The 117,935-nt window shown below is 44.1% G+C and overlaps 2 protein-coding genes and 2 pseudogenes across 3 annotated transcripts; 2 read left to right on the top strand and 2 right to left on the bottom strand.

Annotated features, from left to right (window-relative positions):
- Positions 1-46,545: 46,545 nt before the first annotated feature.
- LOC112590223 (odorant receptor Or2-like) lies at positions 46,546-47,743 on the bottom strand. 2 transcript variants are annotated; one of them, XM_025306107.1, is made up of 4 exons: positions 47,414-47,743; positions 47,153-47,309; positions 46,917-47,075; positions 46,546-46,825 (listed from the first exon to the last, which is right to left on the bottom strand). In XM_025306107.1, the coding sequence occupies exons 1-4, from the start codon at positions 47,719-47,721 to the stop codon at positions 46,766-46,768; spliced, it is 684 nt and encodes a 227-aa protein (XP_025161892.1). In that variant the 5' UTR covers positions 47,722-47,743; the 3' UTR covers positions 46,546-46,765. The 2 variants fall into 2 exon arrangements, with proteins under 2 accessions (XP_025161892.1, XP_025161891.1); XM_025306106.1 differs by having other exon boundaries at positions 47,153-47,354.
- A 16,768-nt stretch (positions 47,744-64,511) lies between these two features.
- LOC105189627 (uncharacterized) lies at positions 64,512-67,385 on the top strand (annotated as a pseudogene).
- A 21,414-nt stretch (positions 67,386-88,799) lies between these two features.
- On the bottom strand, positions 88,800-92,888 carry LOC112590221 (putative nuclease HARBI1; annotated as a pseudogene).
- A 294-nt stretch (positions 92,889-93,182) lies between these two features.
- Positions 93,183-93,931, top strand: LOC112590222 (uncharacterized). Its single transcript, XM_025306104.1, has 2 exons — positions 93,183-93,272; positions 93,557-93,931. Exons 1-2 carry the CDS (start codon positions 93,183-93,185, stop codon positions 93,929-93,931), a joined length of 465 nt encoding a protein of 154 aa, XP_025161889.1.
- The last annotated feature ends 24,004 nt before the right edge of the window (positions 93,932-117,935 follow it).

Genomic DNA, 117,935 nt, shown 5'->3' on the forward strand with positions numbered 1-117,935 from the left:
GGGGTCCATTCTTTTCGAACGTACTGTGAATGCAAATACGTACCTCGATTTGCTCACAGACCAATTGCCTCATTTGTTGGAGAACGTAGACTTGGAAACCAGGCGAAGGATGTTCTTCCAACAGGATGGTGCATCACCGCACTTTGCACGTGATAGTCAGGAGGTTTTTAGATGAAAGGTACCGAACCGATGGATTGGTCGAGAGGATCCGATTGCATGGCCTCCTCGTTCTCCTGATTTGACGTCACTCGATTTTTATCTCTGTGGCTATTTGAAAGAAGTTGTTTCGAAGAAGAACCACAACAAGAGAAGATATGGAAAATCGCATAAGACGAGCTTGTGAAGCGATTCCACAAAATGTCTTTGCTCAGCACCAGTGGCCCATTTCCAAAGAAGGCTCAATTATTGCATAAATGCTAACGGTGGCAACTTTCGAAAACCTTTGAATAGCTAGATTAACAATAGCAAAGTATGCATAGTGAGAGGCAAGGGACTCACTCTAAACAAGCACCCGAAAGAGGCAGAATTCTACCACGTCCACGTCGTTGTTCTGGGTAATGCTAAGTGTAGAAGATAATTTAGAAATCCCCGTATACAGATACGATTTTCGCATGATACACGTACAAGTTCCTTTTGACTTTGAAATGACCTCAAAACATGACATTTGATCTTATCGATCATACCATATCCTATTCTAACATTTCCCGCTCTTTCCAAATGCGGGGTCGAAAATAGGCAATTCCATTTAAAAAATGTTATTTGACCTTCAAATAACCCCTAAGGTCAAAGTCAAGTCAAATTCAAGGATATGGTCATACGTCCCCCTCCTTGTCCAACAACTTTGTATGAAACTTTTTTCATTATTTCGCTCACCGGTCGAGTTATTCTCCATTAAAGGTTAAAATGGTCACCCTGTATATTAACTCACCGGAGGAAAATCTCGTAACCTCCGTCGAATTAAGAAATTTTGAAGACAGACATTTTGGAAAAGGGGATGACTCTCAACTTACCCGTCTAATAACGGAAATTCAAAATGAAAAACAAGGAACGACCTTCCATACTCCTACCAAACAAAAAGAAAAAATTAATCAACATAAAAAGTTCGAATCGACTCTTCTTGTAGGATTAGGTAAAGGCGTAGACAAGATTTCAAGGGAAACTCCTCAATTCTCTTATCCAAACCACGATCTTCCCAGTCAAGGGGACAATTTCCAAATTCCTCATCCAAGGGAGAAAGTGGGTAACCAGGAGGAAAAATCTCTTGAAAAATATAATAAATCTAAAGAAAATACTCTAAAAACTAATGAAAGTATATATAACATTGAAGAAGAGTCACACGATAAAATACAATCGCATTACCCAGAATATAATTTCTCAAATGTAACTGAAAAGATATGTACAAAATTTAATGAAACTCAAGAGGAAGTATTCAAGGCTTCCTATGAAAACATTAAGACGCAAAAAATTAAAAGATATGACGAGAATTCTATTAGATTAGAGATTGAAAATTTTACAGAAAGTACCGAGTGCGTGTCAGAGATTGATCTCCTAAATTTCAATTGTCCCTTGCGATCAAATAATATAAATAACATACACAGTCAGAGCTATAATCATTCTTCTAATGAAAATGATATTTCAATTCCAGGTCCTCTTAACTCAGAAACTAATAATCAGTTAATTACAGCTATGGTACCTCTTACCGACAGACACGACACGAACGTGGCCCGATGGCCAGACGAAAAGAACCTACCTGACACTGTCACTGACGCGATTACTATCTGCTTAAACGACTCAACTCCTCAATTGAGTGTCTTGTAAGTAAATTCAACAACTGTCTATGACGAAACTATTTTCGAAATTATTTTGAAAATTATGACGAAATTATTTTAATCTATATCAAACAAACTATTGGATCTAATTGCTTTAAATCATTTAGACGCACTTGAAGCCAAAAGTATAATTGCATTAATAAAATAATATCAAGAATGCTTCCATTTACCGGGTGAACAATTGACGCAACACGCGTACTGCGACATCGCATACCGACAACTGACGATTATCCAATAAACACAAAACAATATAGATTTCCTCAAATTCATAAATAGGAAATAAATTTACAAGTACAAGAATTACTGAATGGTGGTATTGTACGACATTCACATTCGCCATATAATACTCCTATCTGGACAGTGCCCAAAAAAGAGAATTCAGAAGGTAATAAGCGATGGTGCATGGTGTTGGATTTTCGCATGCTTAACGACAAAACTATCGGAGACACGTACCCATTACCGAATATAATTGACATCCTTGATCAACTTGGCGGTGCACGATATTTTTCAGTATTTGACTTAGCGTCGGGATTTCACCAAATAGAAATGGATCACGTAATAGCCATAAGACGGCTTTCACTACACCGTTCGGACATTACAAATTTACGCGCATGCCCTTCGGATTGAAAAACGCTCCCGTTACATTTCAACGTTAATGGACATAGTTTTAGCTGGAATTCAAGGACGAGAAGTATTTGTTTATCTGGATGATATCGTGCTATACGCATCTTCTTTAATAGAACATGAATTCAAATTTAAAAAACTTATGCAAAAGCTTAAAGAAGCCAACTTAAAATTACAGATAGATAAATGTCGCTTTTATGCAAGGAAGTCAATTATTTGGGACATACAATTAGTAGCGAAGGTGTTAAACCGGATCAAAGAAAATTAGAAGCTGTACGCGAATTTCCAACGTCTAAAACACCTAAGAATATAAAACAGTTTTTGGGATTAGCTGGATATTACAGGAGATTTATACCAGAATTTTCTAAATTAGCTCGTCCTCTAACGCAATTATTAAAATTAGAAGTGCCTTTCAAGTGGAATGGTTCGCAACAGCAGTCATTTGAAATATTAAAAAATTAACTATGTACTACTGTGATCAAAAAATAAGGTGAATATTTCATTTAAACTTTGCGAGTACTATAAAATCATGAAATTATTTTTTGGTGGGTTGGTAGCATTGTCTTTGACATATACGCAGAGTTTCATGTCAATATATTCAATTACTGCAGAGCTGTACGTGTTTTTGTAAACATACAAAAGAGAGTTTTTCGATTTTTACTACGTCTGATTTTGTTGAGCAAAGAATTTGCATTAAATTTTGTTTGCGGAATGAATATTCTGCCGCGGAAACGTTGAGGATGTTGCAGAAGGCCTTTGGTGATAAGGCTATGTCGCAAAAAAATGTTTATAAATGGTACAAAGACTTAAAAGAAGGCCAAGAACGAGTTCAAGACGAACAGCGCCCCAGACGATCATCAACATCTGCCGATGAAAGCCACGTCAAGGAAATTAAAGATTTGCTGTTCGAAAATCGTCGATTGACAATTAGAGACCTTGCTGATGCTACGGGCATTTTATTTGGATCAACCCAAACCATTTTAAAAGATGTTTTGTGCCTCAAATGCGTCAATTCTCGATTGGTTCCAAAAACACCGTCCCACATTGCATTAGTCCTTCGAGAACATTTCGCCAAAAATTCGAACCTTATCGTTTCATAACAAACCGTATTCGCCTGATTTAGTACCGTGCGACTTCTGGCTGTTCAACAAACTCAAAAGACCGCTGCGGGGATACCGTTTCGACTCGACTGAGGAGATAAAAGCCGTATCGAAGAAAGTATTGAAGGCCTCCCCGGAAAAAGACTTCTCTGACTGTTTCAGGATTGGAAAAAACGTTGGCATAAGTACATTGTGTCGGACGGGGAATACTTTGAAGGCGATGAAATTGATTTGGAAGAATAAATAAAGATTTTTCATTTTATAAACAAATTCACCTTATTTTTTGATCACAGTAGTAAAGAACAGGTGCTGCAACATCCAGATTTCTCACAACCATTTATTTTAACCACCGACGCTTCAGGCTTCGCAATAGGGGGAATATTATCACAAGGAAAAGTTAACGCAGATCGACCAATAGCTTACGCATCTCGTACCCTGAGCAATTACGAAATAAAATATGACACTTATGAAAAAGAAGCCTTAGCGGTTATATACTGTGTCAAACATTTTAGACCATATTTATACGGGAGGAATTTCACACTTGTAATAGACCAGAGCTCGGCAAAATGTGCACGCGACGGCCGATTTTCGACTATCTCCGCCCACCGCTATTCCCTTTACCTCGTCGCTCCGCGCTCTGCCTACAAGCCGCTCGAACCTCAGGAGCATGTTTCCAATAGTTTTCCACCCATGAGGTACTATTGTTGACGCGTTTTTTTAAGTGGCATCCCTAGTAGGCTTCTTCATTTTTCAAAAATGAAGTTTATAAAAAATGAGAAGTGTTCTTCTTTAAGCGACGATTCCTTACCGCGTCTTATGCGGCTCGCTACATGCAATATCCGAATTGACGTTTCCACCCTTACCAATGAAAGACGCCTAAAATTGAATTGAATTTTCTTCATTTAACATATTTTATTTCGCTTCTGTTCAATTAGTTACGGGTTGTTACAATCATCGATGGATTAAGCTTACTGGGGATACCACTTAAAAAAAACGCGTCAACAATAGTACTTCATGGGTGACGTGGAAAACTATTGGAAACACGCTCTTGAGGCTCGAGCGGCTTGTAGGCAGCGCGCGGAGCGGCGAAGTAAAGGGAATAGCGGTGGGCGGAGATAGTCGAAAATCGGCCGTCGCATGCACATTTTGCCGAGCTCTATAATAGACCATAAACCATTGATGTGGTTTAAAAATGCTCAGGATAAGAAAATGCGAATACTTCGATGGAGACTAGAATTAGCCGAATACGATTACGAAATAGTTTATAAAACCGGAAAAACAAATGTAAACGCAGACATCTTATCGAGAAACCCAGTAGACCTACCTCTAACGGACTGCAAAGTGATTAACATTAAAAGCAGATTTAACCCAAATAATCCACAAGATGCGAAGCCATCAGACACCTTTTATAAGAGGACGATAATCCTGAAGAATCAGACGAAGACGATGTTAATATGATGTACTTATCAGAGGATCACGTTCCAATCGAAGACTTTGACGAAGAGGGAATACAGGAAGCCAATTCAATTGATAACCAATCACAACCAAAGAAGACAAGCACAAACATACGGCACGAACAAACTGATAGCCCACATACGAGAAATTCGTACGAAACCTATCCGCTCGAAGTTCCGAACCAAACTGAAAACTTTCCCACCGACTCTATACCCTTCTTGCCTGAAGAGTTAGCTGAATCTCCGAGTATATATGTAACTGACGCACTAGTTCACACACATAGATTCGTCTACGGAACAAATTGAAGAACAAGAGTTAGAAAAGAAGCCCGCTGAAACCTTTCGGCCTATGCTAACCCGAAGTCGAGCTAAGCAAAAAACTGGGTCATAGATGAAGAAATTGTTGGCGCAAAAAAGCGACGATGACCGCTGAAGCCTTTACCTGAGGATACCGATGACAGTGACGCTGAACCGCCAATGATTATTACAACAAATTCGCAGGACACCGACCTCCAAGCCAAAAGGAAAAATTTAATTGAGTCTAGAGATGCCCATTTTTTACGCAGGGATAATTTGCTATATTTCACAAATACCTCAAGAAATCCTATCGATGCCGGTGCTAAAATGTTATTCGAGAGACAAGAAATATCGGAATTGGCAGATTTATCGGTTAGCGTACCTAAATTAATAAAAAAGACTAAACGATATCACATCATTCTCCCCATCAGCGAAGATCTGACCGAAGGACCGACAATGATATTAACCAACATAAGCACAGCAGCTATCAACTTACGGAAAATAATTGAAGAATTGAATCTTGCGAGCATCAGTATCGCTATAAATGAACACATATTAAATGTACCTTGGAATGACATTAAAACAAAATTTCAAATTGCATTTTCAGGCTCCAACACAAGATAATTATTTGTAAAGGGCTAATCAAATATCCGCCAAAAGGTATACGAGAAGCTATACTCCAAAAGATGCATTGCATTCCAGTGGGAGGACATAGAGGAGTAACCAAGATTTACAACTGAATCCGCCAAAATTACTATTGGGAGAACATAAAAGAAGAAATCCGACGATACATTCAACAATGCTTGCAGTGTCAATTAAAGAAATTGGTTCGAGTAAAGATAAAACAACCCATGATAATAACCGATACCCCAGGATGGACATTCGACAAAATAGCAATAGACATCGTAGGACCGCTGCCTCGTACTAAAACAGGTAACGAATATATATTCACAATGCAAGATAAATTAAGCAAATTCTGCCTAGCTGTGCCGTTACCTGACCAAACCGCTGCTACAATAGCCGACAAATTTATGAAGAGATTTATCACCATTTTTGGACCAGCCAAGACTGTACTTACAGATCAAGGTAGAAACTTCATTAGTGATTTAATGAGAAAATTGGCCAGGTACTACAGAATACGAAAATTTCGCACCACCGCCTTTCATCCTTAATCAAACGGCTCACTCAAAAGATCTCATCACGCATTGGGAGAATACCTGAAACAATATGCCAGCGACGAAAAAGAATGGGACGAATGGGTAGACTTAGCTATCCAAAATTATAACACTAGCATACACGAAGGAACTAAACATACGCCATACAAATTAGTTTTCGGGAGACCTGCACGAATACCTTCAAACGAACCACTACTTGAAGACGACAAAATTAGAACATACGATAATTATCTGATACAATTATTTACTAGATTACATCAAATTCAAACAAGGGCAAATAATAATTTAGTAGAAGCTAAAGAAAAATCAAAAATTCGTTACGTTAAAAAAATTAATCCCCAGATATTTAAACCCGAGATCAGGAGATCAGGTATTTTTGTTAAAAGGACCCAAACCTGGGAAATTTGGAGATCAATATATGGGATCGCAGGAAGTATTAGAAATAGTAAATAGAAACAATATCAAAATCAAACTGAAGAAAAACAGTCGTATCGTACATCCGAACAGACTTCGAATATCTTATATTACCCCAACTCCAAAAACAGGCTGAAATCGCCTAGAAAATGGACAGACACTCGAATAGATACATCATGTGGCCAAGGGCTGTATTAGTCGGGGCACTGGTCGCTGTGCAAGACGGCGATGTATGGTACAGATGAGAGATCACCGCGTTGTCAGGACACTTAGCAATAATCACGCTAGGTGATTGGGGACGGACAGTGAAAAAATCAGTGACGCACCTGCGTCATCTGCCGGACTAATTTCACCTGATGCCGTGGCAAGCCATTGCAGTGGGGCTTCGCGGCTTAAGACCAATAGAATCCGCAATTTATTGGTTTAAAACCATGAGAGAAATCACCAGATTACTCGCGGAAGGGCAAAGTGGAATAATGATAATAAGGAAATCAGTAGGAAGAAAAGCAGCCGACGTGGACTTATACCTGGCGCGAGCCAGTTTCATCGGCTGCAAGGAGTTCAAACAAGAATTGGTGGCGATCGGTCAGGCGATCGACTGAAGAACTACGCCGCCCCTTCCCCTCCATTTAGAATACCATTTAATTAAATCTAGAGATGAGTTTATAATGATAAACCTAAAGATAATTATACATATAATCATAGGATATGTACACACACATACAGGATCATCGAAAAGTATCGGACCCCCCTAATATCTTCAGTTAGAATGCATTTTGGAGAAAATGTCCAATAGCAAAGTTGTATGGTTTCAAGCGGGGAGTAAGATGTTGACTTTGACTTTGACTATGTCCTTCAAGGTCATTTCCAGGTCAACCTTATTTTTTTAAATGGAACTCCCAACATTTTATTACACATTCCTATAGCTTATTCCGAGAGCTTTCCGAAACACTATAATGAAACATTTTTTCATTAAGTACTTTTTGAGTTATAAAAGTTTGAGTTTAACAATTTTTTGATACAAAATGTAAAATATCTTGTAAAATATTATTTAATTTTCAGTAATCATAACCTTAATACTTTTGTGCGCGAAATAATGAGACCAATTAATTGGTTTAAAGAAAATACATTAATCGAAAAGTATCGGCTCCCTCTAATATTTACAGTAAGAATGCATTTTGGAAAAATGTCCAATAGCAAAGTTGTACGGCTTCAAGCGGTTATGCTAGTAGACTATGGCGGAAAACTGCCCGAAGGTGATCGCGAGAAGCTGCTCGAATGCGTGATGTCCGAAGGCGTTAGTGGGAATCTGTCCGAAAGCGTTGACGGGGCCGATCTTTATTGTTTCACTCTCGCAGGCACCAATAGTAATACAAGCTCTTGAACAAACAATGCGGATCACTGATTTGAATCTTTGATGCAGTGCTGTCTTCTTCTTAGCAAGCAGCAGTCACCTCGTGGACGAAAACGAACAGCCCCAAAAATTATTTCTGAAAACAAAAGAAGCCATTGCGCTTCAATTGATTGTCCCAAATATCTTCATTTTGTTTCCAATAGCCCAGAATTTTTTCGTAAATATTATTAATTGATCTATTAGATTTTCAGTTGCTCAACGAGCTTTTTGCTAGTGCTGGTTGAAATAAACAAATCGATAGTTGGACCAACACTTAATAATTAGTATTTTTCTTTACTTAATTATTTAATCTTATTAATTTAATTGTAATTTAATTTATTAAAATAATTAATTTAATTTAAAATAATTTAATTTAATTATTAAAATAATTAATTTATTAAAATAATTTAATAATATTAATTAATATAAATATATATTAATTTCCTATCACTAACCTGATTAATTCTTCTTTGCTCTAATTAAGAATGGCGGAGCTTTCTGAAAGAGAATAACACTGTTAATAATGCGAGGATGGGGAGATCAACAAAGAGGGTATAAAACAGTAACGCGATTATTTAATGAAAATTTTCGATTATTTAATGAAAATAATAGGATCTCCAAAAGTACTGTAATCCGTATTCAATGTTTCGAGGACATTGGTAGCGTTAGAAGCCGCCCAAGATCTGGTAGACGTAAAACAGCAACAAATAATGATAAGGCATTAGATGTTTTACAGTCTTTCGTTGAAAGTCCCACATTTCCATCAATCGCGTTGCATAAGAACACGAAATCGGTCATGTATTTGTCAGTAAAATTCTGAAATTGAATAAATGGCATCCATACAAACTCCATTTGGTCCAAGAGTTGTCCGAAGACGATTTTGATAGACGCATCGAATTTTGTGATCTTATGATGGAGATGATTGTCGACGATCCTCTATTACTTAATAATATTGTTTTCTCTGATGAGGCAACATCTGAACTGACTGGAAATGTAAATAGACACAATTGTAGATACTGGAGTGACGTCAATCCTCACTGGAAAAGAGACAATCATACCCAATATCCACAAAAAGTTAACGTATGGGCTGGTATTCTTAATGGTAGACCAATTGGCTCTTTCTTCATTGAAGGCAATTTGACAGGACAAGTATACATAGTCATGCTTCGCGAACAAATTGTTCCAGCTATTCGAGACATAGCTGGTGGAAATATAGATGAAATTTATTTCCAACAGGATGGAGCTCCACCTCATTATGGTATCATTATCCGTCAATATTTGAATGAGGTCTTTCAGGACAGGTGGATAGGGCGAAGGGGTCATATTGAGTGGCCACCTCGGTCTCCGGACTTGACTCCATTTGACTTTTTTTTGTGGGGTTACTTGAAAAGAAAAGTTTATGCCACCAAGCCTCAAGATTTAGATGATTTAAGAGGGAGAATAACTCGAGGGATAGAACTAATACCGCCGGAAACGTTCCGGAATGCGGTTTCAGCTGTTTATAACAGATTGGCACAATGCCAAGCTGTTGAAGGGCAACAATTTGAACATTTGTTGTGAATTGTTTGGTACAATTGAATATTTTCCCCCAGCTGACCCATTGCAATGAAATTTGCCTTAACTGGTCGGAATCACACACCACTCTTGCCTTAACTAGCCGGAATCACACACCACTCTTGTCTTAATTGGTCGGAATCACAAACCACTCTTGCCTTAACTGGCCGGAATCACACACCACATAACAAATTGTTAACTTCAAACCTTTATAACTCAAAAAGTACTTAATGAAAAAATGTTTTATTATAGTGTTTTGGAAAGCTCTCGAGATAAGCTATAAGAACATGCAATAAAATGTTAAGAGTTCTATTAAATAAAATAAGGTTGACCTTGAAATGACCTTGAAGGACATGATCGAGGTCAACGTTAATGTCAGAATATTACTTCGCGCTTGAAACCATACAACTTTGCTATTGGACATTTTCTCTAAAATGCATTCCAACTGAAGATATTAAGGGGTCCAGTACTTTTCGATGATCCTGTATAGACGGGCGGCCGAATCTTGCCTGCGGGCAGTGGAATCGCGGGCCGGGCCGCGTAGCGGCCGCGGTCGGCCTACCGGGAGTCCCGCGCGCTCGCTCGCGAGAGCCCGCGTCCCTCGCCACTAGCGAGAACTCCCCGGGAACCAAGCCGCCCGCCCCGCAGCGTCGATGCGCACCGACTTTCCGCACGGCAGGACATGCTGTACGGAACATACTGCCCGCCTCCGTCGTGGCGACAGAACTTAGCTCGGTGGAACAAATTCCACTGAAAGGCTGCCCTCGCGACTCAGCGGACGCGAAGGCCCGCTCACGCTGATGGGACATCGGAGGGAGGCTCCCTCTGGTCCACTGGGAGCCTCACCAGCTTGACCAGCGGCCTGGTCACGGTCGAATCCGCTGTGCGGACCTGCGCCACGTGGACGTGCCAGTCTGGGCCAGACAATAAGCCGGTAATGCGGCCGAGAGGCTACCGAGTAGGAGGAAATCGGGTATCCACCAATACCACGAGGTCGCCGACGTTCAGCGGACGAGAAGCGACGAACCACTTGCCCCGGACCTGCAGCTGGACTAGGTGCTCTTTTGACCACTGCTCCCACCGATGCTCCATCATATGTTGGAGCAGCATATTAGGAAATGCCCCGGTGTCAGGGCTTCCAAGTCCTGCGGGTCGTCCGTCAACGGACACAAGGGCCTGGAGTTGAGACAGGCCTCAATGCGAGCCAAGAGGGTGGTGAACTTCTAAAAGGCTAGTGCCTGGTCTCCTATCACCCTTCGCAGGTGGTGTTTAACGGACTGCACCCCTGCCTCCCACAGTCCGCCAAAATGCGAAGCTGAAGGAGGTATAAATTTCCAGGTGGTGCCCTGGTTATTCAAGGAAGCCGCCACTGGCCCTCCCAACGCCATGACCGCCTCAAACTGTGTTCGTAATTCGCGGTCCGCACCCACAAGTGTGGTCCCTCTATCGCTGTGGACTGTAGCCGGCAGGCCCCGCCGGGCCGTGAAACGCTGAAAGGCCGCTAAGAAGGCCGAGGCCGAATAGTCGCTTATCACCTCCAAGTGGATGGCGCGCGTACTGAAGCAGACGAAGACAGCAAGGTAACCCCTAGAGGTAGTACGCCCGCGTCCACGAGACGGACGGACCGCCACCGGTCCAGCGTAATCCACTCTGGTGGTAGAGAACGGTGGATGGGACAAAACCCGATCGCGAGGCAGCGGTGCCATGAATGGAGTAATCGGGGTGCCATTATGGCGTGTGCAGCGCACACAGCCCCGTATTACTTGGCGCACGAAAGAGCGCCCAGCTGAAATCCAGAATTCACGCCTCAATGTGACTAGAGTGAGCTGCACTCCTCCGTGCAGCGTGCGTTCATGCGCATCTCACACAATAAGAGTAGCGAGCCGAGAGCGTCTAGGCAGCAGGACCGGTTGCCGCGCGTTAGCCGGTAATGCCGAAAATTGCAGGCAGCCTCCCACTCGCAAGAGGCCCTGCTCATCAATCATGGAATTGAGTGGCCACAACGCCGATCCCACCATCAACGCCCGCCCCCCTTCAGACGGGCCAAATCTTCCGCCAAGAAGCGGTGCTCGGCTAATCCGCAGCAGGCTTAGACGAGCCTCACGCAGCTCGTCCGCTGAGAGAGGCCCACTGACCCGCGGAATTCGCAGAAAACGTCGCACATAAGCCATCACACGTATGGCTTTGCGGAATGAGCAGGATTGGAGAACACCGCACCAGTCTTCCGGGTTCACGGCCACCACATGAACCATGCGCCTCTCCTCGCAAATGCTCCGGTCGACCGCGACACGGAGCAGGCTAGGCCAGCCCGCTGAGTTACTGGCAAGCCAGGAGGGCCCCTGCCATCAAAGGGTGTGTTCCCGTAGCCCGCCGGCCAATAAACCCCGGGAGGCGCAATCCGCAGAATTGTCGCCAGACAGGACATGCCGCCACGAGGCCTCCGGGAGGCTCTCGTGAATATACGAAACGCGATTGGCGACAAAGGTAGTCCATTGGGATGGATGTCCTGCAATCCAGTGGAGAGCGACAGAGGAATCCATCCAACAGAAAAGTGGTGCCTTGCCACAACCGATAGCTTTCACCGTGGCCCTCATGAGGCGCGAGAGCAGCTGCGCACCACACAGCCCCAGACGGGGCAACGATACCCGCCTTAGTGGGGCGACCCTAGTGTTGGCTGCCAACATAGCGATACAGGTGGTCCCATCGGACCGTCGAGCCCGTAAATAAATTACGGCGGCATATGCCCATTCTGAAGCGTCCGAGAATCCGTGAAATTGAGTCTCCACTTCAGCAGAAGACTATCCGGTCCAATCCGTATCCTGAAGGAGGATCTTCGCCAGTACCACCATAGGCCCCAGCCAGCCGAGGGGTTCTTATAATCCGGACGACAGACAACGACGGACAAGATGCCACGTTTTAAGAGGGTAGACGGAGCGTCGGCATTGACCAAAAAGCAGAAGGCATCTTCGACCGGAATCCAATCAACCCCCAAGACTGAGGTCCCTACGGCCCCAAGGTTCGGCAGCGCTACCAGTGGCTCACGGTCCCCCTCCGGGACATTGGACAAGAGCTCCGGATGAGAGGCCGCTCACTTTCTAAGTCGGAACCCACCCGCTATGAGCAGGTTGCTCAGCTCATGCTGACGAAGACCTCCCCAAGGACATCTGTCCCCGCAAGAATATCACCGACCTAGGTTTGTCGACGTAATAGGTATGCTGTTCGGGGATAGCGTTCCTGCTCGTCCAGCGCAAGCTGGTGCAGCGTGCGGATGGCCAGATAAGGAGCGCACGCCATACCATAGGTGACCGTAGTCAAACGATATACCGCTATTGACTGCGTTTAACTGTCTCGCCCAAGAATCTGTTGGAGGTGTTGATCCTCCGGAGCCACACGTACTTGTCGGAACATATGCTCGATGTCCGCAGTAAAAGTCACTCAATGCATGCGCCACGCAAGCAGGACCTCTCCCAGTTCTCGTTGCAAGCGCGGCCCCACGTGCACCAAGTCGTTCAACGACCCATTGGTGCACATTTGCGAAGCATTGAACACCACTCTAACTTTGAGCTTGAGGGTTCGCTTAATTACCGGGAGATGTAGGATAAAGTAAGAAGGCCGTGGTTGTTCGACATTGAGTGGCAGGCGGATCATATGCCCCCGTTGCTCGTAGTCGCCAAGAAAGTCCCGATAGGCCTTGCCTAAAGAAGGCTGCCGAAGCAATCGCCGCTCCAAGCGGAGCAACGAAGCAGTGGCAATCCGCCATGTGTCGCCAAGGGATAGCTCAGTCGAGGGGCTCCTTAAAGGCAACCGCACCTGATAGCGGCCATCAGCGAGACGTCTAAAGGACGCAACGAAAAACTCCTCACAAGCTTGCTCCTCCTCAGAGAGCGGGGAGGCAAAAGGAATATCCTACACCTCCCAGAAGCGCCGCAAGAGATCCGCCATATCGTCCGACGCATACCGCACCACATGGCAATGAGAGCTGCCCGTTCCGGCTGCAGACGGGAGAGCCCCGAACAACACCCACCCCAAGCGGGTACACTGCGCGCCGGGAGCTCCCCGTGGCGAAGTTCAGTCAAATATATCTCGGCGAATATTTCCGCTCCAAGTATTGTCTCGATACGCTCGTTATCATCAGAGCCATCCGCCAATTGAAGGCTCTTTAAATGCGACTACTTCCCCGTCAGCCGACCCCTCTACAGGGGGTGGTACGCCGTCAGTCACGGTAAAATAAGAGCCTCCACCGTCGTGGAGAACGGGGCACTAGCAGTCCCTTTAAGCTGCAACGTTGTGCTGGCACTCACACGCAGCGGGGGCCCCTCAGATATGCCCGACAGCCCCACATCCACTGAACGACGAGACGCTCGCGACGCTACGCAACCGCCTCGGGCACCAGACTCACTTCAGAGCCTTGGTCTATCAGCGCCCGCACGACGGTGGAATGCCCGTTGGATGCCATCAGGCAAACCCTGGCCGTGGCCAGGAAAACTCGCTACGAAGGCAGCCGTGTCGCAGCATGTTACCGGCACCTCCTCCGACGCTGGGACCGGAGGCTGCCGAGCGGAGTGCAGAAGCGAATGGTGCGGCTCTCCGCACTCCCGACATCGACCTTTAGACGGGCAAGCGGTCGCCTGGTATGACAGACCGAGGCAGTTGAAACACAACCCGAGGGCCCGCACTCTTGCCCGTCGCGAAGAGATCGGACGATCTTTAAAGATCGAACACTCTCTGAGTCCGTGCTCAGCACCGCACTCAGCACAACGAGTAGGCTTGGGCCAATGGAGATGCACCGATCGCCGGCTAGCCCGCCCGGAAGCCGATGAGGCACGGGGGCCGCCTCCAAGGGACGGAGCCGTCGCAACCGCCTCGAGCGCCACCCGACGTTCGTCCAGAAATACCACTAGTCTGTCCCAGCTCACCGGCTTGCGCCGATCTGCGGTGGCCATCTCCCAGGCCCGCCGCGTAGCAAAGTCCAGATTGGAACGGAGGATATTCACCAATATCACGTTCCAAGCGTTCACTGGCTGCTCAAGAAGGCGCAAGGCACTTCGCAGATCGCTGGCTCGATCCAACAGTCTCCGCACCTCAGAGACACTCTCCTGGCGCATCGGGCCAATATCCCGGAAAGCGTCGAGATGTTGGTCCACCAGCAAACGACGATTATCGTACCATGCACATAGCGCCTCCCACGCCTGCTCAAACGAACCAGTAGCGAGGCCATAGTGTCGGAGCAGACGTCCGGGCTCCCCCGACACGCTCTGTTTTAAATAATGCATCCGGTGAACCGATGCTAAGGACGGGTTATCGACTATTAAGGACTCGAAAATATTCCTAAAGTTGCGCCATTCGTCAAACTTCCCTTCGAACTTCGGAATGGGAATGCGAGGCAGCGAAGCCTCGGGCACGACCGCCTGCGCGGGAACTGCGTGAGCAGCCGATTCAGCCTCCTGAGCCCTCAACCCATCCAGCAGGTTTTGGATTTCTGCGCGCTGCGTAAAGTAGACCTCCTGCGTCGTACCACAGGTATCCTGTCGCACGTAGTACGATTCTCGCAGTCTTGGGGCGAGACGCTCGGATAATGCGATGTTCATCCTGAAACTGAGCCCAGTACGTATCGAGAACCTGCAAACGAGACGTCAACCCGCCAACTGATTTCAGTTGACCGGATTTGCGCGCATTGTCCAGTAGCCGCCCCCTGCGGTGCTGCCGGTCGTATTGCAGCTCAATGAACTCAAGAATATCCTCCTCTGACGACATAACGAAGCTCCAGCTAAACAGCACGACACAGGCCCGAGACTACCGCTCCCGATCCGGCTCGAAGGACCAAAATTGTGTTCGGAACAAGACTGAACACAAAAGAGCTCCGGAGAGCTGGCTGGTGATTTTGGATCGCAGAGCGACGTCCGCCTGCGTCTAGGTCGCTCGAGTAAACTCGACGACCGACCGATCGTCCTGGGTGACGTCTGGGGTCTCGTAAGGCGGCCACAGGCCTTGCAGAAATGCGCAACACCGTGCGCCGACTGGGCCATGCCCAGGGACGGCGGCGAGAGCAAGAGAGAGGAAGCACGCGCACGTGCCAACGTAAAGTGACACGTAATGTAAAACGCAATGGACGCAATAAACGCAGTAGTAACGCAGAAGAGAATAACGCAGAAGAACGACGCAGAAGAACATAAACGCAGCTATGTACAAGGCGAAACCGTTCGCCAGCGCAAAGTCCCGCAGGACACACACGTCGGTAACGTCAATGGGGAGAGGCACCCGAAAGCACGTCAAAGTACGTGTAACGAAACGACTTCCGTCGTTTCGGAAGGCATGCCCTTCCGGACGTAACGGCCTACAGCTAGCCACGGTCTCGAGGACGCGTGAAAAATGAGCTCTGAACTCTATCTCGCAGGGCGATCGAATCGCTCCAAGTTCCCCTACGGACACTTGGAAGAAAGAGCTGGAAGCTCTAGAGCCGCTCCTAAATCGCCAAGGCCCCCGACGGGCGCTTGGGACATAAAGGAGCTCGAAGCTCCGCGGAGACGGTCGAGTCGCTCCTAAATCACGGCAACGCCGTAAGCACGAGATCACAAGACGAGATTCGAACCATTAGCCTCAACCCAGCAGAGTGTATCGGCGCCGCCTTCAACTCAGCAGAGTGTGTAGAGCGGTGGTTCGAGTTCGTAACGTGAAAACAGACCGCCCTAGGAAAGCCTAGAAAGCGCGTCGGTAACCAGCAGTATGACAATCGCACTAATAAGCAGCACAGGTTTGCTACTGAGAATGGCCAAGCAAATGATGTGGCAAAAGACAAGGCGAAATAAGACACCGCACGCCTGGTTATATAGACGGGCGGCCGAATCTTGCCTGCGGGCAGTGGAATCGCGGGCCGCGCCGCGTAGCGGCCGTGGTCGGACCTACCGGGTGTCCCGCGCGCTCGCTCGCGAGAACCCGCCTCCCTCGCCGCTAGCGAAAACCCCCCGGGAACCAGGCCGCCCGCCCCGCAGCGTCGATCCGCACCGACTTTCCGCACGGCAGCACGTGCCGTACGAAACACACATGATGTGCAAAATCCGACCGAGCAACCTCCCCGTGGTTCAAATCGGATAACGCGAATGCCGGCGGTGTTGTTAAAAATCTTGCAAAATGCAGGGGTGACTTTGGAATGTGACAATTCGGTTCCAAGGTATGATGGAACAATGTTCCTTGCGGCGTTTTAAAGGGGAAGTTTCCCACTTCAAAATGAGTCTGGTGCTATTTTTATTTCCATCCCTGCTTTATTCGTCTATTGCTACAAAATCATGCCACTATTTTTTCACGACCTAATTTTGAACCTCACAAACTGTAGTAAACTCGAAGACAGTTGGAAGGATTCTGCCAGGAGGGACTCCCACTTCTCGTTAACCGTAATATCGTAATTATGTGATGGCCGTAAAGATTATACATAGTGTTCGATTTAATCTGTCCAGGCCGATATTTCGTGAACTAGCAAGCCAAAAGAAAAATCAAAAAAGGTTCTTCAATGGCCTTACTTCGAGATGATTTTCCGCGCGATGGAACCACACCTTTCTGTACCGGACTTTGAGGGAGGAAGGAGGAACGCTCAAATTTTTTAAACAGAAACCCTCTGCAAAATTAACAGTTGTTGATAGGGCTCGAAAAGACGAATCCGACGACCTATATTTTTACATGCTTATTATGAAAATGACGGCCGCTATGATTTTTTAAAGTAACTTACGAAGAGTGCTGTTCGAGCAATCTCTCAGGCCGATATTTCGTGAACTAGCAAAGCTAGGAGAAAAATCAAAAAAGTTCTTCAATGGCTTTACTTCGAGATGATTTTCCGCTCGGTGGAACCACACCTTTCCATATTGGACTTCGAGGGGCGAGGGGCGCTTAAATTTTTTAATGGAAACCCTCTACGGAAATAACATTAATCAATAGGACTCGAGATGACGAATCCTAATACCTCTTCGTGACTCTTCCGAGCATCATTACACTTTCAATAACAACAATTTTAATAATCTTCTACCATTACTGCGCTATGTGGTCGTTTTATTTTGTGAGCCACTGGTATCAACGCATGGCTCACAAAATTCTTTTTGAGCTCTATCAACTGGTGTTATTTTCGTAGAGGGATTTTGTTTAAAAAATTTGAGCGTCCCTCCCCCCTCGAAGTCCGGTACGGAAAGGTTCGGTTCCACCTCGCGGGAAATCACCTCGAAGTAAGGCCATTGAAGAACCTTTTTGATTTTTCTTCCAGCTTTGCTAATTCACAAAATATCGGCCTGGACAGATTAAATCGAACACCTTGTATATGCGTGTACTTACAATCACCACTTCTTCTTTCTTTACACAAAGTTCGCTCCCGTAATTCCCAAACACACCTTCTTCCTTTCGTTTCCTACTCTCCACTCTCCGGTATTCCTCTTTTCTTTTTTTTCTTGTTTTGTTTCTCACTCATCTGTGTAGTCGTACATACACACGTATGCATACTCATACAAATATGCGCTAGGAGAATATTTAATGCAAATATTAGGTTGTCTAAAAGGTATTGAGCCTTTGGAGGTCAAAATTGAGAATACATTTATTGTTATTTGAAAATAATATTATGAAACCACATATGCACCATTTTGTTCGATAATCTTCTGCTATTTTTCCGGCAACACCATAATCCTGACGCTATAGAACTTCTGTGGTTTCTGGTCAAAAAATTGTGACACATGGTTTTCACAGGCCTCTTTTGAAACTAACTTAACACCATTCAAGGAATTCTGTAGAGACCGAAACAAATGATAGTCTGACGGTGCCGTAGAGACCGAAATAAATTATAGTCTGACGGTGCCAGGTCCGGCCTATACGGTGGATGCATTAAAACCTCCCAGCCAAATTCTCTCAATTTCTGACGGGTCGTTAAAGATGTATGCGGTCTGACGTTGTCAGCGTGGTATACGACACCCTTTCTGTTGACCAGTTCTGGCCATTTCTTTTGAATTGCTAGGTGGAATCGCGCTAATTGTCAACAGTACAAGTCCAAGTCTATTTTGCCTGGTGGCAGCAGTTCGTGATGCACGTTGCCTTCCAATTCCACCAAACACACAGAATAACCTTCTTGGGCCTTGCCACAGACTGTGGAACTTCTCCTCGCTTCGACCACGATCTTTTTCGCACATTGTTGTCGTAGGTTATCCACTTTTCATCACTCGTAATCAACCGCTTCAGAAATGGCTCGATTTCGTTACATTTCAGTAGAGATTCGCAAATAGAAATTCGATCGAGTAAATTTTTTTGAGTCAAATTATGCTGCACCCAAATATCGAGTTTCTTTTTATAGCCAGCTTTCTCCAAATTGTTTAACACTGTTTGGTGATGGATGTTTAGGTCATCGGCGATGTCATGACTGCTTACATGCCGGTCTTACTCGACTTTTGCCAGAATATCATCCACCTTTTCTGTGATTGGTCGTCCACTGCGAGGAGCATTTTGGATATCGAAATTTTCAGAACGAAAGCGACTGAACCATCTTTTGGCTGTTGCTTTTGATAACGTATTTTACCCATAAACAACACAAATTTATTCATGGGCCTGCGCGACATTTGCGCCTTTATCGAAATAAAATTATAAAATGTCGCGCAGTTTTGCGGAAAGTTCATTCATCTTCACGGCGCAATACCTTACGTCTGATTATAAGAATTCCAACACTTATTGTACGTCTACTAGCTTCAACTGTCAGCTGTCGAATGACGTTAGGCCTGACCTGCTGTAACTCATATACCTTGAGATTTGAGACACTAATGCTATCTCGTGCAGAAAAGGCTCAATACTTTTTAGACAACCTGATATCTCTATTCGGCTGAACCGTATACTATAGTTTCGGCCAGCCTGACATGAGGCTGCCCTCGGCCTTGTATAATCCGTAGTTAATGTATCCGTAATTAAATCTTAATTTTAATAACTGAACGTTAATATTAGTGAACGTTAGTATTAGTTAATAACAAAATTAAAACAAATCTTATACAACGGTTTTTAACCGCGTAACGCCATGAATCATATTAATTATTCACATTTTTAATCGCATCTAAACAATAACTGTAGGAACTAACGGATTTTTCTTCTTTATCGCTTTCGATATCGGTTTTATCTGAATCGCTTTAAACCGGATTACAATTTCCGTCACCTTTATCGCGTTAGGGTTTCAAGTTGGCAGCTTCCTGTACATCTGTATATGGTTTCTGTGATAATTGAAATCCTTCAACATCATTTATAACATACGAGGATAGACCCAGAAGTACCCGACCTGACGTATAGATGGCGGTTGTTGTTTGAAAATAATGATTATGGTAGGAAGTACCAACCTTATAAAGCTTAAGTTTGAAGTTTGACGACGCTACGTTGTTTAGTATTTGTTCGGCAGCCATCAATAGTGAACGCTCTCAGTGAATTTGTAAACATGAAAAAAATTGGTCATCGTTATGTAATACAATACTTTCATTTGAAAGGCCTCAGTCCAAACAATATCAAAGCGGAGCTAGATTCTACTCTGGGGGAGTCTGCTCCTTCATTTACAACAATAAAATATTGGGTGGCAGAGTTTAAACGAGGCCGTACGAGTTGCCAAAACGAACATCGCAGTGGTCGACCAAATGAGGTGACCACGCCAGAAATGGTGAAGAAAATCCACAAAATGGTATTGGATGACTGTCGACTGAAAGTGCGCGAGTTAGCAGACATGGTAGGCATTTCAGAAAATGCTGTACACCGCATATTGACTGAAAATTTGGACATGAGAAAACTGTGCGCAAAATGAGTGCCGCGATTACTCACAATGGAACAAAAACAGCGTCGTGAGGATGTTTCAATCGAGTGTTTGGTGAAGTTTCACAGCAGTAAAGCCGAGTTTTTGCGTTGATTCATAACCATGGATGAAACATGAGTCCATCACTTCACACCTGAGACGAAGGAATAGTCAAAACAATGGACTGAAAGGGGAGAATCGGTTCCAAAGAGGGTGAAGACATTTCCATCTGCAGGCAAGGTCATGGCGTCAGTTTATTGAAATGCGCGTGGGATAATTTTCATTGATTATTTTCAAAAAGGAAAAACAATCAACGGCGAGTATTATGCGAACTTATTGCAGCGTTTGAGTGATGAAATCAAGAAAAAACGGCTGCATTTGGCGAAAAAGAAAGTTTTGTTTCATCAAGACGATGCACCAGTTCACACATCCGTTATCGCGATGGCCAAAATCAATGAATTAAAGTTCGAATTGCTTCCTCACGCACCCTATTCGCCACATTTAGCCCCCTCGTATTATTTTCTGTTTCCAAACTTGAGAAAATGGCTCGGTGGTAAAAGATTTGCCAACAATGAAGAGGTAGAGTCTGCGGTTGATGACTATTTTGAGGAGCTCGATGATTCCCACTATAAACAGGGTATCGAAGCTATTGAACATCGCTGGGAAAAGTGTATTGAGCTAAAAGGAGACTATGTAGAGAAATAAAGATATTTTTTCCCAAATTTTTTGTGTTTTCTTTGTTAGGTCGGGTACTTCTGGAACTACTCTCGTACCTATCATTCCGTAACCGTTTTATAACTCTATAGGGACCTCTATATGTCGGAGCTAATTTTCCTGGGCTGTTTTCAAAATTTCTTAACATAACTAAATCGTGAATTTCATACTGCTGGGCTCGCTTTCGCTTTTTATTAACGTAATTTTCATTATATTCTTGAACTTTCCTAATCCGATCACTTGCGATCGTATTTTCTCTAAATCTCTTGGTTCCGTTTCGTGGTCGTTTTCCATATATTCTTTAAATGTGTCCACCATATACCCGCGTTGTCGAACGCCAAATAATAATCGCTTAGGTATCTCACCTGTAGATCGATTTGACGTATTATTTATGGCAAATTCATCCTCACTTAAGGATTTGTGCCAATCCTTCCCATTGTATAATTTTCCTAATCTGGGTCCTAATATTTAATTTACGTGTTCTACTTGCCCGTTCGCTTGAGGGGACCCGGTGGCTACTTTTATATGAATAATATTCATCTCATTCATAAAATCCGCAAATTCGTTCGAAATAAAACACGTAGCCTGGTCTGAGACTAGTGTCTTTGGTCGACTATAAACTTGGAAGTAATCGCGTAGGCACCTAATTGATTCACGTAACGTCGAAGATTTTACCGCATAAAATCGGACATACTTAATAAACGCATCTACGCTTAATAATATATATCTTTTCGAAGCATGAGAACGATCAACTGAACCATAGTGGTCAACGTGTATAGTCATAAACGGTAATTCTTCCTTTGGTACGTTATGTAGAAGCTCTTCCCTACTTCCGGTATTTTTCGTAAACGCTGTATATTTTATACAATTCTTAATGTGATTTCTAATCTTGGATTCCATTTTAGGAAACCAAAAGCTCTCTTGAAGTATTGCGTAAGTTTTCTCAATACCAAAATGTCCAAAGTCATTATGATATCTATGTATGATTTCTTGTTCCATAGCTGATGGTACATAAAATAGAAGATTTTCAATTCCTTTCCGATATACAATTCCTTTATGCATTTTATAAAAAGAATCTTGTTCTTCCTTTAATTGTGTCCTAATATCTATTATAATTGGGTCATTCGTTAGATACACCGATAAATTACAGGTTGCGTGAAAAGTTCGCGGAGCGGCATCTATAAGTAAATGGTAGAATTATAAATTGTAGTCGGTTACATAGAATCTTCTTCTTCTTCAATAGATGGCTCTGTGCATACAATAGATGCTCCAACGCCATTCACACGTTATATTAAGTAATATTAGGGAGAAGTTTACAACGATTGGTTAGTGTTCAGTAGAAATCTGGATATTTCAACGAAGCTTGAAGTAAAGTTGGTATTGAAAGCCGACTTTTCCAGTTCCTGATTGCATGCAATATCTCCTTTGTAATATAATTTTAACAAAAGACTGTCAGCTTCTTTAGCAAATAGAGGACATATGTACAGAATATGATCAATATCACGGTTATGCCATCCACATTGACATGTATTATCTATTATATTAAGCTTCCTTCTTAGATGCTCCGTTGTGCATATGTGATATGAACGAAGCCGAGCCATAAGGGTGATTACACATCTATTGGTGCGACCCAGATTGGAGAACCATGGTTTCGATGCAAGTTCAAATATGTTAGCCCTGTATCTTGTGCCCTTACGAGTAAATTCATCCTCAAGAAACTTTTTTACATCTTTCTTTATTTTGTGCTTGAAGCCATCAATATAGTCCCCTAAGGACCACCAAGGAGGTGAGAGGAGTTCAAGGGGAGGCTCGGAGCTGCGCGCACCAAGGCCCGCTAGCGTGTTTGCCATCTCATTACCGGGGATGTTCTTATGTGCTGGTATCCACGCTAGTATGATATAAATTCTTTCCCTTAAGATTTTCCACAAGGCGAACTTGATTCTTTGGATGATGCGGTGAGATTTTCCTTCCAAATCAGATGAGTTAAGCGCATTAATCGTGCTAAAGGAGTTAGTAAAAATACTGACTCTATCCGGTCTTTCAGATGCAACAATATTCGTTGCCCGGAGGATGGCCATAGATTCAACGTAAAAGATATTGTTAGAATCAAAGGTATGGATGGATTCCCTATATTCAGGATTCGGCAAACACCCCGTAACCAGCACTGCGGTCACTTAGAACCGATCCATCTGTATAAATTTCCATAGAGAGATTCATGTCACCAATAATGCCACTAGCCCGCCTAACCAGCTCAGCAGCCGTGATCTTTTTATTATTACAGTCAAGCTAAAGATTACCTCGCCTTCTATTGAACCCTTTTATACTATCAAATAAATTGGTGCAAATGTTAGGTACAAAAAATCTAAGCTTAAATAGATAATCAAAGGAGGAAGGCAGTTAATTGCTCTTTAATATTCGAAAAAAGTTCCAAGAGGATTGGATTATGGTGAAAAAAGATGACTGAGATGAAGCTTCATTAGGTTGATCAACATCATTTTCGCAAGAATTATGCCAATCATCAACATATTGAGTCAATAGGTTTTTTGCAACTGCAAAACTCCTAATAAATGTTTTAAGTTCAAGAAATTTCCACCAATAAACAAGCGGCCATTCCGCAAATGATCCAATAATATGTTGGTAGGCGTGGATCTCATTAGTCCTAAAATAACTTAATATAGCTGTACTGTACTCTGTTGACTGGCAGCGTCACCTTCATGGAAACCTCAGTCATAATGATACCACTCCAGTCCAGGAGGGATCTAATTAAACTCTTGTATATCATTAGGAGCGTGTTTGGGTGAGAGCCCCACATTATTCCCGCAAAGGATTTAAGTATATTGATACGCATTTGACAGGCAATTTTAACTTTTTTTAGCATGTGGTTTCCAAGATAGGTTAGTGTCAGATGTATATCCCAGAAATGATGTACAAGGGATGAGTGGGATAATTGAGCCCCCAAGCTGAAGCCATAATCTATTACGACTGATAAAAGATTGTGTTATGTCTTGGAGGAGGATCGCAACTTGATGCTTGCTCTCGCAAGCTCCGACGTATTCGCAAGTCTGCGGTGCAGATCAAGGATCGGAATGACCCCTTTATCTGGCGCGGACATACGTCGGTAGTCCTTTATTTAGGTCAAGGAACTGAATCCTTTTACCTGGGATAGGACCGTGAGCGACGGTTGAGGGAAGGGAGAACTTTTTGGTTGAGAATAATTATTTGGAAAACGTGATTGGTTTACAATTACAAACAACTTGTTTTATTAGTGATTAGACGGAAGTTCACAATGAAATAAAATTTGTAAGATTTTATAATGTGTCCGTATACATATGTGGTTAACAATCGCGCTCAGAACAATGATTCTCGATTACTCAGAACAATATTCCGTGTTCGTTACGTCCGACTGTGATCGAAAAGATTGGGCCACTGACACCGGATTTTGCTATTAAGGAGGAATGCTAAGGGGGATAGAAAACGGAAGTAAAATGAAAGGAAAAGAAAAGAGAGAGAAGAAAGATAAAAAATGAAACGAAAGGTCACCCAGGTAAAAGAAAATATAAATAACTTACTGCTGGACTTCTCTGATCTTAGTAGACAATGAAAGGTGTGGTTGCTGCGTCTCTGTGAGGATAGATGCCTCAAGTTCTGCGCCAAGGACAGGCAGCTGGTTTCGGCAGAATCGCTCTCAATGGCCCAAGAAGGCACAAGATCGTTGCACCGAATAATTAACAAGTGAAGAATACTGGTCGGTCTAAGCCACAAGTTGGCTTGATTGTTAAGAAACCCTGAAGGGGTGCTAGAGAGGTGTCTGTCCTGGGTGCCGGATCGGCGAGAAGTGAGTGAGGCTTTTGACTTTTCTCAAAAAGTCTGCTCAGTTGAGAGAGTGGGGTTTTGGGAGCAATGTTCCAGAAGATTATTTTATAGGAGATAAGATGCATGTGGCAATAAGAGGATTTCGAAAATCTTTTGTAAATAAAAAAACGTGGCAGCTATCTTAAGAAGTAAATATCGATATTTCTAAGAACGATGTCGTGATACTGTTATCAATGATTAAGCGCGTGGGAAACAGGATAAGAGTTGGTTCAAGATTGTTAGTATTTTCGGGGTATTGAAAATTCCAGAGATATCGTCGTGTGGTATCATGCCTGAGCGCATTCGGCCATATGATAAGTAATAAATTCGATTTCCCTTATTTATAAAAGAAGCCTAGGGTCCGCTGAGTTAGCAGAATGTAACAATTGCAACGTATGAAACCGTTTGCGCTTATCAAATAGACACCAGTTAGTTTTATCGGTAGAGATTTTCAGGTCCAGTCTAGAAAGGTTTCTTATAAGAGTTTTGAGATTTACGGCGGCGATCGAGCGGCGCGCCAATCAGCGCGAGGCACGGCGACGGCGCGTGATCGCGGCCGCGCTCGCTAACGGCGGCGCGTGATCGCAGCGGCGCGCGATAGTGGCGGCGCGAGATAACGGCGGCGCGCGATAATTTCGATTGGTTAGGGGTGGCGCAATGCGCCGTTCTTCGGCGACAGATGGTCGGGCCGGTAGTAACGAGGTGCATTTGCGCCTCGTTACAAACTTAAAGGGATCAACATTGTCAAAAGCACCTTTAAGATCAACAAAGACAACACCAACTATCTGCTTGTCGTAGAAGGCTCTACAAATATAAGTCTTTAAAGCAAGGGCGCTATTAGCACATGATCTACCACGTCTTAATCCATTCTGATAGAACGGTGGGTTGAAGCTCATAGTACCTTATGAGCTTCAACCCACCATTCAAGACGATTTTGAATTAGATATTTAAAAATTTTTAGTAAAATATTAGCCAGAGATATAGGACGTAATTTTGTAGAACCTGGTTTCGGGATGAAAATCATATAATATTGCTTCCAGGAGGAAGGGTAAATACCCTCATGGAAGAAATCGTTAAACAGACCGAAAATAAAATTAAAACACCAAGACGGAAAGTGCGAAAGGATGCGGAAAGAAAGAAGATCGGGCTCTAGGGCTTTATTTCTCTTTTTCTTAAGATTATTTTGAATAACAAGGTTAAATTCTTCAGCGCTAAAGTCTTCGTGAAGAATTTGACAGTCCCACTGATGATCAATAAAAGGTGACGGACACATTAAATCACTGGCTTTAATGTTATCTCTCAAGAAAAAAAGTGTGACAATATTAGGAACTCTATCTGGAACTGCCTTGTTAAAGGTAGACGTTGCTACATCAAGGTTATCGTTTGATAACTCAACATTAATGTTAGAAAGATGCTTCTTTTTCTTATATGCCGATACCGAATTCCACACACTGTTAACGTCCGAATTCTTATTCAACGAAGAACAGAACTCCTTATGTTTATCATTTCGTATTTTTCTAAGATGTTTTTTAACTACCTTACAAACATTATTATATTTATCTAAATTCTCTCCAGTAGGGTGTCTCTTAATCTCGTGAAAGGTAGTAATCTTGGGTTTGACAATCTCAGCGCAGTTTTTGTCCCATCATGGGGAAGGTGGTCTAGGTGAAAAGCTAACTGATTGCTTGACACGGGCTCCAGCGAATCATAAAGAGTCATCAATAAGCTGGATGAAATCGTCGCAGATGATGGTTCCGGGGCTCCCTCCGATTGGAGAAGGTCTTCGCGTTTGGATGAAGAGTTCATGGTTGTTGAATTTGTTCCAGTCAACTTTAAAGAGAGAGTAGTGAGGCCTGCAGAAAGATTTAGTAGGTAAGACGCTGGAAGAGGTAATGATAATGGGATAATGATCACTGCCATAGGAGTTAGGAAGGATTTCCCATTCTAAAGTATTCATAAGGGAGGGAGGTCACAAGTGTGAGGTCTAAAGCACTAAAGCTGGCAAGATTAATAGAATGCCAAGTGGGAGAGTCATTATTACAAATGTCAAGGATAGAATTAGAAATGGCCTCTGAAAAGTTGATGCCATTGAGATTAGGATGTGGGGTAGCTTTACACCATAATGGATGTTTGCAGTTAAAATTTCTTGTGATAATAACATTATCAAAATAATCAAAGCAGTGAAAAATATCTTCCCAAGCGCTTATATTCGAGCCTGCAGTAGATAAGTTATTATTAGGTGGGTTATAGAGTGAAGCAAACATAATAGGGGTATTATTAGAAATGAAGTGAATTACACAACAATCAATATGGTATTTGGTGCAAATGCGATTGAGAGCTTCTATGTTAATTAAAGTGAAATTGATATCAGAACGACATGCAATAGCAGAGCCACCACCTGTTGTACTCCTGTTGTGGGTGACTAGTATGTAGTTAGCTATGTTAAGCGAGTCCGAATCTTTCAACCATGTTTCTGTCAAGCATAAAAAGTCTGGGAGAGAATCAATATTGTTTATGAGTGAGAATAGATCCATTAACCTAGCTTTTATAGAGCGACAATTCTACTGAAGAATATGAAGAGGTTTAAGTCTAGAGTTAGAAGAATTTGCCATTGTAAAGTACAGTGTAAATCTAATAATTGCAATTATAATTATAGCTAGGTGGTTAACCAGAAGAGTAAAAATTATAAAGAATATGGTTATTAAGTTTCTTGAGAAACGCTCTGGAAAATTAAGGTGATGTTTAATAATAAGAGAGGATACCATATCAATGACATGAGACAATTTGGTAGGAGGACCAGTAATAGTGATACTGGAGTGCTCACCAGAGTTGGAAGAGGAATCAAAATCTTTTTGGAATTCTTTGAGGATATTATTAAATTCTAATAGGTAATCAACATCAGAAACAGGGTTGAACTCTCCAACCATTTCGTCCATGGTGATTTCAGGATGGGAAACAGACATGTTAGTATTAGTGCCATTTATAACAATGTCGTCACTAGAATTAGGACTGTCATGTATATCAGGAGAAGGTCGGGTCTCATTAGAAGATATATTATCAGGTTTGTGTGTAGTAAGTTATTAGTTTTGTCTATATGAGGTTCAGATTCAGCCTTTAACCTTTTACGTTTCCGTGCAGTTGATTGTTTACTCCTTGATTTACTATGAGATATAGATTCATTGGTAGGACCTGTTTCCCCAACAGATACAATTGTTGTCAAGCCAGGATCCAGAGAGCTTCGTATCAAAAAAGGTTGACCAGAGAACCAAGGTAAGAAATTTCCAAAGGTGGGAAGGTCATCCTCTCTCCGAGCATCACCCCCTAACCAGTCATCAGGGAGACGAGAGCCCACTTGCTTATATAAATTTAATTCGTCACTGGGACCTAGCCCCAGTTTGGCCATTATCACATTTAGTTGTCTACATTCTATAAAAATAGGACATTTGGGGTCGTTAGCCTTATGGTTATGAGATGGCATCTTACGACGGATGCAATTAATGCAAGCACGTTTGTCCTCTTTGCAATCTCCTGTGGCGTGGTCTTTAGATGCGCAGTTGCCACAAATCCTAGCTTATTCACCACCCCTGCACTGTACAACGAGATGGCCAAACCGCTGACAATTGTAGCACCTTTTGACTTTTTGAATATAGGACGTAAATCTAATCTTCTTTCCCATGTAAGAGGGCGGTCCGATAAGTACTTAACCTCACCGCCCGATGGCGCCACTATCGCAAGAGAAATTTACTATCGTGTAGTACATTCTCGTAGACGGCTACTGTCGAAATTTCAGCCGAATCGGACTCGTAGTTTTGTTTTGACCGTGTGTGGAAGCGGGCGTGTCCGCGGATTTTAGAAAAATGGAAAAAGAGCAATATCGGTCGGTGATTCGATTCTTGTTTTTGGAAGGGAAATCGCGCAGCGAAATCAAAGAGCGCTTGGATGCTGTGTACGGTGACTCTTCTCCTTCGATGGTGACCGTCAAAAATTGGTTTAACGAGTTTCAACGTGGTCGCACGTTGGTTTTTGATGAGCCACGCCCAGGTGCCCCGAAAACGGCTACCACGGAGGATAACATGACAAAAATCCACGATCTCGTATTGGCAGACCGCCGATTGAAGGTGCGCGAGATAGCTGAGACAGTAGGCATCTCAAAAGACCGCGTGGGTCATATCCTGCATGAAATTTGGGGCATGAGAAAGCTGTCGGCGCGATGGGTGCCGCGTTTGCTTACTCCGGACAACAAGCGCAACCGTGAGACCACTTCAGAGCAGTGTTTGACGCTGTTTAAGCGCAATCCGAAGGAGTTTCTGCGTCGTTTCGTGACCGTCGACGAAACATGGATCCACTGGTACACATCAGAGACCAAGGAACAGTCGAAACAGTGGACTTCACCCGGCGAACGTGCTCCGAAGAAGGCGAAGACTGTCCTATCGGCCGGAAAAGTGATGGCCACCGTTTTCTGGGATTCACAAGGTGTGATCTACATCGACTACCTGGAGAAGGGCAAAACTGTCACAGGGCTGTACTATGCCGAATTATTGGGTTCGACGTCGAATTACAGAAAAAACGGCCCCATTTGGCGAAGAAAAAAGTGCTCTTCCACCATGACAACGCACCGGCTCATACCTCCGCCCTCGCCACGGTCAAATTGGTCGAATTGGGCTACGAACTGCTGCCCCATCCACCATATTCTCCAGATTTGGCCCCGTGCGACTTTTTTTTGTTTCCAAACTTGAAAAAGTCACTCGCCGGGCAGAAATTTGAGTCGAATGAGGAGGTCATCGCCGCCACGGAGGCCTACTTTGCAGACCTCGAGAAAACGTATTTTTCAGACGGGTTAAAGAAGTTGGAGCATCTCTGGGTCAAGTGTATTGAGCTAAAAGGAGACTATGTTGAGAAATAAATCGCCACTTTCCCAAATTTTCATTTTTCTTTTGTAGGCTAAGTACTTATCGGACCACCCTCGTATAGTGCAGCATTTGATTGATTGACTGTGAAGAATCAAAATATTAGAATTCACTATGACAGTAGAATTCGGGTCCTTGGGGTCTTGTAATTTTCTAGGAATAAATTTTGCTTCCAGCAATTGAGGCCAATCACCATTCCAAAAAGGAGGGGGAAGTAAATTATCCATAATTTCTTCAGGTGTTTTAGACGAGTCAATATCCTTAGTGATAACTTTCACTGAGACACAATATTCCGGGATATAAGCTACCCAGATAGTCTTATTAACAATCAATTTACCCATCTTTTCCATGCGGGTAACAAATCTGTTAGCGATCAAAGGATTTGGGATCCTTACCATCGGGATACCATGGGATCGTAACCGAGAACTTATGCGATCCCATATTCTTTAAGTTGAAAGCGAATTTCCATAAGTCTGGTATAGCATGATTAATGAGCTTACCAATTTTGATCTCACTGAAGCTTATAGTTGAGATAGATTTATTATCGTACACTTTTTCAAAATGTACTTCGAATGGGCCACTGGCAATTTTCTCGTATATATTATTCATGAATTTGCAGATATTTTCGGGGATGTAATTTCCCGGATTCTTAGGAAATTCAGATGAGTTAGCCTTATCTGGGGTTGATTGTATCGGAGGTAATTGGTTTACAACAGAAGTCATTTCCGCATTAGTCAAAGTAGATTCGATGGTTAATTGAGTCGTGGCCTGTTCTTTGTCCATTTTGCGTTGCAGTGTTCAAAATGGTGGTGGATAGTCGAATGAGATTGTCAAAGCCAAATATATCAATGGGTATCACAGAACAAATCAAATTCAAAGTCACAGAGCAAAGCCGGATCTAAATTTAGTAAGAAACACTAAGAAATAACGAAGATTTCGTCGTAAAAACGATGGATTGAACACAACAAAGAGAGAACTCCAAAACACGCGATGCGATACTTACTATAGCCGAGCCATTCCTTACATAGAATCACTCTTCACATGAACCTAGGTTAGGTTTCATTTCCATCTGTCAATTTTTTCTGTGTTTACAAGCCAATTGAAGTTGACGTGTCAGTACATTTGTTTCCAATGGAAAATTTGAAACAGCGTGCAGTGATTGAGTTCTTTGTTAAAAAAGGTTTAAAGGTAATGGAAATTCATTCCGAAATGGTAAATATATTAGGGGAATTTGCTCCTTCAAAAACAATGGTTTGTAAATGGGAACTTGAGTTTCAACGTCGTACAAGCATTGAAGATGATCCACGCAGTGGACGTCCAAAAAGCGCATTAACACCAGAAATCATTAAGCAAATACATGTTATTGTTTCTGAAGATCCAAATGTGACTATGCGTGAAATTGCTCATGCCATAGGCATTTCAGATGAACGGGTACGGCATATTTTGCATAAAGAATTACAAATGAAAAAGGTGTTTGGAAAAGTGGTGCCGCATACGTTAACAATTCAACAAAAACTTGCTCGAAAGTAAATTTCTCAGCGTCATTTGGATCATTTTAAGAAGAATAAAACCGATTTTGTGCGTCGTTTTATAACTATGAATGAAACTTGGATCTATCACCATGATCTTAAATTTAAACAGGAACGTTTACAGTGGACTGAAGCTAGATGTTCAGCTCCAAAGCAAACAAAGCATGAAAGATCGGCAAAAAAGGTTTTGGCATCAGTTTTTTGGGATGCTAAAGGGATTTTGTTAATTGACTATCTGGAAAAAGATAAAACAATTAACTCTGAATATTATTGTAACCTTTTGGATCAATTGGACGCAAAAATTCGTGAGAAAAGACATGGTTTGCAGCACAAACTGATCATTTTTCACCAAGACAACGCACCTGCTCACACAAGTGTTTTGTCAATGTCTAAATTCAATGAATTGAAGTACAAATTGCTTGATCATCCACCGTATTCGCCAGATTTGACACTCAGCGACTTCTATCTGTTCCGAAACCTGAAACAATTCCTCCGTGGAAAGCATTTTTTGTCGAATGAAGAAGTTATAGCAGCCGTAGAGGCATATTTCCTTCCAGAAACACACTTCCGCGATGGAATAAAATTATTGAAGAGCCATTGGGTCAAGTGTATTGAAGTTAATGGAGACTATATTGAAGAATAAAATCATTTTTAGAATTTGGTATTCTTTATTTTAGTTTCGCTCCGCGAACTTTTCACGCAACTTGTAAATTCGAAAGTATTGTCATCTAATATCATAACATTGTTTACTCGACTTAAGGTACATCCACATGAGGCATTCGCTTACCAGATCTGTGCTCCGTTACATAATCAAAATTCTTAAGCTCTAATGCTCACCTTGCAATACGAGGATTTATATCCTTTTTATTAAGAAACATAACTAAGGCCTGACAGTCAGTAACTATTTTAAATGAAATACCCTGTAAATATATATGAAATCGTTTTAATGCGTAAATAATGGCTAATGTCTCAAGTTCATAGCTGTAATATCGCGCTTCTATCTCTGAAGTTTTTTTCGAGAAATAAAATAATGAATGATATTTGTTATCTTGTTTTCCTGGAGTAATACTGCACCAAATCTTTGTGAGCTTGCATCACAGTTCCGTGTACAGGGCAGTTCCATATCATCATGAGGACTGTACAACGCTAAAGTAGATGTTTCCGTTAACTTTTCTTTAATGACTCAAACGATTTTATTTGCCTGAATCCAAATTTAAATATTGCTCCTTTCTTCACCAATGCATACAGTGAAGCGGCAATTAGTGAAAGGCTCTGGGTAAACTTCCGGAAATAACAGCAAAGCCCTATGAAGCACTGTACGTCCTTCACACATCTTGGTGTCGGAAAGTCTCTTATCGCTTGAACTCCCAATCCTGTCGGTCTTATCCCTATGGCCGACACTATGTATTCTAAAAACTCAATGTCTTCGTATATAAAATGACACTTATTTAATCTTAATTCTAATAAATTATCTGTAAGTAATTGGAAAACTCTGTTTAATGTCTCGTAGTGGCCCTCAATCTCGGTTGCTACAAGGAAATCATCTACATATATATATGCTACTGCGTTATTAGTTTTTATAACACTCAAAACATCATTAACGAAGCGTTGGAAACAGGCTGGAGCATTCTTTAAACCGAAAAGCATTCTTTAATATTCATATTGCCCAAACGGAGTGACAAATGCCGTATACTTGATATTGTCGTCTGCCATATACATATGGTGAAAACCATCCTTAAGATCGAGTAAAAAAAAGTACCGTTTGCCTTGTAATGCATCTATTTGCTTCACAATGATAAGCAAGGGATAATTATCGCGATTAGTGACTTTATTTAAATTTCGGTAATCGATACACATTCATATTAGTAGATAAACAAGGGGGATTCTAACCCAAATTGCTAATTTATTATGCAAAAGACATTATTTATTAATTAATATTTTATAATTAATACTCCCCTTTATTGATCCCCCCCTTTATTGATACCCCCTCTTTATTGATTCCCTCTCTTTATTGATTCCCCTCTTTATTAATACCCCCTCTTTATTGATTTCCCCTCTTTATTGATTCCCCCTCTTTATTGATTCACCCCTTTATTGATTCTCCCTATTTATTGATACCCCCTTTTTATTGGTACCCTCCTCCTGCCCAGAATTTTTGATTCTATGAGCAAGATGGCGGCCGTGACGTCACAAGAGAAAAAGCGTGCCAGGTGTTGCCAGACTCGAACCTGGGTCCTGTGGGTTGCAATCGGACGCTCGAGCCTCGTAGACCACAGCCTCCTATTGCTAGTAGATGTCACGTTTACGGGTAAGAGATGGCGGTCATAACGTCACGCACATGTCCGGAGAAAAACGTGCCGGGTGCTAGACGCGAACCTGGGCCCCGCGGTTGCTATCGAACGCTCCAACCTCCTAGGCCAGAGCTAAGCAAAATGTGCACGCGACGGCCAATTTTCGACTTTCTCCGCCCACCGCTATTCCCTTTACCTCGCCGCTCCACGCGCTGCCCACAAGCCGCTCGAGCTTCAGGAGCGTGCTTCCAATAGTTTTCATATCACCCATGAGGTACTATTGTTGATGCGTTTTTTTTTAAGTGGTATTCCCAGTAGGCCTCTTCATTTTTCAAAAATGAAGTTTATAAAAAATAAGAAGTGTTCTTCTTTAAGCGACGATTCCTTACCACGTCTTATGCGGCTCGCTACATGCAATATCCAGATTGACATTTCCACTCTTACCAATAAAAGACGCCGAAAATCGAGTTGAATATTCTTCATTTAACATATTTTAATTCGCTTCTGTTCAATTAGTTACGGGTTGTTACAGTCATCAGTGGATTAGGCTTACTGGGGATACCACTTAAAAAAAAAACATGTCAACAATAGCACCTCATGGGTGACGTGAAAACTATTAGAAATACGCTCCTGAGGCTCGAACGGCTTGTAAGCAGCGTGCGGAGCGGCGAGGTAAAGGGAATAGCGGTGGGCGGAGATAGTCGAAAATCGGCCGTCGCGTGCACATTTTGCCGAGCTCTGTCCTAGACCATTGTTGCCTATTGCTAGTAGACGTCACGTTTACGGGTAAGATGGCGACCGTGACGTCATGCGCATATCCAGAGAGAGAAACATGCCGGGATGCAGGTAGGGTCGAACCTGGGCCCCGTGATTACTATCGAACGTCTTTCGAACGTCTATTGAACGTCTATCGAACGTCTCTCGAACGTCTATCGAACGTCTCTCGAACGTCTAATAAGCATCACACCGCAAATAAAAAAATATTTTTATCAAACACAATCACCATATAAAAACCTAAGAAAGGGGATAAGCGTGTTGGAGGAAACATTTGTACATTTGAAATAATGTTTTATTATATAGCGTCGTACAATTTTCTTCGAGACCATCAATTGAAAATTCTTATCACATTCTCTGAGGCACAATTTTTTACATGATTATTACATCGAAAAGTATTATTTAACTTTTGCAGAGAAGGCATGTCATCGTAGTCGGTGTCCATGGTTTTAATGATCACGCTGCTTCTCACATTGTCTTCCAGAAGATGTAACAACCATTCCCGCTTCTCATGTCCCTTCACGTACACAAATTGAAATGCATCGTCTCCAAGCTCGGCATACATATCACCCGCCACAACTGCAGTAACCAGATGTTTAGCTCTACAGTATTTGACGGTTCCATCTTCCCATCATAATCTATGATGATTAGCCGTTAACCAGTAGGCCCTCGATTTGTCTGATTTTGTGAGCAGATGCCATGGCATTGGACTCGTGAAGACGTAGTGCGAAAGAATAATTCTGTTCTTCAGTATTGCTGCTTCTTTTACAATAAATCTCTTTCCAACCTTCCTTGTAAGTCGACAAACGTCGGCAAAATCATGGTGAAAGATTCTTTGTCAGGGAGAGAAGTGCCGTTTATAGCACTTTGTTTCGTGTATTATTCTTTTCTCATACATACTTTTTGATGTTAGTTGAGTTTGCGCACTATGTCGGTTAGCGGGTTGTATTCAACTACACGACCATGCAGGATGAGACAATATGCGGTAGTATTCGCCAGTATATTCTCCTTACACTCAAGTTCTATCCGCACATTCACAGTGGTGCTCTTGACAGACTCATATTGACGCGAGCAACTGATCACCACGAAAGGACCTAGCCGTAGAAAGTCGATAATTTCTAACCATACCTCAACACTGCCGCATCCATAATACAATTTACGAAAACGTCTATACATATCGTAAAGTACGGCGTATTTATTTTTCGCAAAGTCCAAATTTATGTCATCGTACGGATAACACTCTGAATTTAGATGGAGCTTTGCGTTGATCAATTTGCAGTCGTCGAATCGAGTTATATTTTCCGACATGACATTCTTCCGACCAGTCTGCAACGCAAAAATAATTTATTGAGGTTTTTCCAAATTAGTAGCAGTTTTGTCGGTCCACTGGTGTTTGGTCGTACTTTGCAGTAGAGGAAATTCATACAGATCCCACGAGCGGAAACTCATACTCAGGTATCGTCCGTTCTCCAAAGTTTTCAGCAGGGAAAGTTTATTGATATCGTTCAAGATTTACATGAGGCATTCGCCATTGGATTTTGAATAACTCGATCTTAAGATCCAGTGCTGAAGATCCTAGTAGACTGTTGTTGTCGCTGCGCGATCGTAATAGAATCAATTCGTGATGCGCGTTAATCACTATACACTTGTAGTCTTCACAGAATCCTAGCAACACGCTGAATGGTACGCGAAAGTTGAAGTACCTGTCCGGCGAAATAGTGTCAGTCGTATCCCACACGGCATTTTTCATGACAGCATTTTCGTCTGAAGATATCGATACATAGTTTTTGAGCATTGAAGTTATTCCCACGTTTCTATTACGATCAATCTCCACACCATCCAGTTCATAACGGATCCCATCAAACATGAATGCAATGCAATTATATCCCAACGTTATAGTCGCACCATCGACTGCAACTTGTTTCGTCACCTTCCCCTCGACATAGAGATAACTCTCGCATGGCAATATGTATAAATCCTGCTGCTGTATGGGTATTCGTATCTCATCGCTATGTCCAAACGTTGTGTTAGCGAATGGATTGTACGTATGTGTCTCAATCTTGACGATGCGCTCGTCCAAGACCGGTTCACTTCCAATGTTCAAAATGTCAATCATCTTTCTCGATCATTTCGTACGATGAATCCCAGAGATTTCAAAAATTCAACGTTCAACGCGCTGAATCTCTTTCGAACGAGAAATTTTGTACTCTTAATCGCGTGTCTCGTAAAATATTAGGTTGTTCGGAAAGTTCGTTTCAAATTTCGCGCGCTCCACATTTCTATGTAATCTGTAAGAACGATGCGCTCTAAACGATTTTGTTTGTCAACAAACATTCCCGGATCTATGAGCCCGCTAAGGAAACTTCGCAGATCTTCCTAAGTGCAACTATTTCGTCAGAAATCAGTTTGAAAAATGGAGAACCAAAAAGTCCATTTTCGTCATGTGATGCTATATTGCTTTAAACGTGGCTTCACGGCTTCGCAGACCCTGAATGAGATGTTCTCAGTATATGGAGATGCCTGCGTCACTCACCAGACAGTTCGAAAATGGTATTGAAGATTCGAAGCTGGCGATTTCAATATGGAATATTAAACTTGCTCAGGCCGGCCTCAGGAGGTTGATGAAATGCTTCTTATGGATCTCGTGCACAAAAATCCTCGAGTGACAGTTAGAGAACTCGCCGACACTCTGCACAAGTCTGTTTCCACCGTGCATGACCATCTGAAGAAGCTAGGATTCTCAAGTCGACTGGATGTGTGGGTGCCACACGAAATGAATGAATGGCAGTTGCTGGAACGTGTGAACGTCTGCGATATGCTGCTTCAACGGCACCAAAAAGAACCGTTCTTGAAGAGGATCATAACAGGCGATGAAAGTTGGATCCTATACAATTATGTTAGCCGCAAGAGGTCGTGGGGAACCAGCGACGCGTCTACGCAAACAGTGGCCAAGCCGGGGCTTCACGCGAAAAAGGTTCTTCTGAGTATCTGGTGGGATTTTAAGGGCGTAGTATATTATGAGCTTCTTCAACCAAACAAAACCATCAACGCGGCGAAGTACAGCCTTCAACTGGACGAACTGAAGACTGCCATCGCACGGAAGCGCCCTGAATTGGCCAACAGGCGTGGAATTGTTTTCTATTATGATAATGCCAGACCTCACGTCGCAATATCTATCCGTAGGAAGCTGTTAGACTTCGAATGGGACGTTTTTCCTCATCCTCCATATTATCCCGACCTTGCCCCATCTGACTACTATCTATTTCTTTCTTTAAAAAATTTTCTTCGAGACAAGAAATTCAAGTCTTTGAAAGTCCTCGAAAGTCATCTTGATAAATTCTTCGCCAATAAGAAAAATTTATTTTGGAGCATTATGCAGCTTCCTGAAAGATGGGCCAAGGTCATTGAACAAAACGGTACATATTTGCTTCAATAAAGTTCCTCTTTGTGTAAAATATTGCGCTCTTAATTTATTTCAAAAATGTGAAACGAACTTTCCGAACAACCTAATAGATGTACTGAGACAAAAATGGTTCAATTTTTTAAAAATCAACGGATACTAGCAGTTAAAAAATACTGGCCACTGAACAAATTATATGTTGGCTCAACAACACGTTGCGTTGAAATATGTGTTGTGCGAACATAATTTGCCCAATGGACATATTTATTTCATGACCAGTGACAGCCGATTTTGTAAATTTAACCACTTTTTTCTCTGTGTATACATAGAAGTATATGAAAAGTATTTTCGTATATAGATTGAACCTTTATTCGACATTAAATTTATGTATAGTGTTTATACAATATATAGGTATATATATATATGTATATATTATATATAACACATCGATCTATAAGTCCCGGGACTAACTACTAAAACAACATTTGTCAAAATTCTTCTTTATTCATCAATATAGTCTCATTCAAGAGCGATACATTCATTCCAATGCTTTCCTAACTTTTCTACGCCAGCCGTGTAGAACGATTTATCTTTGGTTTCAAAATAGGCGTTAGTTTCAGCAATATATTTACAGGGTGTTATAAAAGTCCCGGAAGAGCTGAATAACTCGAAAAATATGAGCCCTAGAAAAAATGCGATGTACAGGGTATTTATGATTTTTTCCTGGTTATGTGACGGTGATCTTGGATTTGACTTTGACAATGACATTGAAGGTCATTTCAAGGTCAGGTTAATTTTTTTTAAATGGGACCCCATACTTTTGACCCCAGAAATGAAAAGAGCGGAAAATCTTACGTTCAGATATGGCCTTCAACACTGCCAAATTTGACCTCTGAAGGTCACATAAAGGTCTAAGCTTGTTTTAGGCTGAAAACGCGAATATCTTCGAAAATGCACCTGCTAGGGAGGAATGTTACGCATAAGAATAAGAATGTAGAGGTCAACGAGGGACATTCAGCAGTGACCTTGCCCTTATTCTCAAGGTCATGAGTTAAGATTATTATTAAGGTCAGACCAGACTCTTTTAGAACTGAAAATCCATACTTTTGACCTAAAAGTGTCAAGATTGAAAAATATTACGTTCGGATATGACGTTTTCAACCTTGATCTTGTTTTCAAAATTATGCATTTTACGTTACGTCACTGATCGTGAAGTCTACTGAATGTAAAGCGTCTCGGAACCCGACCACTGAAAGCAAGGTGTCTCAAACCCGACCACTGAAGGCAATGTGTCTCAAACCCGGCCACTTAATGCAAGATGTCTCAAACCCGACCACTGAAGGCAAGGTGTCTTAAACCCGACCACTGAAAGCAAGGTGTCTCAAACCCGACCACTGAAGATAAGGTGTCTCAAACCCGACCACTGAAGACAAGGTGTCTCAAACTCGGCCACTTAAGGCAAGGTGTCTCAAACCCGACCACTGAAGGCAAGGTGTCTCAAACCCGACTACTGAATGCAAGGTATCTCAAACTCGACCACTGAAGGCAAGGTTCAGTTAGTCCAGGCCACCGAAGGCAAAGCATCTTGTAACTCGGCCTGAGATTACAAGAGATGTTCAAAATGTCCCCCATTGACCGTTTGACAGTGTGCTAAGCGGACGTACAAATTGTCAGTCGCACTCCTCATCATTTATGGAAGTATTGCAGCACATTCGTCTATAATCCGTTGTTGAAGCTCATCCAGGTTACGAGGTTTAGTGAAATGAACTTTATTTTTTATGTAGCCCCAAAGAAAGAAATCAAGTGGTGCAATGTCGGGCGATCTCGGTGGCTATTCGATTGTTCCTCTTCTACCTGTCCATCGGTTCTACCTAGCCATCGATTAGGGAACGTATCGTTTAAATAGTTCCGAACAATGCGTCTATAATGTGGCGATGCCCCATCTAGCTGGAACCAAACATCATCAAAATTATTACCAACAATATCCTGTATTGATGGAACAATTTGGTCTGTTAGAAGCTGCAGGTAGGTTTCTGAGTTCAAATTCCCATTTATAAAAAAAGGTCCAACAACTTGATTATCATAAAAACCTGCCCAAACATTCCATTTTTGAGGTCGTTGCGTATGTGCTTCAAGCATCCAATGAGGATTTTCGTTGTCCCAATATCTAAAACTATGACGGTTTACCTTACCAGTAATTTCAAAAGACGCTTCTGAAAAACGATATTATGCAAAAGGTTGCTGATCAATTCTTTGCATCATAACTTCTGAAAATTGCACTCTGCGGTCAAAATCATCCTCATTCAACTCATGGTGGAGATGAATTTTGTAGAGGTGGAACTTAATGGTCTTTAGAATTTTGGAAATTGACAATACACTCATTTGAAGCTGTTCAAATGCTTTTCTAATTGACAATCTGGGATTTTCAACAAATGATTGGGCTATTTCAAATTGTCGCTCTTCTGTCGTTTGGGACCTTGGCCTCCCAGATTTTTGGCGGTTTTTATTACTCCCAGTTTCTACAAATCGTCTAATAGTGAGAGATACAGTCGATATTGAAATACCTTCGCCTTCATTACGAAAGTTTTCATTGAACAGCAATCTCACTTCACTGTATGATATTTGTATATCCCCCCATCCAATCTTATCGTCAATAGCGAAACTCTCTCATACTCTGTAAGAGAAGCCATTTGAAATTGAAAACAAAAAGTTTGCAAAAATTTGGTATAAAAATTCGGTTTCTTTACCTTTAAATAAAAATAATAAGTAATGTACCATTGAAGGAGGGAAGAAAATGGGGCAGGACAGACCCCAGCCTGGAGAAGGAACAACGACAGAGGGGTCGAGGAAAGAAGGGCAACAGGGAACCGAGGAAGGAAAAGAAATGTTGTCCCAGATTGTCGGAAGAAGGGAGAGGAGGAAGCAGAACGAGGAGAGAAGCAAAGGGAGCACAGTAGCCCCCCAGAAACAGAAGGGATCTGGTAGGAGGAGACAGGAGGCCGGACGGGGCAAGCTGAGGCCGCCACGATCGGCGGGCGTCACCATTACATGCCCCCAAGGCAGATACCATGAATATATGGTGGAGGCCAGGCGCCGCATCGGGCCGGCGGACCTGGGGATAAATGGGTCCCTGAGGGTCCGCCAGGCCCTGAACGGAGCGATGCTCGTGGAGGTGCCTGGCCTCAATCCGGGGGCATCCGCCGACCGGCTTGCGGAAGAGCTCCGCACGCTGGCAGCGGAAAAGGACCTCAGTTTTCGCGTACAGAGGACGGCGAAGATCGCAGCATTGCGAATCGCCGGCCTGGACGCGACAACTGGGGCCGAAGAGGTGGCAACCGCGGTGGCCCTCGCTGGCGGATGCACACCCAAGGAGGTTACCTCGGGTGAAATGAGCGTCTCCCAGCGGGGAATAGGCGCGGTGATGGTACGGTGTCCGCTGGCGGTGGCTGCTAAGGTCGCCGCCGCGGAGCGGGTTCCGGTAGGGTAGACCCGCGCCGCGGTGACCGGCTGCCCGCACGCACAGCTCTGTGTTTCCGATGTTTAAAGCGGGGACACGTGCGCGACCGGTGCACAAGCGCCGTCGACCGCAGCGGTATTTGTTACCGCTGCGGTAGCCCCGGCCACCGTGCCAAGGGGTGCTAAAGGGCGGCTCGCTGCCCCGCTTGTGCCGAGGCGGGCAAGCCCTCTGACTATAAGGTCGGGGGACCTGTCTGCAGACCCCCCTCCCAGAAGGAAAAAGAAAGAAGGGGGGAATAAGGAGGAAAAGCGGAAGAAGGGGGAGACCATGAGCGCCTCCCCTCTGCTAGAAAAGGTGAGTCCAGAGGAGGTGTCGGATCGAAGCATCTCCGGGGACTCGCGGAATTCGGCACCGCCTAGGGGGGAGACCGGTCTCTCCCCCAACGAGGGACTCTATGGTCCCAGGACAGCCCCTGGAGAAGGAGCAGGAGAAGGAGCAGGATTCCCGCCCCCTCATGGAGTGGGATGAGATGGTGGGAACCGGATGGACCCAGGGAGAGGAACGGCCAATGTCACAAAGGAAGAGGGGCAAGGACCGGGACTCGGAAGGAGAGGACAGGGAGGAAGAAGAACCGGAGGACACCCAACTGAAAAAGGTGAGGAGGATGGAACCTCCAGGGTCACTCCCAACGGACGTAGAGGAAGGGGAGTCGGTGGGACCGCTACCCCCGATTCCGCTGCAGAACGACTCCCCTTCATACCCCCGAGAGGAGGAGGACGCGCAGGTATGGACCCCCGTGTCTCCGCGGAGGCACCCACGATGAAAGCCACCATGGCCAAAACGCCCTCCGAGGAGACTGAGGCGGCTCAGCTGCCAGAGGTCTCCAAGGAGGAGGTGAGTGTAGGTAGCCCGGAGGAGGCGTGAAAGGCTTAGCCTTCACGACACTCCGGGCCCTACAGGCCACCCTCGGCCGCGACGCCCAAGCTCAGGACCTCTGTATGCAGAGGATGACTGAGCTGGGCGCCGGGCTGGGGGTGGTCACCGAGCCGCACTGGGTGCCGATACGCAGTGCAAACTGGTTCGGCAGCCCGGACGGCTCGGTGGCCATGGTGGCAAACCCTGCGCCGGGGACCCCCGCTGTGTACTCAGGAAAAAAGGGTCCTCGTATGTAACGGTCGACACGGGGCCCGTCACAGTGGTGGGGCTTTATCTCCCCTATCGCAGGAACAAGGCTGGTCTCGGCGATCTCGCCCGCGTCATGAGGGTCCTCGACAGGGTAGGGGAACTGGCGCGAAAGTGCCATCCCCGGCCTGTTGTAATCGCCGGGGACTTCAACGCCCACTCGGAAGCGTGGGGTTGCAGTCCCCGGCAGGGGGACCCTCGGGGCGAGGCCGTGATCAGCTGAGCGGCGGGGTTGGGCCTATTGTTGGTGAACAAGGGCTCAGCCAGCACCTGTGTGCGGCCGAGGGGGGAGTCGGTCATTGATTTGACATGGGCTACCCCCTCGGCCGGGATGCTCCAGGACTGGAAGGTGGAGGCGGAGGGCGAATCACTGTCTGATCATAGACATATAGTGTGGTTCCTCCGCCTCCCCAAGTCCCCACAGGTGCTGGCCCGCTGCCCAGAGGAGAGGGACTTTCCCCTCCCCAAAAGATGGGCCCTCAGTCGATTAGACGCAGATAGGTTTCGGGCGGCTGTCCGCGTGGCCACCTGGGTAAGGAGCCAGGTGAGTGGGATCCTGGCCCCCTCGCGGGGGCCGGGGAGATAGTGGGCATCGTGGCTTCGGCGTGCGATGCTGCGATGCCCTGATCCCACTCCCGTCGGCGCCGGGCCACGTACTGGTGGACGGAGGAGTTGGCGGACCTCCGCGACTCCTCCGTCAGAGCCAGAAGGTCGTAAGATCGGGCCCGGCGACGAGGTGGGGATGTCGCGGGGACAAAAGAGGGCTACCTCTGCGCGAGGAAAGCCCTCAAAGCCGCCATCGTCGAGGCGAAACGAGTGACCTTGGAACAACTGGTGAATTCCTTGGACGACGATCAGTGGACACCCATACAAGAGGACGATGGGTAAAATCCGTCCCTGGGCGCCCCCGCCGAGGGAGACGTTAAGCCTCCAGACCCTCGAGGGGTTCCTGGAAGTCTTCTTCCCGAGAGCTGAAGAGGGCCCTCCTGAGATCCCCACCACCGAATTGGGGGAGGGGGATTGGGACGAAGGTCTGGAGGTGAGTCCAGAGGAGCTTGCCAGGGCCAAGGGGAGGTTCGGGGCCAAGGGAAAAGCCCCTGGCCCCGACAGGATCCCTGGCCGGGCCTGGGCTCTTGCTCTCAACGAGGGAGACCTATACGCGGCCACGCGCAGGGTGATCAGGGTGCCTCAGGGAGTGGGTCTTCCCCCAGAGTGGAGAAGGGCCAGATTAGTCCTCCTTCCCAAGGAAGGCAAGGCACCCGGGAGTGCGTCGGCCTACAGGCCAATATGCCTGCTGGACGAGGCGGGCAAGGTGCTTGAACGCAACATTGCCGATCGCCTCGTCCAGCATCTGTCCTCGGAGGGGCCGAACCTCCACGACCACCAGTTCGGGTTCAGGCCCGGAAGATCGACGCTGGATGCCATCCAGTTTCTACGGGACTTGACCCGAAGAGTCGTGGAGGGGGAGGGCGAAGTGTTGTTGGCGGTGTCGCTCGACATAACCAACGCCTTCAACACCCTGCGCTGGCTGGAGATCGGACGGGCCCTTGTGCATCACGGGGTGCCCGTCTATCTCCGACGGATCCTGTCGGCCTACTTCGGGGGCAAGGACCTCGCCTTCCCAGTGGAGGGCGGGGTCCAGGGCCGGCGTGTAATGGAGCGCGGTGTCCCGCAGGGGTCGGTTCTCGGCCCGCTGCAATAGGACATCGCGTTCGACTGGGTGCTGCGAACTCCGCTCCCCTCGGGCTGCCACGTCATCTGCTGACGCGGATGACATTTTAGTGGCGGCCGGGGGGAGAGCTGGGGGGAGGCCCGCCTCCGGGCGGAGGCGGCGCTGGCATCGGTGGTGGGAACCATCAGGGACCTGGGTGTCAAGGTGACGCCCCAGAAGACTGCGGCCGTGTATTTTCACGACGGCAGTCGGGGGGCGCCGCCGGAGACACGGGTCCTGGTTGATGGCGTCCACATCCGCGTCGGGCCGATGATGAAATATCTCGGCCTGACGTTGGACAGCCGGTGGAGGTTTGGGCCGCATTTCAGGCAGTTAGCCCCCAGGGTGCGCAAGGCCGGACTGGCCGTAGCTAGTCTGATGCGCGCCCAAGGGGGCCCAGGCTGGAGGGCACGCCGCCTGTATGTCACGGCGATGCTCTCGATCATCCTGTACGGGGCGCCCATTTGGGCGTCACAGCTCCTGGCCTGCCGCAGCGGAAAACGTGTGTTGCGGCAGGCCTTGAGGCCCGTGTTAATCAGAGCGATTCGGGGGTACCGAACCGTGTCGTACATGGTGGCGACCACCCTGGCCGGTGTCCCTCCCATGGAGCTCCTCGCCGAGGAGAGGCACATCCTCTTCTGGAGGGTGAAGGAGCTCCGCGAGGAGGGGAAACTCACGGCCAGGAACCTGGCGGTCCTGAATCTCCAGGCCAGAGCCCGGACCCAGGAGAGGTGGAGGGACATTTTGTCCGACCACCTAGGACCCGGGCCCGCGACGATCGAGGCTGTCCGCCCGTCTGTCTGAACTGACAGACAGGAGGGGATGTGGAATGTCCTTCCACCTGGTGTAGGTACAGACGGGGCACGGATGCTTCAGTAGGTACCTGCACCGGATAAGGAAGAAGCCCACCACCCGGTGCCACCACTGCCCTGTGCTCGAGGACACGGCGCACCACACCCTGGCCGCGTGCCCAGCATGGGCCGTGAAGCGCCGTGTCCTCGCCAGGGCGGTGGAATGCCACGGGGAAGAGCTCTCGCTTCCGCACCTGGTGAAAGCTATGTGCGGAAGCGAAGAGGCGCGGTCTCCTTCTGTAGGACAGTAATATCCCAGAAGGAGACCGCCGAGTGGGGACGTCGGCCGGGTAGGCGTCGCAGGAGGCGACGCCTGGGTCGACGTTCGCGGGGGGGGGGGGTTCGCCAGCGGAAGTAGCGTCAGACGAGGAGGGCACCTGCCCACATGGGCGGAGAACTCCCTCGGCCGCCTCGGGCCCGTCTTCAACCGCGGGGGGGGGGAGTAGGGAGGGAATCCCTGCCCTCCCGAGCGGTCGGACAGGTAGGGAAAGGGGCAGTCAAATTTGGCAGTGTCCATGATCATATCCGAATGTAAGATTTTCCGTTCTTTTCATTTCTATGGTCAAAAGTATGATGTCCCATTTAAAAAAATTGATCTGACCTTGAAATGACCTTCAAGGTCATTGTCAAGGTCAAGTCCAAGGATACCGTCAGATAACCAAGAGAAAATCATAGAATCGCAGTACTTCGTATTTTTTCTAGGACTCATATTTTTCGAGTTACTCTGCTCCTCCTGGACTTTTATAACACCCTGTATAATAACACAGATATTATTGTGTATGTGTGCATTATACTTTTGTCTTATAAAAAATAATAAGAATATTAAAAATATTATAGAAACATTATAAAATATAGTAATACATAATATTATAAATAAAAAAAAGTTGGCACTACAAAGACTCGAACAGTCCTCGTAGATGACAAATTATTAGCGCGCGCTTTAGCTTCCGCAGCCATTTGCGCTTTACGCTTATTGATTCCAAGTTACTATACTTAACATGTAGCTGTTTTTTTAATTGCAAATTTATCGCGAGCGGAGGCCCATGCAAGCGAACCCTTTTAGGATTTTTATGTATTCAACCCTTCCATTCGAATGAAATAGGAATCATTCAATTATCGATTTTACATGTCTTGCCATCTCCTTGTCAGATGCAAACAAAATAAGGTGACAAAGTACGTATAAGAATGACAAAGCGCTTGAAATGTTTACCGTGATTCTTTTGTTTACAGCTCTACTAGTGTACGATTAAAATAGGAATATTCACCATTCGAGTCATATTTATGCATAACCCACAGCTTTTACAAGCTACATTTACGATACAATTAGTATTTCAATCTGTATGGTTAATTCTATTTGTCTCACTTTAGTGAATATTTCATATTTTCGTTCTACATAGAAGTAACTCAATAAAAGTAATTTTAATAAATTGTTACTTCTCTATTCAAATATAAAGTTTTCAGTTGTGCAGATTATTCCTTTCTAATGTTCTTCTTGCGTTTGTCGCATTAGATTGAAAACTGAATATGACATCTTAAGCACCTGAAACAATCGTTATATCGAGTTAATTTATTTGTTGCAAATAAGTTTGTCGAATTGATCAATAAATGTCCAATCAATACGTTTTACTGACCACCACGAAAGACTCGAGATTCAAAGGGACAATACGTGCACTAGTAAATTTAATGGGTAACGAGGTGGCACGGTTCATAATAATCAAGAAACATTTCTTCACGTCATTATTGAGATCTGGCCACTTCATTTTGTAGATACTTTCCGACAACTCCAGACTCTATAGACAAAAATGTAGCGAAACGTTAAATCACGTTAGATTTTCTTTTTTCACGCCAGCCACAGCCGCAAAATTACCTTCAATCTGACTTCGTTTCCGAACCAACAATAATAGAATATAGCCATTAACACACAAGCCATACACATTATCGTTTCCATATACATAGAGGTAGACTTTGATACTGTTATACGAAAAAGAAGGCAGCACATCACCAAACAAGACCCTATGAATTGACTACCGATGACAATTACCAATTTATCGTTCAACATATCAGCAAATCTACGGTTATAAAATACCGTTGCGTATTTAAAATTAATTTATGTATCTAGGAAACTTACTCAAATATGCGGTAATGGTAAGACACGCATTCGCTTAGTTTAGCTTGATTATTTGCGAACTGTGACAAACGATACTCTAAGATCTCGATCTGACAGGAAATGTGGAGTAGTAGTCCAGAGATAAAGCAATCGCTGGCAACACTCAAAAAACTGCACAGTGCCATACTAATAATTTGATGAATATATAGAAAATAATATATCACAGAAACCGAGTAATCAAATGGAAACCATGCTTTGAATGTTAAGTCTCTTTTCCTAAAGTCCACAAGTAAGGATACCAAAGTCATATATAAAAGAGTTGATGTCATAATTATTAAATAGAAAATAGTATTTTTCCTATAAAAGAATATAATTATTTTATTTCCTGTTATTCTTTTTTCATGTTTTTTGTCAAACTTACTGTTTAATATACAAGGTAGACTCTTCTATTCAATTTATGGAAATATCTCTAAAAAGAAAAGTTCCTTAAAAAAACATTTTAGACAAACATTTTAGACAAAAGTTTTATGGTTTTAATGAGGGAAGATGATGATATTATCACTTTAATTGTAGGTGACGCCACTTTAAAAATTTCATTATGGCGACCATTTTTTGGTAAAGATTTACCCTTACTTACCCTTACTTACCCTTACTTACCCTTACTTACCGCCGATGATCTTGACCTTGATATATTTTATCAAGGACACCTCCCTGAGTATCAATCAAAAGGTTTTAGCCGTCACTCATTGTTTATTAAAAAATAATTAACAAAAGAAATTTCATAAATAGAAATTTCATCAATAGAATGTAATTTTCCGACACTGTGTACATAAACACAATTATACATTAAACAATGTTAAACAGTACATATAAGCGGGAAAGGGGCAAAGCCCCTCTGCCGTTTATATGTACTGTTTCCTACATTTCTATATATACACTGTATTTGGATTAACTGTATGGAAAAATTTATGAAACTTGTATTATATTTATGAAACTTATATATGTATATTGAAATATAGTGAACAGTACACGTATATGCGCGGGGAGGTTTTGCCCCTCCCCCCGTACCCCCACACCGAAAAACCTAACTCCAACCTAACCTAAACTATAATGTACGGTTTAAAATATTTCATTAGATAAGTTAGGTTAGGGTTTTTTTCTTTTCTGTTAATTTATTTGTTAGATTATTTTTATCTTCTTCAATATGTACATAATAGCTGAAAATTATGTTCTACTCACGGAATTTCTTTTGTTAATAACTTTTTAATAAACAATGAGCGTCGGCTAAAACCTTTTGATTGTTACTCACGAAGGTGTCCTTAATAAAATATGTCAAGGTCAAGGTCATCGGCGAGGGGTAAGTAAGGCTAAATCTTTACCATGTATTCCTACACGTGCGCATGTGCATATGTGTATGTATTATTAAACAGAATAAGTTCAGATAATGGATAGGAACAATGTTCACGCACATACATACGTGCGTGAGAGAGAGGGAGGAGAGAGAGAGAGAGAGAGAGAGAGAGAGAAAGAGAGAGAGAGAGAGAGAGAGAGAGAGAGAGAGAGAGAGAGAGAGAGAGAGAGAGAGAAACAGAGAGAGAGTGGAGGGACAGTTTGTACGAAACGCTCACTGTATGGAAGTTTTTTACTTAAATTATAAATTTTGGAATGCTGTAATTCATTAAAAAATAATCCTATTCTAAAAATAAGCAATTGTTGTATTTGTCTCATTGTTAGCTGCAAGTTTGATTTCGAAGAGAAAACCGATTTCCATTTTAAAAAATAGCTACCATGATGAAATCTAAAAAGTGGTATCATCTACAAATTGATAATATCATCATCTTCCCTTTTCGAAACCATAAGATTTTTATCTGGAACATTTTCTTGAAAAACTTTCTTTTTTTTCAAGATATTAGCGTGTATTGAATAAAATAATAAAATGCTCTACCCTGTATAACATCTAAGTCTTATTATTTTCAAAATAATAAAAATATTTTTTTAAGTTCTTTTATGCCATATTATACTAACTTAATCATTTTTTCAAACTTCGTTCGTATTATTGTCTCGTTCTGTTCCATCGGTTTAAAAGGTTTCTCTGATAGATTACCGAGCATAGTCGCGAAACTCTGATGATTGAGATTTATTGTGATTATTTTAAAATTTCCGACCAATCCAGCTAGCGTCATATACAACGTTTCGGTTACTTCATCCACATTGTTGGCGTTAAGTATAACATACATGAATCGAGACGTGGTAAACATAAATACCGCTGTAGTCAATAAAATTGTGTAGGCATTGTATATGTTTTTCATTAGCGACGTCCGACATGACAACGGTTGCCAAGCTCCAGCAACTGTGAGAACTGACAGTGTAAATTCCAATACATGCATCACCGAACGTTTGCTTATTCCTCCTCTATATGTTGTGCTCGATATTCCTCTAATTCATCAATTGCACAATACCCTTCAATAACTATATATATCTTCGCAAAATTTAGACATTACACTACACTTTAATTATTATTGATTATTGGTGCCTTTCAATTAATAATCAGGTTTCACGTTAATCTTTGAATCATAAAGAATAAATTTTGAGTTTAAAACAATTAAAGTTGTTATCTCGCAATATTTACTCGATAAGCTTGCAGAATTTCTGTTATATTTCTGCTTTGTTTATTCGTTATTTCTGCATACCGGTTCAAGCGGTACGCCTGTTCCTTTTGTGAGAACATACGTCAACAACGGAAACCACATTGGCATAAATATATTTTTTCATCGATTTGTTCAAATTGTTTAATACAGAAAATATGATATAAGCTTAATCGCATATACGAAAGAAATCAGGAAGAAAAATTCAAGTTGTCAAATAATTAGAACACAGCAGAATTTGAAAAGATGCGAGAAGCATCAGATAATACTTTAAATACTTGTTTACTCAGATATAGATCAGCTATGACTGCCTTCTTTTTAAAATATCCGCATGTTCTCTTGTAATGATATTCAACGAGTGTCGCTATTAATAATAAAAAATTATGGGAAGCCTTAATATGCGAAATTTCAGACATTTACTTCCATATATTAAACAAAACATATCAGAATATATTATGAGGAAATGGAATCTTCGGAATGAACCTATAGATTTCTCTGACTTTTTAACGATGATTGATTTTTTCTATCTAAACTTCTTCTTCTTGTATAGCATTATCTTATTACTATTGTAATACGAAACTTACGACGTAATATTCCTCGTCGCGAAACATTTTTATAAATTTATGTATCTATCGTGGTACTTCCGGAAGTCTTCATTAAAAATTATATAATATTAAATAATTCTTATGAAGAAGAGCGGAATACAGAAGTTAAAAGTAAATGTGAAGAGAAGACCACTCTATTCTCATTAATAAAACACTTCGTCGTCTTTTTCAATTGCACGTCAATTACAAGATATTTTATTCAAATCTGTTTTTGGTATGAAACCGAATAATGCAACTGTGAAAAATTGTCCAGTTTCTGCTAATGACAAAAAATCATCTCCATAAAACTGTTATTACAATGACACAGTTAGTTTTGAGTCTTATCATTATGCGTACTATTATACTATATTGATTTTTACAGTAATATGTTTATGTCAATGTATTTACTATTAATATTTAAATATGTTACATAAACGGAGAAAGAAATCATATTGATCATTACATATTATTCATTAGATATCAGTAAAGCTATAAACATATACAAGTGCAGATATTATAGAAACATTATATATGTGTAATATAAAATGGAGTATATGTATTCGATATCAAGTATCGAAACCAACTTGAAATTAAAAACATGATGAATAATGCAACATGATTCATTTATTGCATTTGATTTACAAATAAACGCCAATTGCATCTGAGACAAATTGTATTTCCTACAATTTAATTTTTCGGCTGTATGGTATTTTCGTATTCATACCATCAAGTTGTAAGTGGAATATAGTGTTTTAATATCTGATGTATTATCGTCACTAATTATGAAAATATTAATAAGATTAACGATTATCAATTACATTTTCTGTACAATCATTTTTTGTACCCATAACGCAACGATGTAAACACGTTTCATTTCACATCATTTGCACTTACATTATTGTTCTTCGCAGTAATAAGTTTTAAGTGGAATACAATGTTTCGAACAATTGAAATAATGAAGATAAATAATGAATCGATTAATTTAAACTTGATTTAATAAATCAGTTTTTGTTATTTAAATGTAATCGAGTAATACATAAACGCAGTCTTTTCAGTCATTTATTATACGGTTAATTTAAATCATATGTGTATTCACCACTACAATAGAAGCCCAATTCATGAGCAGGATATGTGTAGTTGAGATTTCAACTGGCACTTCTACACAGTTTACGAGGGTAGTTTGATAAGTCAGTGACTTTTTTAATAAAAAATATTTTTTTCGGCAAATAAGCGTTTTATTTCTCAACGTAGTCTCCTTTTAGCTCAATACATTTAGTCCACCGTTTTTCCAATTTTTTTATTCCTTCCAAATAATAGGTTTTGTCAAGGCCCTCAAAATAGGCGTTTGTTTCAGTGATGACCTCTTCATTCGACCCAAATCTCTTACCGCCCAGCCATTTCTTCAGGTTTGGAAACAGGAAATAGTCGCAGGGGGCTAAATCTGGTGAATATGCTGCATGGGGTAGCAGTTCGTAGCCCAATTTATGGATTTTTGCCATGGTGACTACATACGTGTGCACCCGTGCATTGTCCTGATGGAACAGCACTTTTTTCTTCGCCAAATGCGGTCGTTTTTGCTTCAAATCAATATCGAATCTGTCCAAAAGCTCTGAATAATATTCGCCGGTGATCGTTTTACCCTTTTCAAGGTAATCGATGTGAATGATACCGCGTGCATCCCAAAAAACTGTGGCCATGACCTTGTTGGCCGACAGACCCACCTTGGCCTTCTTTGGTGCACATTCACCCGAAGAAACCCACTGTCTTGATTGTTCCTTGGTCTCTGGTGTGGTGTGATGGATCCATGTTTCGTCTACGGTAACGAAACGGCGCAAAAACTCGTTCGGATTGCGGCTGAACATCGCCAAACACTCCTTTGAAATGGTCACACGGTTGCGCTTATGCTCGAGTGTGAGCAATCGCGGCACCCATCGCGCGGATAGCTTTTTCATGTCCAAATATTCATGTAAAATGTGATGTATCCGCTCAGTTGATATGCCTACAGCCTCAGCCACTTCACGCACTTTCATTCTCCGATCGTCCAATATCATTCCACGGATTTTATCGACGATTTCTGGCGTGACGACCTCTTTTGGGCGACCTGAACGTTCGGCGTCACTTGTGCTGGTACGACCACAACGGAACTCAGTAAACCACTTCTTAACCATTGAAATTGATGGTGCAGAGTCCCCATAGTATTTATCAAGCTTTGCCTTGGTTTCGGTAATGGTTTTTTTACGCAAAAAATAATGCTTAATCAGCACACGAAATTCACTTTTTTCCATTTTCGTTAAAATTCACGAGGTTGTCTGCTTTCAATGGCTGTCAAACACTAACTAAATGGCGCAGCTTGCCCAAACTTGTACAGTAGTCTATTAATAGATGGCAGTTGACGGGAGCAGTGCTGCATTTAAAGTTACTGCGCGGAAAATTCAAAAAGTCACTGACTTATCAAACTGCCCTCGTATAATAATCAATAGTTTTTAATGTTATTATTCAACACCGGCCAATTCATTTAGAATTATGTCGCTTAATTGTTTATCAAACAAATTTATTAAACAATTAATAAATTTGTTTAATAAAAAATTAAGCGATAATTAAGCGGTTTTATTAAATAAATTATTTTAAAATACTTTAAATATATTCTTTTGGTGTTGATAATTTAAGATTTCTAATTTCTAATTGTTGCACTGCAATGAGATATATCGCGGCCATATCGACTTATGTTGCTAACAACTTATATCCCGCCTCTCCTATATTAAACCGGAAGGCCAACCTGGCCGGGTAACCGGCCGGGGCACCGCGCCCGTAACTCCTAAAAGGGAGGAGCGCGGTACTTGGGCGTAGGGCTCCATGAGAGCCCTGAGGCCGGAGAGTCGGGAAGGAAATGCAGGCGTAGTTCCCCTGACTCCCTCCACTTCGGTTCGAGCGGTAGGTACCTCGGGGGGGTTTTGGCTGGTAGGATTCCGGCATAACCCCCGCTCTCCCCAAAGGGGCGGGGGTATCCATGATGGATTTCCCCACCGTTACAAAAAAAAACAGCTCATGATCGCGCATGTGACTAATTTTATATTTTACTTAAGTTTTTGACCTAATTAAACCTGAGAATAATAGTTACTATCAAGTCTTAGCTTTTACTATTCGATGAATCCTTACATGTGCTCTGAGCTAGAATAACAACAATAAATTATTGTTTAGAGGAATTAAGCTTTTTTGCTTGGATTTTGTTCCTAGATTGGAATTTATTCAATTTCATCAAATACCAACTTATATCACTTGTTGCTAATTTCCTGATACGTAATGTTGGATGGTTGCAAAATTATTCGAAACTATAATTGGTAACTACAATTTTGTAGGCTCATCACAGGCATAATTTGTTGCTGTTTTATTTGTCCTAACTTTTGATTTGTGCTCAACAATCCTAAAAACCTATAAGATGACCCCTAGGGGTCACGTTGACCCTTAACATGATAATATATTTGAACATAAAATTTCCCGCTCTTTCCAAATCCGCGGTCAAAAATAAAGTTTCTACTAAAAAAAACAAAGTTGACTTTCAAATGACTTTGGAAATGCCCTTTAAGGTCAAAGTTAAGGTCACCATCAGTTGACCCCGTACAAACTCTATAACTTTTCTTTTGGACATTTTTCGATATTTCCATAATCTTCGAAGTTATCAGTGTGGATAAATTAAAATGGCCACCCTGTATAGGGTGACAAAAAAGTCAAACAAGATATTTTTACAAAAGTTGTAGAATTTTAAATGACGCATTATATGTATAGCAGTATTAATACGATATTGAGTTGTTAAGGCCACGTGAGGGTCATCTTGAACTTTTTAAGTGAAACAATCATTTTTATTACATGTTGTAGTTTCATGTCCCAGTAAAAACCACAACTTTGATTTGATGAGGGTTTAATTAACGTTGATTCGACGGTTGATCGACCATTTCAACATCAAATCAACGTCGAATCAACGTTACGATCCTGACTGGGGTTGCTAATTCCTCAATCGGACGCCTCCCCGAGTAGCGGATTGGGGAATGTTCATCAACTGATTGGAGGGTACCGGGAAAATAAAATACCCAGGGTGGACTATAACTAGCACTTCGAACAATGGATAAATGATCAGGGTATGTGTCTTCCGGATGGATACCGCGTCGTAATTCAGCTTTGTGCAGACATTTTGCAAATATTGCAGCTTGCATCATCAAGGCTAGGAGCTCCGAAACTAAATCTTCCTGGTTTATGGTCTTTATATAGGGTGTTAGAAAAATCTGGAAACGGTCAAATATCCCAAAAACAAAACGTTTCTGAGAAAAATGTTTGCAACCAAAGTTATAGGGTTTTAAAAGTTCTATTGAATTATCATATCCGTTTGACCTTGAGTGGAGGGGTCAAGGCAAGATCAAGGCCAACGTGGTCTTTTTAAATGGAATACCCCACTTTTTATCACAAAGCGTTAAAGATGACAGCGAGACGTTTCCGAAACATTACCTGATGACCTATTTTTTTGAGAATTGTCTGAGTTATGACCTTTAGAATTTACGGTGCCGCCAGCATTAGTATTATCCAAGATATACCGCGTAGAGGTTGCATGGTCGGACTTTAAACCCCTGTGTGTGTATATGTGTGTGTGTGCGTGCGCGCGTGTGTGTGTGTGTGTGTGTCAGCAGAGATAAAAACTATGCAGTAGTAGTGCGTCAATTTTTAACTGATATTTTCCCAAACCGATGGATAGGAAGACATGGAAAAATACAGTGACCCTCTAGATCACCAGATCTTCCTCCATTAGACTACTTTTTATGGGGATATGTTAAAAACAATGTGTACGCAATAAAATCTGTTAACTTGATAGACCTTAGGAAACGCATATTGCACCAAGTAAATCTCATCTCACCAGAAATGAAACGACACGTTTTAAATGAATTTCATCTACGATTAGGTTATTGCTAAGCAGCAGACGGAAGACGATTTGAACACTTAATTCAATAAAAAGCCGTCTACATACACACGCACGCGCGCGCTCACACACACACACACACACAGCAGAAAGGGTTTGGAGTTATTAAATACTGCGGGAGTGACGAACCGCGGGGTCCTTATCTCTACTGACACAAGCACACACATACACGCAGATGTAAAGTCCGACCATGCAACCTACACGCGGTACATCTGGATAATATTAATGCTGGCGGCACCGTAAATTCTAAAGCTCATAACTCAGACAATTTTCAATAAAAATAGATTGTCAAGTAGCGTTTTGGAAACGTCTCGCTGTCATTTTTAACATTGTGTGATAAAAAATAGGGTATTCTATTTAAAAAAATCATGTTGGCCTTCACCTCGCCTTGACCCCTCCTCTCAATGTCAAACGGACATGCAATAGAACTTTTAAAACCCTACAACTTTGGTTGAAAATATTTATCTCAGAAACGTTTTGTTTTCGAGATATTTGACCGTCTCCAGATTTTTCTAACACCCTGTATACTCTTCCATTCTTCTAAGTGGTGGTTGGGAGAAATAGGGAACGGGGTGAGGGAAATATTTTGATGAATCATATTAATTGGCCAATTGGTCAATTAAAAACCGGAAGGGTAGCATGCCAAATAGGATTCACCTCAAGATCCTTATCACGATTAACATTGTTGGGATGCTCAGAATTTCCAATTATTCTCGATGCTTTCTGGCGTAGTAGTTTTGTGAGGAGGCCAGAATGGTTGTTTTGTCATACTGCACGGTGTGTTCGGTCTCCATCCAGTGTTCAGCCAAGGCAGATTGAGAAAAGTGACCGTACTTAGTACATCGCTAGTGTTCTTTAATCCGTGTACTAGTCCTCCTCCCGGTTTCTCCTATATTTCGTATGGCTGGAATTATTTGATCTACAAGTAATATGTTATACCTTTAAGCGTTCAGATTTTCTTAAAAAAAAAAAGGTCCAATTAAGTAGCCATCTATTATTCCACACCATACATTTATTTTTTGTAGGTATTGTGTGTGAGTTTCCCGCACCCAATTCGGATTCTCATCTGACCAGAAACGAAAATTTTGATTATTATTGATTCTCCCGTCAACGTGAAAGTTGCCTCATCCGTAAAAACAATTTGATAGGGGAACATGGGCCGGACATCTATTAGTGCCATCATTCTTTTACAGAAACCTGTAGGACGCTCCACATCCGTGGAGCTCCGTCTTGTAATCCTTGAACATATTGTAATTTGCATGGATGGAACTTGTTTTTCTTAAAAATTGTCCAAACGGCCTTGGGAGCAATATCATGAATTTGAGCGGCTCTGTTAATAGTAGAATTGGGACCTTCAATAAATGTCTACAGAACATCAAGTTGTTTTTCTTCGTTAATGGCAGGTCTCCCTGATTTAGGACGATTGTTTACGCTACCAGTTTCTCTGAAACGTTCCATTCTTTTTAAGACAGTGGACTTATTACTACATTAATTTGACGATTCGGATACGTCTCATTAAATAATTGAGCGACAGCAGCGTACGACCGCTCGTTATCACCCCATCCACGCATCATGAGGATAGTGATTCTTTCACGTTTCGACAATTCGCCATTTTTAAAACGTTTAATTTTTAATCTGCCTAAGATCTGTGAGAACTGATTTTAAGTAGCAGTGAGAACAACTGATTTTAAGTAGCCGTGAGAACAACTGATTTTAAGTAGCCGTGAAAACAACTGATTTTAAGTAGCCGTGAGAACAATTGATTTTAAGTAGCCGTGAGAACAACTGATTTTAAGTAGCCGGTTGATCCTGTATAACACTAAGTGCATGAAATTTCGAAATTTGAACGGCCGCCATTTTTAATGGAGGGGTCGTAGCGACTTAAAATTTTAAGCGTATGTTTGTTATGAAAAGACCTTTCAAATGAGTCCCCATTCGATCCTCAGCCAAATTAAAAATTTTCAACCCCCTTTAACCCCCGCGTACCAGGGGATGGGGAATGATCGGTATCCATGTCATAGGGTAGCTTTTTTCAAAAGTCAAAATACGTGTTTTACCGTTTTTTGGTATTTTCATTTTACAAAAATTCTTTAAGGGTTTCCACACTTTTGACAAACCCTATATACTGTGTCAAACATTTTAGACCATATTTATACGGGAGGAAATTCACACTTGTAACAGACCATAAACCATTGATGTAGTTTAAAAATGCTCAGGATACGAGAATGCGAATATTTCGATGGAGACTAGAATTAGCCGAATACGTTTACGAAATAGTTTAGAAAACCGGAAAAACAAATGTAAACGCAGACGCCTTATCGAGAAACCCAATAGACTCATCTCTAACGGACTGCAAAGTGATTAACACTAGAAGTAGGTTTAAGTCGAATAATTCACAAGATGCCGAAGCCATCAGACGCCTTTTAGGAGAGGATGATAATCTTGAAGAATCAGACGAGGACGATGTTAATATGACATAGTTATCAGAGGATCACGTTCCAATCGAAGACTTTGACGAAGAGGGAATACACGAAACTGATTCAATTAATAACCAATCACAACCAAAGAAGACAAGCACAAACACACGGCACGAACAAACTGATAGCCCACATACGAGAAATTCGTATGAAACCTATCCGCTCGAAGATCCGAACCAAACTGAGAACTTTCCCATCGACTCTATATCCTTCTCGCCTGAAGAGTCAGCTGAGCTGAATCTCCGAGTACACATGTAACTTGACGCACTAGTTCACGCATCCGATTCGCCTACGGAACAAATAGAAGAACAAAAGTTAGAAAAGAAGTCTGCTGAAACATTTCGGCCTATGCTAACCCGAAGTCGAGCTAAGCAAAAAACCGGGGTCATAGATGAAGAACTTGTAGGCGTAAGAAAGCGACGACGACCGCCGAAGTCTTTACCTGAGGATACCGATGACAGTGACGCTGAACCGACAATGATTATTACAAAAAATTCGCAGGACACCAACCTCCAAGCCAAAAGGAAAATTTTAATTGAGTCTAGAGATGCCCATTTTTTACGCAGGGATAATTTGCTATATTTTACAAATACCTCAGGAAATCCTATCGATGCCGGTGCTAAAAAGTTATTCGAGAGACAAGAAAAACCGAAATTGGCAGATTTATCGGTTAGCGTACCTAAATTAATAAAGAAGACTAAACGACATCACATCATTCTCCCCATCAGTGAAGATCTGACCGAAGGACCGACGATGATGTTAACCAACATAAGCAAAGCAGCAACCAACTAACGGAAAATAACTGAAGAATTAAATCTTGCGAGCATCAGTATCGCTATAAATGAACACATATTAAATGTACCTTGGAATGACATTAAAACAAAATTTCAAATTGCATTTTTAGGCTTCAACACAAGAATAATTATTTGTAAAGTGCTAATCAAATATCCGCCAAAAGGTATACGAGAAACTATACTCCAAGAGATGCATTGCACTCCAGTGGGAGGACATAGAGGAGTAACCAAGACTTACAACCGAATCCGCCAAAATTACTACTGGGAGAACATGAAAGAAGAAATCCAACGATACATTCAACAATGCTTGCAGTGTCAATTAAAGAAATTGGTTCGAGTAAAGACAAAACAACCCATGATAATAACCGACACCCCAGGATGGACATTCGACAAAGTAGTAATGGACATCGTAGGACCGCTGCCTCGTATTAAAACAGGTAACGAATATATACTCACAATGCAAGATCAATTAAGCAAATTCTGCCTAGCTGTGCCGCTACCTGACCAAACCGCCGCTACAATAGCCGACAAATTTGTGAAGAGATTTATCACCATTTTTGGACTACCCAAGGCTGTACTTACAGATCAAGGTAGAAACTTCATTAGCGATTTAATGAGAAAATTGGCCAGATACTACGGAATACGAAAATTTCGTACCACCGCCTTTCATCCTCAATCAAACGGCTCACTCAAAAGATCTCATCACGCATTGGGAGAATATCTGAAACAATACGCCAGCGACGAAAAAGAATGGGACGAATGGGTAGACTTAGCTATCCAAAATTATAACACTAGCATACACGAAGGAACTAAACATACGCCATACGAATTAGTTTTCGGGAGACCTGCACGAATACCTTCAAACGAACCACTACTTGAAAACGACAAAATTAGAACATACGACAATTATCTGATACAATTATTTACTAGATTACATCAAATTCAAACAAGAGCAAATAATAATTTAGTAGAAGCCAAAGAAAAATCAAAAATTCGTTACGATAAAGAAATTAATCCCCAGATATTTAAACCCAGAGATCAGGTATTTTTGTTAAAAGGACCCAAACTTGGGAAATTTGGAGATCAATATACGGGACCGCACGAAGTATTAGAAATAATAAATAGAAACAATATCAAAATCAAACTGAAGGAAAACAGTCGTATCGTACATCCGAACAGACTTCGAATATCTTATATTACCCCATTTCCAAAAACAAGCTGAAATCGCCTGGAAAATGGACAGACATCCGAATAGATACACCATGTAGCCAAGGGCTGTATTAGTCGGGGCACTGGTCGCTGTGCAAGACGGCGATGAGCGGTACAGAGGAGAGATCACCGCGTTGTCAGGACATTCAGCAATAATCACGCTAGGTGATTGTAGACGGACAGTGAAAAAATCAGTGACGCACCTGCGTCATCTGCCGGACCAATTTCACCTGATGCCGTGGTAAGCCATTGCCCAGTAAACATTGGATATAATATGTATATACATGGAGTGTCCATAATATGAAAAAAATATCATGTATTTATCATGTACATACATAAAATATACAAAAGTGTATATACATTTATGAATATTCATCGAATGTCGTATGGACATACATGACATGTATATACATTTCAAAAAATAGCCTCAATATACGTAGAATATACGCCATGTATATACATGTATATGCCATGTATATACATCAAAATCATATACATACAACGTACATGGATTAATATACATTTATGAATATTCTTAGAATGTCGTATGGACATACATGACATGTATATTCATTTCAAATAATAGCCTCAATATCGTAGAATATACACCATGTATAGGCAATGTATATACATCAAATAAAAGAATATAGGAGAGATTGCTGTTTTGGAATGATTGTATGTTGGAACATTTCACTAAAAAAAAATAGTTGTTACATCAAGCAGCAGTTAATAATATTGTTGTCCCCGTGCCCTTGTGGGGCAAAGCCGTGGTGTTCATGCCGTTAGATCGAGATGGGCGGAAATAAGTGAGCGGAGAGAGTCCCTTGACGACGTTGATAAACAACAGCTGACGAAATCTCTGACAAGCTGTCATCGTGGACAGACGCGAGAATTGTCAAATAGAGAATTATTCCTGTAAAAAGCTTGAGCGAGCTGTGCTGTAAATAGTAAAGCTTTATATTTTTACGCGAGTGTTTTCATTTACCTGAGTACAAGCACGAGTGCGAAAGCGAGTGCAACAATATAATAAATAATATAGTAATAATATGGTAATTCAATAACTGATACGATTAACTGCCGCTTGATATGACATTTTACTTTTAGTTAAACATTTCAACGTATAGTTGCAAGGTACAGAAATCTCCCCTAATGTATATTCCCCCAATATATGTAATGTATGGTATATTCCATTTATATTCATGAAATATACGTAAGTACACTGAAAAAATTTCATTCTTATTTTCAGAGGAAATAAATAATAAGAACCAAGAATAAAATACTCTAAACATAAGAATGATTTCTCTTATTTTTAAAAGAAATTCAATCTTAGTAAAGAATAGACTTTAAACATAGAAGGAATTATTCTTAAGTTTAGAATATTTTACTCTTGGTTTTCCTATTTCCTCTAAAAATAAAAATAAAAATTTTTCAGTGTACGTACGAAAACATAGTTATCACTAATGTTTTTAATTCTGTAAAGAATAAGACGAATCATATAAATATCAAACATTCCATTCAATCCATTCCACTATAAAAAAAGTCTAATTATTTCATATGTGATATAATTATAGTTGTAGATTTATTATCTCTACATATGTGATTTTCCGATTATTGAATTATTCAATGAGGAGTGTAAAAATAAATAATTATAAAAAATATATTTTTAATATTATACATAGTTTTTATTAATTTTTAATTGTGAATTAAAGTAATAAGTCATTTGTTATATGGAAATTTAGTTGATTGTAGTGAATAAATCTAAGATTTACAAGCAGAATTCGAAACAGGTAATATTTATCAAAAAATTAATATAAAATTTATTTTTAATTTTATTTTCTACAATTTATTTTTATTATAATTTTTTCCAGTGAAATAGTTGAAATTTTTGGAAAATTTTTATTACCCAAACAGTACAAGATCTCCTAAGGACATCCCAGGACCGTCCTGAGGACGAAGAAACATCCCGAGATCGTCCTCAGGGCGTACTCTGGACGTTTCCTGGACACCTGTGCTTAGGGTAGCTTGTCGCTGCGAGAGTCAAAAGGAGTCGGTCATTGTCGCTAGTCCGATATGAGAAAAGTCAAAATTATACAGTTCGCCAATCTTTACGTGCAGAACTATAGCCGTACTATGAGCCCGTGAAAACATCGTTGTCTCCTGAAAAGCGGGAAACGGTCAACGGTCAAAATTATGGTGATGCGACCGATCACCGCAGCATACTTGCAATAAAAAGAAACTAAATCGCTTCAGCGAGTAAATCAGTGACGATTAATGTGCTAATCAAACAAAGCGCTGTTCTTAGATCCTAGTATGGTACACCAGGGTGCAGTACTTGTGCGCGTTAGTCACATGCTTATTGGCGCTTATCGGTTATTGGTCCGCGCATCGAGTTTCATTGTCGCGCATCTAAAGAGTGCCACCCCTATCGATTCTGTATTGAACAGGATTAACCTCACTCTCTTCTCGCTCAACCGTGGCGTATGGCGGATCTCTCCGTGCACGTGAATTGGATATATTGCATTGTCAGTAAATCTTCCTGTTTCAAGTGAAATAAGCGACCAAGGCTACAAAGTATCGTCTAGCGTTGAATAAGTCAGAGCTCGGCTGATTGCACATTTCTACCAATTTTCAGCTACGGAGTCCTTTTATCACTTGTCGGCTCTCACGCTGCATACAAGCTCAGTGGCTTATAAAGCATTGTATTTGGTTTGTCGGAGATACGCGTGAAAATCGAGCTATCGTGTATTGTGACAAAATTTTGATGTGATTGTAAGTATTGTATATTTTTATTTTTATGTCTGCGTATGTGTTTGTTACGTGAAATATTACGTTGTATTGTCCTGATGTGTGTAAGTGTGTGTGTGTGTGTGCACGTGTGTGTGCGTTCGGCTAAATTCCAGGAGTGGAGGTACAACTTACGTAAGAAAAGGATATACTCTGTCTTATGGTTCATATGTTTTCTTTCGCTTCTGCAAAAAGATATATAAACGAGAGAGAACGCATAGACCATGGAACAGTGCATCCTTTTCTATGTGAGATTCTATCCTCACTTTTCAATACACAATAGATATAATATATTTATGGTTCTTCCTCTTTCTTTAGGCATGTTCCCTTTGAGCGTTCATATGTTTTAAGCGCTTATAAGCATTATTCTATTAGTGAATTTGAACGAAGAGTGATGCAATCCCGGTTTGATCTACTCTTTATTCTAATTCGCTATATCTTTGTTGCTCGTTAAAAAGTGTGCACGTCGAAGAAAGAAAGCATAACGCTTACAGCGCTTCAGCACTCAAAAGAAACATCAACTTTATCTCACTCTTATATCACTCTCATTCTAATGCAGCTTATGAACAGAAGAAAGTATATACAGGGTGCACGATTTATCTGAAGACATTGAAATATCTCGAGAACTATGCATTGGATAAAAAAAGTGGTTAATGAAAGTTGTTAGTCTCGAAGGGGGACATCCAATGATACCAAACTCGACCTCCCATCCCACCCCCTGGGGGTGGGGGTTGGGGGCAACTTTGAAATCTTAAATGGAAACCCCCATTTTTTATTGCAGATACGGATTTTACGCCACAAAATACGTAAATTTTGTCCGAAACTTTTTTTTTGATTCGTGATAGATGGCGCTGTAATCGCAAAAAATTATATTTTCCGCAATTCTCCAGAAATGATCATTGGATTGAGAAATAAAAAATACCTGTTCAATATTTTTAAAGAACGTAATAAAAGTTATTTCCCCCATCCTCTCGGGGTAGGGTGGGTGGTAACGTTCAAATCTCAAATGGGGACCCACATTTTTCATTGCAGAATTAGATTGTACGTGAAATTTTTATTGAAACAATTTTTTTCATTCGTGATAGATAGCATTGCACTGCCTTTTATAATAAGCCGTAGTTCGTCATACACCCACAGTGGCGCGTCGAGCAGTTCCCTTTTCGATTCGAGTTCCCATGCATAGTTCCCAATGCATAGTTCTCGAGATATTTCAATGTCTTCAGATAAATCGTGCACCCTGTATACAGAGTGTCCGGTAACTCTTAAAACTATAGGCAGTGAAGGCGTAGAACTAATTGAGATAAGAAAGTCAAATATTATTTTGCAAAAGTCGTATAAATGACCAAGTTATTTATAAAATAAATCAAACGAATTAACGTTTAGCTACAACGGATTTTTCTTCTCCTCGCCGCGCGCCGGCAGTTGTTCTAGAAATAACTGCCGGCGCGCGGTGAGAGAAAGAAAAGGCCGCTGTATAACTGAACGTTAATTCGTCAAATTTTCTCTATGAATAACTATTCCATTTTTACGATTATTGTAAAATGATATTTGACTATTGTTTATCTCGATCAGCTTTATGTCTCTATTGGCTATGGCTTTATGAGTTACCGAACACCTTATGTGTATACATATATATACTATAATACTATTATTATAGAATATTTCAAGATGCCCTGGCTCGTAGTTAAATTTCATTTAGAAAATACTGTTGAAGCTGTATCCAAAATTTCGTATTGCGAGAAAACTTCGACCCGTTACTAGCCACCAAATTCCTGCAATACATCTGTTATTGAAGAAAAGATAAAAAATCAGGAAACGCCAAATCCTTTATTATGGAAAACACATCCTGCTGTAATCTTGGGACAATATGGTAAGTTCTTTTTTAATTGGAAATGTTTAAGTAATTAGGCTGCTTGATTTTTAATTTTATAAGCAAGATTGCTAAGTAATTCATTTTTTAATTAATTTAACGTTTAATTAATAATTAGAAAATTTACAATTAAGTAATTAAAGTTTATTCTCATTTTTAAATAAGAATAATAAATAATTAAAGTTTATTTCTTATAATTATGTTTTTTAATTCAATGTAATATAACTTCATTTATAATGTATGTTTTATTAGCATTTTGACATAATGGTAGTATATGTATAAACACATAGCAAAACCTTATAAACATTCATTATTATATAAGTGTAGGATTTTTTTAATATGTTATTTTGTATACATAATTGATAGCTCGGAAAAATTTTAACTTGAAACCCGATTTTCGCAAGCAACGCCCACTTATTTCCTCTTGCCATTCCAACATAATTGACAGATCATGAAGCTGACAGTTGCGGTGCGCTGCCTTAGTGCCATAGGATTGTAACATATATGAGACCCTGTGCAATAGCTGAGAACAAAATTTACTGCAACAACTCGATGCGTAATATTTTCATAAATTATCTATACATTTTTATATTATTTTAATTAGACGATGACAATATATAGATCATTTATGAAAATATTACGTATCGAGTTGTTCCAATGAATTTTCTTCAGCTGTGCACAGAGTTTCAAATATGTTACGATGTCTACAGCATTAAGGCAGAACGCCGCGACTGTCAAGTTTGTGGCTCGTGGAGCTTGTTGTAGCGGCAAGGGGAAATAAGTTGATTGCGAAAGATTTCAAGTTAAAATTTGTCGAAATTAATTATGTAGTGAATTATGCAGAGTTTGGTGATTTATTAAAATTGTTATTTGCTTGATAGATGATTTAAAAATTGCTAACAAAAAGGCTGATAAGGCTAAAACTACTAACGAACTTTCTTTGCATAATGAAGATATTAAAAAAAAACGGACGCGCAAAAAGCGAAAAGATTATAAAAGTCGAAATACACGAATCTCAGACACTGATACATCATTCCATAATATCTCGGGTGATGGAAATACTTACCCTATTATATCTATAGTGAATTGCAGAAAATCGATTAATGGTAAATATTATTGTCAATAAATAAAGCTCCCAATTAAGGGCTAGTCGATTGATTTGTTTTTGTTTAACGTCAAAAGCGAAAAATCGCAAGTCAAAAATTAATGCAAACCACGGCTAAACAAAAAGATATGCCCAACGACACTTGTGTCCATTTGGCAAACTTGTAAAATGCCCCGACCACTTTTCCTTTGCTATGAAAATTAGTAAATATCCATAAAATTAGCATAACGAAAATCAGGAGAAAAGATAGATTCAAAGTAAGTTTCTTGTCACAATTATTTTACGGTTAATTATTAGGATAGATCACGTAACTAGCCAAGAGCTTTAAAGTTTTTACTCATATCATATTTATGGTTCCTTTAATTTGATAAGCAGTTATCAGCTAGCTACTGTGCACGAACATAAAAATACAAAGAAAAATGAAAATAGTGAGTATAAATTCTTTTATGAGAATTTGTAGAATTCTAAATAGTTGTTGGCTAATATATGTGGTGGCAACAAATTATTAAAAAATATGTGCACCTATGTAAATTATAATATACTAAATTATTAAACTTTTTATAGATGTTACGAATTTTACGTCAACTACAAACTCAAGTGTAGTGAGCGAAGATGCTTTTTCAAAATACCAGTCGTTAAATTCAAGTGAATACATTATATTTGTATAATAATGTTATTCCTTTATATTTTATGAATATTGTTTTACTTATGTATTTTACCTATATATGTAGCAAATTATTGTTACCTACATATGTAGCAAATTATTGTTGGTTCTTAAATTTCAGAATATTTTGAGGAAATGTTGAAAGAAATAAACTTACTACATCTAAAAGTTAATGATATGTTAGATAGCATCAATATTATCGTTAAAAGTAGGAAAATAGACACCGAAACTATTAATAATGATAGAGACAGGTCAGGAGTTTTAAAAATCATAAATTTGTTTCCGATGACCGAAGAATCATTAATTGAAGTGGAAGATTGGATTAACGCATCGATAGATAATAAAATAGCATTGGTATAAATTAAATTCCTATTAATTTTTATATGTATTTTGTTTTGTAATAATAAATAAATTGTTTAAAACATTAGAATTTAATGTTCATCTCTCTATAATAACCTTCATTTAAAACATTTTTTAAATTTCAGACTGAAGAGCTAAATCGTATAGGAGGAACCAACTTAAAGGAGTTCATTAAAAGAATAATGTATAGAATGTTACTAAATGAAGTTGGAATGCTATACTCTTGGGAAGGTGCGAAGAAGAAAAAAGCATTCAAAAATTTAAGCATTGCAGCTATAATTTTAGGAACAGATTATAAACTACATTGAAATTCCGAATAATCGCATAAGTTAAAAATTTCTATTTTGTGACAATATTTATATTACTTACTTTCCTGTGATTTTTAGATATCGTTCGTAAAAGCTCTAAATTCCAAAATGCCACCGAAATCGAAGCAATTAACCATATAAAATCATGGCTCGTCAGAAGTAAGGATCGATATATCAATTCACTTAAGAGGACTTACCAAGTTCAATCCAACATGACACAGATTACATAGCTATTTGCATGTATAAAATAGTACTTTTATCATATGAAACATATGTATTATTAATTTTCTTTTGACTGATAGTCTCGACTTACTAGTATTACTGTTTCTATATGTATCGTTATTACATATCTAAAATTGTTTTAATGTAATCTCATTTATTCAATGTTTAATAACTAATATTAAATCTTTTATATAAATGACAAAAAATGAATGATAAAAAGGGTTTCCGAACGAAAAAACGTTCTCGATATATAAACAAAAAAGTAAAGCAATCTATAGCAATTATTAACAGTATTCATCAATGTCATGTTCAAAATTTAATGGTTGAGAATAAAATTGATAAAACCAATTGTTTCAGCTACTCAAATGATACAGTTGATTCTAATTCTGATACTGAGAATATTGGTTTCAATTATTTCGATAATAATAACTTGACGTTCAACAAACAATGTACCCATACTTCTGATAATATAATGAAAGATACAAGTTTGTGTTCGGATCATGCCGAAAGTAAACAGTTATCTTCAAAAATTGGTAAATGGGCTGTGGAAAATAACATTACTTTGTTTGCATTGAGACAGCTGCTTACTATTCTGCGCGAAGATCCTTCTTATTGCGTTAACAATTTACCGGCAGACCCTCGCACGCTTTTAAAAACCCCTAACAAGTCATGGTCGAGAATTGGGATCTGGTTTATTTCATTATTTCGGAATAGCTAAAACATTAAGTTCTTTATGTATTACTCATAATGTTAATGTAACGCCCTGCACACAGTTTTCTGTTGCAGTTAATATTAATGGACTACCTTTGAGTAAAAGTACTGCAACTTCGTTTTGGCCTATTTTGTGTTCCGTTAAATCAATCAAAGTTCTTAAAAATAAGGTTTTCTTAGTAGCTCTCTATCATGGAAATGAAAAACCGAATCCCAAATATTTTTTATTGGATTTTGTTAATGAATGTATAAAGTTAACAACAAATGGAATATTAATCAAAAATGTTACATGCAATTTTTAAATCGTAATGTTAATCTGCGATACACCTGCAAAATCCTTAGTTCTATCACTTAAAAGTCATTCAGGCTATTTTTCCTGCACAAAGTGTAATCAAGAAGGAGAAATGATTAACAATGTTATTTGTTTTCTTGAAACGGAGAATTTCGTGAAAAGAACAAATGATTCGTTTAGAAAAAAACTTCACCCTGAACATTATGTTGGTGAAACTTTTTTCATTAACATTCCACACTTTGATATGATTGATAACGTGCCTTTGGATTACATGCATATTATATTGTTAGGCGGAGTTAAAAAGATTGTTGTGCAATAGACGCTATGGGTGGATATTTGGTAAACCTCCTTACAAATTATGTGCAGAAGATGTTAATAATATTAATAAGTTGCTTTTCAAACTAAAGGAATATATTCCTTGTGAATTTTCAAGGAAAACTCGATCTATAGTAGAATGCAAGCGATATAAAGCCACTGAATTCAGACTTTTTTTATTATACACAGGTCCAATAGTCTTAAGGCAAGTACTGTCTCCTAAAGTTTACAATAATTTTATTATAGTCAGTTTAGCGAGCACTATCTTAATTAGTAATTATTATTCAAAGTATGAACATTTTATTTCTTACGCTCATGAACTTATGAAACATTTTATTATTAATTCTGTTAAAATCTATGGTCCAGATTTTATTTCGCATAATATACATAATCTTTTGCACATAAGTGATTGTGTAAGATTATTTGGTTCACTAGATAACTTTAGTGCTTTCCCACTTGAAAATTTCATGCAAAAGCTAAAAAAAATGCTTCGTAAAATATCTCAACCTTTGCAACAAGTTGTTCGTCGAATCGTCGAAGAAAATAATATTTTTAAACCTACTATGAATACTGATAATATGTCTATAGAATTGTTAACGGAACATTCTGATGGCCCTTTAATAAATATTTGTAATTCTCCTCAGTACAAAAAACTTGAAACTACTGAGTACTGTTTAAATATTAGTCGAATTGCTGATCGATTCGTAGAGTTGAAAGATAAAACAATAATTGAAATAAAAAGGTTTGTTACTCATGAAGATTCAGCAGTTTTTTTAGGTTATAGCTATAGTTTTCAAGATGATTTATATTCCAAGCCATGTGCTTCATCTTTCTTTGACATACAGTTTATAAAAAAGAATAATAATTTACTTGAAATGCGGTCAATTGATGACATAAATAGAAAGTTAATCGTTCTACTATGTAAAGATCAATATGTTTCTTTTCCACTATTACATTTATAATCAAAGATAAAAATTATATATCAATAAAGATATAAAGTAGTACTTTTATTAGAGCTCAGCTCACACACACAAGCACACAAATGTACAAACGCACCACATACACACACAAACGCACGTACGCACACAAATAAATAAAATACTTTTTTAAAACAAGTTTCTTTATATTGTAACTCAGCATATTTTTATTTTTAAGTTTCTTTATGGAATGCTGTGATCAAAGAAATGTCTAATTCAAATGTTCGAAATAATTTCAAAGTTTAATTTTAATTTTATACTTGCAAATATAATGCGTTAAAAAATATATATACATTGGTAAATATACTTATTTTTTCTTAGCATAAACCTTCAGTCCTTCTTTACCTATTTCATTACGCAAAATATTGATACAAAAGTATCTATTATGTATATGTAGATACGCTGAGAAAAAAACGGTTTAATTTTCAAAAATCAGCGGCCACTAGCCGTTAAAAAATATGTTCACTGAACAAAATATATGTTGACACAACAACACGTTGCGTTGAAATATGTGTTATGCGAACATAATTTGCCCAGTGGACATATTTATTTCATGACCAGTGACAGCCGATTTTGTAAATTTAACCACTTTTTTCTCTGTGTATACATAGAAGTATATAAAAAGTATTTTCATATACATATGTATATATATACATAGTAGATATCTTCGTATATATAGTGAATACTTATTGGACATCTCATATATGTATATTATATATATATATATATATAGACATTTTATATATATATTAAATATATATATATATTATATATACACTATACATAAATTTTATGTCGAATAAATCTTCAATCTATATACGAAAATACTTTTTATATATTTCTATGTATACACAGAGAAAAAAGTGACTAAATTTATACATATATACGTATAATGTTCAGCAAATATACATATGTATATTGTATGGATATCCACTGAACATATATCGTGTTGCATTTGCACATACATATAATATACAATGTACGTCGTTTGTATATCATTACATGTACATAAGATATGTCATATCCGCGGATGTATATGCAATGTATTATATACATTGGATATCAAATGTACATACGAGGGATATCCAATTAATATTCAGTATATGTACAAAAGTATCTGTTATGTATATGAAGATATACATATACATAGAATATTCGACAAATATACATATGTATATTGTATGGATATCCAGTGAACATACATCGTGTTGCATTCGCACATACATACGATATACAATGTACGCCGTTTGTATATCATTACATATACATAGGATATGTCATATCCACGGATGTATATGCAATGTATATACATTGCATGTCAAAATGCTATCTGGGTGCAGTGGGGCTTCGCGACTTAAGACCAATAGAATCCGTAGTTTATTGGTCTAAAACCACGAGAGAAATCACCAGACTACTCGCGGAAGAGCAAAGCGGAATAATGAAAATAAGGAAATCAGTAGGAGGAAAAGCAGCCGACGTGGACTTGTACCTGACGCGAGCCAGTTTCATCGGCTACAAGGAGTTCAAACAAGAATTGGTGGCGATCGGCCAGGCGATCGAGACTGAAGAACTATGCCGCTCCTTTCTATTCATTTAAGACACCACTTAATTAAATCTAGAGATAAGTTTATAATGATAAACCTAAAGATAATCATACATATAATCATAGGATACGTACACACACATACAAAAAAAATATCAAGAGGCACGGTAGTGCCTCGCGCCAAGTTCAAGCGCAACGAAGTTGCGCCCGAACGGCGCGAGACACTCCGTGCCTATTATACGCGAAACTGCGAGTTGAAACGAGGTGAGATTTTCATATCTTAGCAGTGGCTGAACCGATCGAGGTTTCTTTAGTCCCAATCGATTCGGCCTTCAAGAATAGGAAGAAAAGTGTTCTTGTGTTTTTTGTGTACGTTGTCTCTAAGTGAAGATATTTTAAGATAAAGTCTGAATCATGAAAAATTTCGATTCAGTAAGAAAGAAACGTCGGACGCAAAGGAGTGGGGCAAAACGTGCACATTGCTTTCCCGACACCAGGGGCGCTACGAAAGCGCTGAAGAGTAGACAGCAGCGAGCAAGCGAGCAAGCGAGAGAGAGTGAGAGAAAGGTGCTTATTGACTCGTTGTCTAGGGAGATTGCTCTTCAATTTTTTTTTATAACGTAGTATACATACATTAATCTATTTCTTCCCAATGTTGCGTATACGCAACACGAAGTTTATATAATTAATTACTGACGTCAGTAATTATTTTTTTTCACGAAGTGTTAAACTAATTGTGAAATAAGTTCATTTTGACTGCATTTTGTGAAGTTAAACTTCGTGTTGCGTATACGCAACATTGAGAAGAAATGGCGGGTTAAGTACGCAACATCGGTGCATCGTCATCAGTGGGATATACATTAGTGATTGATTAAGATTTTTTTGATTAAACATCAGTGATTGATTAAGAATCTATACATACATTAAGTACGCAACTTCGGTGCATCGTCATCATCAGTGGGATACATTAGTAATTGATTAGGATATTTTTTGATTAAATATCAGTGATTGATTAAGAAAGAAGTAAGTATGATTATTAACAAAAATGATTATTAACAAAAACATGCAAGGAAGTTTACAAATTTGCGCAGAAAGAAGCTTCGGACATTCCTGCTACAGAAAATCTCAAGGACATCACACCGCCGCGAAAAAAGAAAAAAGCATCGGTTGTGGTCTATGCACTGCCGGAAAATACAATTTAAGAAGGACTCGGGTATGTTAAATCGTCTAAACTCAATTTTTGCTAATTATTTAGAAGTCAGACACCGCCTTGGATCTGACTAAAATTCACCTATCTTATACAGGGTATTTGAAAGCTTATCATGCAGACGAAAGTTGGAGATAGATTGGGTGTAGCCGAGAAGAAAAGTCATGTACCATAATGTCAAATTGGCAATAGTTACCGAGTTATTAATTAAAACATGTGAGCCAACAAGCGCGTAGAGAGCAGAGGGCGATCGCAGTGAGCACGTAGACATTTGATACAGGCGGAGTAAACGAGTGGCGGTAGGCGAGCGCGCGCGGCGAGGGGCAACGTAAACGACAAGAGGCGATCGCGCGCGACGAGGAGCGAGCGAGCGCGAATGACAAGAAGCGAAAGTGAGGTATTCCATTTAAAAAAACCACGTTGGCCTTGACCTCGCCTTGACCCCTCCACTCGATGTCAAACGGATATGATCATTCAATAGAACTTTTAAAACCCTATAACCTTGGTTGGAAACATTTTTCTCAGAAACATTTTGTTTTTGAGATGTTTGGCCGTTTCCAAACTTGTCTAACACCCTGTATGTGACAGTTCCGCTTAAAACGCGCGTGCCTCTCTTTCTCGCCGACTGCGTGAACTACTTTTAGCGTTACCCAGGAACAACGACGAGGACGACGAGGAAGTAGCTTTCTGTTCCCTTCGGGGTGCTTGTTTTAGGTAAGTCCCCTCGCCTCTCACCATCGGGGTGATTTTGCATAATTAATTTGTTAGTGGCATCTCTCCATCGTCCGCGCCCATAGAACTTAAGAGACGGTCATTATTAGACACTTACCTTTCTAATCAGGAGAGGTGCTTAATCAATTTTTGAAGAATGTTCCATGCCACTATCATTCTCTTCTGACTTTGCATCATGGATTATGTAACTGTGCAAGGAAAAATTGAAATGATTTTCATTTATGGCGAATGTAGGAGAAATTTTGAAAATAGTTTCTCGGAAAAATTCAACGCTATCTATCACGAATGAAAAAAATTGTTTCCATAAAAACTTCACTTAAAATCTAATTCTGCAATGAAAAATGTGGGTTCTCATTTGAGATTTGAACGTTACCACCCACCCTACCCCGAGGGGATGGGGGGGAATAACAGTTACTATGTTTTTTAAAAATATTTTTAAAAATATTGAACAGGTATTTTTTTATTTTTCAATCCAATAATCATTTCTGGAGAATTGCAGAAAATCTAATTTTTTGCGATTACAGCGCCACCTATCACGAATAAAAAAAAAGTTTCGAACGAAACTTACGTATTTTGTGGCGTAGAATTCGAATCTGTAATAAAAAATGGGTTCCTATTTAAGATTTCAAAGTTGCCCCCCACCCCCACCTCCGGGAGTGGGATGGGAGGTCGAGTTTGATATCATTGGATCCCCCTTCGAGACGAACAAATTTCATTACCCACTTTTTTTGATCCGACATGTAATTTTCCAGATATTACGATTTGTCAGGTTAAATGGGACACCCCGTATATGTTAAAGAATGAAATGAATTTGGAACACGATAAAGAACTTCCGCAAAAAGGGTTGATTTTTTGTCCGTTTCTCGGTCCTCGATTTTGGAATGGAATTTTATGCCAAAAGTAGTTTATGATGAGACATTAATTACAAAAAAGTTTTACGTTGATCATACGATTGGTTTCAAAGATGTAGAAGGTCAAAGTGGTCACTACCTATTAAGAAAGTATGACACTAATAACGCTTTATTGCATAAATTTTTGCAAAATTCGGTATCTATGTGTTCTTTGAGTTGCTGATTATGAATCTGATATCAGATTTAAAAAATTCAAGACAGGGGTGTAAAGTCCGACCATGAAACCTCCACGCAGTACATCCTGGATAATACTACTGCTGGCGCTACCGTAAATTCTAAAGCTCATAACTTAGATAATTCTCAACAAAAATAGGCTGAACAAAAGTAGTGTTTTAGAAACATCTCGCTATCATCTTTAACACAGTGTGATTAGAAATGGAATGTTCCATTTAAAAAAATCATGTTGGCCTTAACCTCACCTTGACCCCTCCACTTGAGGTCATACGGATATGATCATTCAATAGAACTTTTAAAACCCTACAACTTTGGTTGGAAACATCTTTCACAGAAACGTTTCGTTTTCGAGATATTTGACCGTTTCCAGACTTTCCTAACACCCTGTATGTGACAGTTCCGCTTAAAATGCGCGTGCCTCTCTTTCTCGCCGGCTGCGTGTTCCATCCCTGAACACTGCACGTACGTTTTCCCGGTTCTGCATGATCGGTCTTTCCACCGTCTTCGTCCGCTCGCTGATTTCGGTCGGTCGGTGGGCGACGGTGTGGCTAGGGAGAATTGAACGGAAAGACTTGTTTGCTGTTTGTCAGAGGAAAGGTCTCGGGCCCCTCTTCGTGGCCCGTTTATTGAATAAAAATAAGATATACTATTAGGTGTACAACTTTGCTTTGGCCGTTTTCCTATATGGTAGGGTATGTAAATATGAAACCGGAATTTTTTTATAGAAAATACTCATTTATTGTATGAAAATGATAAAAAATATTTTATTCGAAGTATTGCCCATCGCTAGCAATACATTTTTCCCACCTGCCTGACAATTTGTGGATGCCACGCCAAAAAACTGTTGCTCTTTTGAGGCAAACCAGTCATCGAGCCATTTTCACACATTTTCGCAAGAAGTGAAGCGCTGCTCAGCAAGTGCGTGTCCCATCGATGCGAATAAGTAGTAATCGGACGGGGCCAAGTCTGGTGAGTAAGCCGCATGCGAAAGTATTTCCCAATTAAACGCCTCAATCGTTTCCTTGACCAGTTTTGCTGTGTGTGATAGTGCATTATCATGAAGCAAAATCATTTTGTTGCCGTTTTTGATATTCTGGTCGTTTTTCACGCAAAGCTTGATTCAAATCGATCATTTGTTATCGGTAACGTTCAGTATTAATGGTTTCGCCAGGTTTTAGCAGCTCATAATAGATCACACCCTTCTGATCCCACCAAACACAGAGCATTGTCTTCCGTCCATAGCGATTTGGCCTTGCAGTCGATGTCGATGGTTCGCCTGGAGTAACCCATGATCTTTTACGCTTAGGATTCTCAAAATATATCCACTTTTCATCGCGTCACAATTTGATGGAGAAATGACTTTCTTTTGCACCTGGCGAGCAGCATTTCGCAAGTGGTTTTTCGGTTTTCCTGCTGCCTTTCATTCAATTCATGTAGAACCCATTTTCCCACCTTCTGGATCTTTTCCATGGCTTTCAAACATATGGAGACGGCTTCTCGTATCACATTTAATTGATCCGCGAGTTGTTGCGTTTGAGCGTCATCCTCATCCAACAATACTTGCAATTCGCTGTCTTCAAACTTTTTCGGTGGTCTTCCACGTTATTCGTTTCTCAAGTAAAAATCGCCACGTTTTAAATTTTTAAACCACTTAAAGCACTGTGATTTACCAAGAGCATGCTCACCGTAAGCTTCGACAAGCATTCGATGCGATTCTGCAGCAGTTTCCTTCAAATGGTAACAGAAAATCAATGCTGTTCGCAAAACGTAGCTTCCAGGCACAAAATTCGACATGTTCAACGCTATTACAAACTATGCTGTTATATGAAACTTGTATTGTTGTGAGTTGAAAATGTTTGTCAGATGTCAACAAATAGAAATGGCGCCAATGACGCGGTTTGACGGTAACTACATTGACAGCTAAGGCCATCTATGGGCAAATTCCGGTTTCATATTTACAGACCTGGTATAACTTTGGGACACGATGACGCTCGAAGCACGTGGTACTGTAAAGGTCATTCTACAATGAGGTTGTAGTAGTATGCAGTAGACAAATTGACCAATCACAGTCGATTTTTCTTCGATCGTAAAGAGAACAATTGATCGTGATTGGTCAATTTGCCTACTGCATACTACTACAACCTCATTGTAGAATGACCTTTAAACGCACGCTGGCACATGTTACAATGGATTAGATGAAATGTTTCTTCACACGCTGGAACGGCGAAACACCGGAGACATGCATTTGAACACCAATGATCCCTTTTAGGCTTATATCCGCCGTTGCGGCGAACGCAATAACCCCTACTTTCACTGGTAGCTCTTAAATTCAATATTGGATTAAAGTGATGAATGCGTTCGTAATACATAATTGTTCGAATTTGGGCCCGGTGAACGCAGACGGTACGGGAACCGGGACGAGAATCGAAAGAATGCCAATGGTCGCTCCGATGCGAGCGACGGAGCGTGCGCTGGCGCGATATCAATTCGATCTTTCGCGACTGAAAAAAGACGGGTTATAGAACAATGACTCACTGCAACGCGATTTATCTTTAATATCCTTTAATGCGCTCGCGAACATATACAGCTTTCGCACGCAGACGCAGATACAAAGTTCATATATCTCTGACTCAAATACACCGCACCAAAGAACGCAGTGACCGACGTTAAGGCGCAATCAGAATTACTGAGTTTGAATTGAATTGAGTGCAGCAAGCAAGCGGCACGACATGCGGCAGACTTGCGCTACGAAAATGACGACACAAAAGCGCGACGAATCGCGGCGCTTTTCGCTCCAAGCAAAATCGAACAAAGTCTCGAAACGATCTGCCGACCGCCATTTTAAAAGGCGAGACAAAAAACGCAACGACGTCTCCTAACGAGATACCCGGGCGCTTCTCGGCGGACAGATAAACACACATGTATGTGTCGGATTGCCTGCTCCAGCCTCGTATGATTCACTGCTCACGTGAACCCAGCATGAAACATCGAATAGCGATCGAAACTAAACTCGCAGGGCACACGTGAACAGCGGATGAGAACATATTCGTGAACTTTTAAATTTCAACGATACAGGCATCCGGACCGAGCGAAACGCGAACATACCGCCCGCCTTGAAGCGTAGGTTCAATGCCCGGTACGCATTTGCAGAAAAGAAGAAAAAAAATATTCGACACACAGCTCGAGCAGCCAATCAATTACAGTGAATCAAACGGCAAGTGTTGACTCGTAATGCAGGATAGCCGTCGCCCGTCCTGAGCCAACCCTGCCAGATACAATAATTACGATTTAAGCTATAGAAACGCACGATAAATATATTATATTCGTTAATTCGACATCGAAGGACATTCAATAGGAAATATGCAGAGCTTCCCGATCGGGTGGACATAACTTGACGCGACGGTATTAATGGTGACGACGCGAATTAGTCCGTCGGCGCCAGGATGAACCTGGCTAACTCGGCCGAGCTCCCACTTGCACGGCGGGAGATTCGGGTTGCACAATAAGACGTGACGGCCTACCTGTAGCGACGGCGTCACTTTGCGTCACTTAGTGCGCTGTTGGAGCGTGTTGATATAATCACTCGCCCACAAGCGCCAAAATCGTTCGGAAAACTGGCGAAAAATTTGCCACTGGGACAGCCGGTTTTCCGGCAACGTGAATATTGAGGGTTCAGGTGGAACGGTGAGCGACGATCCTATTAAAAAATGCCCCGGAATCAAGTATTGGTAATCATCTGATGAATCCGATAGAGGTGCGATCGGCCGAGAGAGACATGCCTGAATCTGGCAAAGAAGAGTGGTAAATTCTTCGATAGAAAGCGTACGATCTCCTATCACACGGCGTAGATGATGTTTAAGGCTTAGCACTCCCGCTTCCCACAGACCCCCAAAGTGCGGAGCGGCAGGAGGGATTAAATGCCATGATATCTGATCGCCAGCCGTGTGATTGCGAAAATTTGGGGTCGGTCAACGCGGCCCTGTATGCCGTTATCAACTCCCGGTCGGCTCCAACAAATGTGATTCCGTTGTCAGAATATATGGCCTCAGGAAGGCCTCGGCGGGAGCAGAATCGAGTAAACGCTGCGATAAAGGGGGAGGTTGAATAATCGCCCACTAATTCCAAATGAATGGCACGAGTTAACAAGCAAATGAAGAGCACAATATAAGCCTTACGAGAAGCAATGCCCCGGACTGCAGAAGAACGAACTTTGACCGGACCCGCGTAATCCAAACCACACCATACGAACGGTCGAGGCGGAGGAGACACTCTTTTAGCGGGAAGATCTCCCATGAGTTGAGTAGTGATTGCAGCTCATTCTCGCACGCAAGTGATGCAATCATGAATGATGGACCTAACGAGATTTCTGGCATGCAAAATCCAGTTCTGACGAAGAGTGCTAAGCGTTAGCTGTTGTCCGCCATGCAAAGTACGCAAATGAGCTTGACGGACAATGAGCCGTGTAATTGAATGAGGAGCAAGCAAGATCGGATGCTTTGTATGATACGACAGAAGCGCATGCCGTAAACGTCCACCGACTCGAAGAATTCCGTCGCAATCTAGAAATGGAGTGAACGCACAAAGAACACTCCCGCTTGTGACAGCACACGTTGTCTTTAACGCGTGGATATCTGCGGCGAACAATTCTAATTGCATTTGTTGGATACAAAACATTTTTGCGGGTAAAATTTCGACAGAGGATAGCGCCTTGCCATTAATCGACGGGTCGAGCGGAGATTTAGTTTGACATCGACAAGCAGAGTCAAACTTAAAAATATATGCGGTAACGCGAATCAATTTGGGCCGTGAGGAAAACTTTGAGCCCAGATCCCACGAAGCGACAGTGCTCTTAATATGGAGAGAGGTAATCTTCTCTTCTTCCGGAAATTCAATGCATCGCGACGCAGAATCAGAGGGCTACACCTCTGATGAGCGAGCAAGCCAAGGTGAGCTGCGCCACCACAAGGCGATGCTAGCTCTGAGCCATGTAGACCTTGAGATGCACAGTCAGCGGGATTGTCGGTCGTAGGCACATGACGCCAAGCGACATCAGGCAACAGCTCTTGAATTTTAGCGACACGATTCGTGACAAACGTGTTCCAACGTGAAGGGTGAGATCGCAGCCAGGTGAACGCGATTGAAGAATCCGTCCAACAAACGCAAGAAGCGCACGACAAGTCGAGGGTCGTACAAATAAACACTAAAAGACGCGAAAGGAGTAAGGTAGCCGAAAGTTCCAACCGAGGTATCGTGAGCGGCTTGATTGGAGCGACCTTCGATTTGCCGGGAAGCAGCGCAACGTTCACGCTACCGTCCGAAGAAATGACTCTCGCGTAAACAGCGGCAGCGTACGCGAGAGTGGACGCATCCGCAAATCCGTGCAGTTCGATGCGTGATCTTGGCTAGGCTCCTGTCCAGCGATCTATTTGGAGACTATTGAGATGCTCCAGGTGGGAGTAAATTTGTTGCCAGCGCGATAGAATGTGTGACGGAAGGGGGGTGTCCCAATCAATTGGTAATCGCCACAACGTTAGCATGCGAATCTTGGCAGCGACCGTGACTGGATAGCCCATCCTAATGCATCGTAAAGTCGCGCTATGACGGACAAGATGGAGCGCTTGCTTTGAGGAGCCGAACGTTCGAGTGATACACGAAAGCGAAAAACGTCTAGTGCCGGCTAGACTAGAGCAGCCAACCCGACACGTACATGTGTGTTTACCCGTCCGCCGAGAAGTGCCCGGGTATCTCGGTGGGAGACATCGTCGCGTTTTTCGTCTCGCCTTTTAAAACGGCGGTCGGCAGGTTGTTTCGAGACTTTGTTCGATTTTGCTTGGAGCGAAAAGCGCCGCGATTCGTCGCGCTTTGGTGTCTTCATTTTCGTAGCGCAATTCTGCCGTATGTCGTGCCGCTTGCTTGCTGCACTCAATTCAATTCAAACTCAGTAATTCTGATTGCGCCTTAACGTCGGTCACTGCGTTCTTTGGTGTGGTGCATTTGAGTCAGAGATATATGAACTTTGTGTCTGCGTCTGCGTGCGGAAGCTGTATATGTTCGCGAGCGTATTAAAGGATATTAAAGACAAATCGCGTTGCAGTGAGTCATTGTTGCACAACCCGTCTTTTCTCGGTCGCGAAAGATCGAATTGATATCGCGCCAGCGCACGCTCCGTCGCTCGCATCGGAGCGACCATTGGCATTCTTCCGATTCTCGCCCTGCTTCCCGCACCGTTTACGTTCATCGGGTCCAGATTCGAACATTTGTTGGTCCTTCGAGCCGGATTCTCAAGTGTGTGTTTGCCGTTTATATCGGTCCTAACTGAATCTGTGAGACGACCACAGGATGACGGAGTTGCTCGCCAAGCAAGCAGTGGTACAGCGCTCGATCGAACGCGCTCTTAATAATTTCAAGAAGCTTGGGAAGGCGAATTTTACTGCTGCAAAGATTCGAAGTCGGATCGCAACGCTCCAATTGGAGCCCAATTCCAAGCCGGTCATGTGATGTTGCTGCAGGCCGTGCCGGAGAAGGACAGAGCCGTGATGGTCTATTTCAGGGATCGACACTTCGATGTTACCGAGGATGCATATCAGTCGACCAGGGATTATTTGATGGACTTGAGGAGTTGGAGCCTGTCGTGAGCCATAACACACAACCTTCGTTTAATTCAACTCGTGTGCAATCAGACGCCCCGAATTTTGCGTTATCGCACATGCCACCCATTCGATTGTCACCCTTCGACGGGAATTATTCTGAATAGGAAAATTTACAGGACCGCTCTAGTCAATAGGACTCCAGCTTTGGGAAATTTCGCGCGGATGCACTATCTCGTGTCATCCTTGAAGGGTCGCGCTCTTGATTGCATCACGAATATCCCGATAATTTTCAGGTGGCGTGGACGACATTAGCGGCGTGGTTCGAGAATAAGAGACGCCTGATAGCGTCGCATTTTTCTACGTTGCTCGGCATTGCAAAGAGAATCAGCTATAGATCTCCAAGCCTTATGCGACAAGGTTCAACTCGCGGTCGCATCGTTAATGAATTTAGGTCGAACTCCGAGCAATTTGTGAAGTGATTTCCTTGTACATCTTCTAAGCGAATATTTAGATTCTGCTTCTAGAAAGTCTTGGAACCTTAAAGTTAGCGATACCGACAATCCGCCTTCGTACGACGATTTAACTCGTTTTCTCGCCTCGCGCTGTCGGGGTCTGGAGGAATGCGCCTCCAGTCCTGCTGCGAAATCATCACGATCCGCTGGTACATCGCGCGTTAAGGTAGCTACTGCGTCCGCGTCCGTCTCGCCATGTCCGTTGTGCAAGGTTCGGCATTATTTGACTTCGTGCCCTAGATTTATTGCGTTAAGCCCGCGCTCACGCGTGGAGACTGCAAAAAAATTCAAACGGTGCTTAAATTGTTTGAGCGCAGTTCACTTATTACCGGATTGCAGAAGTCAATATTCATGCCGAACGTGTCATAAACGACATCATTCTATGCTCCACGTGGAATCGGATTTGCTGTCGGATCAATCGGCGATCGATCGCGCTGAACACGCGTCAGGTAATGCGCCCGTTCAAGTAAATTCTCTCGCCGCGTCTACTATTCCTCGCATTCGCACTCAGGTGCTCCTCGCTACTGCGAGAGTCAAGGTCGGTGTCTCTTCCGGACAATCTGTTGTTATCCGAGCTCTCCTGGATCAGGGCTCTGAGGCTACGTTCATTTCGGAGGCATTAGCGCAAGTTTTACGTGCTAAGCATTCGAATGCCGGTCTCTATCTCCGCCGTCGGCGGAGTTCAAGTGGGACAGGTGCGCCAAATAATCGCCATCACCGTATCTCCGTCGTGTCAGGATTTGCCGCCATTCTCGACTACCGCTCTCATTCTTAGTGCATTGACGTCTTACGCTCCCAAGCGCATGTCATCTCTGGCGGACCATTCACATCTTTCTCAACTTTCGTGGGATGCCAATCCTACAAGTTCGGATCCGATTCATTTAATCATTGGCGCGGACTTGTATAGTGAGTTTCTTTTGGACAGAGTAAAGAGAGGCTCGCCGGGACAGCCTATCGCTCAAAATACTGTCTTTGGGTGGATCATTTCGGGCGCTCTCGTCGCGCCGTCACTTTCGCACGATGCGGCCCACCTCACAGTACATCATTGCTCCCCGCTTTCAGATTTGCTAGACGCAATTAGGAGATTCTGGGAGATTGAAGAGCTTCCGATTTCTCGCAACCTCACTCCGCAAGATGAGCAATGTGAAGCGCACTTTTGCACTACTTACTGTCGCATGCTGCACGGGCAATACGTTGTGCGATTACCCTTTAACGTTGCTACGCCGCACAGTGGGACAGATGGGTCTTTTTGTGGACAAAAATCGCTAGATGGCATAATTCTTAACCGATTTCCATGCTTTTCTTTTTTAATTTATTCGCGATGAATTGCTCTACAATCACATCGAGTCTGTTCTTTAAATTAGGCCCTCAATTCAAAATGGCGGACGCGCAAATTTGTCAAATGTATAAAACCTGTAAAATATCGAATATTTTTGGATCGGGCAATGTTTATATGGGATTCTAAGGCCTCCGAGATACATATGTAAGATCGAAATTCTCAGTTTTTTAATGGAGAGGATCTTCAGTGGCCTGACATATTTTATACCTGCCTGATATTCCCATATTATCAATGTATTCTACTAATGAGTTTGCGTATATATATTGCATATATATATATATATAATATTTGGTCTGAGAAAAAGTTCGTAGCGTTTTTCCCGATAGATGGCGTCAATTGCAAATAACTCAGGAAACAGAACGCAGCGACACCACTAAACGCCCGTTGGAAAGGTGACACTTCAAGCGTTACTTTGAATGTATAAACATCGAAATTGGTGCAGTGGTTGGAAAGTTGTTTGCGCTTGAAAATGTAGAAAAGTAATGAAAAATTGCGCTATATTTTGCAATATTGTTACGACAAAGTGAAAAACGCTGCGCAGGTTTGTGAAAAAATTTGTGCTGTGTACGGTGAAGGTACTTTATCAAAATCTGCTGCGCGGAAATGGTTCGCTCGCTTTCGTTCTGGTAATTTTGATGTGAAAAATTAGTCACACTCTGGTCATCCAATCACTTTTTTAAACGCCGAAAAGCGGTTGATCGGTCAACGTTTAGTGCTGTAGCAACTTCTTCTGTTGAAATTCGCGGATTACTGAGCACTAAAGTACGCAAAACATCGTCATCAATGTCAGAAGGTCGACCAGCGCGTGGCTCGTTTTCAAGGTTAAATTCTCCGCGCCGAAATTTAGCAAACCATTTTTCCACAGTTCGTTTAGCTGGTGCTTCATCCTGATAAACATCCTGAATGTTTTTTACGGCTGCGGCAACGTTTATTCCCTTCCGAAACTCGTAAAGCATAACATGCCGTAAATGCATCTTATCTCTCATTTTTAAAGTGATATTTCTCGAAGCAGTTTGTATGAAAACAAATGATTCTTTTTTAATAATAGCTGAAGACGTCACCTTTCCAACATTATATAATATGTAGATGGAAGTATTAATGACAACACTTTACGACGCTTATAACTCCATCTATTGAAACTCCGCACGAACTTTTGCACTCACCCAATACATACATACATATATATATATATATAATTACAACAATGAAAATAATGACATAAAAAAAGTATAATTAAAGGATTATTGCAATAGATTTCAACATCACCTGTGAGATACTATTGCTGATGCGTTTTTTTAAAATGCTTTCCCCAGTAGGCCTACTCCACTAAATAATAAAGAACAAATACGATAAAATGTATGGCTCGGTAGGGAAACAAAATTTTAGAGCGTAGAGTACGCCGGAGAGGCAAAATTTTCATGCGCATATTTACGTCATTCACAGTCAATGGGTTAAGCTTATAAGACAACGCTTCTTGATGAATGATGCAATGAGTAACAGAGATTTTAAAACCTTGCTGTCTTATTTGTTCAAAGAAGCCGTTTTTTCAAACCTATCATTGCTTTTGCGCTCTCGGTGACTACAGCCGAACATTTGTAGAAATCAATGTCAAACTTTTGCAGAGTTTGGCTAATAGCCTTAAAGATTTCAACACTTGTTGTTCTGCCTTGCAACGATACAAAGTCTGAGAGGTCTTTGACATGTGAAAAATCGTTTTACGTACGATTCAAGCAAAAATACACAGTTGATCCATATGCCAATTATCGGTGTTCTCATAAATACATAATGAATAATACGAATAATACGAATAAGACGCAAATGAACATTTCAATTTCTCTTCTAAAGACGAAGCTGTATCATCTATTCGTGATTTTACAGATTTAATGGAATGCTTGCAGCTTTTTCGAAAGTCATCGAATCTCCAAATGATTCGACCGCTGCAATAACGCATTTTTTAATAAACGTTCTTCTTTAAATGATACTTCTCTTTCTTCCTTGGTGCGAGCTAGTTCTTCTAAAATGTCTTTGGATATATCATCCATAATACAGTCTAAACGACCCAGGAAATCATAGTTTACTTGTTCCCAAATGATCAGTTACTTCTTTTCATCTAGTTTTCCTGCCGAGCCATACATTTTATCGTATTTGTTCTTTATTATTTAGTGGAGTAGGCCTACTGGGGAAAGCACTTTAAAAAAACGCATCAGCAATCGTACCTTACAGGTGATGTTGAAATCTATTGTAATAATCCTTTAATTATACTTTTTTTATGTCATTTTTTTCATTATGTTGTAATTATATATATATATATATATGTATGTGTGTATAAAACACATAAACATATATATTTTAAAGCGATTATTGAGGGAGGAAAAAATTATAATTATAATAAAATAAGAGGGTACGCTCCAGTTGACATCTTACGTAGCGACGGGCCTGAGCGATCCGCGATCGTCGCCTCGGCCGCTGAGCGCAGAGCGGTGGAAGGGGAACGGTGGGTCACCGCTTGAAATCCAGCCGAAAAGGGCACTTAGTCTTCAGCTTTGCAGTACATCATTGCTCCCCGCTTTCAGATTTGCAAGACGTAATTAGCAGATTCTAGGAGATTGAAGAGCTTCCGATTTCTCGCAACCTCACTCCGCAAGATGAGCAATGTGAAGCGCACTTTTGCGCTACTCACTCTCGCATGCCGCACGGGCAATACGTTGTGCGATTACCCTTTAACGTTGCTACGCCGCACAGTAGGACAGATGGGTCTTTTTGTAGACAAAAATCGCTAGACAGCATAATTCTTAACCGATTTCCATGCTTTTTTTTTAATTTACTCGCGATGAATTGCTCTACAATTGTATCGAACCCGTTTTTTAAATCGAGGCCCTCAATTCAAAATGGCGGACGCGCAAATTTGTCAAATGTATAAAACCTGCAAAGTATCGAATATTTTTGGATCGAACAAAGTTTATACGGGCTTTTAAGGCCTCCGAGATACATATGTAAGATCGAAATTCTCAGTTTTGGCAGTGGAGGGGATCTGCAGTGGCCCGATATATTTTATACCTGCCTGATATTCCCATATTATCATGTATTCTACTAATGAATTTGCGTACATATTGTTGCGCCCGTGCTTTTGCGAAGTATCGAGGTGTGTTCACATTGCTATGATCGACAGTCCCTAGCAACGAAAAATAACAACAGCAGACGGAGAGTTCTTGGGAAGCTGTCAAGATAGACAGACGCGAGATTTATCATTCGGAGAATTATTTATGCGAGAGTCTGTACAAAGCTGTAAATAGTAAAGCTTCCTTTCTTTTACACAAATATTCTTATTTCCTCGAGTGCATGGTGTGAGTGTTGCTAGTTAAAGAGTGAGCGCAACAATATATTGCATATATATATATATATAGAATATATATATATGTATATATATATATATATATATATATATATACGCATGTATACATATATATAGGTTTAAGAATTAAAACACAAGACAGCTATTTTATTTTTATAATTAACTTTGTTTTAGGTACATCTGAACATACGTCCTATTGTCTACCTGTTCGTCGAATAATGTAAACAGTGCAGCACTAGGTTCAATACAATGAAGTGAACACATAAATGAGTGAACAATAAAAAGTCCGGCAATAATAAACATGGCCTTATTTTGAGGTAAATGATGGAGAAAAAAGGAATGATTACTCTTAGACCGGATCTTATATCTGAAATTGTTTATCTTCAGATGTTGTACAAATCGTTTCATTGGCTAAGAAGCATCAGGAGGTAAACTGAAAATGGTGTTAAATATAAACTCTGACTATAAATTCCTGAAATGAATGAATGTAATATTTTATCACATTATGGATAGTCTTCTGGGGGCAAAACCATATATGGCACCTTTATTTAAGTTGTCATCTCCTGCTGCTTCGTCGTTACTGAAAATCCTGTTAGATGTAGCAGCAGTTGCTGCAACAGCTCTACCTCCTCAACTATGAATGTGGATCTAGAATAACGTTCCTAGTAATTATTAATATTATTTAATTATTAATTGAAATAAGGCTTGTGTTCACAATATTGAAAATTCAATAGCTTGCATCATATTTTAGTGTGGAGAATCTCTAAGTTTTTAGACAGTACAGTATAATATATGTATTTCCAGGTAAACGCAAGAGAAATGACGACATTACAAATGTAATATTGGAAAGTCGTGCGATAGCAAAGAAATAAAAAGAGAAAAACAGAGAAAGAATGGAATCCAGGTTAAAGCTATTGGATAAGTTCGACAAAATATTAGAAAAATTATAGTTTCTTAATATTAATATTATTATAGTTCCTTATTATTATTAAGATATTTTTTATTTTATATATAAGAAAAGACATGGAAATAAAATAACTTTTCACATATATTATAGATTATGTATATTAATTACAATTTACATTTTTTTTGTGACGCGGAAGCCGTCGGGCGTCCGTCACTAGTAGGCGAAATCTCGGTCCCGCCGCGGGGGGGGGGGGGGCGCTAATTAGCGAGCGATTCATGAGGAGTGCTAGCAGACCTCCTCCGAGAAATGGTAACCATTTGGAAAAGAATCCTTAGTGTTAAGAGCGTGCAGATGAGACGGTCTCGCGTCCACCGATTTTGTGCCCCTGGACCTTCCGAACCGAACAGCCGGACATGAAGAACAAGAAGGATGAGGAGGACCCTGCTTACGGTCAGGCACGCGCTCTGCAGGTGATTGCTCTCCGTTTCTATCTCGTATTAGAAAGCATGTATCGTTTCAAAACAGACTACCGCCTGCCGTGATTGTTCTTAGGCCAGCTTAGAGGACATCGCTGAAGGCGACGGAAGAGACGAGGCGAGGCACCGCCGGCAGGCCACGACCACGGCACGTAGCCCGCTTACCGAAAAACCATGTCTAGACAGCCGAGGAGACAAAGCGAGGACGGAGAGAGAGAGCTAGAGAAAGTGAGACAGAACATCCTTCCCGCGGATCCCCAATAGAGATTCTCGGAAGGATTCCCAAGCGATGGACAAAGCGAGGAACGGGGCAAGAGAGAAACCCCTCTTGAAAACCGGGTGGGGGCACCAGAAAGCCCCAAAAAGACGGAAAAATAAAAGAGGAGATCGGCTTGGAATCGAGAGAGATCGAGATCCGTTTTTACGTTCCGCTTCTTCCGAAAAGATTGTGTTCCGCTCGAGAGAAAGATTTTTGTACCGCTCGCGCTAGTAGTGGGTGTTCTGATGGCTATCGTGCAAAACGAAAGCGAAGTGCACCGTGCGTGGCCGAGAACCAAGGAAAAAGGAGGAAAGGAGGAAGGACGACTGCCGACCTCGTGAAAAGGCGACCCGCCCGAATCGTTGAGGACCATGCCGCCGGGAGGTTCCCGTCACTGTAAAACCGCTCACCTGCTTTATTTATCGGGGTCTCGTGCATTGCCGTGTTGCGTCCGTAGAAAGTGCGTTGTGCAAAGTGATACCGGACTTGCGAGAAAGCGAGCGTAAGAAATGTGTACCGTCCTGCGGAGCTATCGGAGAGCGCTGGCTCCCGACAGAATAAATTAACGTTCCGCTGCCCACCACGCTGTTTTTCTTGTCCTACATGTTTCCCCGATTTCCGACCAAATCCCGCCCGTCTACCGACTCTAAAATTTCATACGAGCTACCGGTCCCGTCGGACTCCCGCGTCGCGGTAGCGAGTTTGGTGATTAGAATTGGTGATCGGTGCGGCTCTCCGTACCTGGCGTCCAACACCGTTTTTTTTGTGCGTGCGAACGACCGCGCCCGTGACGCGCAGGCCGACGGTAATTTGCAGACGGCGTAAGAAAATCGCGTCGCAGTTTACATATATCTCAGTGGAAGTCTTTCACACATAAGATCTTTTTTTACATTACCAGCATTAGCAACGTCATGATGCTGTTCAATATTAGCATCTTCATTGATTATTTCTTCGTTCTCATTAATTTCGATTGCAAGTTCATCACACCTCATTAAGCAGATATTATGTAGCACGCAGCAAGCGATAATATATTTTGGAATTAAAGTCACTGTCTTCATAGCTAGTACAGTCAGAAGACTTCTAAATCTTCCTTTCAATAGCCCAATTCCTCTTTCCTGTAGCTATTCTCGCTTATGCATGGCAGAAGTTGTAATTCCGTTGACGTTCTGTTAGATGTCCGTTGTCTTTATATGGTATTAATAAATTGTCATGAAGTTTGTAGGCTGAATCTCCAACTAAATGGCAATCGTTTGGGAATTTTGATGCATCTCTCAGGTACAACTGAATTTCTGACAAACGAAAAACTCGTTGATCGTGCATTGATCTCACATATCCAGCGTAACAATGAATGAATTGAGATTTGTGATCACATACAACTTAAAAAATAAACATGCAAACCAATACACATACAATAAAATTTCAAAACACTTCAAGCAAACACATTACAACAGACATATTAATTTATAATAATCATTTGATAAAAGTATTGGGTATGGGAATAAGTTTTAATCGTTTTTTATGTAGACAAAAAACATAGTTTGAATATAAAAATATTAAATGATTTTATTCAAAATATTTTCCATCTGAAGCGACAACCTTCGCCCATCTTTCGGGCAATAAACGAATTCCTCGAGTGAAGAATTCTATTTCTTTCGAGGCGATCCAGTCATCGACCGATTTTTGTATGCTGTCATATGAGGTGAAGCGCTCTCCAATAAGTGCCGACTACATCGACCGGAACAAATGATAGTCTGAAGGGGCAATGTCTGGTGAATACGGCGGGTGGGATAAGTTCTCCCATTTCACCCCTTCTAGGTATGTCCGAACGAGTTGACCAATATGTGGCCTAGCGTTGTCGTGCTGCAAAATCAGCTTCTCGTGTCTATCACGCCATTCCGGCCGTTTCTCTTGAATAGCTTGTTTCAAACGCATTAGTTGAAGTCGGTAACGTTGGGAATTGATAATTTCGGACGGTTTCAGCAGCTCATAGTAGACTACACCCCGCATATCCCACCAGATACAGAGCATGACCTTTGACCCGTGAATATTGCGCTTTGGCGTTGATGGACCTGGTTCACCTGGCTTCACCCATGCTAGTTTGCGTTTAGGATTGTCGTAGTGAATCCATTTTTCATCACCAGTGATGATTCGATGCAAAAAACTCTTTCTTTCTTGTCGTTGAAGCAACATTTCGCACGTGACCAAGCGCCTTTCAATGTCCCTTTCCTTCAACTCGTGTGGTACCCAATTTCCTGCCTTCTGAACCATTCCTAGCGCATGTAGGCGTTTTCCAACGGTGGATCGATCAACATCCAACGCTGCAGACAATTCTTCAAGTGTCTGACATGGATCAATATCAAGCAATTTTTCAAGTTCCTCATTTTGGAACTTTTTTGGGGCATCATCGCGTTCTTTGTCGTTGACATCGAAATCACCACTTTTGAAGCGTTGGAACCAGTATCTGCAAGTTGGCTCCGATGGAGCATGGTTGCCGTAAACATCCACAAGCAAATGGCACGTTTCCGCAGCACTTTTCTTCAAAAGTTAGTAGTGGAGAAGAACTTCCCGCAAATGCTGCTTTTTTAGAACAAATTCCGACATTTTCGATGCGATATGAATACTTGCTGTTTGCACTCCAAACAAAAGTCTTCTACTGCATTTAACAGCTTACATATACACCTTTTAAATCCATGTATCGAAAGGTTAGAAAAGATGCAAGCGATACTATTAATGCCATCTATGGGGAAACGATTAAAACTTATTCCCATACCAAATATATTATTATATTATTTATACATTATTACCAGTTATATTATTTATACATTATTACATCAGTTACTGCACGTAATTAGCTAAGATATATTACTTTGTGTGTGTGTGTATTATAATAAATTTACGCAAATAAACACATTACCTGCAGTTGGACAGAATGATAACCTTTCCTATTAATATAAGCTTCAGGATTGTGCTTAAGTTCTGGAATATTTATGTGCGTACCATCAATGGCGCCAATGATTTTGAGAAAACCACTAGTGACCTCAAAACCTAACCAAGTTTGATGAACTTGTTCGTCTCGCATTTTGTTATAAAAGGTGCCAGTGCAATTAAAACATTTATAATACGTTTTGTAACAATAAGCGTTGTACTTCTGCCAACATTAAATCTTTCGCAAATGGATCTAAATATTCAGAAATGTAGCGGGTTGAGTGATAGTCGCTAACCCTTGAACGCCAAGAATACCCAGAACTTGGGCGCGAGAGTGAGTGCGGACCGAGCTGACGGGAGTCAGCCAAAGGAGAGGACCGATCGGTTCTCTGGTTAATGATTTGCTTGATTCCCAGGTTCAGATGCATTTTATTTCGTTTATGACCCGGTACAAAGGCTTGCAGAGCGCGGACAATTCGCAAGTCAATAAAGAGACGGCGGAAAGATATCACGCGCCGGAGCGACGCGTTTTCGTGGCTCTACGGTAGCAGAACGGATCCTCGAGAATTGAATTTGAAAGCTGAACTCTGTCGCCACGATATCGACCGTGATATTTATAATTTCATATATCTGATGCGGCTTGAGCCGATTGGCAGATTCGAACAAATTGTTGTTTGGCTGACACAAAGATCTAGGCGGTAAATACATTGTTTTGCCGTTAGTCACGAGACACTAGACTCTCACACGTTTCCTTTGATGGCAGAGTGTTATTGTCACCGAGACAATGATACAGTGTAACGCGCCGAGACACCGGCAAGACAAAGATCGAGCAAATAATTCGCTTGTAAGCATGGGCGATTTGCCCGAGCGGTGACTCGATGTTACCGGCTTCCAGAACACGCTCCGCGAGAATCCTCTGGAAGATTTTAATGAGCACGTGAAACCGCAGATATGATTTTCCAATTCGGAACAAGAAATGAAAATATTAAAGATTATTTCATTCAAGATATTACAATAACTGCATTATATTAATGTAATGTAATGTACCTTAGTGAATCTGGAGTGACCAGTCTCTATAATGTCAACAAAAATTGTTTGCAAGGACAAATCATCGGTGCTCCAATTGTCTCTCTTCGTAATTTTGGCTCAATAATTGATAGTATATCAGGTGTAGTAAAAAGAAATCCATTATTTTTCCAATAGATGGCTTTAGTTATCTGTATCTCGCGTTGTATAAGTCCGATCGGGTTCCACTAGATGGCGTTAGAAAGATGAGATTTCGTACTAAAAAACTTTTCTGACAGTTTTGTGATTAGTTGACTCGGTTTTGTTTGAGCGCGCGTCAAAGATGGACACTAGCAAAGAGAAAATACGCTATATTTTACAGTTTTTCTTCGATAAAGGCGAAAACGCAAGCCAGGCAGCTGAAAATGTGAATAGTGTTTATGGTCCTGATACTGTAACAGCCAATCACGCGCAATTTTGGTTATAATCAAAGGTCGCACAAGACATCCTAAATCACATATATCAATCATTTTATATTAATATCAATCCAATCACATTAATTATTTATTAACATATGTTAAGAATGATTCGAATAATGTATATATTTACCAATGTAAGAAATGAAAGAAATTTTTATTGTGCTAGTTGTATTGTAATACATAAAATGAGCTTTGAATTGCTAATCGGTTAATGCTGGTATTGTAACTTCTACATAAATTTCTACTCTGGACACATGTTTACGTTTTCTCCTGTATGTTTGCACAATTTCCAGTTCTTCGTCGCTTTCAGATGAGGATGACGATGTGATTATTAACTTACGCATTATGCATGCTACAGCTGTTACCATAATATATTTCCTATTTTCCTCTGCTTGCTCCATTTTACACTCTCTTTACAGAGTATTTTTCTTATTACCCTGACCTCTATACCAGTTCAGTTCAGTTCAGTTCAATATATGGCGCCGGACAAATTAAGTACGTCCACACGTCATTCTCCAGCTACGATTACGAAAGTAAAAAAGAAACAGGGACAACATGTACCCACGATCAAAAAATATGCGTAGTTACAGGAACCACATCCAACCGCCACGGAAGCGAACAAAAGACTTTAATCTCTATACCAAATATATGTCACTTACTGTTTACTTCTGTTGCCAAGCAACAGTAATGCTACGCTACTGCTACTGCTGTTCATAGAGCTTACTATCGCTGTCACGCTATTGGCTCCGTGAACACTTTTTGGTAGCTTTTGCGTTGGTAGCGTAACAGTGAGCTTCATGAACATACCCCATGGGTACGTTCGGGAAGGCGCTATTAGCGCTATTTAGCGCTGCAGACTGTTCGCGGAGCTACATGGTAACGCTACCAAATGCTGCCATGACGTCACCAGTGGTAGCGTTCTATATCATAATTACGCGCTACCAACGCTATTCTTTCCGAGGTAGTGTAAAGATAGCGTTAGTGTTGTGTTTGCTTCCCGAACATTTTTAGGTACTAATGGTGGTATTTCCGTAACTTTCGACACGACATTTACAAATTAAATTTACGCTTGAATTTATTTTTCTTGAGTGCTATAGTCATGAATTATGTAGAGATCAGTTTTTACGATGTAGAGACAAAAGAGAATTTCCAAATTAAATTATCAGTGATGCTTTACGAGCACAAAGCGGTAAGTTGTGGTTTTATTATAACCGTTAAATGTTTTTATTGTTTGGGTCCTCTAAATTATTTTATCTATTGCCTGTATACTCATATGTATCTATATCTTACTTTACCTTAATTAATTTTTCATTTAGTTCGAATAATTTAACAAGTGTTTAGCTTTTGTCATTTCGAGGACAGGGACCTCGCCTATTCGGGTCAGGACGAGGTCCAGGGCCGGTGGTTAATGGAATGCGGTGTCCCGCAGGAGTCCATTTTGGGCCACCTGCTATGGAACATCGGGTTCGACAGGGTCTTGCGAACGCCCCTCCCCCCGGCTGCCATGTCATCTGTTACGCGGATGACATCTTAGTGCTGGCCGGTGGGGAAGACTGGGGGGAGGCCCACCACAATGCGGAGGTGGCATTGGCGACGGTGGTGGGCACAATAAGTGACCTGGGTCTAAAGGTGGCGCTCCAAAAAACGAGGGCCATCTATTTTCACGACGGCAGCCGTGGGGCGCCGCCGGAGACCCAGGTCTTGGTGGACGGAGTCCGTGTCCGCGTCGGGTCCACGATAAAGTATCTGGACCTGACGTTGAACGGCCGATGGGACTTCAGGGCCCATTTTAGGGACCTGGCCCCCCGGGTCAGGAAGGCAGGTCTGGCTCTGGCCAGACTGATGTAGACCCAAGGGATCTGGGTTGGCACGCGCGCTGCCTATATGTTGGGGTGATTCTCTCGATCGTCCTCTATGGGGCGCTGATATGGGCGCCCCAACTATTGGCCACCGCCCAAGGCAAAAACCTCATGCGTCAGGCGCTGAGGGCGGTGGGTGTGAGAGCGATTCGGGGGTTCGCCTCCGTTTCATATATGGCGGCGACGACCCTGGTCGGCTCCCCTTCGTGGAGCTCCTTGCGGAGGAACGTAGTGTCTTCTACTGGAGAGTCAAGGAGCTCCGCGAAGAGGGGGTACTAACGGCCAAGGTACTGATGGCCCTGAAGTCCCGGGTGGCTGCCCGAACTTCGGAGCGGTGGGCGGACGCGATGTCCGCCTCGCGGAAGTTCGGGCAGCTGACAACAGGGGCTGTCAGCCCCTGCTTGGAAGAATTCACAGGCAGGAGGGGGCGCGGACTCACATTTCATCTGGTGCAGGTGATGACCGGACACGGCTGTTTTGATCATTACCTGCACTGGATCAAGAAGGAGCCCACCACCGGGTGCCACCACTGCCCGGAGCCGGATGACACCGTCACACCCTGGCCGAATGCCCAGCGTGGTGTCCTGGCCCAGGCAGTGGGGTGCGGGAATGATGAATTGTCGCTCCCGCGCATGGCAAGGACCATGTGCGGGAGCGAGGAGGTATGGGGAGAAGCGGCCTCCTTCTGCCGCAGTGTACTGTCGCGGAAGGAGGCTGCTGAGTGGGAGCGTCGCCCCGGAGACCGCCGCAGGCAGCGGCGGGGAGGGCGGCGCTCCCGAAGTTTGGGCAGCGGGCCCTAGGAGGCGCCGGCCGAGAAGGAGGACAGGCCACCGGTTCGACGGAGGCCGCCTCCCTGGTCGCTTCGGACCCGACTCCGGACGCGTGGAGGGAGGGGGATGACGAGTGCGCTTGACACCCACCCGCATCGGTTAGGGTAGGGTAGAGGGGGGAGTAGAAGCCCAGGTGGGGCTTGGTTCCACTCCCCTGCCCTCCCCTCCTTAGAGTGGAATAATGGGGAGCGCGGGGGGAAGGGTGGATGTCCCCTTTCCCCTAGTTAAACACCAGAAGGCCAACCCGGCTGGGAAGCCGGTCGGGGGACCGCGCCCTGGACTCCCTCAGTGGGAGAGGATGCGGTACTCGATGGCGTGGGGCTCCCGGAGAGCCCTGGGGCCGGGGTGTCGGTTAGGGAATGCGGGAGCAGTTCCCCTGACTCCCCCCACGACGGTCCGAATGGGTAGATATCCCGCAGGGGTTTTAGTTAGTAAAAGTCTGACATAACCCCCGACCCCGCCCCCAACGGGTCGGGAGTATCCATGATGGATTTTCTCTACGTTATCAAAAAAAAAAAGAAAAAAAAGCCGCGTTGAACGCGGTCATTGCGACGCGACGACGAGCTCGATGTCGATATTGTTGCCTCAAGCGCGTAGGTCGGAAACTGGTGTATGACATGTTGTCTCACTCCGTTCAACTTTGCTCCCTATAGAAGACTCTGGAGTTCGGTTCACCCCCGCCTACTCCCTACCAAGTAAAATTGTAAATATTGAATTCGTTGCCCGCCGTAGAAGAATACTGCAACAAGGATCACGAGCTTCGACGCACGCCCTGGCCTAGTTTGGACGTTAAGTTGCAAAGATCGTCGATTTCGACGACCGGCCGAACACGTCGCGGCGTTGCAGAGACCGACGCCAAAGCGGAATACGAGGTCACGAGAGAACTGTTGTTCGTGTTGACCCACGTGTTCACGGTCGACGCTCGATGTCGACGTCGTCGAGTCTAATCCGACGTTAACGATACCGAGGACGACTACGTCACGGTGAAGGCGCATCTGGAAGACGTCATGTTCTGGTTAGCCGCCATAATACCGATATTTTGCGAAAGATACTCCGTGGAGGTGGTCGATCCGGCCGAGGGCCGTGACGAACATCGCGCGATCAACGCGTCGTTCGACGGTGCAGCGGCTAACGCTGTAGTCAACGACGAGGAGTTCGCCGTTCACGAAACAGACGCCGCACTGTTCGAAGATAACGACGACTCGGGTTGCGACGCCTCGTCCCTGTGATTCTTCCGTCGGAATTGAGCGACACTCCTCGAAATATCCCGCGCTATGTTTGTCATCGAGTGATAACCGACGAACAAATATAGATAACGAAGGGTACAAGAGCGCGGAGCGATGTTGCGAGTATGCAGTCTAGTTCCGAAACTTGCAGCGGTGACGAGTTCTCTCGAGTCATGGCACCGCGCGGTCCGTTGTCCGTATCGGGCGTGTCGTATCCTCGATGGATACTGCCGGCCGAGGTTGCTTATCCGAACGAGGAAGTGCGCGTGGAGGAAGGAAGATTGGAACTAGTACGACGCGTATTGTGCTTCCACAGCGTCAGTCCGCACATGGCCGACCACATGGTGTACCTGACGTATCCTGTACCGCCTTGGGCCAACGATTGCCGCGAGACCGTTGTCGAGCAAGAATTCGAGCGTTTTGGACGCGCCGTGGGAACGAGCGACTCGGACGACGACGTTCGAAGATTCGTCGATCTCATTCGCAAGGCGCGGGATCACGATCGCGGAATCGATCGGCGCCTCTTCGCGAAGGATCGTTAACGTATACCGTCGTTTCGATCCAGCTGGCGATTGCGATCTTCGGCGACGGCGACATCGAGCAGTTTCGTTTACTCGCCCCGACTCTCTCTACAGTTGTGTCGACGACAGCTGCGTCGACGTTTGTGCGACGACGTGCACGACGATACGTGGCGACACTATTACTTCAATCGATGCTCCGAACGGCTCTTCACTGATTCGAGCGTCGTCAAATGCAAATTTTGTCACTCCGCGGAACATTCCCCGGATTGTCGCGGACAAGCGTATTGTCGATGCGCTTGCACGGCGTATCATTACGACGTGACGTGGTCAACTTTTGGCGAAGCTGCTTTCCCGTACTGCGATCCCGAGCAACGGAGCAGCTTCATCGACCCTGACAACGGTCATTGGTTGGCGTCGCGCAGCACGGTCGGATCGTTGGTCGACGACGGTTTCGCCGTGGTCGCGACACCGTCGTGCGTATCGACGTTTCGCACATCGTCCGACGAGGAGACGCTGTCCGAAGCCGAAACCGTGACGCTCGAGGACGTGATCGTGCAACGACTCAACGAAGATGGGGCCGACGAGGATCGACATCGACCGAACTACCGAGACGGTTCCGAAAAATTGATGGGGCGCTGTCACGCGTGTCTATTCACAGTGTCGATGAATCGCGTGGCGTCGAGGTTCGAACTGAACGCGTTGCACGCGGAGCACTGTCCGTATTGCACGTTCGTGCGATTACCGTTCAGCTTCAATGTGAAGACGATCGAGAGAGTGCAATCTCGTTACGACGATCAGTTTCGAGATATTTGGCTCTTGACATACGCACCATGCGGCGATTGTCAATGCAATTTCGTGCCGTCGTGGTCCGATCTTTTCCTCGCGATTCGTCGAAGCGACGAGAACGTTCACGCGCGCATTGACACGCCCACCGATCAATAAAAGAGAATTCGTTTTTCCATATTTCGTGTATTTCTTATTCGCTCCCCCTTCCGCAACATCCCGTCCGCTTTCCTTCTTGCTCGTCGCTCGCTCTATTCGTACACCGCGTTCTTGTCGTAGTCGCAATCGTTTTCGCCGCAATTGCCTCGCTCGGCGTAGAATTGCAACATTCGCATGTCCGATGGGTACCACAGAAGACGAGAGCGATCGTCAGATGATCGTTGCGCATCATGACGCAAGCGGTGTCGTTCGGATGCGCGCAATTGATCGTTGGTCGCATGTACTCGGAACCGTCGTCGCTGTCCGTGTGTCGCACGAGACATACGGGCAATATTAATCGCGCCATATTGTGCGCCGTTTCATGATCGGTGTACACGTATTTTCCGTGAAGGTAACACAAATTGTCGAGTCCGCGCCGATCCGGTCACTCGTAAACCTCTTGTCTGAGATGCCCACGAATCACGCGTTCGGCGTCGTTCACCAACATGTCTCGGGGTTAATAGAGATAATAATTAACGATCAGTCTGTCGCTGTAAAAGGGGAACGGAAAGTTCAAACGATCCGAAGCGAACGCCAGGTCGGTATGGGCGCTGCCCCAGAAGAGTCGAAGCGACTCGCAGACTCGTTGTCGATGATTCAAGATCGACGGACGGTTGGACGTCCACACCGTGCCGCAGTCTTTCAACGCGTCGCCCTCCGGTGCGCGCGAATCTCCGATAATTCGGAGACGCGTCGAAATCGTCGTCCGGTCCGCCGAACCATCGTCGAACGCTGGATTCGTTCACCAGGACACCTGTCTCCATGGCGAATTCTTCGCACTCGCGTCGTCCCGCGTCATGAACTGCAGCAGGAATCGATCGGGCTCCAGGCCCTCGGACGCCGTGATCTTGAGACACGTGTTGGAAAATCTACCGCCGTTTCCGCGCAGATAATCGCAATCGCGACGAATCCCGATGTTCGCTATCGCAATGAACAGATCGGCGTTGTTGCGCTTTCCAATCGTGAAGTCATCGCTGCAAAAGTATGCCTCGCCGTCGTCCGTGGCCATGATGGGGCACGGAGTGCACGGATTGACCAACTTCACTCGGGTGTCCTCGCCGTCGACTCGTTCACGCGCGATGATCGCGCGAAAGTTCTCGTCGATGAATTCGGACGAGAGATCCAGCATCGCGTCGTTGTCGATATCCTGGCCGGGCAACATGCTCGGCCACTCGCCAATCGTTGCCTCGCGACAGAACGGACCGACCACGTCGTTGTACTCGGAGATCCAACCGTCGTCGCATTCGCATCGGCCGTTCACGAACGGATCGATCGCGGATGAGCGAGACGCCGCGTCCAAACGTCCGCGACCGTTACAACCAACGTCGCGCGAGCACGACATCGGTCCGGTCGTGATCGCCATGAGATGCGGATACTTGCATCGACACTCGAAATTAAACGAACTGTCCCGCGTCGCTCGTTTTCGCACGACAATCCAGTCGGCGTTGTACTCGCTGCACTCGCGTCGCGTGCGAGCCGCGTCGCTGTGGCGTCTTTCGGGCGCAGTCAGATCGCGCAGTCGCTCGGCCAGTGCCTCGCTGACGCAGTAACCCTTGTCCGACGACGAGTTGGCTCGGAGAGTAAAGTCCGCGCCGCCGAGATCGCGACGATCGCCATTGCCGTCGTACGCGTCGTCGTACGCGTGCACGGTGACCGGTTCGCTGACGTGCGCGCACACGCGCAGAGACTCGACCGCCGAGATTCGACGCATTCGAAGCACGCGGCGTAACCGTCGGCTACGAGGCACTCGCGCGCGCGTCCGAGATCATCGCACTCGCGCGTGTCCTCGGACTATTCGGGCACGACGACATCCGAGCGGTCGAACGGCGCCAGACGATCGTTTCCGAAAGCCTCGTCGCGATTGCAGCGTCGTTCGCGATCGGACGATCGCGTCGATGGTCGACGCGATTCATCGTCGTTGACGGTGCCAACGGTCGCGAATATCGCTCGCGCAAGCGCGAAGAACGCGATCGCGCAAACCGCGAGCAGCAACAACGCCGTCAGGATCAGCAGTGATGAGGAATCGTTGCGTCGCGAGAGGAACGGATGATGGTGAGGAAACGACTTTCTCGGCGATAGAGTACGTTTGAGGGTAAGGGCACCAATTTCCTTGGAAAATAGCTCGAGTTGCACTTGCTTAATCCAAAAAACATGAGTGTGATCGCACTCAGCCGCTGTGAGAGCGCGGCCGGAGGCGGCATTCTGCGGAGCGTCGGTCAAGTGGCGACGGCATCGGGAGAGGAACCGAAAAAGATAGGCGGTTACGCGGCTAAGCCTCGGCCACGACGAGAAACGCGAAGCAATGCTGAACGGATCGCGCGGTTCAGTGCAATGACATGCGGCAATTTTCTCCTCGAGAGGAGCGCTGGTCGGAAGATTGGACTCATTGAGAGGCCAATCTTTCGAAGGAAAGCACAGCCACCGCGGCCCCCGCCACCACAATGAGTGATCGCGAAGCTCGTTCCCGAGAAGACCTCGCGACGCACAATCGGCGGGGTTGTCATGGATGGATACGTATCGCCACGAGACATTGGGCACCTCGGTTTGAACAAAGGCCACGCGGTTGATGACGAAAGTCCTCCACCGGGACGGGTGCTGTCTGAGCTAAGCGAGCACAATCTGTGAGTCCGTCCAGCAAAAGCACGGAACGTCTTGCAGCCCGAATGATCCGCGAATGAAAACGAGCAAGCAAGCGAGAAGCACCGCGGATGACAATTCGAGCCAAGGGATACTGAGCGGTGTCAGGGGCGCAACTCGCGATTTCCCGGCGAGCAATGTAAGAGTGACTTGATCCGAGGGGGATCTGACTTTTAAGTACACCGCGGCGGCGTAAGCGGTGTTGGAGGCGTCGCAAAAGCCGTGCACTTCTGCACGGACTCCGGGTGCTAGGCCGGTCCAGCGTTCGATTCGAAGTCCGTTCAGAAACGAAAGGCATGAATAAATCCTATGCCATCGGCTGAGAAACGGCTCCGACACCGGCTCATCCCAGGCGAATTGTCCTTTCCACAGATGTTGCATGAGGATTTTCGCGGTTATCGTTACCGGTGTAACCCACCCCAGGGGGTCGTACAATTTGGCGATTGCAGATAAAATGGTCCGTTTTGTTGAGGGCACGTCATTAGCGAGCGAGACGGTAAATTGAAACGAATCGAGCGACGGATTCCAGCCGAGTCCGAGAATCTTAAGTTTTTCATCGAAAGCTAGAGACCTATGAACAGCTAAATCATAGTCTATGGCGTCGATATCCTCCAGGAGAATACGCGAATTTCTCGCTCATTTTCGCAAACTAAATCCTCCGCAGCGGAGAAGGTTTTCGAGCTGCGTGCGGGTTTCGCGCAAAGACGGAATGTCGTCGCTCCCGAACAACACATCGTCCACATAAATATGCTCGCGTAGAATCGTGACAGCTAGCGGAAACTGAGCCCCCTGATCCTTTATTAGTTGTTGTAGAACACGTAGGGTGAGGAAGGGTGCGCAAGACATTCCGTAGGTCACCGTGAGTAATTGATACTCAATCGGAGACTCAGACAAGTCGGAGTTCCACAGAATGCGCTGATAATTTAGATCGCGTTCATCCAGTCGTATTTGGCGGTACATTTTCGCGATATCTGCGGAATAGACGTACCGATACCGTCGCCACTTTAAGATCACAGCAGTGATCTCCGTTTGCAATTTCGGACCCGTGAGCAGGTGGTCGTTTAAGCTCGTTCCATTCGCCGTTAAACACGAAGCGTTAAAAACGACGCGGAGATGGATGGTGACGCTATCCTCGCGGAAAACTGGATGATGTGGGATAAACACGCATTGTGATTCGCTAGAAGCTGCGGCCACAGACGCGCGACGCATGTGACAGAGGAGCTCGTATTCCTGCATAAAGGCGTTGTATTCGGCGGCCTGCGTCGGGTGGGATCGCAGTCGTCTAGCGAGCGAGACGAAAAGCCTTCTCGCGCGCTCTTGAAAGTCCCCGATAGCGATTGGAAGATCCATTTTGAAAGGGAGACGGACGGTGTATCTTCCGTCCGCGCAGCGAGAGTGTGTATCTTGAGTGTGTATCGGCTCCGATTATAATTTGAATCGGCGCTGTACTGGCCGGTTCCGGGTCGGCCAGCGGCAAATCTGACAAATGCGCGAACTTCGAAATCTCAATTGGGCATCTCGGAGCGTAATAGGTTAGTTTGCGCAAGATTAAGGCTGTGGTCGGAAGCGCCGGCGAAGCGGAATTGAGCGGAGAGACGAAAATCGACGTCGCCGTCGTAATGAACGGCGCCGGCATGAACACCGCCGACGGCCGATACCGATACCGACATACGACTGCGTCGCGCGCGCAGAAGCTGAGCCACGTTTTCCGAAATGAAGGTCATCTCCGACCCTTGGTCGAGCAACGCGCGAATCTGGACAGTACGACCGGTGGGCGCACAGACAGTGACCCACACTGTCGCCAAGAGAACTGGCGTTCGCCGTCGGGGTGTTGCAGCCGCGAGCAATGTGGCAGCGGAGGTTTCCTCGACGTGCGAATGCGACCGGCCCAACCGATGGATGAGCGAACGAGTCAGAGATGGCGTGGAGCATGGAGTGATGCCGTTGATGGCATTCGCAACAAGAATACTTGCTTCGACACTCAGCAGCCGTATGGCTTTGACTTAAACAGTTCAAGCATCGCTTGTGCTGCTTGACTAACTCCCGCCGATGGTTCGGACTGGCTCGCACAAATGTCGGACAGGCGCTTAAGTAATGCCGGGTCTTACATATCGGGCATCCTGGCGACGAAGGCGACGCGGACGCATTCGCCACGTGCACTCTCGAACTCTGTGCACCTCGGACCGTTGGTTGCTTTCCCGAGCTCGAGAATTCTTCGAGGGCCCGCGCGCGAGAGGCCATAAAATCAGCGAGATCGAAAAACGCTGGTGGCTCTTTCTGTTCGCTCGTTTTTAAATTCCACGCCTTCCGAGTGGCGGAGTCGAATTTTTCCGACACGATGTGAACCAAAATATCGCTTCATAAATCCTTAGATGACACCCGCAATGTCGTTAGAGCCGATAAGGAAGTCTGAATCTTATCGATTAATGCCTGTAACTCGCTCGCGGACTCACGCGAAAGAGCCGCCGCGTCTAATATGGTCGAGAGGTGCAAGCGAATAAGTCGGCGTTTGTTCTCGAATCGCGCGAGAAGAGCCTCCCAGGCAATCGGAAAATTATCCGCGGTGATAGAAAGGTGCGCCACGGTCTCGAGAGCGCTACCTTTGAGACACGATGTCAAAAAATGCATGCGCATAAAATCATTTAATTCCGTATTGTGCAAGATGAGCGCGGTAAACTTGTCGCGAAAGTGCACCCACTCGCCGTACGCTCCGTCGAACGGGGGCAAACGGATGGGAGGCAAATTCGACAACGAGATCGCTGATGATCGACCGACATGAATGCCGGACGTCCTTAAAATTTGACTGGTGTCTCCGTTTCGGAGCGGAGCTCACCGGTGGATCAAGCTCTTCCAAGCGCTCGCTCATGTAGCCCAGGGTAGTGAGATAGGCCTCTTCTGTCGCGTCGAAGGCGCCGTTCCGAAAGTAATCGATTGAGGCCTGGTTTTCCTCCGGAATCAGTTTCAAGAGAATGGCGTTACCAGTTTGGAATTGATGCCAAGAGTCCTTGAGTGCGGAGATCCTGGACCGCACCGTCGCCGGTGTCAAACGTGCCTTCCCGATTTTGCGGAAATTTTCCAGCGATCACTCTATGGTGCGTTGCACTTGCTTCTGTTGCAGCAGTTCGGCTATGCTGAGTCCCGGCTCGACCGTCTGCAACCAGAATCGCCCTTAACTACCGCCTCATATCCGGCTTGAAGGACCAATGTTGCGTTGCCGAATAGCGCGAGGTCGATCGCGCCGCGATTTACCGTATCGCCCAGCGCTGGGCAACGAGGTCGGTGGAATCGAGGCTTGAATGCCGCGGAGGAGACTGGATGGACGGTCGAGGTTCAGAATAACCGTCGTTGGTCAGATTGAATTTAGCTGACGTTTAATCGAACGATCAATCTCGCATACAATCGAACCGCACCAGTCGGGCGATGTGGCGAGTTAATCCAATCACAAACAAAAGGAATACCAAATTTTTACACAACAAAACAAAAAAAGAGAAAGATCTAAAAGACCCGAAAATGATTATCGCGCGCAAATTGCAAGACCAACGCAGTGACCGGCTTTGCTCCGTGAGCAACGCAAGTTGCAACCGCTAGCAAAGATTCGAGAGAGGACCTGACCGAGAGATCAGGCGTCGAGAAAGAATCGAATCGGAACGCGAAGTAATCGTAGTTTCCATAGTCATATATATATATATCGTCCTCTCTTTCTCGCCGCCAATGTCTCGTTCGGTCTAGGCACGAGCTTGGATGTCGAAATTCCAGACGATTCCGCCGTTTCGTGACTTCGCTGAGATCAACAATGTTCCAAGGACAATAGAGCGATCGAACGAATTTGGACGTAAGGCTTCGGCTGTTTATTTTCGCTTTATCGAGGCTTCTTCTGTCTGCTATCCCAAAACATCATAACACGGCAGCGATACGAAATTATTTGTTGAACGTCGTTTGCCTTTTTTCTTTCTTTGTTTTTCATACTTCCAAGCGGACTCGCGAACAAAAATGTTTAGTATATTTTTGTCTTTTTTATAATTAAATATTTTGCATTATTTTTTATAATTTTATATTATTTATCATATTTTCTGTATGTTGTTGTGGTTTTGATATTTTACTATGTTTTTCTGTTTAAACACTTTGAATATACTTTTGTTATATATTTAAATAACTATAACATCTATAATATATTTATAACACATCTATAACACAAAACACTTATAACACTTCTAACACATCTCATCTATAACACAACATATCTATAACATAACATACAGGATGTTATAAAAATTCCGGAAGAACAGAATAACTCGAAAAATATGAGACCTAGAAAAAATAAGTACTAGATTTTTATGATTTTTTCTGGCTATCCGACGGTGACCTTGGATTTGACCTTGACAATGACCTTGTAGGTCATTTCAAGGTCAGGTCAATTTTTTAAAATAGGACTCCGTACTTTTGGCCCCAGAAATGAGAAGAGCGGAAAATTTTACGTTCGGATATGACCTTGAACGTTGCCAAATTTGACTTCTGAAGGTCACATAAAGATCTAAGCTTGTTTTAGACTGAAAACGCGAATATCTTCGAAAATGCACCTGCTAGGGAGCAATGTTACGCATAAGAATAAGAATATAGAGGTCAACGAGGGACATTCAGCCGTGACCTTGCCCTTATTCTCAAGGTCATGAGTTAAGATTATTATTAAAGTCAAACCGGACTTTTTTAGGACTGAAAATCCATACTTTTGACCTAAAAGTGTCAAGATTGAAAAACTTTACGTTCGGATATGACGTTTTCAACCTTGACCTTGTTTTTAAGGTTATGTGTCAGTCATATCAAAGTCAATTAATTTCTTTAGGCTGGAAACACATACTTTTACCCCCATAATGTCAAGAGTGAGATTTTACGTTATCTTCGCCTTTATTACGAAAGTTTTCATTGAACAGCAATCTCACTTCACAGTATGACCTTTGTCTATCCCTCCATCCTGTCATCATCAAAAGCAAAACTCTCTCATGCTCTGTAAGAGAAGCCATTTGGAATTGAAAACAAAAAATTTGCAAAAATTTAGTATAAAAAATTCGGTTTCTTCACCTTTAAATAAAAATAATAAATAATGTACCATTGATCGTTAATAATAATATGATAATAATTCAGGACGGACTAGAATGACATAAAAACTTGTTAAATCGATAAAAACTCAAGAACAATCTATTATCTGTTTGACACTGGTAGGATCGAGACAAATAAAAACCTTGAAGCATACACTGTATCGATGGCGAATAAATTGTTCAGATACCGATCCTGGGATTTTTGAGCTCGCTAAAACCGAATCCGACATCAGATTTTGTAAATGCAAGATGGCCGATTCAAGATAGCGGCCGATATTTAAGAATAACAAAAATTGGATCTCGTTTAAGGAGTTTTTGAAGTCGTTTCTATGATCGAATCCTACGTTGGATTTTACAAATTCAAGATGACCGATCCAAAATGGCGCCCGATATTGAGGAATTACCAACAATCAGAGGGTGACCTCGTACGTAACGTAAAATTTCACTCTTCACATTATGGGTGGGGTAAAAGTATATGTTTTTAGCCTAAAGAAATTAATTGACCTTGATATGACTGACGCATAACTTTAAAAACAAGGTCAAGGTTGAAAACGTCATATCCGAACGTAAAGTTGTTCAATCTTGACACTTTTAGGTCAAAAGTATGGATTTTCAGTCCTAAAAAAGTCCGGTTTGACCTTAATAATAATCTTAACTCATGATCTTGAGAATAAGGGCAAGGTCACGGCTGAATGTCCCTCGTTGACCTCTACATTCTTATTCTTATGCATAACATTGCTCCTTAGCAGGCACATTTTCGAAGATATTCGCGTTTCAGCCTAAAACAAGCTTAGACCTATATGTGACCTTCAGAGGTCAAATTTGGCAACGTTCAAGGTCATATCTGAACGTAAAATTTTCTGCTCTTTTCATTTCTGGGGTCAAAAGTATGGGTCCTATTTAAAAAATTGACCTGACCTTGAAATGACCTTCAAGGTCATTGTCAAGGTCAAATCCAAGGTCACCGTCAGATAGCCAGGAAAAAATCATAAAAATCCAGTACTTCGCATTTTTTTGGGACTCATATGTTTTGAGTTATTCTGTTCTTCCGGGACTTTTATAACACCCTGTATACGCAAACTCATTAGTAGAATATGTTGATAATGTGTGGATATCAGGCAGGTATAAAATATATCAGACCAATGCAGATCCTCTCCACTGGTAAAAACTGAGAATTTCGATCTTACATATGTATCTCGGAGGCTTTAAAAGCCCGTATAAACGTTGTCCGATCCAAAAATATTCGATATTTTACAGGTTTTATACATTTGACAAATTTGCGCGTCCGCCATTTTGAATTGAGGACCTCGAATTAAAAAACGGGCTTGATACGATTGTAGAGCAATTCATCGCGAATAAACTAAAAAAAAGCAAGGAAATCGGTTGAGAATTACGCCGTCTAGCGATTTTTGTTCATAAGAAGACCTATTTGTCCCTCTGTGCGGCGACTCGAGTCACCGTCGTCGACGATGTGAAAGCGACGCGACTCGTTACGCTCGATCGACGAGCGTTACAAATCGCGACGACGCGATCGCGACGTCGATAACGCCGTCGTCCATAGAATCACTCGGGTGCGTGGCGTGTCGAACAGCACCTCGACGAAGCGAACCCGCGAACACGGAGCCTGTCGCGACGACACGACGCGCGACCACCGGCGACGTCGTGATCGCTCCGCTCTACGAGTACTGCAGCGTCGCCATGTACAATCAACTGCGCTTCGGCAACGACGTAGACAAGATATTGACCGACAAAGGTGGCACCGTCAAGAATATTCTACAGTCCAGCAAGAGCTTCATCCATTATCTCGTTACGTACCCACTGAGGAACACGTTTCGCGGTTACATCCAGATTTCGCAGTATCTGGCACCGCGGCACATAGTGCTACCATTTCATCACGCGGTCAGACTGTTCTCGATCGACGTGGAGCGCGATCGACGACATTTGCGATTTCGCCGCGAATCGAACGATCGTTCGCGCGCGACCACCAACGGCGCGGTCGATAGCAAGTTCGACGTCGCTGACGAGATCTGGCCGGACGCGAGATGCGCGTTCCACTTCGACGTTAGTCCAAATTTCAGTCTCGTGCTGAAACGCGACCCTTGCATACAAAACGGCAGTGTGATCGGTGTCGAGCGAGTGTACGTCTACGAGCGCGAATTGGAACACAACAACTCCGTTCACATATCGCCGTTCGTGCTGAAGCATCTGAACACCGATTTCGACGGCGACGCCGTTACGATCATGATCCTGAGAGGCATCGAGTCAGCGTACGAATCGCGACAATGTCTGCGCGATCCGTTTCTCTTCGGTGACATTCCACGATTCACGTTTTGCCAAAGCATGCACTTTTGGACGTTTCGCATGTTGGCGTTCGACGACACGCGCGACGAAACGCGCGCCGCGGTCGAACTCGTGACCGAACGTTCGTCCGCGCGAGACTCGTTCGGTCGCGGCGTGGACGATGTATCGCTGTGCGTAGCGAGCTCTCTGTTGCACGCGAGGTTGAACATTCGGCGTTCGCGCGCCGTTCGACGACGAGTTCGCGCTCTCTTCGGCACGTGGTACGACGATTACGCGCACGTACTATCGGATATTTGGCGACGAGACCGATCGACGAAGCGAGGAGACACGATTCGAGGAACACTCGCGACTGCGAAAGCACCGAAGAATGGTGGTCCGAATCCGTATGGCGACAATGTCCCGTGCTGGATCTGGTCTACGTGCGCGCGGTTCGCACTCGCGGCAGCGACGACGGCGAGGTCTTTATTCAACGAGTGAGACACGTTTTGTTCCGACGCTCGATCGATGCGCCCGATCGAGCGATCGTTATCTCGGACAAAAACACTCTTTGTCTGGAGAACTGGCTTGTCGTTCACTCGAGTGCAAAGGGCACTCAGCGCGATCTTGTGACATTGCACGAGCGCACCGCAGCCAACGTGGCACTGGCGGCCACACCGCAGTCGTACTTCTTTCGCGAATGCTCGCCCGACTAGGAAGCCGCGTATCTGCGATATCTCGACGATTTTGTGATCGTGAGCAAACATGTGCCCAAGAGCTCGTACTTCGCGAGCGGCCTGAAATGGGCGACGCAGATGTGCACCGTAGCGTACGGTGACCTGTACATGCGAGATTCGTTGTTACTGTGCGATGTGGCATATTATCTGAAAGGCACCGTCGACGCGCCCGCCTTGTCGACGATGTTCGACGACGAGTCATGAAATTGGAAACGAGGTGAATAAAATATAACGCAAACAAGGAAAAAAAGCTATCTCTTTATTTTTCGTTCTTCGACAATCTCCTTCTCCCGCGCGACGACGATCCTGTCCTCTTCTCCGAATCGTCTTGTTTTGTCGCGGCATCGCTCAATCGGGCGAGTACGGAACGCTTGGTGCGCTCCAGATTTCGAATGAATCGTACGAACTCGACTCGTTGATCCATCGGCGCGATCTTGAACAAATCGCAATAGTAACGAACGTCCGGTAGCATCGGATGCAGCAGACGTAACTGTCGTCGATGTATCTCGATTTCACTGTTGCGCCAACGACACGATACCGGCGAGGATGTCGCTTGCGAATTGGAGTATCTCGTCAATTTGACGTACCAACGTTCGTCGCGATGCGTCGTTTTCGACGAGATCCGATCCAACGGCGCGCCGTTCGTTCGCTCGTCGCGGTCCGCATCGACAAGAGGTTCGTCGTACCACATGGAGACGGTGAACACGTAGGATTCCGCCATCTTCCTCGGTGCGCCCTCGGTTATTTCTTTCTCTTTCTCTCGATTCGAGCGTGACGTTGAATCGCGAGCGACGATATATATATACGCGACGGCACGATTGAACCAAGCGTTGTTAGAGCACCGTCGAATCTTTCCTTGCGCAACATGTTAACGCCGCGACCGACCGCGCGCTCCGTCTATCGAGCGTGGATCACTTCGCCGCCGATCGGCGATCGTCACGGTTATCACATCTACGTGGCCGATCCTTCGAGAGAATTCCTGCGAGCGTGAGATGCATCGTTGGCTGATCGCGACCGTCGTTATCGTCCAATTGCTGTGTGCGGTGAGGACGCGCCGCTCATGTGCGACCGGAACTCCACCGTTCGGCGACCGATGGTTTGCGAATTCAATCCGTTGTACTCATGCACTCGCATCGTTCGAGCTGTCGAGGAGACACCGACCGAAACGGACAACGAGCGCTGTTCAACCGTGATGGATCCCACGAGCGTTCAGCGATTGCTGATGCGTTACTACGACGATTCGTTGAAGTACAAGCGAGACGACGCTTCGATGCGCTTGTTGCGCGACATAGTTATCTCTCTCGAGCGCCAGCTCCGCTATGACGGCGATGCGAGCGTCGTTCGATCGTATCCCGTCGCTGCAACGACGGCGATGCGCTCGTTTCGATCGCGCGACGCGTGTTCAGACGCGATCGACGCGTCGCCGAAAACAACGCGCTCTTGCAATTCGTTCTGTGCAAACTAGCGCCGATCTTTAACGACGAGGCACCGACAATCGACGACTCGGCTCGACGACTCTGCGCGATCATACCGTGTCGCGTCGTTTCCGTGTCGAAAGGCGCGACTGTATCGCGACAATAAAAGGCGATTCTTTTTCCAACGATACTTTTATCCCCTCCCTATTATCCACTCACAGCGGTAATGTCCGTTGTCGTCAACGATGAGGACGCTGCAAACGTGGAACCAATGGAATATGAGGACGAGGAGAACGCGGTATCCGCGCACGCATCGACGAAGAGCGAAGACGTTAGCGACGAGAACGATCGCGTGTCGATTTCGCTCGTAAACGTGATTCCGTGCAATCCCTACGATCGAAGCAATTTTCTGGACTCGCGCATCGAAGTTACCGTGTCGAGGAGCAGTTTGCGCCTGTTTCTGCACTGTTACGAATTTCTGATGTACGATAAACCGGCTAAATTGGAAATGTTTCTCTCGAACAAGGACGCTCGAGTGAGAGACATGGCTGCTGTGCTGAACGAGTGTTCGACTCTGGCCGATTTCAAGGTGTCCGTGCGCGAGCATCTGGCGCGCGTCAAGAACATGCTGGCCGATCCGAGCGTGATCAGTGCCGTCGCTCCCGAGTGCGACGATTCGACTCGGTGCAATGAACTGTACATCCTCGACGTGGCGAAATAGTCTCTCGAGTACGTGTTCGCGTTCATTCGCGACTCTGATCAACTGCGTCGAAACGTCAATGTGAACGAGTACTGTCGTCGCGCGCTCTTCAAACCGAACAAGCGAGCCGTCGAGGAGACTCTCGCCGCTTGGTACGGTCCCGCCGGCTGCGACTTTGATCGCTGCGTATCCATCGTGCTGCGAGACGCGATAGTCCCCACCGGTCTGCAGACGCAATGGACGCTGTTGTTCGTGGTGCGATCGTCGCTTCTGCTGACGTATCTGGTCATGAACTTCATGGTGCGCGGCGACGCGAACGCCGTGCGAATTTACGTGCGAATGCCCGATGTGCCTGATTCCGCGTTGTTGGACGAATTTTGGCGGATATGTCACCGTTTAACAGTGGGCAAATTAGTGGCCACCATCATGGTGACTGTAACGCGAATGTACATAGCGTCGTGCGTGGCCTGGCCAACGCGCATTCGCGACGAGAGCGCGATCTCGGTGTCGGACGTTCGAACGAGACTCGTCGGCAAGTTGCTGCGAACTAACACAGCGTCGCGAGAACGAGTTTCGGCGAAAGCTCTCGGTTGGCTGCGAGTGATGATCAGCGGTAGCGCGCGTCGACGAACTGCGCCGATGAGCTCCACGGCAAGCGACTCTACGTGCGCTTCGAAGCACTGATGGACTTGTTCGAACGACTGAGAGCAAGCGTCGATTCGCTCGCGCAATTTCGAAAACCGGACTCCTCGTCGATCGACGAAACGGACGATCGCGAGATCGGAGACCTCGGCTCGACGGCGGTGTAACTTCGAGGCGGTAGCGAGCTCGCGAATCGACAATGGGCCGAATACGAGAACGAATCACGACAGCGCGTGTCGTCGATCGTGGAGAGTATGCGCGAGCGCGCGTTGTCCGGCGACCGAAGAGACTGCGACGCGTCGATAGAACGGTTCGTGGTGGATGCGAATTCGGGTTATCGAGATCGCGGAGACAATCTGGTCTCCGTTGTCTGATCCGTCGAGGCTCAGGAGGACGAGGTGGAGCTTCTGAGTGCCGACGTAGGACAGGCTCTCATGTTCGCGGTGCTGTCACTGGCGCGTTACACACTACCGTCGACAACCACCGAAGCCGACGCGTGCCACGAGGTTAAATCGGTGTTACTGGTGCAGGCGATGAGTCATCTGTTTCGCGCCAAACTAACGGCGGCTCAAGTTCGCGAACTCTTCGCGTATCTCTTCGATCTGTGGCAGACCCAGATAGGCATCGTGACATTGGAGCGACTGAGCGAAATGCTCTTCACGCTGCATCGTATGTTCCACATGTCCGCGGCAACGTTGTCCGGCGAGGAACCGCGGACGACGACGGATCAGTAACGTTCACACCTCTCGTCCGGTCGTCGATCGAGCGCCGCGCGACATCGACGAGAAACACGCGCTGTGCTCTCGCAACTTAAGGCAGTGACGTCGCACCGCGAAACCGCATAATGTGTTGGTGGGACAGAGCGATCGCGCTCATGCTTCGCGCGCGAAATCCCGCGCGATCGCGTCGTTTGCGCTTCGTCGCTCTAGGAACACCGGACAGTGGCAAGACTTCGGTGTTGCGAGATCTGTTGCTGTTGGACGACGGAGACGTCGTCGCGAGAACGTCGCGACATCGCGCCACGCGACCCATTGTCGTGGAATCGAGACATCTGTCATGTCAGGAAGTGCTCGTGGCGCATCGATGTCAGCGGACCGAAGCCCTCGCTTCGGGCTCGTTCTGCAACAACGACGAATCGTCAACGACGGACATCGAGGGATTCGCGTTCCTAGACACTGATGCGACGGACGATTCGTCGTTGTTGCAGAATGAATTGGCGCGAGACGCGCGCTACGCAGGTGCGGTGCTCCGCTGGCGACGATCGCGAAGATGCGACGCGTACGTTTCATGCGCTGGTGGGTTACGAGTTGTACGACACGTCGGTGGATCTGTGTTCGAATCGCGCGCTCGATCATTTGGCGATCGCTTACGCGAACAGCGCCGATGTGATCATCGTGGCGTACGATCCGACGAGCGAAGAGTCGCTGCGCTATTCGCTGCGAACACTTAGCGCCGTAGTCAGAACCGATGGCGAACGTGCGCGATCCGTCGTACTGATCGAATACGATCGTCGAGCGTCGAGCGCGCGATCGGTTTTCGAGGGGCGAAGGCGTGACGGAGACAACGACCGGCGCTACATTTATCCGACCGCGATCCGGTCGCTGCGACATTACTACGACGCTACTGTCGACCTGAATGCGACGACGACACCGTTCAATATCGAGAACCGCGCCGCGGAACGTCGAGTCAATTGCTTCTTCACGCGCGTCGACCCAACGGTGAACAACCACGCGCTGCTGCAACGAGTGTTGACCGTTGCGCTGAAGTCGGTCGTGCGCGCTCGCTACCCGACGCTGCGGTCGCTTCGCGACGCGGTAGAATCCTCGACGACGAGCGCTGACGCAAAAGCGATCGCGATGCGTCAACTTACTCTGGACAACGCCATCAACGAGCTGATCGCGATATACGAGGAAGAGGAGAAAGAGGCGACCGGAACAAACACGGACGCGAAGCGCACAATTGGATCGACGAGCGCGGATCGAATCGGCCGCAACAACAAGGGCGTGCTGACGATAATATGGCGACGCGTGTGGACCGCTCCGTTGTTCACGCATCGCGAACAAACGATGCCGACGGTTCGAGAGTAAGCATCGATCATGTGGCCGGTGATCGGTCTCTTCGCGGCGTTTCTGGTTCTGTGGTGCCTGACGTTTCGTTACAGCGACGTTGCGACTCGACGTCACCGCGACGATCGCGCCGACGATCACGCGCGACGCGCGACTCCCATGGCCGAACGACTGACCGAAACGATGCAACGTCCCGCGATCTCGTCTCTGCGACATCGAGCGAACGTCGCGGTGGACTGTTCCGTTCGAACGCGATGCACCAACGACGCTGATTGCGCCGCGATGTGTCGCGCATATCACGGCCTGACGGCACGCTACGACTCGATCGGACACTTGTGTCAGTCCGTGGCGACGACCCTGTCGTCGTCGCCACCACCGATCGCGAACGATCCTCGCGGTGATCGATCGGACGCCGCGCACTGCGACTCGAAGCGAGGGGAGTACGCGATGTTGGTCGGCTACTCGAATCTGGGCGTCGAGCTGTGGCGATGCGTGCAACTGTACGGTCACTTCAACGACGGAAAGTTTTGCGGGAGTGGTGCGTTCGACGTGAACGCGACGCTCAGCGAACCATCGTATTGCGATTGCTTGTGTCCATCAGGTACGACGCTTCTGATAAAACGTACCGCCGATGCGTACGACGCACTGTTGCCTCATTGCGTGGATAAGGGTACGGAGCATTTTTATGCCGAAGACATGACTGCTTCCGATAGCAACGGTTCGAGTGACGACTCGATACCTCGGTAAACGATACCTCGGTCGCGGCGCGATAAAAGAGTATCGTTGTTCTGTCGTCCCGAAATCATCGTTCGTTGTCTCGTGTACACCCGCGTTATCGCTTCATTCCCCAGTTCGTCGATGGTCCTCGAGTCGCGTAGCTCTAGTCGCTAAGCAAACTCGGTCGAGTAGAGTTTAGTCGTCTCGCGATTGAACCACCGAACCGGTAGCGACTCTTCCGGGCGAAGATGCGACATCGAAACGACGCGTCGTCGCGCGAACGCACGCGGTCCGCTGGAAACGACGATAACAAGGAGATTGACCGTCATGACGACGCGATCGACGACGATCACCGGCAAGAATTGACAGACGTGTTGGAGGTGATAACCAGAGGTGAGTGTCCACGCGTGTACCGAGTCGAACGAATGAATCGCGCGCGGTATCATCACCCCCCTTTTTTCGTTTTCTTGTCAGATCTGAACAACACCGACTGCGCTGCTTGCCACGACGAGGAGTGATCGTCGAGGAGTGACACCGCGAGAGGACCGCACGAGCGACGTCGACGCCGAAGCCGACGACAAGGTTCCTCCGTCGCGTCGTCTCGATGTCTCGGACGACGGAACTATCGTGCTCGCCGTTACCGAAGCGAATTCGAAGAATCGTTGAAAGCCGAAGATACGGTTCGCTCCAGGATCCATCGAGACCGATCTGCTTGCAGTGAGACACGCTTGCAACTGCGACACGTGCCACGAACTGCACTTTTTCTCGACGCACGAGCGCCGAGCCATCGAGGAATTGGCCGACGCGGTGTTCGTGTTCGCTGGCAACGATGTCGTCGACGAGGAGTGTCGCGAGTTCGTCGACGACGCGTATCGCGCGGTGTTCTCACCCACTTCGGCGAGCCTCAAGGCTCTGAGACGCAGTTTCTCGCGAGACACTCTGTAGATACAGCGCAATGCGTCGTATCTCGATTCGTCGACGCGCGCACCGATGGAGCAATAAAAAACTGCGACGGTGTGCTACATTGATGCTTTTTTATTCGTCCTCACAGATTGTACGAACGATCACAATCGACACCGCGAATTTCCCCCTCGGAGGGAACTAAGACGACGATCCGTTCGATTTCGCTATGACAGCACTGGTTTCAGCGTTTACATCGCTCGCGCCCGCTCTTTCGCTACTATGGTTACTGACGATAACGACGATTCTCTGCTGCGCGACGCGCTACGTCGCGACGAAATTCGCGCGCGCTCGTGAACTCGATCGTAGAGTCGTGTCGCCGCGAATGTTGCACGCTTACACGAAATCCGTCGTCGCCTTCGACGTCGGGAGCGACGACGACGACGAGTCGTCGAAGCGAGCGCTGGTGCATCAGGTTTACGATTTCGCGAACAGGCGAATCGTTCTACTGGCGCACCGACGGCATCAACACAACAATGCTCGTTCGCCATTCCCGACACTGATCGATATCACGCGCGTTTCGCATTGACGCGAGTGTTGAATCGTCGTTATCGCGACAACGCGCATCGTCGACGACGACGAACCGCTCGTTCTGACGGATCTGGTGGACGTTCTGGATCGTCGCGACGCGAACCTCAGAGCCACCGAGCGAGACTTCGAACGGCTCCTCGCGAAACGCGCCGCTCGTATGGGCGGTCGTCGATTACGCGTCTCCGTCGAAACCTTTCAACATCGTTGTGCTGCATTTCGCCGGTGACGAAGAGAACGATACGATTCGATTGCGAGTGCCTGAACACCTCGAGTGCGACCGACGTCGCGTTACGACGGGTCCATGCGTCTCGAATTTCGCGTGGCGCCCACCGCCGGGACCGTGCGGCGATGCTGACCGCGTTCGCTACGGCGATTACCTGTCGCTGTACGTCAACAGCGATTCTGTGCCGGCGAAACACTCGCCCGAATACCGACGCGTCGTACCGTATCTGCGTTGGTTGTGCGCCAACGTAGACGACGTGATACCGACGATCGTGTCGGTGCAATCGCGCGATGGCGCGAACGAGACGAGCCGCTGATTCGTCGACGCGTTCGTTAGCGTTTGCGTTTCGTCGTTGTCGTTTCCGCGGTACTCGCTGTTGCCTCGTGAAGACGTTTCTTTCGCGCGGGCGACGCGCGCGATCTCGTCAACGTCGCGACGACGACCAGCGCGTTCTCCTCGGCCGATACGGAATCGTCGTTGCGCGAAAACGAATCGCGCAACGGCGAAGTCGCGGCGGTCGCGCGAATCGCGCCCTGCGATCTTTCCACCCCGTCGGCCAGGTGTTCCGCGTCTCGCAGTACCGCGTCGGCGTGAGACTGTCCGAACTCCCGTATGCTCGCGGGATCGAACGTCATCAGCAACGACATTGTCAACGCGCGCAGACTCTTGGCGCAACATCGCTTCAACAGTCGTCGCACCAACTCGACGGTTCGTGCCATTCTGAGATCGTCCGAGCCCGGTAATGCGTCGAGTTCGCTGCAACTTTCCAACCAGATGCGAGCACACGCGCAGACGATCGTTCATAGCGATCGATTGGTACGTGTTGTACGCCACGGTCAGCATTGTCCGACCAGCACATCGTACACCCGTCGGTCCAGATCGTGTCGCTGAGAATACTATATCATACCGAACATCGACGATCGGTCGTTCATACGGTTCGATCGCCTTGCGCTATCGATCTCTGTTTAACAGCAGCTCGTACAGTTGCGTGATCTCGGGATTGGTGCCCTATCTGCGACCATATTCTGCAGCTCGTTGAAGATGATCGGCGACAGGTTCCATATGTCTACCATAAGTTCGCGCGCGCATCCCCCCATAGAGCGCAACCATACGACATCCGCTAAGTTTGCAGTCGTAGACGACGACGATGCGGTAGTGGCGACCGCGTTGACCGCCAACGATCTCGTCGCGCGACCGATCGACGATGGCAACGTGAGCTCGTCCCCGCTCGAGTCCGCGTCGTCCCGATCGTCCACTCGCGATCGGTGCTGATTCCGCCGCCGAACAGAGACGCCAATACATCCATGGTTGAGACACGAAGGACGCGATCGATGCGGAAACAACGGATGATCGCGAGGGTGCGAAACGTCGCTCGTGTAAGAACCGGACCGAATGGAGCGGTGTACGAAAACGACGACGTCGTCGTTACACGCTGTTCGACGGATCATTCGATGTCTCAAGTGTTGCTTGCCGATTAAAACTCGCCTGTCGTGCACTTACTACAGATCATCCAGAACGCTAATCGTGATCGGTCGAAGATGCTCTGGCTGTCGCTGAGAGTGACGCCATCGCCGTCGTCCGCCGGTCAAACGGCTCGGACTTTAACGAGAACAACACGGATCCTCGGGTCACGATGAACGTCGCGACGAACGACGACGAATCGACGATGGCCGTGCTCGAGATCGACAGCGATTCTCGAGCCGCGACGGTCACCGCTGATCGACGACCGTGCGAGCGACGGCGAGGATGACGACGAAACGCGCGACGACTCGATGGTTCGACTGTCCTTCAGCGTCGGACTGTGATCGCGACGCGTCGTTTCAATAGCGTCGAATGCTCTGCATGGATGTCGCATCAGCGAGGCGTTGATTCGACTGCACGAGCGAACGCGCGCGACCGTTCGGAAGCGCGACAGAGTCGCGGCCATCGTCGTGGACCGTCACGCGCGTCAACATGAACCTCTATCATTTCGCGCACGAGAGGTGAACCGACGAGCTCGGAATTCGACACAGCGATGACCGATCGTCGTCGGATCGGAGACGATCGATATTCCAACACGGCGACCGTGCAACGATTGATCTCCGTGATAATGCAAGACGTGCAATAGCGAAATCTCAACGCGAAACACGTCAGCGGAAAGATAAACGGCGAACGTGCAACGACCTGGAATCCGAACCGAAGCGTCATCTTCTGCGCGACGACGATGTCATACGTGCCGTTGAACCGCAGTTGCAATCAGCGGCAAAAACGGTCGAAGTGTGTTGCGTGTTGCGCACCAGGAGAATTGGTCGACGTTTCGACGATTGTTCGCCGGTGCCGCGAAGCTTCATTCGTGGTCGCGATACCGAGCGCCGACAGTGTATCAGAAACGCTCGGGACGAGCGTCTCGACGATTCTTCGACCGAAGAGTCGCATCTAGCGATCGGCAGCATCGAGA

Source organism: Harpegnathos saltator, unplaced genomic scaffold (genome assembly GCF_003227715.2).
Source record: "Harpegnathos saltator strain DR-91 unplaced genomic scaffold, Hsal_v8.6 scaffold754, whole genome shotgun sequence".
Classification (NCBI taxonomy): Eukaryota; Metazoa; Arthropoda; class Insecta; order Hymenoptera; family Formicidae; genus Harpegnathos; species Harpegnathos saltator.

Excerpts from the sequence above, each read along its gene's own strand:
- LOC112590223 (XM_025306106.1), bottom strand. The coding sequence starts at position 47,721 with ATGACATCAACTCTTTTATATATGACTTTGGTATCCTTACTTGTGGAC. Across the intron at positions 47,355-47,413 it reads TACCATTACCGCATATTTGA|ATTTGCTGATATGTTGAACG; the intron begins GTAAGTTTCCTA and ends TTATAACCGTAG. Across the intron at positions 46,826-46,916 it reads ATCTCGAGTCTTTCGTGGTG|GTGCTTAAGATGTCATATTC; the intron begins GTCAGTAAAACG and ends CGATTGTTTCAG.
- LOC112590222 (XM_025306104.1), top strand. The coding sequence starts at position 93,183 with ATGAATTATGTAGAGATCAGTTTTTACGATGTAGAGACAAAAGAGAAT. Across the intron at positions 93,273-93,556 it reads TGCTTTACGAGCACAAAGCG|GGTCTTGCGAACGCCCCTCC; the intron begins GTAAGTTGTGGT and ends CGGGTTCGACAG.